The sequence below is a fragment of the Mya arenaria genome, chromosome 10 (genome assembly GCF_026914265.1).
Source record: "Mya arenaria isolate MELC-2E11 chromosome 10, ASM2691426v1".
NCBI classification, from domain to species: Eukaryota; Metazoa; Mollusca; class Bivalvia; order Myida; family Myidae; genus Mya; species Mya arenaria.
In genome coordinates this window covers 21,396,112-21,528,733 of record NC_069131.1, presented here as the reverse complement: position 1 = coordinate 21,528,733, position 132,622 = coordinate 21,396,112, and the positions used below count along the sequence as shown (strand labels likewise).

Here is a 132,622-nt window from a genome sequence, read left to right as displayed (position 1 = left end):
TGGTCCGTAAATTTCTAAATCTGGTCCGTAATGTCCCTAAATCTGGTCCGTAGTGTCTGGTCCGTAATGTCCATGGTCCGTAGTGTCCGTGACCCGTGTCCGTGACCCTTTAAAAGCCATTTATAACACATTAATTTTCGAACGGAAATATGAAAATCTGCAATCTGATCTTTTGTCTGCCATCTTTTATCATTTGTTTGCAGATATTTACGCAAAAACAATGCTTTTTCCGAGACAAAAAAACAGTGTTTAAAAACGGTATATCTGTGAGAATGCAGCTTTAAAGAGACCGGCATTAAACGTGTATGTTTCGGTTCGATCCAAATTATACGAACTGCCTATTTACAAAACTATCTGGCTTGTAAATCCCCAGCTATGAAACCCAGCCACTGTTTGTGGTCCTGGTTTCACAGCTGATTGCCAAAACTCCAGTTATTTGTTATATTGCAATTAAAGCTGCACTCTCACAGATTGAACGTTTGACAACTTATTTATTTTTTGTCTTGGAACGAGCCAATTTTTGCGAAAATCCATTGAATCCAGTTAAATAATACTGCTGACAAAAAAATTAGATTGCAGATCTTATATTTAAGTTCAAAAATTGATGTTTTATGCATTTTTCTTAAACCGTTTTCGTACGGAAATATGAAAATCAACGATCTGATTTTTTGTCAGCAATCTTATGTCATTTGTTTGTAGATCTTTACGTAAAAATCACGCTCATTCCAAGACAAAAAATAAAAAAGTTGTAAAAATGTAAATCTGATGGAGTGCATCTTTAAAAGCTCTGCTATAAAAGGACTGTACCGACTGACATTGAAATATATTATTTCGGAACGCAAAGATACGGATAATATCATGTTGATAACAGAGTTGCCTCCCTTAGTTTAATAATAACCATTTTCATAGCCAAATTTTTTAAGTCGGAACGCTTGGCGGATTTTGCTACATCAGTACACATCACGCGGTATAAATCGATTTAATAATTACTTTTGAAGTAAATGGCATTTCCCACGATTATCAAAGTAAACCTCGTAGGTAAAAGGTGCCTGGTTTTTGGCTAGAACCCACGACCGGCGTAATACCACTAGCATGCACAGTTACTTGGTATTTGGACATCATTTTTGGCATACATGTTATAATTTCTTGGGTCGATTCCGGGACACTCGTCGTAATGTCAACGCACAATGGGGGGTCATTTTTTTTAAATGGGTAACGTCTGTGGTGCATTCTATGGCATATCTGGGGCTATTTTAGTCGTTTTTAAGTCGGGTAAATGTACCTATTTTGACTGCCAAGACGTATTTTTTACTTGACATGTTGGTTTTTTTTCTGCATTTTCTTGAAAAAATAAAACCACCAGATATTTTCCCAGGCTCTAAATGAAGTGCTAACCAGGAGGATATGCAGTCTACTTTCGGTTTCATTAAAACAGGAAATAAACAACTATACGGGCACCTGTTTTCCCACGCTTTTGAGAACATTGGTTACAAAATATTAATTTTTTATCACATTTAAAACCTTTGCAAATTATGACACTCAATTTTTCCAGACAATCAAGAAGATTTTCTAGTCAATGAGCTTTTTTCCGTTTGGAGATTCATATAATTTTGATAGAGACGTGTCTGTCACGTCAGGAGAAAGACCTGCGGTTTCTGCAGGGCGTGATATTTGTAGGTTTGAACAAGAACATCAACTGAAGAATTTCAATTTTATTGCGTTTTATAATCATACCAGCATGAATTAATAAAAATGAATAAATAATACAATAGATTTTCTATGTGTAGTATGTATTTCATTTGAAGAACATACACTAACAGGACCAACTACACACTTTACAAGCCTCCGCACACATGTCTCAATTTTATTTCGTTTTATAATCATATCAACGCAAGTCATAGAATTTGGACATTGTCCACACTACACTTAACACCACTTTTGAATACACACACAAAGCCAATGATAATCCAAGATATGAATAATATACACAACGATAGTTCGAAAAAAAGTTCAAAACACTAAAATTCCTTATGGACGCGTAAGTTTTTTAAAGTTGTTTAAAGTATAACGACGTATCAACTTTGAAATTTGAATGGAATATTGGATGTTTTCCGTGTTTTAATTTTGTTTTTTTACTCATTTTGTTACTTTCTTTGAACTTACCTTCATGCTCGTTTGTCGGTAAAATGTTCGAAAAATATCAATTCATCAATTAAAAGCTATCATTCATAAGACCAAGCAAATCCATATAAAAACAATGAATTTGTATACAATAACCCTCCCCAACTCGTTTAGCACAACAATAGGCCAATAGATCAATTATCAGGTGATTGACGATGACCTCGACGACACACGTACCAATTAACGGATTAGTGTCAACATGTCCTGTGTTTTACGACCAGTGTCCTAGACAGGCAAAATAGCTGACTTACATTGGTAAAATTAAGATAATCGATTCCGAGGATTTTTTTTCGTTTTTTTTTTTTATGACTTTCCGGGACAAACATGCACCCTCCGTGACAGAGATATGATTTCCGGGATAATCCTGGACGTCCGGGACGTTATCACATGTATGATTTTTGGCCAGTTGAGCTACCTGATTCGTGGGATTTGGTCCACTCACAGATCTTCGCCAGTACTTTTCAGTATGCGCAAGAGCTGAACCCGGCATGTGCTCTTTGGCTGTACGCTCGGACAGGTACCAGTCACAAGCTAAACATATCCCCGTTTTCTGTTCGCGCGTAAAGTTGAAAAGCACCTGCCGGGTCCGGCCGGTGTGCATGGTCAAAATTACTGGTGAAGATCTGTGAGTCGGTAAATAAACAGTATTCTTGGCAGAATTATTTTAAAAAATGCGAAAACGCTACTAGTTTGTGCTTGTTGAGCGATTGCACCTTGAAGAGGACTTCCTTTTGAACATGCATGCGACGTATACAGTTGTTTTATTGAAAAATTCCTGTAGATCAGAGCTCGTTTCCATACATATGTCTCAATCCAAAATCTGCTAACCTTCATAACTTGTGAATGATAAAGATTGTATGAAATTTAAAAATATTTAATATGTAAAAATATTCGACTAAAAGTGGGTTGTTGTTTATTATGTGTATCATAGAGTATTAAAACACATTTTTTATGATTCTCAGCCCAAGAGATCACCCTAGGGACCAATCACTCGAATCAGGTAGCTTGACTGGCCAGAAATGCAGTCCAAATACCAAGTAACTGTGCTAGCATGTTCGCTATTGACTAGCATGTTAGCATGTTAATGTTATAATTGCTGAAACAAATTGTCAAACCGGGCGGATTGTTCTTACCCCCACACACCCACTCCTCTCCAATTAACATTTTTTTTCTGTGATTATGTGTTTTAAAATGTTAACACTCGCACTACTAAATAATATACCTCATCTGTAAGTTTTACATTAAATCGTACCATTGCTATTTTTCCTTTTCAGTGCTTAGAATGTCTTTTTGTGAAGACAAAAAAACGGTTCAGCCTATCTCCAGGGATATGGACAGTTCAGTGACTCTGAACCGGTCAGTTATGAGGCTTCTTTATGAGCAGATGACATCTCAGTCAGAGTTTTGCGACGTCACCATCACATTTGGTGACAAGGTAAAAAAAACTGTTGGAGTTATTTTTTTTAAGATATTGTAAGAAATTTGGTTTAATTTTCATTAACAAAAATAGTTCAGGTAATGTCAAAGCCTAGGTGTCAAGGTTGTCAGTATTCTATAAAAAATGGGTCAATATCTTCAGATGAAACTTGGTACACATGTTGCCAGAGACAATATGAAAATGAACAGCAAGGTCCATATTGTAGAAGATGAAAGTTCACTCCTGTGTATTGGTTTTCGGTGCATATATGCGTTTTGAGCCATTACACATTTCAGGAGATCTTATAGAACATGAAAGTTCACTTTTTTGTATTGGTTTTCTGTGCATACATGTACTTTGAGCCATGATACATTTCAGGAGAAGTTTGAGAAGATCAAAGCTGATTCCTGAGTATTGGTTTTCTGTGAATACATGTACTTTGAGCCATGATACATTTCAGGGGAATTTGAGAAGATGAAAGCTCATTCCTGAGTATTGGTTTTCTGTGAATACATGTTGTTTAAGCCATTATACATTTCAGTAGAACTTGGAGGAGATGAAAGCTCATTCCTGAGTTTTGGTTTTCTTTGAATACATACATACTTTAAGCCATTATACATTTCAGGAGAACTTTGAGGAGATGAAAGCTCATTCCTGTGTATTTGTTTTCTGTGAATACATGTACTTTAAGCCATTATACATTTCAGGAGAACTTGGAGGAGATGAAAGCTCATTCCTGAGTATTGGTTTTCTGTGAATACATGTACTTTAAGCCATTATACATTTCAGGAGAACTTGGAGGAGATGAAAGCTCATTCCCGAGTATTGGTTTTCTGTGAATACATGTACTTTAAGCCATCATACATTGCAGGAGAACTTATAGAAGATGAAAGTTCATTCCTGTGTACTGGTTTTCTGTGCATACATGTACTTTGAGCCATTATACATTTCAGGAGAACTTTGAGGAGATGAAAGCTCATTCCTGTGTATTGGTTTTCTGTGAATACATGTACTTTAAGCCATTATACATTTCAGGAGAACTTTGAGGAGATGAAAGCTCATTCCTGTGTTTTGGTCTACAGCGCATACTTTGAGTCATTATACAGCAGTGGCTTACAGGAAAAGGAACAAGGTTAGTTCAAACATATTTATTTAAGCTAGGTTTACTATTGTATTGCAAGCTGATTACTGACAGAATTTCACACTCAGTAGTTTGGAAATCTCAAAAACTTTAGCATATCCATTGACAAATAAAGTTTAGGTTAGCCGGTTAGGGCAGTGGTTAGTGCACTCGCTTCTCACCTTGGTGACCAAGGATCGTGTCCTGGCCTGGGCGCATGTGAGTTTGGTTTGTGGTCACCAAGTTGGACAAGTGGGTTTCCTCCAGTTTCCCCCACAACACAAGACCACACTCTCGCGCAACATCGTGCCAATGAGAGTGATTTATATAAGTTGCAATAGCTTGTTTTACAATCGTTGTAAAATTAAATAAGTTTAAACTAAATACAGTTTAATACAAATTCTGCTTGTTAGTTTCATAACATACTGTGTCATGCAGCAATGCATTTTAATATATGGATTTTTCGAAACAAATATTTATCAGTCACAAGTGTTATACATTCTTAGCTCAACTATTTAAGGAATAAGGAGTCTTTACTTCTCACTCCGGGCGTTCTGTGTCTGCATCTGTGTCCGGTTAAAGTAGTAGTGCACGTTGGCATTTTCACTTATAACTGCAATACCCTTAATTTAATTCACTAAATACTTCACACAGTTGATCAAGACAAAATCACATATTAAATGAGGTTTAGTTACAAAACCCAATATTATTTCAAATACAAATTATGGCTACTGATTGACTAAGTGTGTCATTTTGTCAGGTTAAAGTTTTCTGCGAAATTTGAATTTTTACTTATAACTTCTATGTCCTTCATTCAATTGACTTAATACTTCACGCAATTATTGAGGACCATCTTACAATTAGGTTACATAACACCATATCATCATAAATACAAATTTATGGCCCATGATTTATTTAGGAACTTAGGTTAAAGTTTTAGGTACCGGTACAGTAATTTTAACTTTGTAGAAAGATGCAATGCTGAAAATTTGACCAAGGATTGCATCATTGAAATACAAGCAAATCTAAAATAGTTCACATCTGTAGAAGCAGAAGATAGCAAAGTATTTTATATTAAGCTAAGAAATATTTTCTTATCTTTACTGTCAAAAAAAGTTATTTAGTATTAATGTTACTTACTTGTTATTTTCATTGGTTCAGGTTGTGACCCGTAGTGACCCATTTGAGAACCCCTTTAAGTCACGTGATTCCTCACCCTGTTTATCAAGCCATGAATTATTTTTGTCATTAGTTCAATTAATGTGTATTTTACATTAGAGTTTGTTTGAACATTAACACAAAGAGGACTATTTTGTGACATTCATCTGTTGCCCTCCTTTGCATAAGAGGAATAGAAAATGATGTCATTTCCAATAAATTGTTTCCAATTTGGTAGCAGAGTAACTGGCTTAGAATCTCCTTTAATGTGATATAAAGCATTTGGTTTATAAGTACTGTGTTTTGTTATGGGAGGTTGTATTCGACTGAAAATGGATTTTTTTCAGAATCACGAAACCTGCAAAAACCCATGTGTGTTAATTATGACATTCCTGATTAAAAAATGTTTGATTATATATACGTTACTGGTTTAAATAATTTAAAAGACGCATAATTGCATGATAAATGTCATTTCATTGAGTCACAAGTATGCTTTATTAACATTGCTTGATGATACTTTTTATGATGTGTTGTCAGTAGAGAGTTATATGGCCATGTGGATTAACGATAGATATACAATTATAATAAAAGAAAAAATGAGCTTAAAAATCTACACATATATGATTCAGTTGCATACCTTCTTGCAATGCCTTTTCAGTCAAGTAGATTTTAGTTAGCCAATGTAAAAAAGGTTTTTTATATGTTTACCAGTGTTTTATTGAGATCAGTTTAAAACAGAAAAAATATCAATTTTATAGAATTCACTGTTTTGAAAATTTAGACGGGTCTCAATTTCAAGACAAACATCAATGTATATATGGGGCTTGGACACAATTACCACTACGTCATTTTCAAAATGGCTTAATGTTCACTCAAAATTGGGGGAATTTCCTGAAAACCACAATAAAATGTCATTTGAAATTCTTTATCTACAGGCATTTATTAAAAATAGAAATTGTTTGTTGCAGTGTAAGATCACAATATTTTCACTTTGTTAACACCAAAAGTATAAATTTCACTCTTGACTTGGCCACTCGTGAATTATAGCTTTTGGCACTCACTCAGTGAAATATATAAAGAGCTTACACTGGAACAAACGATTATCCTCTATATATTTAAAGATGCACGCTTATTCCCAAATAAGCAGTATCACAATTGCTGCAATTGTTTTAATTTACTGAAAGGGAGCATTAAATAGCTAAAACATTGGGTCTTATGGAGGATACCATGTTTAATTTAAAGAAAGATGATAAAACACATATTTTCTTACTTATGAAACAATTGTTGATCTCAGTAAATCCTTTGGGACCCACGAGTCATTTAATATCAGTGTGTTTTCAGCTTTTAAATTCACAGAACTTTACAATCCTGTTATAAGTAACTAATATTTTCTTTAAATGCATTATTTAGTAAGTAGTTGAAGGTTTATCACTCAAACTTTATGTTTGTTATATGGTTATATACATACACACTTGCTTATGATTATAAATACAAGTATCACTTTAATGATTCAATTATTTACATTTCAGGGAAGGTTCATATTGGCATAGGTAAACCAGAGTGCATTAAAATGGCTCTGACATACCTATATACTGGAAAAATCCATTTGGAGTTCTCAAAACTCAAGGATATTTTGGAAGTTGCCGACTACCTCCAAATAGATGATCTCAAAGCTGACTGTAACAGATACCTGCGCAATACGGAGCTGACAATTAAGAACTGTGTTCCCCTGTGCCTGCTTTCCGGCTCCTACAATATTGAATTTTATTCACAAGCCTTAGAATTCATGAGGGCACATTTACCTGATGTTATGGACACTCCAGAGGCCTTTGAATTGTCGCCCGACTCTCTTTTGGATATTGTGTCCGATCCAGCATTGAGCTATGTACCTAGGATTTCTCTCTTCAATTTTATTGTAAAATGGGTTGATCTGGATCCTAAAGAACGCACCAAGTATTTCGCCGAACTGTTTTCCTCCTTGGACTTGACGAAAATACCCCTTAAATTCTTAACCAATGAAGTGAAATCCTGTCCACATGTGATGTCCTCACCAGAATGCCTTAACAAGTATGGAAATATAGTACAAATGCTGAAGAAAGGGATTATAAAAGAGAATTCTACTATTGATGTTCTGTTTTTGGTCGGTGGGATGGACGAAAGGGATAGGTTTAACAAGATTGTGTTTGTATACTTGATACAAGAAGATAGATGGATAGAATTATCGAGAATCCCGTACACTCTTGATTGCACAGAAGTTACGTGCTCTTTGAACTGTAAGGATGATGCTCTGTTCATTGTTGAACGATGGCGTTACGAGGACACAGGAGGGCAGATAAAAGTATACAAGTACGATCTCAATGCAAGGAACTGGTCCTCTCACTTGACCCCATTTGAGGACACAGATAGTGTTCCCTCAGGGAGTGATGTTCACAGCATGTTTGCGTTAAAAGAAACCAATGAATTCTGCATCATTTCTGAAGGCTTTCTGCCGCCTAGCAACGTTAACTCAGTTGTGGTATGTGCTACATATTATGATAGTGAGTTGAAAAATATCATCTCCAGGACGCAGATTTTTAAGACAAAGGAAGATGCAGCAGTGTCTTCATGCATAGCTGACAATAGGTACATTTGTTCATTAATATTCAACCCGCTTGATGAGCTGAATGGCCGAAATACTGGGCAGAGGTTTCTAGTCCGAGACACCAAAGGAAGACAAGTGAAAGGATTTCAAAACTTCTCAAGGGGGTCATGTCGAGCTGATGAAATACTTCCTATTGGGCATGAGATTTATATGTGTGATTTTGAAGCCGATCCTGGAAGTCAGGGTGAGACCCTCGTAAGATTTGACCTTCAGAAGCGCAAATGGTTGCGCTCTAATGGGTCAATGTTGCTGAAAAGAATGAGAAGGATGTATGCCCGGTGTTCCTTTGGGAAGAAAATCTATGTAGTTGGGGGAGACACAGACGATGGACCTGTTAACTATGCTGATGTCTTTGATCCCAGTGAAGCCAAATGGGAGCAGATAGCCCCCATTCCAAAGCCTTTAGCATGTGTAGTAATGTGTCCAGGGAAGATATCCAGTGAGTTTCACACTTGTCATGCAAACTGCCCTCATTGCAAAGTGAAGAAGAGCTTGTTTGATCCAGCTTCACAGAGCGTCACCTCAGAAGACCTATGGAGTGATGATTCTGACAGTGAGCAAGGAGACTGTTCAATCATGTGATCTCTAGATGCACTGATGATTAAGACTTAATGTGTAGGTATCATGTGTACATTCCTGAAGATGTAATGTGTACATTGCTGTAGATCATGATGTCATGTGTACATTGTTGTAATATCATGTGTACATTACTGTGATGTCATGTGTACATTGTTGTAGATGTCATATGTACATTGCTGTATATGTCATGTGTACATTTCCATTAGATGTCATGTGTACATTCTGGTAGAGGTCAAGTGTATATTGCTGCAAATGAAGTGTGTACATTCCTGTTGATGTCATTGCTGGAGATGTCTTGTGTACATTTCTGTAGATGCCATATGTACATTGCTGTATATGCCATGTGTACATTTCTGTAAATGTCATGTGTACATTTCTGTAGATGTCATGTGTACACTACTGTAAATGCCATGTGTTCATTGCTGTTGATATCATGTGTGCATTGCTGTGATGTCATGTGTACATTGCTGTTGATATCATGCGTACATTTCTGTAGATATCATGTGTACATTTCGGTAGATGTCATGTGTACATTTCTGTAGATGTCATGTGTACATTGCTGTAAATGCCATGTGTACATTGCTGTCGATATCATATGTACATTTCTGTAGATGTCATGTGTACATTGCTGTAAATGCCATGTGTACATTGCTGTAGATGTCATGTGTACATTTTTGTAGATGTCATGTGTACATTGCTGTAAATGCCATGTGTACATTGCTGTAGATATCATGTGTACATTTCTGTATATGTCATGTGTACATTGCTGTAAATGTCATGTGTGCAGTACTGTGATGTCATGTGTACATTGCTGTAAATGTCATGTGTGCAGTACTATGATGTCATGTGTACATTGCTGTAAATGTCATGTGTACATTGCTGTAAATGTCATGTGTACGTTGCTGTATATGCCATTTGTATCTAACTGTAGATGTCAAATGAATATTAAAAGCTGAATGTGTTTTAATGTCGAGTGAACTGACTTGGCATGTTATGTGAAAATGGAACAATGCTATGGATGTGAAGTGTAAGTGATGTCAATGAGTATATTGCTAATCATTGATGATGACAAGTGACTGAAAAGTGATAGGAATTTATTGTGTACATGTTTTCATTGATGTGAAAAAAATAAATGTTATTTATATAAACTGAATACATTAGTAATGGAACAAATGTTGCCAAGTGATTGAAGTGCTGTTGATGTCAAATTTGAGCATTGCTGTTGATGTCAATTTGTCAAATGGGTATTATTGATGTTAAATACTAGTGCTTGAATTGTTGCTGTTATCAAGAAAAGGTGATTTGTACTTGTTCTAATTTGAACATTGCTATACTTGTTAATTTGATGTGCTAATTATGTCATTTGGACAGTACTTTTGATATCAATTTGACAAATGATTGTTATTGATGTCCAATTAGATGTTGCTTTTGATGTCAAAACAATTACTTGTTAGTGTTTGTACATAGATATTGATGTTAAATCAGCATTTTTTCTGTAGGTGTACATCTGAACTTTACTTTTGATATCAAACATATATATTGCTGTTAAAGTCAGATAAGAACATCACTTTTGATGGAAAAATTTCCCAATGGAGAAACATTTTTCTCCCCTTTCATTCGTGTAAGGCGGAGTTCTCTTCCTGTCCTTACAGTGTTCTTTGCCTGCGTAGACATGCTACTTGATGACAATGTTTTAGTGTAACATATAAGCATGTGTTTTGTTTTATATCAAGGTATGCACATTGAAACTGCAATCTGTTTCCGTTTGACCATTATACTGTTAAACTTGTCTCATCATGTTACAATAATGAAAGTTTGAATCTAACAGTGGTATGTTTTGTTGAAACAGAGTCAGCATAATAATTTTGTTTTTTGTTCTGATTAAAATTCTGCCAAACTGATATGGAAGGGTCTCTGTTAGTCTGTTTTAACCTTGGTCCATCCGTCCATCTATGTCTGTGAAGTGGGTGCTGCAATGACTCGAGAAATATGCAAGGTAGGGTAATGAAACTTGGTATTTGGATAGAGGGTCATAAGGATATGAGACGTGGCATTTCTTCTGTCTGACATCAATTATGGAAATACTTCAAATAGTGAAAATACCACTCTGACTTGATCCGGCAATAACTGGAGAAAGTAAAATAAGCTAGCATAAGGAAACATTGCATGTGGGTCGAGGGTCATTAGGAGATGATGCATTGCATTTTATATATTTTACTCTTAATTGTGGTTGCTATGGAAACTATAATACTTCATAAAGTGAAAATACTGCTTTGACTGGATCCTGCAATAACTGGAGAAAGTATACGAGATAGAGGAATGAACTGGGGTATATGGATAGAAAGCTATAAGGAGAATAAGAACAGCATTTATTTCTGTTGATCAATAATTGAGGTTGGGATGACAACGGAAATAGTGAAAACACCGGTTTGACAGTATTCTGTAATAACTCAAAACGCATACAATCCAAGTTGATGAAACTTAGTTTTTGGATATACATGTACTGGTTAAAGAGCAGTACTTAGCCTAAAAGGAAAGACATTTCACTATACTGTAGGTTTTAAGAAGGTTATTTAAGTCATTTTATTTTGTTGGACAAAGATTGGCTGCTATGGCAGAGTTTGGTGAAAATACCACTTTTTGAATAGATCCTACAATAGCTCAAGAAGTATGCAAAGCAGGTAAATCAAACCTGGTATGTTGATAGAGGGCCATTAGGAGATTATGCAAATCATTTTATTTGTTTCTGTCTGTAAAAACTCAAAATATTTAATATATCAGTATACATTCATGGAACTTGGTATGTAGAAAGAAGCCAATGAGAAATTATGCTGTTTTTTTTTGTCGATTAAATATTGAGGTGGTTGCTATGGCAACGATAATAATGAAAACACATTTTAACTTGGTTTTGGCATAACTCAAAAAGAGAATAAAAACTATATAAATATAAGTTCATATGTTGATAAAGGGCCATTAGAGGCAAGGGATCAATTTGTTTTGTCAGAAGTTTATTTTGGTTGTTATGGCAAATATATAACCACGGACCTATAAACCGCATATAGGTCCGTAATATAACTACACAGGCATGTACACATCAGGGGCGTAGCTAGCCCTCTATTCATGTGGATTAATGAATGTGCTAGGGTGTTCGGGGGTATGCCCCATGGAAATTTTTGAAAACAATGGCGTATTCTAGGCGTTCTGAGGTGCTTTATCGGGTGCTGGAAAATGGGCAGGATCATGTAGTCAAGTACCCATACTGCCACTTTGGCTTATGTTGTTGTTGTTGTTTTTGTTGTTGTTTTTTGTCAAAGTCATGTGGATTCAGCAGCGTACTCCCGAGTCCCGTAACTTCGTCAGAATACTTGTCTGCATGTTATCTTGTACAGTTTTGAATATTGGTCACTTTAGGTAAAAATATGGTCACTAGGTCAAATGTTAGGGGGAAATATCCTCGTCATAAATTCAAATTTAAATCAAATTTTCATAAAATGTGTACACAGCTTTTTCTGGATGATATCTTAGACACATTCAATTTTTTTTAAATATGAACTAAAAAATAAAATCCATGACCAATTTTAGATTGAATGGCTCCTTTGACAGACGTATGGCCTTCCTACAGAGGGTATGTAGCTGAAACATTCTTTAAGAAATAAAATGCTAACACCAACTGTTTAATAGGTTACTTTTACTAGCCTCTTGTTTTCTCTCTATATATCTCATATAACTTCAGTCGGTGTTTCACGCCACGTGGAAGGTTATAATGTAATGAAGCAAATTGGATTTAAACAACAATTTATTAAATAAAATATTGCACAAAACATTTCACATGATAATAATAATAATAATGATATTTTATATGAACAACAAACAAGTTAATTGACACAAGCGAAGACATACATGTGGAATTAATATAATTGCAGACTAAGGAATGTATACATTACAAAGATTAAGTATTTCTGGAACAACCCTCGTATTTCCATTACCTATTACATATAATTTGAAAAGTAGTTTGTATTTATAATTAAAGGAACTTGAATGGAATTATAAGACAGGTGGTGCTTATTGGCAGTATCAAAAACAGAACCATGTTTCACAAAAAACACTTCAATAAGTATTTATTGCATAACATACTCAACTAATTTTACCAATTTTGTACCTTGGAAAATAGGAGGCTTGCTGGGATGAAAATTTAGCAATTTATTTAAATAGTCCCATAATGGCTTTAAAGCTGCCCTCTCACAGATTTGTCGTTTTTACATATATTTTTTTTTATTTATTTTTTTTGTCCTAGAAAGAGAAATGTTTTGCGTAAACATCTTCAAACTAATGATTTAAGATTGCTGACAAAAAAATCAGATCGCAGTTTTTCATATTTCCGTTCGAAAATTAATGTTTTATGGCGTAAACCGTCAGAACGGTTTAAGACGTCATAACGGTTTAAGAAAAAATGCATAAAACTTCAATTTTCGAACGTACATATAAAAATCTGCGATCTATTTTTTGTCAGCAGTCTTATATAACTGGTTTCTGTGGATTTTCGCATACATTGGCTAGTTCCAAAACAAAAAAAAATAAAAAAAAAAGTTGTTAAAACGTTCAATATGTGAGAGAGCAGCTTAAAATTGTTCAATCCCTTTTATTTGCATTTTAGCCGAATTATTTTAAAACAAAATATAGAGCAACTATGTCAAACTATATAATACAGGTAACCATTTGTAAACGTTTTATAGATGACGGCATAAAAAAGTTGGCATGGACGACACTACAATTCTACTTGTTCACGGAAATGAGTCATACATTTAGTACCTTAATATGAAGTTGTTGACATTGTCAACGTTCTCAATCCCTTCGTTCTATCATAAGTGTGTTTTAGTGTTCCCGCTTATGTCTCCTCCATGAGATCGCCGGACTGATTCTGATTTTATAACTTGGAACGCATCTGGCTAAAACAACGGCTAAATTAACATTTAGTCATTAAGTGGTTTTATATAGAGACTTAATTAGCCGTTTGCTCATGCGCTTATAAAGAGATGTTCGCCCAACACGATGTGTATTACTTTATTATACAATTAATTAGAGGGATAAAACTATTACTAAGTGAATTTCAGATGAACTAAGGAATCATTATCCAAACCATGAAACTTAACTTTCACTCTAAAGCTTTTTTTTCAAAATGAACATATTTGTTTTTCCATTTCTATAAAGTAACTTAACAAATATCTTCAATGATTTGCATTTCACACACATGCTCTTACAGCAGTTCATGACTGATGCTATAGACGCTACTGAACCTAGGGAATTAAACAGATGCATGACTCATTTTTATAGACTACTTGACAATGTCTATATTTTCTTTAAGCATTGTTAATGTTTTCATTATTTTTGTACTTGTTTTTCAGCGACAAGATTGTCCTATAGCTCGTCTGCAGCCTGACACTCTGATTCTCTAGTCGCATCTTCAAATCTCGCAATGTTTTCAGTACATTGTTTTCTTTTTCTTGTTTCGGTCTGACAATAAGTTTATTTTCAAATCTATCATCATCTCCCTTCCGATGGTCTTCATTCATTGATTCCTGAATTTTCTTTTGAACAAATACTTTCTCTTCTTTCAATAAGGTTACCTTTTCTTCAAGGCTTAAATCCAGATCAGCGAGAGATTTTGACCTCCTTCGAACTTGCTTAGAAGCCCGTGTGCGTGTCGTTGCTGTTCTTAAAATAACATCAGCTCTATTGGAATGTTGGAATTCTGGCCCGCAAAGACATTTTGACATTGTATCAAACAGTTCTGTTTGAACATCAAATGGTTTAGAGAAATTGATCGGCATAAGAGCCGCCGGAATCGCTGTAACTGGGGAATCCAGAATCAGAATCTGAGTAGTTGGTTCATTGTCCCATTCCAGATCAATGTCACTTGTGTGGTCGTTCGTGGTGTCAAGTTCGTCACGCGTAGACATACACTCAGAGTCACTTTCTTTACATTCACTTGCGTACCCTGTGTCGATTGACGTTTGCATGTTGTTTGTTACTGTGTCATCAAACGTGACATCAAGTTTATAATCTGGTGACCAAGTTATGTTTTCTTCACTAGCAAATTGTTTGATGTTTATGGATTCAGTTTTATTATATCTCTGATATTTGTTAAGATTATGTTTGCTCGTATCCTTAAAGTCATCTTTTGACGATTTAGTAGTTAAACCAACTTCATCACTAAGTGACTCAAATGTGTCATCTCTTGGAATTGTAGCGGTTTCAAGTAAATCATCTACCGCGTTTTCATATGAAAAATCGAAGCTAAAACTGCACATATCTGGTTTGTATGGTATCTTTCTGGTGGGTGATGGCGAATTGGAAACGTCCGTTTCATAATTAAACAACTTTGGCGATTTAAACATTTTGTCAATGACTTGCTTGTCGTCTAGCAATCGTAAATCTAGGTGATGTGACCGTTTCATTTTTGATCTGAATCCAGCATTTAGGCTTGGCTGTGAACAAGTCAGGGTAAGAGGGCTGGCCTCGTCCATGTGGTTGACATCAGAAAAAGAGGGTAAAGCATATGCAATGTTAGTAGAGCTTTTTGGACGCTTACTCGTAGACATAGGAAGGGAGTAAAGACTCGGGGCGTCTTCTCTGCAGTCCAGAAAGGATGATGATATATCTGAAACAAAAATTGTAATACTATGTTATGATTTTGTTAACAACACAATTATTCAGTTGTAACCCCCAAACCATTAGCTAAAGCTAATATTTGTTTAGTTCTTAAAACTGTTTGATGAATTATGTCAAAGGGCATGAACTATTTCTCAATTCTGATTCGGATAATAGCTAATGACTATTCACTATTTTGAAAATAGTATTAAAAGTGTCGGTAGATAAACACACATTTGTATGTCTCTTATTATCTGCTGTGTCATGCCTTTTTATTCATAAATTTGGTGTGGCAAAATTCCCAAGTATAGTCTCAGCAATGTCATCGATTTAACAATAGAATACAATTATTTGCGGCCATCAAATATTTGCTTCGAGGAAAGATATCATAATTTCACAAAATTGCCTACTAATGACCATTTCAGTGAAAGAACTACTATGTTCATACATACTAAACAAGCAATTCATAATTGAAAATATTTGTCCTAATGAGCGAACAAAAGGATCGACATTGACCGGATGTCTAATGTCAAGCAAACATTGGAGTATTGTGTGTGTGTGTATACCACGCGATAAATTGCGTCATAAATGCTTCGTCGGAAGGCAATATTTTGCTTTGAATGAAGACTATTAACAAAGATAACTTTGCTACATTTATATTTCCTCACCCTTTTAAATAAAATATAGTACAGTCTACGCCGCTTACAGAGTCCCGCCTTCGTACTTTTACCAGATGTTGATCTTAAGAGAGTAGTTTCTTAAATGCGGACTTCGACACACCTTCTCACAAAAAAAAACACTACCTGGTGGAGCACTGTCAAATTATTTTTGGGAAACATGTTTGTAGAAGGAAGGAGTTTGTCTCTGTAATTTTTCACATAAGTATAGAGAAAACTAGCTACCTTATCAAATAGGTCCGTGACCTTACCAACTCCGGTACTAAAACTGGTTTTGTTTTAAAGCTGCACTCTCAAAGATTGAACGTTTTAACAACTTTTTTGTTGTCTTGGAACGAGCCAATTTTGCGAAAATGCATGGAAACCAGTTATATAAGACTGCTGACAAAAATAAGATCGCATATTTTTATATTTAATATAAAAAAATAATGTTTTATGCATTTTTCTTAAACCGTTTGTGTCGGTTATAGCCATAAAACATTTATTTTTGAACGGAAATATGAAAATATGTAATCTGATCTTTTGTCATCAATCTTTATCATTGGTATGCAGATATTTACGCAAAAAAATGCTCTTTCCAAGACAAAAAATAAAAAAGGCTTAAGGTTTAAGGGTTTGCCAGGTAGCAATCAACATGTTCCTCGTAAAAAGCACTGTACACATAATGTTATAGGTATATGATTATAAAAAGGGACTATCCCGTCGTGAAAGTAACCATTATTATTTGCAAAAAGAAAAACGTTTGTGCGGAGTTATGTTCTATGAAAATGAATGTTTAAAAAATCAATATGGCAGAACATTTATGGTCCAAACTAGCAACCTGATTTTAGGATAGAAAGATGTTTCTTTGAAAAACAACAGATTTAGTACTCTATATAACATTTGTGTGTGAATAAATAAGTGGGACCATACTCCGACAGTCCATGTTATCGTCTTAAACGATGGAAGGCTCAAACATTTAACCGATAGCTGCACTCTTACAGATTGACCGTCTTGACAACTGGTTTTATTTTTTTGTCTTGGAGTGAGCCAACTTGAAATAAATGTCCGAAAAAAACAGTATTATTTGAAGCTAAAATTAAAATTAGATCGCAGTGTTTCCTATTTATGGTTAAAATTGATGTATTTTGGCTAAACGTGTTACGAACGCTTTAAGAAAATTTCCATTTTTCGAACGTTTTTATAAAGATTACTTAAGAGATTACCAATTAAGATCTATTTTATTACGGGTTATCTTATACTGAATTCAAGGCATTGATGCAAAAAGAAGCTGATTCTGAGACATCTTTTTTTAAAACAAAAGTCAAAAACTGTCAATCTGTGAGACTGTACCTGTAGGTGTGGGGATTGGTGTGGTCTTTGGCGAAGGAAGCCAGGGATTTGTTTTTATTCTAGTCCTTATCTTTGGCAGTGTATTTGGAGTCCCGAAATCCTCACCCAGCTCCTTCCAAACGGGACTTTTGTTGTGCGCATGCGCAGAATAGATCTCGGAATACGGTCCATATTCTCCTTTGCTTTGTGTGTAATTATACTCGCATTGCGAACAACGACATAAAGTATCTACGTTGATTCGTATTTCTGGTAAGGGGGTTTCGTAAGTGGAATTAAGCAATTCGTTGCGCCCTAATCGCTCGTAACATGTGGCGAAGCTGTTCATTCTGTGATACACAAAGTCATTATTTGTTGTGTCCGCCGATTTGGTGTCCACGCCGTAATTGTCATAGGAACTGTTTGCCGAGTAATTACAGTTTTTGTCCAGCCCAATATCTCTTGGAAAGTCATAATTACACAATTTTCCTTGTCGTTTCTTCTTCTTTGACCTGAGCTTAGGAAACAGGCGGAACTCAAAATGTCGAAACTTCATCACTGCAGATCTTTATGTCAACATCCTTCGGCTCCTTCTGAAAGCAGGATTAAAACATATGCTAATGTTTATTTAACCTCAAATCTACTTTAATTCTAGCTGTATTTGTAATCTGACATTCTTATTCATCAGAGGTTTTATAATGATAAATCTGTGGTACGCATAGCATCATCACTCTGGTGAATGAGAATGATTTCTGAGGGAGTTGTCCACCTTCTGTACCGTGTACTACTACATTTTTACCCAACATTGCGTAACAAATTACACTGTTTTAAAAGTCTGCGTATCGAATAAACCCATAATTTGATCGTCTGCATATCGCCTTCTTGCTCATTAAAAATGCCAGTGAATACCGCGTATCAAAAATGGGGGGGGGGGGGGGGTAGATATTGTGACATCATTTAATTAATCATTTCTTAGAATTAATACCTGTATACATGTTTTCCGTGTGTGACGTTTTAGATTCTTAATATTATTTTTAATGGTTGCTTTGAGACGATCTGACATTGGTAAATAATTTGCATGAAAATGTTTATGTTAAACATATAATTGTTAATAATAATATTATATTGTTTCGTGTACATGCTAAAGACATATGTTGTGCTTGCATGCAACATTTTAATAGATCGATGGGAAAATTTACTTTCTATACATGTAGTTATTCTCAAATTAACTTGGACTTTTTGTTTAATCATTGAATATGTATATGGTCCATGCATGCATGATGTTAATACTTTAAATTAGGAACAGACGTGTTGGTCATAGATAAACTTGACTAAATAACTCAACAGAGATCGAGAGACTTAGTAATACAAATTATGGTTAATTCTCAATTCCCTGATTGACTTACTGTCTATACATTTCACCACTCCTTATTCTGATGTACATATATGTTATGCATTTCTGTAGCTCAAATGCGTATTTAATTTGTTCAATATATCCTGCAATAAATACTGGTTAATCCAAATAAACTTGGAATTTTTATTTAATCATTGACTATGTATCTGGCCAAGAAGCTCAGACAGGATATATCACAGAATGACTCAAAGCCGATAGTTGACACTGAGTCAATATCAGGAGGCAATGCTTCATAGAATTGATTGTCAAACATTGACATTCGTCCCAGATAAATCATGTCTCCTGGCTAGGCAATTACAGAGTTTCACTTACAGTGATTGTTCCTTGGTTTGGTTTCCATAGCAATTTGAACTGAACCAAAATGACATTTAGCACCCATAAAAACGTCTATGTACCTCATATAGACTTGGAATGCTAAGTTCATTGCCAAACAGTACTATTGATTTTTAAAGCCCAGCCTTTTTTTAAATCGGGAGACTGTTATTCAAGAGAAATTCAAGTTGTAAATTTTGCAGTCAGTCATGATATCTTTATGATATAGCTGAAATGTTAAAGATAATCATTTATCAAAGTATGATAATGGATTGGCTTAATCTACATGAAATCGACACGTCTTATATATGCTCAACAGCTTCATGAATATGGAACATTTAATACCTATCTATTAAAATGGATCTTCCAGAGTTTTCAAACCCAACTCCTTATGAATTATAATCTTGGTTTTCGTATAGGTCTTGCTCAATATAAGAAGGCCATATGATCTCAATACCACAACACCAAGCGTTTCGTGGTTGAGGCATCTGTATTAAATGAATAACTCTGTGAGTGAACAATAAATATTTATATGACATATAAGCGACACTATATATTTTGTTCAACTGTTCCGTTTTCATAACAAACATATATATATATATATGTATATGTATTTGTATTTGGACATACCTACATGTATTTATTTTTTCTCTAAAATTATTGCATGATTTAAATATTAAAAATGGAAACCGGAAAAAGAGTCTGTGTTTTCTGACCCCGTATCAGACAGTACCTAGTACTCTTTATTATTATTATGCGAAATACTGTTATATATGTTACTCGTAAATAGACGTTTGTCGTCGAAGTAATATGCTTTTGTAAAGAAAATACTAAGATATAAAATGGTAGAAATTCAATGTTGGTGCTTGTTCCGTGAAGTTATCAGGGGCGGGTCCACCATTTGGCGCTAGTTGAGGCGTGACTTAGGGGTGGAAGTTTTTACTTGCGCCCCTCCCTCAGAACCGAAATTAATTGGTCTTAATTGTTGGCCGGGGGTTTGGAGGTATATTCCCCAAGAAATTTTATCAGTGTCTTGTCCGAAATGGTGTATGTTGGGCGTATTTTTCTCCTTTATTGAAATAAAACGTGGCCTAGGTCCACTAGTGCCTGCCTCAAGATATACCGAAGTTGACCTTCGGTCTGGTTTGGTATTGACATAAATCAACCCTACGGATCAACCGACTAACATAATATTCCATAAAAGCATGTTATCTTTTTTATACACAATATATCGATAATAATTTTATACCAATGAAAACATATTCAATCAAATATCAATTTGGCTTGTCATAGACCTGCTTAATTTAAATCACCATTTTCACTGCTGGTTCATAATAATTGACCCCACCATTTTATAATCACTCCCATGAGGACACAAACATATCGATATTAATGCTGCGTGCATCAACCACTTGCAGCAAAGTATGACCTGGTCAAGCCGATAGTATCAATGAATAACCAACAATTAAGCTGCCGGTTGATTTTTCTGTGGGGACAAGTGAAGTGCAAATTCAATATTTTACCGGGCAATTTGCATAAATGAGGGAATACCATGGGACACTGACATTCGATTGTCGTCAATTAGTGTCGTGCTGGGTGGGGAAAGTTCAAACTAAGTTGATCATTACAATCAACTTTAACCAGAACATTTGTAATATGTGTCAATGAACGTGTGACTATAGTAATAGGTCCATGATATGAAAATGCTGCAACTTTAAATGAAAAAAAAAAACAATATGAAAAGTAAAATACAATTGTAGTGGTTGTACACTTGCCCCTTCAATGACATGCGACTCTTTATTTTTATTTTGTAATTGCAAAAATTTATTTCGTATTTATGAAACGAAAATCGTAAATTCCTTGTCCTTGTCTTGTGCATCCGAACAGGGTTTAGTTTTCGATGTGTTAATAGTTTTCATTGTATTATTTGAAAATAAAACCGTTTCTTTACTCAAAGGGAAATCGTTCACTGGAAGAGCTTACTGGAAAATGGGTTTTGCGCGGCCGTTGAAGAATAACAGAGATTTATTGCAATGGTAACATTTCCAGTGCAAGACATACCGTTCCATATAAACTATTCCAGTAAACCTCCGTTTAACACGAAGCTTTGCAGTTCGTCCTATATCCAACTTACATCTATAAATGATAAATATATAAAAAATATTATTAATATGATAATTATTTTACTTAAGGAAAAGAGTTCACTAGAATACTAAAGTGATTGAACATGGGTCCGGATAGATATTTCAAGCACAGTCAAACCCCGTTGGCTCGAACTTGCTTGGCTCGAACACTTCTTTGGCTCGAACTGGATGTAATGACCGATTTCTTTACACCGAATGTAAACACCGTTTGACTCGAATTTTCCAAGGCTCGATTTATTTTCGCCGGTCCCTTGGAGTTCGAGCCAACGATGTTTAACTGTACTGCGATTTCGTTAGGAAAAAACCTGTATTGAACAATTGCATTTGTAACAAAAACGGATGCATAATTATACGGAGTACCAGAAATAAGACAGGAAAAAAGGCATGTATAAATAGTTCATGTTTTAATTAAGTCGGGATAATGGAAACAGCTTTCATTCCATCCATGAAGACAGTACTTGTTCTTAATCAATACCGTACATGTAAGAGTTAATTAGAAGGCAGGAACAACATGGTAGGTTTGATAACGGCTTTAGGTCCGTAGTTGAACTATTCGGCTGGGCGAAGCATTGCATTTGTTTGATTGGTTTTTCTCCGTTCAACGGATTTTTTCCCTGATTTATACGATTAGATAAAAACGTTTGTTTGTTTAATTTAAACGGGACTCGTTCTTTTTTTGTAAAATGCACTTTCTGTATGACGAAATAAAGTGTGATAAATCATTAGGAGTGTTGAAACTAAGATACTGACAGCTGGAACCCTTCAACAAGTGTTGATATATTCTCATGTGTTGTTCTTGAAGTCAACAATTTTGAATTTTTGAATATCGTATGTTATGTAATTATTGCTTACGTGGGTACACATTAACAGCCCACACCAGATACCCACGAGACCATGTACTTTTTGCATTCAATCATTTTTTTCAATTACGATTTTCTTTTTGTCACGGCCTCACAAATATGTATTTTTCACGACGATTTAAATTTCCACATTACAAAAGGGTTGCTCATGTTTTCGCCAATTTCTTTTCCCTGTAATGCATCTGAAAACACTTTTAGTATAACTTTATTATACTTTTATACGGAAATTTCAGGAAAAAAAGCATAGAAAAATCTGATTTGAGTGGGGAGCGAATCCACGCCGATACAGTCAAAGAAAAAATAAAACACTGGCAACAAAACCACACACCCACAAGGACTCATACACAAACAATAAGATAAATTAACTTAACAAAATTTTGAAGAGAGCAAAACTATATCAATATTTTCGATTTATTTTAGTGAGTCTCTAGAACACAACAGCAACAACCAATTTTCTTGCCATGCAAATAGAACACTCATTCATTATCAGTGAAGTTTATAGTCATTTAAATAAGGCAACGACAAAAATAGCATCAATTAATCAAATGTTTTATTATAGCTTAACTTATCAAAATCCATTCTACAGGAACTGCATGTAAGCGCTCAGCTCTTCTATAATTGGATCCCAGGCAGATTGATATCTCCAGAGCGACTTGGCATTCATCTCTAATATTGGATTTCGGATTCAGTATATGGAAGCTGTTAACTTAAGAATGAGTCATCCGTATATTTTCTGATAAACGTACTAGTATTTCAAGTGGGCCCGCTGTAGGCCTTCTCCATGTTTCGCCGATCTCATATCCTATATCTTTCTACCAATTGTAGCCGTGCGATCATCCAATTTAATAATTTCTTCTCGTTGTAGACTTGCACCTTAATTTGTCGATGACACTTTTTATTTATCAGACGAGATATGTGAATGGAATTTTTATTTTTGTTTTAGAAAACCGTTTTATCAGTAAAATATATTTTCCATCAATGCATTATTTAGTAAGTAGTTAAAGGTTTATCACTCAAAATTTATTTTTGTTATACATGTGTATGTATTGATTTTGAATAAGCGTGTCATTTTAATCTTAAAAGACGCGCAAGTAGCGCTAGTGGGTTTCAATGCGTGGAAACGTAATCCACCAGTCAATTGACACCACGCCCCCCCCCCCCCCCCCCGGTCCGGGATATAGCGGGGATTTTGACTTTCGGTCCAGCCAGTCCCGGGTAGGTTCCCCGCCCTGCGGGGACATTCTTATAGTAAAATCCTCGCCAAAGCCCTCGCACCTCAGAGAGCCTAGGTAAGGCCCATCCTCGCTATATTTTGCGCAAAGCAAAACCACCGCATTCACCCGGCACTCCAGGGCCACCTGAAAGGCAAAAGCAGGGCCCATATCCCCAGCTATCCCCGGTATACCCCCGGACCTGGGGAGGGAGGGGGGGGGGGGTTTACAATTGACTGGTGCATTACAGTGGAAATTGCTTGTTGCTGAAGCTTAATTATTATGTATATAACAATACTATAGGGAACAAAACGAGGTAGGTAAAATAATGTCTAAGTGCGTGTTTGATTAATGACTTTAATTGTCCATGTTGAAATATGCACGAGGAAATGTTTTGGTATTGTCATGGTATGACTACAAGCTTGTTCAAGCATACATGAACGTTCAATTAAGTACGTGACACACCTAGACTATTTGGTGACTCATAATAAAACTCATCACAAAATGGTTTTTATTTTCGATCGCTGACTAATTTTGTGTTAAGTAAAAGCTTCTTGGCCAACTATCGTAGATTGCATCCCCAAGGACCATACATAGATGTTGGAATAAATAAGATTATCGGATAATTATCGGCACCAGATAATTGCCAATTTAAGCTCATTCATCAAATAATAGCACCTCTGGGAGGGGTTTGGCAATATTAGACCTATATGCCCTTTGGCTGAATGTCAGTGGCTGGCGGACTAATTGTGTTAGTCGTGATTGTTTCTCACGTGAATGATTATGGAAAGGATGTCCTGCGGAAGCAGAAACTACACCCGAAGTTTGAAAATAATAGTTGATTGATACGGTTCGTTAACAGCGATAAAATTATAACACAGAGACCGTCTGAGAACCCATACCCTTTACTTAAGGCGGGTATTTTTTAACAGATAACTTTAAGCTATTTCTGGAATAAGCATTTGTGCTAAACAGCTTAAAATAAACAGATACTTAAGAAAAAGTTTTTGCCGATTATATTTCTTAAATGGACTATTAATTTAAAGACCATGACATATAAAGTCGAAACTCACTATGTCGAACTCTGTTATCTCGATAGTCTGGTTATGTCGAATATTTTTTAATCTGTTGTGTAAGATTACACACCTTTTGTTTTTCGGTTATATCGAAGTATCGTTATCTCGACAGATCCAACTACTTCGACAGCGAGTTTTGGCTATATTATTTATAGTTGGTAGTATGCTACATTATACAGTTCAACTGAAAACACTAAGGGAGACTCTAACCGCTCTGTATATGGAATGTCGAGACTGAAAAGGGTATTAATGCTTTACGCAAAAAAAAATCAAAATGTCGCAAAGTTCGGAACGTAGACTCTTTTAAGTTATAGTTATTAAAGTATTAAAGGCCTAGTTTAAGCCTTCTATAAGTGCCCCCCCCCCCAAAAAAAAAAAAAAAAAAAAAAAAAATAATAATAATAAAAAAATGTACAGTACTTAACCTCTGTGTATTGATCTTAATCTACTTGCCTTAATCCCTCTTATCTGATCTCCGATCAGAGTATCCTGCTGTGCAGTTTTGGAGGTTTCATTATGGAAATGGACCCTAAATGGCCCTGGGCCAATGAACGAATACACAAGAAATTGGTCCCTATTGTGACACCAGTGCAATTAGCAGGAGGTTAACAACAGGGGATTATCAAGCCAAACATTCCTTAAATTAGGCCTTTAAGAAGTATTCGGTACGCAAAGGTGAGGTTGTTACATCCAGTAAAAGACCGTATCACAATACATATAGTCACGGCTCCATATATGTGTTAAAGTGTGCACTAATATTCGAAAGTTGTTATTTGGTTAGCGACGATTCAATATACTAATGTCGTTGATGAAACAAGAGCCCCATGTCATTCAATATGTATGAAAGGTAAACGTGCAATTGTTCACCATGAAAAAAGCTTGATTGGTTATTTCAATAAATAATGAACCTATCTGAAGTTCAAACATACCATGTTCGGTCACGTTTAGATTGGTTGGATTTTTTTTGTCTTGGAAACAGCAACTTTTTGCGTAAATATCTGCAAACCAATGATATAAGATTGTTGACAAAAAAAATCCGATCGTAGATTTTCAAATTTCCGTTCGAAAATTAATATTTGATCTTAAACCTAAAAATCTGCGATCTGTTGTTTTGGTCTGCAGTCTTCTATCACTGGTTTCCATGGATTTTCGCAAACATTGGCTCGTTCCAATACAAACAATAACAAAAGTTGTCAAAACGTTCAATCTGTGAGAGTGCAGCTTAAAATGTACTCTCACAGATTTACCGTTTTGACAAGTTTCTACCGTTTGTCTTGGGTCGAGCCATGTTTTGCGTAAATATCTGAACACAAGTGATACGAGACTGCTGACAAAAGATCAAATCGCAGTTTTTTATAGTTACGTTCGAAAGTAAATGATTTATGGCTAAAAGCGTTACTAACGCTTTCATAAAAATGCATACAGCATCATTTTTTAACATAAATATGAAAACCTGCGATCTGATTTTTTGTCAGCAGTCTTATATCACTGGTTTCCATGTATGTTCGCAAAAATTGCGGGTTGCACGTTCGAAGACAAAAAAGTAAAATAAAAAGTTGTCAAAACCTTCAATTTGTGAGAGTCAACTTTAAAGACACGACAAAAGATAGAAGGTTGACAATACACGTCGTTGCCTTGAACTGATAGATAAAATGTTATATTTGTTATAGGAGTCAGCACCAATGAAAACTAAACAGTTATATTGACTTAGAAATTTTGTAGAAATAATTTGTATGATAATCAGAATAAACCATTTTTCATTTATCAAAATTCATTTTGGCTAATTGAACTAAGCGACTTAAGCCTGTTAAGCTTAAGAAGTTTCGAGAAATTGGGCCGGATGTTTTATAAAACGTCCTAAATCATTCTTAGCTGGAAGTCAATTTTTCTAGTTTTTCAAAGTCAAATTAAAGGAAAATTATAAGTGTTAACATGAAGGTATGTATTTTGAATCAGACCAATAATATTAAATTAGTTCAGATATTATAAAGTTATTTTAATAAACTTTGCTGACGAAAATGACTTCGGAAATGAGTTAAGATGGCTCATGAATACCGCCCAGATATACTTCTAATTCTAATTAGTATGTGTGTTCAATACACCAATTATATTACAAAAGAAGACGTATCTGTTTATCCGTCAGGTTTTGAACGAGAAATTTGAGAAGTTATTGCATCCAAGAAAGACAACATTAAATTAGCTTTTCGGTATGTTGAAACTTGCATTGCCAGTCTTTGATTTTTAAAGATAATAATTTTCATGCTGGAGACATTCATTTTTGTTATAGAAAAAAAAACAACGTATTACCGAGTAAATGATTGTATTCTTCACATGTCAAAAGGAGCAATTCTCGTTAATGGTTGTAATATTATGATGATAGTTCATAACCGCTGCTTGAATTATACATGCAAGAATAACAATATATAATTTCCCATAATATCCACAACGCCGCCTCTGGGCAGATATTGCATTACATAATGTTGTTATTTTGTTGTTATACGCTAACGCAAAACAATTTGTTTTCTCAGCAGGCGGTCAACAACTGCAAAGTGTGTATATGAATTCATCTTTTGTCGTACCAAGTAGCACAAACGTTTCTATGTAACAACAGGGTCCAATTTCTCGAAACTTCTTAAAGATGGGCTCTTACTCCCCAATAAGGTAAACCACAATTAATACAATTGTTTTAATATTCCAAAGAGGATGGATAGATATCGAAAACAATGGTTCTTATAAAGGATACTGCGTTTAATTTGAAAGAAAGGTGCAGAAAACGTGGTATTTCTACCTTATGAGACGAAAGTAGATCACAGTAAATCTTTTAGCACTCACCAACCGTTTAATACTTTTGCGTTTCTTTTAATTAGTAATGAATACATTATTAAGTAAGTAATTAATTATCACTCATAATTTATGCTTGTTATACATGTGTATGCATTGATTTTTAATAAGAATGTCACGTTAAGTCACTTATAACAAGATTAAGCCATTTTTACTATTTTGTCTTTCAAATTTGCGTAATATTTACTTCTTAAAGATTTTTTTATACTTAAGATGTGAATTATCTTAATGATAATCACAATACACCATTTTACAATTATCAGAATCCAATTTAAGCATGTATTTTAACTTATTGGATTAAAGCACTTAAGCCTGTTCAACTTAAGAAGATTCGAGCAATAGAGACCAGAACAGAACATAGAACACAAAATCCTTTATTTCAGAACATAGCATTGTAGGAAACATTCGTCATTCTAAAATGCCGTCCATGCCTTTTTTTAATGATGGTTTATTATATAATAGTCCAGGCTAACCATCATTAAAGAAAAGCCTGGACGGCATTTTAGAATGACTAAGCATAACAGCTACCATTGTCGGCAACCATGGTACTTTCTTCCGTTACACTCCATACATGCATAGCGTAGAATGTATCGGGGATGTGAACATCTACATCAATGAAATATGTTGTCCGTGATAATCCATGATCATTTAATAATTCAACATTTGAAAGGCGGTTGTCATTGAATTTCCTTTTACAGCATATATGAATAAGTATACATGTATATAGACAGTATGGTTCAGTAATGATATCGAGAGCTACCGGTATGTTTTTTTTCTGATGATTCTAGGGCGGCCATTTGCCGTTTTCACCTTAACAAGATATTATCTTGTTACTCAATTAGTACTAACAAATTACCACTTCATAAATAACAAAGTGATAAAATCCTTTTTGGCGACAACGAAAAATTGGCATGTCACATATGACTATACGTTAAAAGCTATGCCATGGCTGTATAGTGTTTAGCTGTTGTTGCATTCCAAAGCATAGCAACAACTTTTAAATGCAGCTGTATCTTTACCATTATCGTACACCCGAGTGCTGGGGCCGTATTCACTATGCTTACAACAGATTAGATTTATCGTTATTAAACCTTTGTTGAATGAGAATGTATCTTTAATTGTTGCTCTAAAATATACAGCTAAAACCATTTATTTATAAAGAATGATGTATTAAATAGCTATAGATAAAGCAACAGCTGTATTTTATTACCCTTGTCGTATTTTTTATAGCTCCATTGTAAAATGAAACAATTGTTTCCCAATGTGAATATACAGCTGTACTTTCAAATTATCACAACAGCTATAAAATACCATGACAGCCATATATCTGCAGCTGCTTTTCGTGTCTTACTGTTGTAAGCCTGAAGAACACTTTTAAGCAAATGATATACCGTTCGTTTGTTTACAGATTGTTACCGCCACCACCCTACTTGTGTTTCGCTTACTACACAAATCTCTGAATGACTCCATGGGCTAATTTAAAAAAATTATATGCATTGAAATGTTTTTTTTTTCCCGATTGAACTCGTAAGATCTGATGAGACAAAAACAATAACAATCCAATCAAATGGCTGAAATGATATTGGATGTTTAGTTCGTGGACCGGTTGGGTCGTTAAAATTACTGACCAATCAGGTTATGGGATTATTATTATTATTTTTTTTTTTGGGGGGGGGAGGGGGGGGGGTGAGGGGGAGGGGGGGGCAATTTTTTCTCGTCTTGTTCCACGTCAGGGGTTGACATCTGAACTCATCTTTTCACTTAGATCAATATAATTATACAGTAGATTTATCAAAAATTAAAATTTAAAACAACATTGGGCTTAAATTACTCAGTACCTTGTCGATAACCGATTGGTCAATTAAAACCCATTATCTGTAGCCCAGTTTGGCATCTTCATAATAAAGGAAATATTTTAGTATTAAGTTACATTTGTTTTTCTAATATATTCATATGAGTAGTGACAAGATATATCTTGTTTTTATAATTCTGGTATAAAAGCCAAAACATGATAGTAACGTCTCTTACCTTTATTTTAATCTAGCGCATTTCGAAGTTCTTCCAATAACATTTTCATGCACTCGATTCCAGATGTGAACGTCAATTTATAGATAATACACTTTAATTTTCTTTGATTCTCATTTTTCTCAACATTAGATGGTAAAATGCAACAAGTGTTCGCCTGGTTCAATAATTTCCATTAAACACTCGGGCTGGTCCGACAAAGATAACAAACTCCCCAAACATTGCGATACCACCGTCAAATACCAACGATATTTCCTATAATAATTCTTAGAACAGACCGGAAGAGGCCGAGCGTAATTCGGAAATGTCCGTAAACCACGAGCGCAATATCGGTTATTTCCGCCGTCCGATTTCCAATAATAATAATAATGCAGTCCTGTCACGACAATCCAAACCAAGCCTTTTATACCAGTTTTCCATATTTGACATCGATGCCAGAGACTTGGAATGAATTAAGTGATGACTCATTCCCAACCAGGTTTAGTAATACGTCAAATTGTCTGGAAATGCCAATATTTTCAGAAAACGTCGTAAGACGGGGAGGATTTCCCCTGCATAGGTCATCGGTAAAATTGGCCTTATTTTGTTTTCACAAATATTTTTACTCCCACCAGTTATTGGGAAACAGTAAAGCTGCTATACCAAAATCGTATTTCATACTCCATGAATTATAAGTTGAAGGATTTTTAAACAAAACAAGAGGAATGTATGTCATGATATTCATTCAAGGGTTAGTTCAAACCTTATCTAAATGCTCCTCCCCAACCCCCAATCCGTGGTATTTGTACAAGTTTGTTTATAGGTTCTAATCTGAATTGTGTTATAAACAATGAGTAATCAAGTTGATTGAGATCTGTTATTGTTTTCTACTGATCATTTTGATCCTGATAAACTAACCATGGCGTAGCACCTTGTAAGCTTACTACTTTTTTGAAAAATGACAAAATTTAAGAACCCCCAACATGCAATAAAAACTAATAGCTACTCAAACACCTTGAACAAAAGTTTGTGTTTTCTTTTCTAAAGCACGTTTCTTTACTTAAACTACGTGCAGAGTGTATTGCTTGATTTTATTGTTATCATTGCAAATGTAATTTAGTTTGTGTAATGCACATAAAAAAGTCCAAAAACTCACAGGGAACCATCGGGCCTACACGTTTTTGTTTAGATCTAGCTGCGCCCCTGACTACCGTTTTTAATTAAAAATCAATGGGAAATAGTTGTATACATTACGACATCTTTGATTTACTTTTAAGCATAAAGCCCATATGTGGCAGCACTTGCACGTTACAAATGTTATTGGGCAAGACGTCAGTTATATAGATCTGCTATCAGTGACCTTTTCAACTGTGCCCATTATGGGTGACGGTATCAGTACAAACCGATTATTGATTTCATATGAAAATGTATTTGACTGTACCATAGCGTATTTTCATAATCATAAATAATAAAACAAAATTGATAAAAGCATTGGAACAACACTTAAAGTAAAAAGCCTGGATGCACAAACACTTTTTGGGAAAAGCTGATAATAAAATTATTCAAGGGAGGATCAAGGATTTGGAAATAGCATTAGTTTTAATCTAATACAGTTTTCCAAGAAATCTAAATTATGTATCTATATTGATATTGATCAATTTGTTAAAACACATAACCAACGAGTTTCTGTATAACGGAAAGTCTCTTTTGGTACGTCATAAGGCCTAACAAAAAGTTGTTTGTTTCCAGTTTCCAGACCTTTCCTACTTTTTAACCAATCCTTATTTTGTTATTGTCATTAACAAAACTTATCTGATCGCTTTGTCTTTGTGTTTGCCTTACTGTTACTGGCCAAAATCCATAAGAGCTTAGAATACCATGGCGTCATGTCCGTCGTATGTGCGTCCTTCTGTATAAAAATGCTTATGAACGCGTTAAAGCCCCCAGCTTTGATTGTATGTCAATCAAACGTATACAGAAGTATCCACGAGAGAGCTCGGTTCCTCTATTAAACCAGCTAGATCCGCTCATGCGTGACTAGATTATGGTACTTGAAATGCTGGGGCGTTGAATAGTATACTCTAAGAATGAAAACTTTGAACTGAGATGTGTTTATTATTGTAGTATTTCTTTCCCTTGGTAAACTTATGGTTCATTGATTGTTTCCCCTTGAATATGGTTCCAGTATAGAATCAAATTACCAAAAACAATCATGCCAGTAGAGCATAGGCACTCATGGGCCTCTTGTTTTGTCTTTTTGGGTTCATAATTTCGGCATATTTTTTATTATTTAGTATTGCTTATATAAAGCGCCTTGGTAAACTTTAATATAGACCCGAGCAGACTGTTTTAACGTGTGGTGATACTTATAATATTCAGACAAAAAGAAAAAAACATACATACCTACCCATTTATTTTTTAGCAGTGAAATCGGAAACAAACACTTTTTTTACTTTATAATGTTTTGTTGCAATCATATGATCAGATCGAAACAGAGATTACACCTTAATGAAAAATGGCCAAGTTATATTCCATCGCTTGTATCGCTTCTAAAGGTAATTTTCTGTACAGTCCACCCGATTGACACAAAGTTTGTTCAAGCGCTGCAAATCAAGGTAAAATAGTATGGATAATTTCAAAAATACTTTATTGCCAGTATTTCCACTGGTATCAAGTCGTTTAGCACATCCGTACATGCCGTTAATTACATCTAAATATCAGCGATAAAATAATAACTATTTATTATATCATTCACACGTAATCACTTACATACAACAATAAACTTGATAAACGCCGTTATTATATAATAATGGGTTATAGATAGACAGACTGTCAATGGTCCAGACAGACATCGAGGAAGTGAAATATATATATTATATTTACTGGGGTTTCTCATAATCCTGTTTTAAATACAGAATGTCATTCTATTAATAAATTCAATGTGTTTTGTTAGGTTTGGTTCTTTGTATTCTCCTCATATTATAATGTTATTGATTTGCGAATGAGTATATATTGCTTTTTAACGATACTGTTATAATATATATATATATATATATATATATATATATATATATATATATATATATATATTGTAATTATATAAGATGATCAGTGCGCCAGCTAGGACTATATAGCAGGGTTGGGCACCGCTGGCCTTTTTTAGCACTCTGCTGCCATTTTATTACACCCTGCTGTGCCCTTTTGTGAACATAAATTTCAGAAATAAGTATAAAAATAACAAATATACTGATTTTTTACACTAAAGTAAAGCTAACAGCTAAGGTATTCACAACAAATTTAATATGATCATATAGCTAGCATGGATGCAACATATTTGAAGCAAATCGGATATTTTAACACCAGGCTGTAATAGTTGGCATTTAAAAATTTTTTGTTCATATCCTAGTAATAAAACTATTTATATTTTGTTGAATAGTGAGCCATTGAATGTGATTTGATATTCATTGACAGAAAGTCTTCTCAGGCTATACTTCCTTTATTCAGTGGTGAATAATTGTAAAATATCAATCTGAAATCTGAAATCTGACGTCCGTTGTAGAAGTTCTCAAACAAAGCCTTTCGTGGAACCGGAAAGATCAAATTCTTCAAATTTGTCCAGTCCAATGTTCTCACATACAACTATCCGCATTATATGTTCGGAAACAAGATGTGCGAGCAAAATAATGTCACAAATACGATAACATGGAAATGCCGACTGTCTGTGCATAGTCAAAATTAGCTTTTGAGAAGAGGTTTGTCAAAGTGTTTGAAGGAACTAGAACAATTACAAACTGGCGATAGGCATATTTGAGTGAGGATAACCTAAAGCAACTTTTACTGTGCGTCGGAGCATTTGTGACGTAATATTCAACATGGTATTCAGACAATGATACATTTTAACTGAATCGAGATAATAACGCGTCACTTGATAACTATGAACAAACAAATGCACGTTGTCTTGGATTCGATATATTCTTTTTTAAACAAAGCATAACCTTTTATTAATTATTAGTCCCAGGTGTAGGGTTATTTTATTGGTGGCGGTCATAAGTGACATATAATCCGATAAAGCGTCATATCATTTAATGAGGATACCGATCTTTAAAAATAACAAAAAAGGAATAACGTTTAAACACCTTTTTCTTTGATTTAAAGCTTCTTATTTTTATTCCAGCTGTTGTTTTATATGCCTTTTTAACATATTGAAAACCCGCATTGCTTTCGGTACCAGTAAGCTTTTGTCGAATACAAGATGTTTTCGGTATCTAGTCATACCCAATTTAATGAAAAGGGAAGTTACCGATGCGATGATTTTGAACCGGTTTGATCGATAATTTTCCTGTGGCGTGCCCCGATTAATATCCAGACTGGTTTATTTTACGATGTTTGTCTGTTTCAATTCTACCGATAATATCGATTTACAAAGGAACCAGGCAAGCAAATTAAAGCTGGGTCGCGTGCTTTGTTCAATTCGCCATTGCCGATTTACCGAAATCCTGGATCAAAACAACATTTCTAAGCAACATCATGGCATCGCCAGTCATGCACTAAGTGTGTAAGTGTTATTGCATGTTATTGTAGTTATATTGCGCTCCTCAAACGTCTGCTTTCCTCGTTATGCCAGGTCGTGTGCAATGTTAATCAATTAACCTACTTCTTAGCGCTATACTCATTTTTTGAATATTATTTGTACCATTGTTCATAGATCTATGCATTACCTTACCCATTGTCAAATATTTGGCCAGTGTATTTATCTATATAATGTGTGTGGTTTATGACAGGGTATTTATATTTAGACAGCCTAGGCCAGATGTCTGTTGATGTCTTAAAGCCAAGTTAAAGGTTAAGGCTACAGTTAGGCCAAAATTTAAGTTCTTTGTTTCTTCAAAATAGGGACCATTGACAGACATAACAAATCATATTGGGGTACATAACAGTCGATATTTGGGGATATTACAGACCATCTAGAGAAACATAAGGAACTATGATTAAATTTTTTAACATCAGTGTACGTGAAAACAGTCAGACATTGCCATCGTATCTTCAAAGAATGTAGGACAGAATTGTCCAGCATTTATGTCAGGGTAAAACTGATATACAAAGTTGAAATATTAATTGCATATGAAACCAGACATTGCCATCGTATCTTCAAAGAATGTAGGACAGAATTGTCCAGCATTTATGTCAGGGTAAAACTGATATACAAAGTTGAAATATTAATTGCATATGAAACCTTTGACAACCGGATGTTTATATTCCAAATCTGTGTAGACGCATGCCCAACAGATGGAACTAAAATGCGGCTTCCCGGTATTTCCTGAAAAGACGTAAATTCGAAGTTATTTGCCAAGTAAACTAGTTTTGCCAAATGGGAGCAGGACTTTACAACCCCAAATTTTTTCAACCCCTTCACAAAACAAAGACTTTTCAACCCCTATTTCAAAGACTTTCTAACTTATACCTGTTTGGACTTTCAACCCCTATATCAAAGACTTTTCAACCCCTATTATTTTTGTCAGCGAGGTGTTGTCTTTTTCATTGTTTTGTTGTTTGTTTTTTGGCAAAACACTTAACAAATTAACAAATTGTAATTGAAATAAAATTACAGATTTGTTTGCCTTATTTGTAACACTTTTCTTCAAAGTATTGGATGAAATTTTGATAAAGGTGTTAAATTGATTTACTTAGTAATTTTCTTATGTTAAGTTTCTTGCTGGTCATATGGTTTAATAACTTAATAATATTTAAAATACTTGATTCTCATTAATTTTTATGTAATATACGATTATTTTGTTAAAAAACCCACTTGTACTTTTATTTTAAATTGATTACGAAAAACATAAGAATTCATCTTAAGATAAGAAATGACTTCCAATGTTTTATTTATACTGGCCTAGGATTTTGTACCAAACTGATCTTTATCAGGGCTTATCAATATTGTAGAAAATTTGATATTGAAAGGTCAAACTTTAACATGTTCACTTTTTTTAGGAAAAAAATCCACACTATGGCAAAAATGAGTAGGTTTTGGAGGAAAAAATAGGGTCAAAAGGATTAGTGCAGCATGTATGCAAATCATATAACAATTTCACCATTTAACAAATTCACCATTAAAAGGTGAAACTTTTAAAACTGTAATGTTACTTATGCTCTTTAAGGCCAAAAAAATTAAATTGTTTAGGGTAACCTTCCCAAAATTTCTAGGTAGGGTAGGTAGGGATTTTTTTTTAGGCCTAAATAGCTATATTTTTTTTGCCATATTGCATCACTGCTATTTATTAAAAAAAAGAAAAGAAAAGAAATTGCAGAAATTTATTATTTCTACAGCTAAATGATTATGAAAGAATTTGGGCTTGTTGATTGGAGACGATTGACAAAGCTGTTCTATTGAAGCTTAAGATGTAAAAAAAAATATTTTTTTCTTTCAGGACATAAAAAAAATATAACTTCACAAGCCTCACAACAGTACATACAGTAATTGTTGATCATCCGTGACGCAGCAGCAATGGCCACGCCAGATATGGACGTTATCAAGGAAATACCGGGCTACAAGGTTATACTGAAGGCCGTCCTCAAGAGTCAAATTCAACAACTGGTAAGGTTTTGAACAACAAAATCAACTGAAATCATGTGTTTTAATTTCACACATTTGCAAAACTCCTCTACCCCACCAGCCCTATTCAGTGTCAATTTAGTTTGTATTTAGAATGATTATGAAACAAGTTATTACAACATTATATTAATCACTCTTGTTGGCACGATGTTGCACGAGTGTATGGTCTTGTGTTGTGGGGGAAACCAGAGTACCTGGAGGAAACCCACTTGGTGACCACAAACCAAACTCACATGGGCCCAGGCGGGGAATCGAATCGGGTCTCTCAAGGTGACCAATTTAGTCTGAGTTGGTTTGGTAAAAGAGAGAATAAGTAGTAGCTAGTCGGTTACTATACTATTTGAGACTATATATTATTCAAACTGAAACTTATTGAGAACCCTGAGTTGGTGATCTTTATTTTGCATACGATGCACATTATAACTTTTATTATTTGACTTCGAAATTCTGGTTTTAGTTTAACATGTAACCACATTTAAGTCAATGTCACATCCAATACTTCATGTATTGCAATGAAACTTTAGACAAGTTTTTCCAACCATTCAACCAACTTCATTTTGATATAATATTTCTATCTTCCATGTAATGCAAATTATGGCCCTCAGTGAAAAATGCAAGTGGCTGTCTCGGTGACAGCTCTTGTTTAACACTATTGTTACAACAGAATAGGCTTTAATATTTGATGATTTAGGCCCATTTTACCTCAAATGGAAAACAATGTTGAAACTCAATCAGTAAATGTCACGTCAATGAATCACAGGTGGAACAGTTGGCCACCACAACCGACGAGGAATCCGTCATCCTGACCGCCAGTGTGGGAGATGGCACGCTGAGTCATCTCGGGTCAGACTCTGGGAAAACGTTTCTTGAGGACCACGAGGATATCAAGTCACAGTTCCTAGGCTTTTGTTTGAAACGTAAGTTAAAATTGTACATGATGTTAATCACTCTCGCTGGCAAAATGGTATACAAGAGATGTGCTCCAGCTAGCCCTTTTTTCAATGGCGCAGCACCCGTGCCTCTTTTCTTACCGCCCTGCCCCCTTTTTGAGTAGTGGCCTTTGCACAAATGCTCTATTAGCGCCAATTATTCCATTAGTGGCCTTATTACTATTGTAATCATTATGAAAGAGCAGCAGCCCTTAATCCGCTACATATTAATCCGCTGTCATAATTTAGACAAATTACGTAATACTTGTATATGTAATAGTGTTCCCGCTAGGTGTCACCATGCCCCCATTGACTGCTTAAATATGCCGTACTGCCCTTTTCATCTTCCCATGTGCCTTGTCCAAGTCATATGACAGCTAATTTTGGATTTGTGTAGTGAGCAGACGACATGTGTATTCATAATCGGTCATCCTCTAATCCAATAATTAGGAAGAGCCAAATAGGGAAACATCGGCAGGAGGCGGGGCTATTGAATGTCAGCCAATCAGAATATACATTGAGAACTCGTTCATTCAATCATGAAAGTTCGTAAAACGCGATAGAAAATGTGAAGGGGTGGTGAAAAAAGTTGTCAAGCACAATTAAATCTTTAAAAATAATTGTTAATTGTATTGTACAGACGATACTCACCATTTTAATTAAACATTGTTGATTTGAAGCAGACAGTCACTGCCGATTTGTAAACATAAGAAAGGTGGCACTAACACAATCAAATACATCACCTTTTCAGTAAATGTTTTGAAAGTTTATTTGTAAAATATTCATGATGAAAATTTCTTTGTAACCCACAAAAATATTTTGATGCTTTATATAGCATTTATCTATCATGTCCACGATCTTGTCAAAATCCGCCGAAACCGCCATTTTGGCAGAACGATTTTCGGAGTTATTTTATCAATGTTCTATGTTTTATGTGATTTTTTAAACCAGGGAAGTGATTTTTATTGTCATTTTATTCTAAAACATCAGCATATTAAACATTATTTTACCAAAGACAATTAAATAACAGCCAGACTGAATGTAACATTCGTACCCAATCCCGATCGTACCAAACTAAGATTTGTCCCCTACATATTTGTTTTTTTGTGTATCTATTTATTTGATTGCTTCAAATGTTTAACTGTTTTTGTTTTTTCTTCATTTTACATAATTTTTAGGAGAAATATGTGACATTGCACTTAAGAAGATGCCAAACAAGTACAATCATACTACCACAGACAAAAATACAAATTTTAATTTTGATAATACAACAAAAAAATATTTCATTAACTCCATTAATCCTATGAAGGCAGGAGGGTACAATATGTTTGTAACTTTTTTGGTCTCCATGAGGGCAGAAGGGTGTTACAAAAAGGACAGGGTGCAGCACCCTTCCATAACTCGTTAAAACCCTAGATGTTGAAGATGTTGAATCAGTTCTACTCCTATGCAGTGACCTTTTAACAAAAATAGCTTTTAAAATGCAAAGGGATATAATTAATTAAATTCAAAATTTTAATTAATAATGCCCCCCTTCAAAGAAGAGGGGTATATTGCTTTGCACTTGTCAGTCGGTAGGTTGGTCGGTCCGTTGAATGCTGTTGAACATTTTGAAACTTATTAAAAGTGCCAGTTATTTGAAATTTTACTTGTATATATTTTTTTTTAATCTTTAATCATTATTAAAAATAAAATGAATAGACTTTTTGAGTTCAGGTTCAAAAGCTGTTGGTTTTTTGCAGGCCATCACAAGCAGAAGCAGGAAAAAATGGAGAAAGAGAGGCAGGAGGCTTTGGCTCGGGTAGCCCCGGTAACGCCCCCTCGATATGGCGGAATGGGTGGTCCAAGGGCTTCCTATATGCCCCAGAGATCACCACGCTTCACCTCACCCAGAAACCAGGGCCCTCATCCTGTGGCCCTCAGTAGGGCCTCAACAGGAGCACTACGGAACAGTGGGCAGGGTGGGGCCAGACATGAGCCTTACCCAACACAGAGGGCACCCAGGAGGGGGTCCCTGAGCTTTGATCAGGGCCCTGGGCCAAGACCTAATGTAGGGAGTGGGGGACAGGTGATTAAGGTTGAACCTACTGATGATGAACAGTCAAACCAGAGTGCTCCAGGAATGACTGGATCAGACACAGCCCAAGGATCTAGTGAACCCTCATCCCCTTCTGTAAATCAGACTGGTTTACAGCAGTCTACAGAGAGAGAGGACGATGCTAAATCAGAATCTAGTTCATCTACCATTCCTAACGAGTCCTCCGATCTCAAACAAACTGACAATGTACCACCGGGCGGACTCAGTCTGGGTTCCGACCTATCTAGTCTCATACCAGGAGTCGCAACAACCACCTCAGAAAGTGTTCATGATACGAGTGGGATGGACCCTAATGTGAGTGTTAAACTGGAGGCTGGTGATGATGGTGATATGGACCTTGAGATTACTGGTGTTGAGCTGGGGAGTCGGCCTGGGGACCCTGTTATGGCCAGTTCCCAGGACTGGGCCCAGCAGGCTATGGGCGGGATGCCTACTGGTGCTTCTGGGGGTCCAGGAGATATGACAGCTCAACAAGGATACAGTAAGTGTCTATTTTCCATGCTTTACTGTTAAGACCATCTCTCAACTGAGCTCGTGGAGAATTTGATTGAAAAACGATAGGAAATGAGAAAAAATATTTCATTTTATAGGCGTGATCTATTTACATTTTAGTGTAATCACTGAAATGGAACAAGAGGGACAAAATCATAATATACCAATAACTAGTATAGTTGCTTCAAAAGTTAAAGCCATCATGCAAATGTTAAATGCATGCTGAAAAATGCATAGGAGTTTTAAGAAGCGGTGCCATTTTAAGCATTTTGAAAGTGCCATTTTGCTAACCAGACCTTTAAAACTATTGAATGATTTAGGCGATTTTTTCCAAAAGTTAAGGTCAAATCCTTGTTTTTAATTTGCTGTGAAATAGACCTTTTGTATACATGTCTAAAGCAATTTCAACTCCAGGACATGTATTGGGAAATGTTTCCAAGTTGTTTTCCTTGAGCTATGAACTAACAAGGGGACGTTTGATGACATGTTATTGCTAGCATTAAATTGAACGTAAAAAAATCTCAATGAAAAAATCCTTAGTCTTTATACATTATTTCCTCTCAATTTTGAATCATTTTCCCCACCCACTCCTTGAATGATGGTCAACATTGCACAAATATGCTCTGGTTCTGTGATATGGCTGGATCTGATGAGGCAACATAATGCATGCATGTGTATGAGTTTGTTATTTCACACACACTAGTTCTGTTTTAATCTAAACAATAACTTGATTGACATTGTGATCGGTGATAGTCCACCCATGCCATCATAGTGAGATGGTTTGGGATGTGCTAGGATGGTGAATATTTCAACCAGTTTGATGATTCAGGCTTCGATTGTAATATATATGCTAGTTATCATTACTAAACATAAATTATTAAAATCACTACTTTAACCTTCATTCACAATGAAACATTGCGTGTTCTGACTGTCCTGTATTTGAAATAGCTTCCACTAGGTTAGAGAATTGTACAAACAAACATGCAATGCATCACTAAATCTGATGGAAAAATGAACAAACTTTCCAAATTCAGAAACTGTACGTAATAAGAAGCAATAGAAACCATTTAGAAATAGGATTAAGCGCAAGGGAGCCATTTAAAAAACAAACACCATTTGCTTTTACAAGTGGTGCACATGTTCACATTTTGCCTACCTTTAACACTGTGGACACTGTGTCGATCCTATTGACTAATGAAATGCTGATGTTGAGCGCCCACAAATACCGGGGGGAGGGGTGAAAAGACGGAGCGGAAATCTTATAAAGGTAAGGAAAACCAATTGATAAATTGTTAAATAATTTAAGATTTAATGAAATAATAATTGTGTGACCTGTCAGAATAGAATCCCATTGTTTTGCCTCATCAGATCAAGCCATGGAGTTTTGAGACAAAGATTCATCCTAAATTTGAAATTGCTTTTTAGGATTTCATAATTCTACAAAACTGAAGTGTGATGACTTCTGAATTCATAACTGCGAATCAATACTATTGTAGAAGCATCTTATGGTTAAAATGCCCTACACCCTGAAAGGTCATGCTATTGTCTTATCCTTTTAAATGGTCTTATAATTTCCTGATATGGTCATTTAGAATAAGAGAGTCCTTTATTGTATGTTAAACTCACACTTACGAGAGCTTGATTTGTGCAATGTTTTCTGTGTATTGTGATAAGACATTTAAAATTACTATCGATCTATTTAGGCTTATAATAAAATATAAAATCACAACAGTTTGTATTATTTTTAATGTTTTGGATTGATATATTAGCAATACACAGAAGCAAATGTTATTATTTGTAATATACATCTAAATGCAAAATTATGAATTATGATAGTTCCTGATTATTCCCAAAAATGGCTGCATCTTGATACAAATAATTTATCGAGATAAAAACAGTTAAAAAAATAATCATCATATTATCTATTCCCTGATTTTGCCATTTAAATTATAATTCAACAATGTGAAAAGATCAGAATTTTCAGCAATTAAGTGTTCAGCCATTTTGTGAATAATCACGAATATATATATAATTGTGAACATTAATTATTTCTTTATTATCTCATGTTATGCATATATGAAAAAAAATCTTGCCCTATAATATGAATTCTAAGAAGTTTTGAGAACGAAAATCCTTAACCCATTTAATATAAAGCTCATCAAGTATATATGTATTAGAAATGAAGTGTTGATGTACTATTACAGAAATAATATGAATAAGCTTAGGACCTAATGGTACATGTGTTGATTTATACTTTGTGTTTATTGATAAGTTTCGGGCATTTAGTATTAAGTCCGATGGATTTTCTGTATACATGGTTTGAAGTTTTTTTACGATGTCTGCAATGTTTTGTAAGTGCCAAATACGATTGAGTAACTCAACAAATGATTGTGTAGAGTTCAGAGTATGAAAAACAATGAGACAAAAGCGTTGCCAATAAACTAATCTAATTTCCCTGAATGAAGAACAGTTTGTCAGCAACAGTGCTCAAACATGTTTTAACACTGATACTGTTGTATTCTCATAGTTTATGAAACTGTCATGATTATATATTTATGAATGTTATTTTGTGTGGATAAAATAGTTGATGCTCCCTTATGATTTAACAATTTCATCATTATAAAAACAAATATAACACAAACTATTCTTGGTTGATGAATAGAAATAACACCAAGAATTATCCGGAATTTTACTTGACAAAATTTGTGTGCTGTATGTTTGAAGAACTGTATAATATTTTGGTTGATGTTTTTTGTTGAAATGATGATCAAGTTTCAGATGTTTTCTCCCTACAGTATGAGAGCTGAAATTTGGCAGATTAATGAATTTTGTAGACTTTCAGATATTCCACAGAAATGTAGAAGATAAAAGCGGCATGTGACAGGAAGAAAATGAAAACGTCTTCTAGAGCGGCCTCAGAAGAAGAATTTGTACCTGGAGTCGGAGACATCTGAAGCAGAAAACATGCAGTAGCACTTACTGTTGACAAAAAAATGTCACAATCATTGTTGATTTGTAATTTATGATATGAACTTGTTATTCCTGTTTCATCATGGTGTATTATATGCAAAATGTGAATGTTACGTTTTTTTTATCTGATAGCTGGTGTGTTTTTTTCAGAAATAAAAGGATATGGCAAAACCATAACATTGAAATGATGGTGTTGGTAATTGTGTATGATATGATTTTATGATAATAGATACATTCTATAGACCGGGATTTTGCCAGGATTTTCTGAAGGCTTGTGGAGAAAAATGGGATGGGTTTTGGACGTGTGTCCTCTCCCTACATCGATTTGTTTTATAACAGTAGTGCAAGTGGTGCTTGGATTAAGGCATGTTGTGCAATTAACGCATGTCGGTAATTAGCCTTGCCGCAGGAAGGCACATCGGGCCCAACAAGCAATAAAGGCCTGGCAGAAACGCTGTTATTGAGGCACACTTTTTCAAAAGTATTTTAGATAAACAAGCTCCCAATTTGTCACTTCTATAACCTCAGAAACATGGATTTTTCCGAAAAAAAATCAAGCTGAAGCAATTGAAACAGTAGTTTTTCAAACGTTATGTTTTGTTTGTATTCTGACTGGAAGCATGCACATTTTCGGCAGTCAAAAGGTAGCACTGCGCGACATCGTAGTCAAAAGATCGAGAAAAAACCTGAATGTCAAGTTATATTGTGCCTAGATTTTAAATATATTGCCTGAAGAAAGGAACAGTAAGATACAGGGATTGTGAAACTTATAACAACTCTGTTATATTCTTCAGTGTTGTCAATAAGAACTGACTGCCAGCCAAAATGGACAGTTCAAATTATGGCAATTAGGGAGGTTAAAAAATAAGTTATTTTGAAGTACAATAAGTACCGGTAGTAGCATGTTGGCCTTTTTACTTTTTACAATGGTTCAACTGAAAGTTATTGAGAACTTTGATTCTTACACCATTGTACTGATGTGGGTGGTTGCTATGGCATCCTTACGTACCTCAAAACCTTTGGCATTAAACATCACAATACCGTTTTAAGAAATTTGCATAAAAATTTGTATCAATGTTCAAATTACAATACAGAAGAATTGTAGGATGCAAGGCCATACACTGTGGCTAAAATATTATCTGATATTTGGATATTTGTTGAGTGTCATGTCACACCCCTTGTCTATCTGAGATCTGATGTTTGATTGCGGTGGATATTCTTGTTCATTGAAAGCACTTCCCGTAACCAGTACAGTATGACTACAGGAAGGAAATAACATTAATGTATGTTCAAGGATAGATATTTTTAACCATTTAAGTTGCTATTGGGAACACTGATACATCAAGTGCATTCAGACTTATCGAACTCATTGACTTACTGAGTATCTGCACATAAATGCCAATTTTACCCCACAGGCAATTTTTATTGAAAACAATATTTTTTGTTTGGGTAAACCTGAGGTTATTTCCCTTTTTTCCTGATTGGTTCACTTTTAAATCTTTCAAAAAATATACTGAAACTTTGTTTATCTTACAGATTATGTCCTTGGCGATGAGAACTGGCCAAATGACGGAAACTGTTTGGGACTAAGCGTAGTTAAAACTTCTGAAAGCTTTTCGGGGCACAGATGCACGATTTGTGGTCTCTTTATTCGATTTAAGTCCGCGGTTAAAGTACACATGATGGTTCATACTGGGGAAAAGCCTTTCAGATGTGAGATGTGCGGAAAAAGCTTTCGAAGGAGGTACCACCTCAAAACTCACTTGGTGACGCATGCATCGGCAAACTTGTTGTGAGCTTTGTGCAGTTTGTGACACATGGGTTTTTCTTCGGGAATGTATGTGGTCGAAGGACAATGATCCCTTCTTTGCAGTGTTAGTGCTAGTATGAAGTGTTTTATGAACCATTTGGCAACCATTCTATTATTATGAAAGTTATTGTCATCTTGTTGTGTAATAATAAATTTTAAACTGAGTGATCACAACTGCTTAGAATTTTTCATCATATTACGACATAGTTAAATGTTTTATGATACTTGTTCTTACAGAAGTGCAAGCCCCTTAAGACATGCAGGGTTTTTTTTCTTGGCAAATTTCTTTTTATACATGAACTTAACATGTTTTTGCGACTGAAAGCTTAGGATAAGCTTAACTAACTTTTCTGCACATAGAAGCATAGCAGTTGCTCCTGCCTGCTGATACCGTTTGTGTAAACCCTGTACCTAATAGTGTATCAACTGAAAGTCGGATTTTCCATTTGGAAAATAGTGGGTTATGGATTGGTGAAAACTCGGTGGACAGCCGTTCTGGAAACGTTTACAATTGACCCTGTCATAAATACAATGGTTTTAACCCAATCTTCATGAAACTTGGTAAGAATCTGTCATTTTGATATATTAAACCGGTTTAAATGTGGGTCATATCAGATCAGTTGCAAGGTCACTAGATAAAATGTTTTTTGTTCTTTTTTGTTGAGCCTGCTTGTGTTGAGCGAGAAATGATCCTTGTTCGGGCTGTATCTTGACCATGTATAATAGGATTAACAAAAAACTTGCCATAAAGGTTCACAATGATGAGGCAGCGTGTCATGCACAAATCTCAGATCTGAACCTCAAAGGTCAAGATTGGAGGTCATGGTTCTTGTGATCCTTTTTTGGGCTGTATCCTGACCTTACATAACAGGATTAAAAAAAAAATGCCATGTAGGTTCATGGTGATAAGGTGGCAAATCACTGGGATTCCAATTTAAGCCCATGTTGAAAACAAAGGAAACACCAAGAGGTCAAAGCAAAAACAACTGACACACTGGTGCCTGGGTGTGTATGTGAGGTCAATTATACATTAATTTACTTCTAATGTGTGTTTGAATATGAAAAATAGAGAAGAGGAGCAGTTTATGTTTTTGAAATATTCAATGAAAAATCGTCGTTGGCTTATTTTCCTGTGTAAAATATGCCCCATTACTGTAAAAAAACACTGGTTTGTCAGATATGATTATATGAACAACAGAGTTTATTGATGTTTTAGTTACTGTTGTTTTGTTTGCTGGAAAAGATTCCCTCATTTGTTAGGAAAATTCATCACATGTTAATGTTCCTCATATGGTCTAGGTATTTCTATAGTCCTACATTTGTCTGTATACTCTTAAGCGTTTCGTAAAATTATTTTAGCTCGAAACCCTGTTTTTTCATCCATTCAAATATGCTTCCATTATGTGGAATATATCTTGAAGGATTAAAGGTAAAACTTTCCGAGTTCTTACCCCATTTCTAAAGTGACATATATATATTTACACTTAAACCCCTCTAATTTCTTACACTTTAACCTTGCTGTAGATTTATTACACTATAACCCATCTATAGATTTCTTATACTTAAACCCTCCCTTTTGTAGATTTCTTATACTTAAACCCTTCTAAAGATTTCTTACACTTAGACCATTCTATAGATTTCTTAAAGATAAGTTACACCAGTAGATTTTTAACACTTAAATGTCTATAGATTTTTTTACACTTAAAACAGTCTATAGATTTCTCACACTTAAACCAGTCTATAGGTTTCTTACACTTTTACCAGTCTATAGATTTCTTACACTTAAACCAGTCTATAGATTTCTTACACTTAAACACAGCCATATGCAAAACTCCTCGTTATTCTTGCTGTTCAAAATAAGTTATTCTTATCGAAAGTTCCATGTTATTAGTGATATTTCTTCATTTTACAGCACCAAATCCACATCAAAATATGGATCCGCTCCATCAATTGCTAGGAGTCCACTCCATGCAGAAGAATGTACCTAACCAGTCTATGTACCAGACCCAAGTTTCATTGATGCATCCCGGGACGACATCTCCTGAATCATCATCTTCGATGTCAAGTGGGATGGAGACTCTCAACTGTCCCGATTGTGGTGCAAAATATCGGTTCCGATCTCAGATGGAGATTCACCGAAGAATCCATACGGGGGACAAACCTTTTGTGTGCAATATTTGTTCAAAAAGATTCGCTCAGAAGAATAACTTAAAATCACATATGGTTGTTCATTTTAATATGCCATGATATTTAGCCAGTCTTGTTTTAGTTTAGGTGTTGTCACAGCCAGTGTCGGGGGCATTGTGCATAACTTTCACCTTGGCAATAACTACATCAACTATCTAAAATATTTAAATGAAACTTGGTACACATGTTGCCAGGCTCAAGAAGAGTGAGTGGTTGAGTTATGACCCATATTTGTCTGGAAAAAAAGGTGAGCGCCAATATTTGCTTGGCAGCATTTGCTCTACAGCGTGCTTGTTATAATTGGAAAAAAAAAGTGAAAATTTTAAGCTGTGAGTTTATGCACAAGTGTTATTTGTGTATGAAATGGGGCAAACTTAATATTGTTAGCATGTGATGAACAATTGTGCATTAAAAAGCCCATAAAAAGTTCATCATTTCAAATCGTTCTCATTGAAATATGGTTTTGAATTACATTTTGTAATTGCTTTTAGATTTCAGTCTTGTTTTTTTCTGAAGAATTAGGAGTTTGGCTTTAACAGTTTTCCCTGAAGTGAACATAACAGGGAAAAATTGGTGTATTCTAAAAAAAAACATGTTTTCTTAATTTTAGTCTTAATAGCTCATTTTTCCTAATCAGGAAGGCCCATTCCTATTCCCAGAAAGGTGGAAAAAAAAGGCTGGAATTACCAATTGATAAATGAATATTCTTTAAGACAAATTAAGAGCAAGTACGGCTTGATATCTTATACACACAAATTTGAAATGTGTTTCATCATTTATGGGTTTATAAGGCCTAAAAAAAAAAATTGTTTGGTTAGGGTTACATCCTTTTCAAAAATAGGTAGGGTGGGTAGGCTTTTTATTTTTTTTATTTATTTTTTTTAATAGGCTTTATATAAGAATATCATTTTCATCATTGGAGAATGGTGTTAAAGCTATCTTCTGTATAAGCATTTAAGGTTTAAACTACATATTGAAAAGCAATTTAAAATAAAAAAAAAGAAAAAAATTTTTTTTTTTTAGTTTTTCATTTTTTTTTTCAAACTGACTATAAAAACGGTAGGGTCGGTGCCTTTTCCGTAGGTAGGGTCGGGTAACCCGAACCAAATGTATTTTTTTTTTAAGCCTAACTTAATTCATAAGAGAAATGGGTAGAGAAAGTCGTAGTTGTTGTACTTGTCTATTCTGTAAACTTGTTGTTGTCTGAAAAAAATCAGAATAAATGTTTATACTTAACTGTTTCGTTTTTTTACCGGCCTGTTCAAAATCATATTTGAAAAAAGTATTTTTCTATTATATAGATTATTATGAAGAACATAAAAACAGTCAAAACTAAAGATATTGGTCAAATAATCATGTGTGTTTCAATGTTCATTTCATAAATTTTATTGTGTTTTGACCCAACCAGTAATATAAAAATAAGTATATGGTAGTAATAGATAGATCTTCAGACGAAGGCTTTTAAATTTCAATGTTTTACGATTCCATTTTCATTGCAGCCGACATGGTAACGGTGGCCTTGAACAAAGCGAGGTATGGAGCCGGGCGACCCTCACGACCCGATCATATCAATGAATTTCCTGAGCTTCTGTTCTGTAAAATGTGCTGCGTATTTGCCGATTACAATGAAATGGTGGAAAACAAGGATAAACTGTATCGTTATTGCTGTCCGACATGTGGGGATCCCCTTCGATTAAAATTCCAAGGAAAACAATGCGGGTTTTTCTGTCGATTTTGTGGGCGGCGCGTTCGGGACATCTGTGATCTTAAGAAACACGAGCGTACACACACAGGAGAAAAGCCATATCATTGCACGACGTGTGATAGGAGGTTTTCCCAGATAAGTAATTGGAAGGGACATCGTTGTGAGATTCTTGTCAGTGGTGCTAACATGGATTATATGCCCTTGGCTTTAGCCAAAATAGAAAATAATCAGAACACTAGTGGAAAAAACATGTGTTATGTCCCCTTATCTATTGTGAAAAGTGATGCTCAGAATTCAGGCGGAGTAAATATTAGCACTGAACATGGCTCTGTAGTAACAAAAGTTGGACAGGTTTCGACAACTATTGATGAAGATGAAATGCCTGCCGCAGATAGTAATGCACAACAGGGTGATATTGATAAGGATGTCCAGATAATTATTGCAAATATTAAGGCTCAACATTCCAAGAATGACACTTGGTCTGCTGCAGTTTCAAACAGCGAAACAGAGCAAATGGTTGGAAATGAAGATGACAGTGTCCAGCTTGTTATCACGAGTATTGAATCGCAAGGTTCAAATGTAGAAACTTTGGACATGCAGGTGGTTCAGACTGATAGTGAGTGATGTGGGGGGGGGGGGGGGGCAGTAATAAATGAAGGAGATTTCTGGATATTCAGTGTAATATAAGGTTATTTGCTTTAAAGCAATCACAAAGAGCCGTATTTTCTCGAGTAAACTTAATAAATATCTGTGATCCTGAGTGTATTAAAATCTGATTTTAACCCAAAATTCAACAAATTTTCTGTTTCTTTTACGCTTATATTAAATTACAATGTCAAATTCATTAGCATTTATTGGAAAACTGGAAATGTTTTATCCCTGTATATTAAAGGCTATATTACTTTCATAACAAATGTGAGAAGGGATAAGGCCTAAAAAAAAAATACATTTGGTTCGGGTTACCCGACCCTACCTACGGAATAGGCGCTGACCCTAACGTTTTTATAGTCAGTTTGAAAAATAAATAAATGAAAAACTGAAAAAAAAAAAAAAAAAAAAAAAATTCTTTTTTTTTTGCTTTTCAATATGTAGTTTAAAACCTTAAATGCTTATACAGAAGATAACTTTAACACCATTCTCCAATGATGAAAATGACATTCTTATATAAAGCCTAATAAAAAAAATAAAATAAAAAAAAATAAAAAGCCTACCTACCCTACCTATTTTTGAAAAGGATGTAACCCTAACCAAACAAATTTTTTTTTAGGCCTAAGATAAACAGCTGTGAAATTAACATGATTATAATGTCACTGAATATCTCTGTATATATTAAAAACTATATTACTTTCACAACAAATGTGAGAAGGGATAAGATAAACAGCTGTGAAATTAATTTCACTGAAAAACAAAAAATAAAGAAATGTCATTATGTAGTTAAGCTGAAAGGTAAACTTCCGTATGTTTGTTGTTTTAAATATTTTATGGTTGTGAAGCATTCTAAATTACTTTGCTTACATTTGAAATTGATTTTTTTTTTTGCCAAATTTTCGTTTTCCCTTTTGATTTTAAAAGTGGATATTCAGATTATGTTCCTAATTGCAAAAAGGATGTTTTATCCCCAGTTTCATTTTTATAGTTTGAAAAACTGTTGAAGTTAAAAAGATAGAATTTTGATATTTTAAACATTCTTAATCATTTTTCAAAAAATGCCAATTTTATGAAATTTTAGGTATACAAAATAACGTAATAATGTAAATACTTTTATCTCATAGGCCTGTTTTGCATTTTGCAGACCCTTGATATGTCCTTACGTTTTATGTCAAATGTTCGTTTGTAACTATATATCGTGTAGTAATGGTGATTTTGAATAAATGTATTCAAAAGTGTAAAAAACTTTTTTTGCGTCCTATCTATGCTAGCATCCTAGTCACAGTACTTATAATACGGTACTTAGTTGAACTATTTTTGAATCCCAATAATCCTTAAAGTGATATATGTATGAACGAGTTGTTCTGGAATTATTATATTTTCCAGAATCATGGAAAGAACAAAATTTGTTAAGTGCTTGTAAATTGATTCTCATTATTGGCAGTAATTTTCTTAAGGGTTATTCAATCAAACGCCTTATCTAGATTTCAGATATCCATGACAACACACCCCTATCACCCGGGGAGGGCGCACTTGGCACGCACCCCTTAAAATTGTCTTGGTGAACATTTTATACCAGAAATATATGTGAAATCATTTTCTTTAATACTTGAGGCTTATTTTGCTCATGAGAACCGTTCACTTAACTTTTAAGACAGAATCTGTCTTCTTTGAAGGTGGCCACAGAAGTTATGTTGTCTGCTTATTAAGGAAGTATGCATCCCAGTAGATTGTAAAAATGAAATATTTGTTGATAATTTCAGCGGACTGGCACTCTGCAGACATTTATGGCACGAAACTCAATCGGACACCTGCTACAGACAGACGCAGATACGCTTGCCTCTATTGTGGAAAAAGATTCCCCACCCCTTTCCAATACAGACGACATGAGCGTATTCATACAGGCGATAAGCCGTTTAAGTGTTCAATTTGTGGAAAAGGGTTTACTGAGCAAGGGAACCTCAACAAGCATATTGTGATTCATATCGGAAAGGAAGTTGCTTTGTTGGGAAAATAGTCCTTGAGAAAGGAAAAATAGTCCTTGAAAATGGAAAAATAGTTCACAGAAGTGAAAAATAGTCCTTGAGAATGTAAAAATAGTCCTCAGAAAAGAAAAGTAGTCCTTGAGAATGTTAAAATAGTCTCTGAGAAGGGAATATAGTCCTGAAGAATGTAAAAATAGGCCCTGAGAGGGGGAAAAATAGTCCTTGAGAAGGTAACATAGTCAGAAGGGGAAAATAGTCATTCATTAGAGAATTTAGTCCTCAGAAGGGAAAAAAAGTCCTTGAGAATGGAAAAATAGTCCCTGAGAAGGGAGAATAGTCATCAGAAGGGGAAAATTGTCCTTGAGAAATTTAAATTTCACAAATGAAGTTACTTTGTTGGGAAAATAGTCCTCATATGGGAAAATAGTCCTTGAGAAATTCCCTATTGGAAAGGAAGTTTCTTTGTTTGGAAAATAAGTCTTGTAGATATTCACGTTGGAATGGAAGTTACTTGCAGGGAATAAGTGCTGTGGTCCAATTGACAATAGTCTATAAACTGTGATAAATGATAACAAATCACTCTTTTAACATCATGTCATATTGCAAGAGCTATTGTTTATATTTGTTAAATTATTAAAGGATAGTATTGTTGATTATTTAATAAACCATGAAAAATTACTGCTGCATTTGTGCCTTTTAACATTGTTCATCTAATCATGTATCTCTCAGTAACCTGGGAATAGGTATATACATTATATTAGGGAGTTCTTTTTATAAAAAATGTTTCGATTATTCTGTTATCGCTTTTTTTCAGATGATGGAGCACCAAGTGGTTTCAGATGTCGATTTTGTGGGAAAATCGAGCCTTATTGGTCAAAATTGATTGTCCATGAACGGATACACACGGGAGAAAAACCGTTCAAGTGTGAAATGTGTGATAGAACGTTCGCGCACAAGAGCAATCTTCGTGTTCACATTGCTGTGCATACAGCCAAACTCTTCAGTTCCAAATAATCGGCTGAGTAAATGATCATTCAGTTGAACTTGAATAAATTACTAACTATCTTGGCAGATATTGTGATGATTATGTTTTTTTGGAAGTTTTTGAAAGTTTATATGTATTATTTCAATGTAATTGTTTGATTTCTTGTCACTGTGTTTGAAATGAAAAAAAGATGCAAATTAACCAGTTTATCAGTGAGGATGTGATTAGATGGTAATATCACAGGATCATCATCAGAGGACTGAAAGTCATATTATTGTTTTAATAAATGATGTAATAAACATGAAAAGGAAAGACAGATATTTGTGATTATCATCATCGCAGTTTTCTTCTATGGGAGAAGATTGACAAGTAATGGTCACAAAGATATTCCAATAGAAACTTCATCCTTTTGTATAGTTAAGGTGCAGAAAGTTCAGAATGATATATAAATTTTTAGGAAGTGTCCATAATGTTTGATCCGTGCCTTACTGTCAGAATTCTTCTACAGTTTCCTGGGGCCAGTTTCATTAAAGGATCTTGGTTGTACAGTTGAAACCTGTTGGCTTGATATCGCTTGGATTAATTTTCTTATTGGCTCAAACAGCATGTAAAGGACTGATTTTGTTTAACTCGTTGAAAGTATCCCCAGTTGGATCGAAACTTCCCAAGGCTTAAAGTATTTTCGCTAGTCCCTGGGATATTGAGCCAACAGGTTTCAATTAATTGAAATGGGTCCCAGCATATTTATTACTATTAAACATACATTAACTAAAAGCTGGAAATTAGCTGGAATAAAAGATATCAAGAAATCAATTAAAACACAGTTTTTGTTAAACAAGAAGTTTTATGATTGGCGTTGTTTTTCAGATGACCCTGGTTCAGTGGGTGGATTTTGTTGCCGATTTTGTGGGAAACGAGAGCCTACTAGATCTAAAATGGTCATACATGAACGCAAGCATACGGGAGAGAAGCCATTCAAGTGTGAAATGTGTGGCCGATCGTTCGCTAATAAGAGCAACCTGCGTGTTCATAAAGCAGTTCATTTCGTGAAGTACTGTTGAAATGTTATTTTTTCGAAATAGATCAAGCTAAAAATAAAAACTTTGTTAGTTCTCTGCAGAATTTTAAATACCTTTCTTAAATGAATAGTTAATCAACACTGGTTACTTTATGTTATGATATTGTACATTACCTAATGTTAGTTTTTTTTGTGAGTTCTTGTTTCAAAAGAGTATGACCTTGTTGAACAAAAAAAATACTTGATTTTGAAATGCCCTCAGGTCTGTACCAAATTGGAGTATTTGATATCAAAGCCTGAAATTTATGAATGTTTTTATGGAAATCTCTTGTCGTAACATTATACCTCTGATTTCTCCGACTCTGAAACTCTGAGTATCTGACTCAATTTCCAAGCTAGGGCTCTCATTCGGAACTTATTATGTATCCCTGGTATGCCATATGCACTTTCAATTGTTGTTGACTGTAACCCATTCAATTGGGACCCCAAACCCCAACCCATCCCCTATTTTGTTAACCATGACGACCCACAGCTTAATAATACTATGAAGATATTTTTCGGGCCTTGAAAATTGTGTACAAAATAACATGTTGACAAGCCTTATGAAAAAAAAATCTTCTGAAAGTAACATTCTATTTTATACTTTTTTGAAACAGCAAAGCCTTTTCAAATTTAATTATCTCTATAATTTTGTATTTCTTTCAGGCTTTGACGACAACTTGCCGCCAAAGAGAAAATTTTGGTGCCATTACTGTGGAAAACTGGAGCCGAGTAATGCTAAGCTCGTAATCCATGAGAGAATTCACACTGGAGAAAAACCATACAAGTGTCACGTTTGTGGAAAAGGGTTCTGCCAGAAAAACAACCTTAAAACACACATGGTTGTGCATGTGTCGAGCTCGTTATTTCCAAATTTGTCTTAGAATTTTAAATTTGAAGTGTATCTGAATTTGTGAAATGACAGATTCATCGGAAGATGTTACTTTAGGCTTTAACCTTTGATGAGGACGTTAAAAAACTGAACACTGCAGGTACTAAGTCTATTTAAAATGAAAACTGAGTGCCAGACCTTCAAATACACAGCATCAAATCAATAACAAGAAATCAATAATATATGATCTGGATATTGTTTAAATAAATAATGTTTCCACATCTTGTATAAGAGTTACTTTCTGCCAGTTAGTGGTTATAGAAATCGTTCAGTCTGCTCGATGTTGCTGTTTGTCTCCTATCTTGCCAGCATAAATACTGCATGTGAAAATTGGCTGTTTGGGGAACAGTTGCAAAACTGAATGCGTTAATTATTTAGACAGAGAGAGATTAGTTTCTTTGAATGGTCCCAACCTGTAGTCGATGGTTAATAAGACCCCCTCCTCAGCTCCCTCAACCAACCCTAATTGGTTACTTCCAGGCCCCAGTTTCAACCTAAGGCCTAAAAAAAAAATTTGTTTGGTTAGGGTTACATCCTTTTCAAAAATAGGTAGGGTAGGTAGGCTTTTTATTTTTTATTTTTTTTTTATTAGGCTTTATATAAGAATGTCATTTTCATCATTGGAGAATGGTGTTAAAGTTATCTTCTATATAAGCAATTAAGGTTTTAAATACATAATTGAAAAGCAAAAAAAAAAATTTTTTTTTTTTTTTTTTTTTTAGTTTTTCATTTTTTTTTTCAAACTGACTATAAAAACGTCGGGTAACCCGAACCAAATGTATTTTTCTTTTTAGGCCTAAGCACTCCATTTTTGTTTGGTAAATAAATGGGTGCAATATCATGTAGATATTGCCTCCTTTGAATGGCACCCTGCATATTGTTTACCTCGAGGATACACTGTCATCACAGACTTAAGCCATTTTCATTTTATTATACTGAACAAACTTTGCTAATTTACTTAATTCCTTTCTTTGATAACCTCAACATTGTCCGCTGATAACAAAAATTAAACAAAGCGCATAAATGGCTTGTTGAAACTGTTAACTGCATATCCGATTGTATCAGGATGTCTGGTAACTGTGTACTAGCCGGTTATAGTGAGAAGTAACAGTCAAAATTGTTGCCCGCTGATGTTGACTATATATTGTATAAAAGAAATTATGGAAGAAAAGGAGAGGGGAAAAATAAATGCATTAAATTCATTAACTTCAGGCTATCGAGACCTAAAGAACCGATTCCAATGTCGTTTCTGTGACAAGAGGGAGCCTAGCAACGCAAAGCTGATCATACATGAGCGAATTCACACGGGAGAGAGACCATTTGAGTGCCATTTGTGCAAGAAACGCTTTACACAGAAAAGTCATCTGAAGTCACATTATATAGTGCACAACAAAGAATGGCTGTTGTAAAGAAAAAGGAAATTAGCTAATTCTACAATATTGGACCAATTGTTCAGGATGTTGTTAAAAAAGTTAACAATTTTGTTAACATATCATTTTTAACTTTCAAATATTAACTTCTTTAAATGTTTCTTGGTAACTCTTGTTATATGCATTTGTTACAAAATTTGCGGCAACTGTTTTAATTTGTTTTATTTAAAACATCTTAAAATAGTTCACTGTGAACAACATTGTCAACTTTAACAAATGTTCTGAAATATCTGCTCATTATCGTGCTTTAAAAGAAATGTGCTCTTAAAATAATACAGGGCTTTTTCTGCCCATTTTGGGAAAAAGACCCTAGACATTTTTGGAAATTTTGCGTCGAGAAAATGCCGAAATTGGGAAATTTTACAGTTAAAAGAAAAAGCTGTCTAGTTTCCTGCGAATTAGGAAACGATTTAATATTAGTTTATTTTCCCTTAAAAGACCCACAATGGCTGAAATATCAATCCTTGGGGTGTAAATATCTATTGCAATAAATCATGACAGATAATTTTTCATGTGTCAGATCTCTGAATTTGATAAAAATCAATGATTTCTGAGTTCAATTACCAAAAAAACTTCACATCACATTATCGATTAGGATGTTGAAAATGGACAAGTACAGGTTAAAAAAAAAATCTCAAAAAAATTGGGATTTTTTTCTAAAGATTGGGAAAAATATCTTATATTTTGCTTTGGGAATGGGTCCGATAGTCTGACCCGTGGGTACTATAGAAAAAGCCCTGTAATAGTGCATTATAACGAGACTTCTTACATCATAATTAATATATTGTATGCATCCCATCTTTAACTCAGTAATCAAAATTAGACTTTTGAATGAACAGGCCCGAATTCTTTTACATTAACATAAGCTTGGCCTCAATTTTTTAGCAAGCCCTGCTATATAAAATTCAGAATTTGAGCAAACATGGAATACATTTTACCAGTGCAGGGTTTGCAGGCTTGTGTATATTTCGATAACTGTAAATATACATGTGATTTTGTTTTTATGAATGTTAGATGTATACCGGCCAACATATTTTGTGTTTAGTGTTCTAATTGTTTCTGAATACAAATCCAAAAATATCAGTTTCAACTGTGTTGCTGTATAAGTTATTACTTAAAACTAACTTGTGTTAAACAAGATATAAAATGATATGATCTGATTTAAAAAGAAATGATCAACAAACTTTAATTGTTATGTTCATTTGGTTATTTGATCTTGAGTAGATCTTTTGAGGAATGATAATCAGTCAAAATATTTTTGCCTGTAAAAACTGCAAATCAGAAGGGAGTTTAGAATTTGCCTTAAAGGGGAAATAATTTTTACCTTTCACAAATTGCAGATCAAAGGCAGACAAGCAGAGACGGAAAAACTGAACTGATGAAGTACAGATGTGATTTCTGTGGGAAAACAGAGCCGACCAAGTGGAAACTCGACCAACACACCAGGATTCATACAGGCGAAAAACCGTTCAAGTGTAACGTCTGCCAGAAAAGTTTCGCTCAGAAGAGCAACCTTAAATCACACTATGTGACTCATGTTATTATGTAAATGTTAAATTCACTTTGTCTTCATGGTGGTTTAGTAAAGAAAACAAGATAGAAACAAGCACTCAAATATAATCAGATGGCATATAAGGCAAGTTTTGGACCTGTCCGGTGATATGATGCAACTGGTAATAACACGTATGGCATAATGCCGCTTATGCAAGCCTACCTTGGAATGTTTTATCCTTTATTTTAAAATTCAGATCATTTGATTCAGAGACCCGAGTTCAGTGTAACTCTCAAACATGTTTGCAGACCAGATTGTTTTGTATAAATCAGTTGGACAGTTTTTCAGACATCACTAGTGTTGTTGAATGTTTTAAAGGACAGTTCTGAGTTCTAGGTTTGTAACTATGTCAGTACTTTTCCACTTACAAAATGATACATTTAGCGATCATACGGAAACTCAGCTTTAAAAAGTGACCTTTGAAGTAGTTTGTAGTATTCTTGAGTTTTTAACTGTTGGAAATGTGATACAGAAAATGTTTACTTCGGATTTAAATGAAGTATATAAACTGTGAAGTAAGAATATGTTTGGAAATCAACATCAATATTTTTTAACAAATTTTGGATTTCATACAAATAAAAGAAATGTAATTTCATATAACATTAGTTTGTTTTGGTTTATTTTATATTAACCCTTTACCTCATGTCAAACCAAGCCATAATAGGCCTGCCAGTGTATGGCTTATCAGTTCTGCTACTTCATAGCACATTATTGGAAGTAATAGGAAAATTTACCCTTTTGCAGAAATTAATCTTCCTAGTTTGTCTTTTAAAAATAGGGGTGAATTGATATGCTCATTTCATGCAAACCAGCTTTTGTTATTATAAAAGTACAATTTCTACCAAATTGTAAACATTGCAGGGCAAAGTCCAACTGCGCAGCTGTCTCCTGGGAAGACGTCAAATGAGTTCACTTACCAGACATGCGTTGTGACTGGGGTAAGAGTGTTCCGGTGCCCGTTTTGCAGGAAAATTGAGCCCACAAAGTACAAAGTCTGTGCCCACATGCGGATCCACACAGGCGAAAAGCCCTTCGCATGTGCAGTGTGTGGGCGTGCTTTCTCGCAGAAGAATAATCTGAAGAAACACATGGTGGCTACAGGACATATTGACAGTGTGTGATTGGTCACTCATTTGTGCAGGCAGTGTCTGATTGGTCACTCATTTGTGTTGGCAGTGTCTGATTGGTCACTCATTTGTGCTGGCAGTGTTTGATTGGTCACTCATTTGTGCTGGCAGTTGAAGAACTGAGCTGTAATGGTTTAAAAAAACATGTAATATTGCAGAAACCGATTTTTTTTCTTTGTCTTATTGTCGTGATGTTATGAATAAAAATGTTTTTTGTTAAATTTAAACTGTTGTGTTAACTATAAATGTTAATGAATCTGTGACTATATCGGAACTGGAACTTTTGTTATTCCATTTTAAATTGAAGAGATTCGGCATTCCCACCTGTTGTTATATGTTAATTTGAATTTCCTTGCATTTGCTTCATTTGATTGACATTTTTGTGACCATGCAGTTTGTGTTACAGTGTAGTTTTCCTGAAAATAAATTTTAAAAGAAATTGAATTTTCCTTCATTATTATGGTTCGTGCTGACTGGCTATGAAGGCAATGAAATGATACGTTCCATTATAAAGACTTTTAACTACTTTCAAATGCTGTTTCTTTATGAACAGAAAATTGATCTTCATCTACAGTGCAATGTATTTTATAATTAATAGAAAAAAAAACAAACTTAAAATATTATTTTTGACCTTATTTCAGTACCGACAAACTACCAGTGCACACATTGCGGGAAGCTTACGCAGTCTGGGTCGGCCCTGCGAAACCATGTTCGCATACACACAGGAGAAAAACCATTCAAGTGTGACATGTGTGACAAGGCTTTTGCCCAGAAAAACAACCTGAAAAAACACTATTTGGTTCATATGAATTAGGAGATTTGGTAATTTTTTACTCCTTTTAGTTTCATAGTTAAGTTTTCAAAAAAATGATAAAGCCGGAGAAAAACGATCTTAAGATTCTCATCTGGATGTTAATAAAAGGGAGCAGGTGGATGAATTCTGTGCTATATTTTAATTTTGCCACAATTTCTCTGACTTTAACTCGTCTGGGTTTTTTTTATAATAAAGGTTATTGTCATAGCCTTGGTGTAGCCATATAACTCCAAAATTGTTCAAGATTTTTAATTGAAAGTGTGAACACATGAGAGTTCCCAGAAACATTTTGCACATGTACCAGGCCCGTAACTTGAGCTTAAATAAAAGTAAAATCATGTCCCTTTTATTGAGTGAAAAATTACAACTTTTGGCATTTGCTTGGCATGCTTCTGTTCATCACTTGTTGCCATTTCTTCATTTAAGGTATGCCATCCATCATTCATACACTTGTTAAGTTTTCACAGAGAGCTTTTTTGATATAGTCATTTTATTATTTAAGAAACAAATAAATTGAATTGCCATATAATCATAGTAAATGTCCCTTTAATGTATCATTACATAATAGCCCTGTCATTATGGTGTTATTAAAAAAATGTTATCCATTCAAAAATAATATGATGGTTAATCAATTATAATTAAACATAGAAATATTTTCGATGTTATTATCTAGAATGCTCGGACACATCTTTGCATCCTAATGATTGATTTGTTACCAAATGAGGATTTGCAGGCAATCTCAATGATTTTTCCGATGGAATGGTAGATTTGCCTACTTGATAAAATTGTTGGGGCAGGAGGTAATGAACACAAGGGGCAGATTTTGATGAGAAACAAAAAAGAGGACTTTTCTCTACCCCGGCTTAGAAATATTTATCTTGCCTGTTTTAACGAGAATGTCTATAATAGTCGATTGTAAACAATATATTTCCCTTTCTTAAAATCTTGCATCCTTTCCAGGCCAACAGCAGCAGCACTCATCCTCAGCAACTTTCCAGAGTCTCCCAAACCTCTTACGGCTTGAGAAAAACCGTTGTAGCGAGTGTGGCAAACTGTGCTCGGGCCCGTCCGCCCTGAAGCTCCATCTACGAATCCACACGGGGGAGAAACCATTCCAGTGTATCATCTGTAGCAAGGGGTTTGCCCACAAGAGCAACTTAAAGAGTCACATGATCACCCATACGGATTGGAATAAGTAGTGAACAACCTGGGATGTGTATGATTCAGTGATGGATTTAGCTTGTCAGGGGTTACTTTGAAAAGGAAAAGGGGAGGTCATAGCCTTGGGAATGCTATCATTATCATTTTATGTATCAAGCAAACACTTGAACATCACCCATAGATAAAAATCTGTTATATTTACTGTTAAGGTATTATAATGAAACATTTACTAGTACAATCATGTTACCATTGACAATACAGATATCATTCACAAGGACTATAACTCTGGTTTTAATTAAGGAATGAATTGCGGGGTTGATGTTATTATAGGGGTATGAACGCAATTGGGTTGGTCAATGTGTGTGGAGTCCGAACTCCACGCGTACTTTGACCAACACAATTGCGTTCATATTCCCGATAATGACATCAACCCCGCAATTCATTCCTTATATTTACTCCAATAGTTCATTATTTCATTCAAGAATTGTTAAAAAAAATACTTCATTTCATTGAAGAAAACCTTTCAGTAATCCGTTCTTACCCATTCTGTTAATATAACGACCCGCCTATAACCGGAAACATTTTGTTCAAATGACGTCACAATAACGCGGGAAAAGATCAACCACTTGAAATCACTTTAATACGTGAAATTGAAACACTTCTGGTATCAATATATTTAAAATATAATAAACTAACACTTTTAAAAATGTTGATCTATATTTTACGGGACCTGCAGACACAATACAACCAATAACAAGATCAATAGCTTTCATGTATATTGTTATGCAATGAATTATGATCTGAACATATCCAAAGATGTTGCGTTCATCGATTGATGAACGCAATTGCCGAAAGGTAGTTCATTTAAGAAATGGAAGTTGAGGTGTAAATATTGGTTGTTGAGAAATATCTTTTAACAGCCTGGAATCCTGATTCCACACGAACAAGAAACCATTCTTTAGTCTCTGTAACAACAGTTTTGCCCACAAGAGCACATGATCACTCGTACGAAATGAAGTAAGAAGTGAAAGTGTTGTGTCCGATGGATGGTATAAATACTGAAATAAGTAGCTACATTTCAGAGTATTGTTTATAGGATAAGTTGACACATGTCATGTTTTTGATTACATTTTTACATGCTTGTTTTTATGTAAACTTTGCAGTTTTCTCGTTGCATGTGTACATAATCCCATTGTTTTACAAGTATAAGTTGCTTGACTTCTTTGGTTATTGTAGTTTCTTTTAGCTTAGGCCTAAAAAAGTTTGTTTCTGGTTACATGCCCAAACAGGTGTGGATCGGTAAGTTGTTTTGTTTTTTTAATATCGTAAAATAGGCAAATGCCATGTTTTCTGATGAAAAATTTCGGATTCCACATGGTTTTTTTGGCAAGTTAATTTTTTATCAACTTCAATTTTTTTTTTTTTGGAGTCAGTGGCAAATAAATAGGGTCGGTCAAGTCACCAGAAACGAACCGGAATCTTTTTAGGCCAAAGTAAATGTAAAAAGCGCTTGTTTCATTTTCTGAATAAAAAAAGTCAAAACAGGCAGGTTTTTGTCTTATTTGTTATTAAGGATGAATCTTTGAATAAGGTTCATTATACTGGATAAATAATAACAAAACTGCTGTGTAATATTGAAATGTTTGGGCAAGGCTCCAACCAAGCGTTATAGCATTATCTGCAGGGCCTGCACCCTTTTGCTAATTTTGCATACTGCTAATAGATAGTATGTGTTACCACAAGCATATTATGCAAGTCCCTCTACCTGGGTTCTAATTTATCAACACAATATAAAAGCCATATATATCTTGTATTTATAGGTCCAACCGATATCCTAGCTACAGCTTTTTACGGAGCAATGGGAACAGAATCAAGTCCACAAAAATACGCTCAGTCTGCTAAGGCGACCCACAAGTGCCAGTACTGCGGAAAACTGGAGCCCTGCAAAGCTAAGCTCGAGATTCACGAGCGCACTCACACCGGGGAAAAACCATATAAGTGTGATGTCTGTGATAAGAGGTTCGCCCACAAAAGCAACAAGAAGAAACATCAAGTGGTGCACTTAAAGTTGCCAGAATGGCCAGTTCCTTATTCATAAAGAAACAAGTTTAAGCCAGATTTTTAAAAGGGGAAAAGGGGCAGGGTGCTTCAGAAAAGGAATTAGACAGATTATGAAAAAGGTCAGGGTGATTAGGAAAAGGGATGAGGTTCAAAGGATGAAAGGGGCCAATAGTTTGAATTGGGCTCTTAGAAAAGAGCAGGGTGCAACACGCTCTAGATAACTGTTCAGCTAAAACTCATATTTTTTTTTTTTAAATATTTACATATTCAGTGTTTTGGATAGGTTTATTCAGGTCAGAACACAGTGAAAGGTGATAGTTAGGAATATTTTGATACTAAGACAATCTAAAGCAGTTATTTACCTCTTTTGAACTTTGTCTTGTCTTGAGTTTCACTTGATCAAAGCTAGAAATGGAACTGTGGAGTTTGCTTAATCAAACGTCGAAAGTGCATGTTCGGGTCGGGGAGTGTAATAGACATCAAAAGCTGCTACTGTGATGAAGAAGATCATTTAAGAAATAACATTAGTAAAATCAATATTTCTGAAGTAGTTCTATCAGGAAGTTAGGCAATTCCGTCATAATGGATCAGTCATGGATTATTGGATATTTTCAGCATATGGATTGATATGTTTTTCTGTGATGTTTTCTGAAAGATATAAGAAGTGGAATACTATTTTAAGGCACTATACAGACAAATATCCATTGTTATGTTTTCTTATTTGTTAATTATTGTGAATTGTACATAAAGAAATTCATTACATTGTAAGTCTATCTGTGATTCTTGACTTAAAATCCAAGTAGAAATAAAAAGGTCTGAAATATTTTTTTATAGGCTATGCTTGTAAGCATTACAATATTTATAGCTATGAAGCCACAAATTCTTCAGTTAAAAAAGCAACAAAATATTGCTAATATTTTTATATGTACACAAATTGTATGCTTTTGAATAATACACATAATAATGCATTAAATTTAAAATCACAATTTTTTTCCATCTATTAAATGAAACCCATATAGTGCCAATTTAAATAGCTATTGTATCATTAAGATTCTGAAAACAGTTCATTCAATCATTCATTTATTTTCCATTTCTTCATTTTCAGATAACCAAGGCTTCCTGAATTCATCTCCTTATGACCACCATGTTTTCACATCAAGCACATTCAAAGATCAGGGCAAAACGACATTAGATGGTCATGGTCAACTAGCAAACACAGGTCAGGAACAACTATTTGGTGCAGGGGAATTTGATGGAAAACTGAAGAGATCTGAGTGTCCTGTGTGTGGTAAAGTCCTGTCATGTAAAAGCGCTTTAACTATTCATATGAGAATTCACACAGGAGAAAAACCATTTGTATGCGGGAAGTGTAACAAGCGATTCACACATAAGGGGAACTTAAAGTCGCATTATGTCGTGCATATTGCAGAAGATTCTCTTTTACCAGGAGACGCTTAAACAAAAGCATATGACAAAATATAAGTGAAATTAAGCTCTGTTGCTATATGATGTGTATTAATATGTTGAATTATTCTCGTTATAACAAGTATTGAGAATTTAAAAAACTCAAATATTTAACTCGAACTGATTCTGTGAAAGTGAGTCTGTATTTCATATGTATTTGGTTGGTTTGTAAGGATTTTATGATATGGGTAAAAATAACATTTTTCTCTGGTATTAAAGGATTGTCTTTAAATGATGTATTATTGAACTGTTCTGAAGGTTTTTGTCTCTTATTTGATTATTTGTACATTTAAGAGTTTATAATTCATACAATTTTTTTTATTTTGTAAAAACAAGGTCATTTTATGTCATTTTACAACTGCTGTACTCAGTTTTGCATGTGAACATTATATAGACATATAAATGTAAAATTAATGTACATTATCTGGGATGCAAGTGTGGAAAGTTGCTTTTTTCATGTGTAATTCAAAAATGCTACTTGTTTCAGTAGATTGTTAAACTTGTGCACGTTTTAGAGTGTCAGATATCAAAACAAAACAATTGATATGTAATGTGAATAAAATGATCTTTAAAAATTGTACCACCGTTAAAACATCTTCAGTTCCAATAAGATCTCTATTGTTAATAGATATTGAATAATGGAACGTATAATGTTCTATTTTGCTAAGTATTTGTAACAGCTATTGAAAATTGAATGATTTTAGGCTAAAAATAACAAATTTCTGTTTACATGAGAATTATATTATATAAGTTGTATATCTGCACAGTTGCTGTTTGTTGAATAAAGTTGGTCAAATATAAATCATTTAAACTGAGATTGAAAAAAATTCTTGCCAATATCAATTTTGTGGACAAGTCCCTTTAAAACTACCGGCAGTCAATGTCAATAAAGATGTGATAGGTTTTTAAACCATTTATTTTCTGTGTTTGTAGCAGATCAGATGAATAAAAAATATATGAACATGCTTGTTGTTACTGAATATTGCATGAAGTTGTTTTTTATTATCATACCCAGTTGTAAATTTTAAGTTGAGTCATTTTATGACAAAAATTTGAATTGATTTTCAACGAAAACACATTTGAAACAATTTTGTAAAAAAACAACACATTCGAGCAAATTGTAGACAAAAATATATGGCACATTCAATCTGTTTATGGACAAACAAAATCATTGAATACGGATAAACAACTTAGCTTAAAATTAAGTGGTCATTACCTTGAGGTATTTTAGAACGCTGAAATACATTTTAGAAATATGATCAAATGTAAATTTGCTTTGTCATGCATGTAATCCTAAACTGCATGCTGGAGAGAGGACAGTTTTTTTAACGTAAAACCAATCCGATTCTCCATTTCAGATACTATAGCGAGGAAGACGAACATCTACGCCCAGGAGCAGCTTCTGAGAAACCTGGACACCATGAGAAAGTATACGTGTAGTATTTGTGGTCGTGTGAACACGTGTCAACCTAATCTGGACAAACACATGCGAACACATACAGGGGAGAAACCACATCGATGTCCAGTTTGTGGTCGAGGGTTCGCAGACAAGAGCAACTTGATAAAGCATTGTAGAAATTTACATCCGGAAATATGTGTTTAGATAAGGTCCCCTGTGCTTGCCCCCCATCTGCAATCCGGGGCATGATATAGAAGCAATTATTGGCATTTTACTTATCTGTGCCCTATTTGTGGTCGAAGGGACCTCTGACAAGAGCAGCATAATGAACATATGAAGAAATTTGCGTCCAGAAAGTTATTATTAGATTAGTTCCCTCATGCATACACCAGTCCGCAGCTTCAGGGTTTGACATACCAGCAATTATTTACATTTGAATCATAGGTACCCTATTTGTAGTAAGGGTTTGCTGAAAAGAGCAAGTTTTTGAAACATTGTAGAGATTTGTAACCTGAAAGATGTCAGTAATTTAGGACATTGCAGCAGTTAATATTGACATTTGACCCATCTTTGTCTCATATCTATATATGGTAGATGATTTGCTGCCAAGAGCGATTGCAAACAAGGTTGTAGAAATATGCACCCAGAAAGTTATGAATGGATTAAAGCAATTTATAAGCAGTCATGAAGCCCATTTGAAGATATCTGAGTCCTGTATGTGGACAAAGATTAGGACATGGAGAAAGACATTGAAAGCGAAAAAAGCTTACATTCTTATGCTGTTATTACTAGCCTTAAAGCTGCACTCTCACAGATTGAACTTTATGACCATCTTTTTATTTTTTGTCTTGGAACAAGCAATTTTTTGCTTAAATATCAGCAAACCAGGGATAAAAGATTGCTGACAAAAATCAGATCGCAGCTTTACATATTTCCGTCCCAAATTCGATGTTTTATGCATTTTTCTTAAACTGTTAGTAACGGTTTAAGGCGTAAAACATTAAATTTGGAATGGAAATATGAAGATCTTCGATCTGATCTTTTGTCAGCAGTCTTTCATCACTGGTTAGCAGATATTTACGCAAAAAATTGCTCGCTCCAAGACAAAAAATAAAAAAGTTGGAAAAACGGTAAATCTGTGAGAGTGCAGCTTTTAGAAATTGTAACAAGTTATCCCTGCATTGTGACTGGGATTTTTTTTAGCAAACTCTGCATACGTTTTTGTTAGGCAAGGTTCGCAATACTAATGTCAGGATTTATATATCTGTCTGAATTTCAACATGTGTACAAAGACCATTTAATCGTTGTAAATGTGTTGTGGTAAATGTTCCATTGCGTAAGGAAATTATTTGACCTCAAGTATGCTGGTGTCAATACGGCTGACATTTCGCCTATAAATCATAATCGTGCACCCAAGGGATGATACTATGTCACAATGTGTACAACATCGACAATGATATCAGGAAAATAATCTATTTATATTTATACACTCGATTTTACAATTGTTTTAATCAGATTTTTCATTTATCATTGCAAACCTCAGAGAAAGTTGTAAATTAACATACTTATGAACCATAATTTACATCAGTACATGTGTCTGTTTTATATATGTAGATTCTAGTCAACTGTACAAAATAATGAAATGATAAAATATTAAACTGTCATTTTTACTTGCTTGTTTAATATCAATTCTTTAGCCATGCCGTTTGTTATGCCCTTAACATGATTTAAAGTTATCATATTTTCAATGTTATTAATTCTTGTTTTCCTTTTTTACTTAAAAAAAAATCAAAGCTGCAGTCCTGTTTTTATTGTGCCAGTCTTTTAACACTTTCAGACGTTGAAATGATTTTTTTTGGATGTACAAGCCTCTATTTTAACTTAACTACTGGACAGAAATAAATGTATTAATCCCTGGTCATATATATAAAATTCAGATTTTGAATAAGCCTGGCAAGCTTTTTTAACAGTACAGGGCTTGCGGGATTAGTGTGCTTATTCTAACCACTCTACTTATAAACTCTACAGAGCTTTGGTAATGTTATATATATTGCCAATAATACTTGATCTACATATTGCAAGAGAAAGTTAAATTAGATTCAACATTTATTTTACAGATCGAGCCAGAAGTACCTCAGTTGCCCAGAACAGGAAGGAAACCTTTGTAGATGGCTCGTCGTTGAGTATGTTAGGTCTTGGACGGTACAGACAGTGCCCTCAGTGTACGAAAGTTGTGCCATCAAAGTGTGACCTTGTGAAACATATGAGAATCCATACAGGAGAAAGACCATTCAAGTGTGAATACTGCAACGAGACATTTTCCGTTTCAAGCAACATGTATCGGCACATCAGAAAGAAGCATGACTCGAGCTTTTTGATTAATTAAGTAGTCTTGTTTCATGAACTACTGATTAGATATGTTTTAACTATATTTAATATGTCTTTGTATATATATATATAAAAATATATATATATATATATATATATATATATATATATATATATATATATATATATATATATATATATTTTATACATATAGACACATGCCATGTTCTCAATAACAATGTGCTGTTTACCCAAAATGGAAGATTCAAATGGCAATTGGGCGGGTTCAGATTTTGAAAAAATAGTTGTATATTAAGTGGAATAAGTAGGAGCAGTCTGTAACTTAACTATTTGAGATGGTTCAACCAAAACTTATTGATAATTCTGCATATGTATGTGGAAAGATTTACATCTACAAGGTATATCTCGTGATTGAATACAAATACAAGCCTTCTAACAGATTGGATGAAAAATCGTAGAAAGAAAATGTTTGTAAACATATATTGCTGTGTTGTGGTTCATTTATTTTAGGAACATTAATTTTATAAACTCATTTTCAAGTTAAAATGGTTTTGAAAAGATTTAAGTTTGCAATATTTAGATATGCCCTTATGGAAGTGTTTTTATTCTTCATATTGAAAAATAAAAGTTAAAAATATCTATGTGAATGCTTATTTAATTTGTAGTTATTTCATTTTACTGCAGAAGAAAATTTATATTGTCATATTTTAATTTTTTGACCCTTACATACTATAAATAACCTCACTGCTCTCAAAAGGGAGTATCTATTAATACACTCAAAATAAAAATAAAGTCCTTTTTTTATCCATTCAAGGTCAAGACTACCCGACACAGATCTTGTCATATGACGAAGATTTGGAGTTAAAGGTACCTGGAACGCCCTTCAGAAAATGCCCGATATGTACGAAACTGTGTGAGTCGAAATGTATTCTGGAACGACACATGCGGGTGCATACCAGGGAGAAGCCGTATAGGTGCCTGTATTGTCAGAGATTGTTTAGTGTGACGAGTAGTCTGTACAGGCATATACGTACTGTTCACAACATCGTACCCTCCACGAGGTAGGGTTGCTTTTGAGATCGCACGGAATGACTTTAAAATAAAAAAGTGATTTTAAATGTTAAATAAAAGTACTTCAGGGATTCGATCGTGTTACTCTGATTCCCTTTATTTAAGCATTGGCATAAGTGTTTACATGTATGTATAAAGGTTAAGCCAGTTTCTTTTCAAGAAATGGAGCAAATCATTTGATAGGAAATTATTTTAAATAAGATCTTAAGAATTAACCTCTGCTCAGTCCATGGGAACTAAGATTTGACTACAGTAATGCTAATACCAAAGGAATGTTGTAGCATTTGTGTTAAATTTGACAAAGTTTATGATGTAACAATTTGGTGTTTGTCAATACCAAATACATTTTAAAATAGTTTATAAAATACCTTAATTACAGCCACTCCCAATTATTCATGAAAAATAATATATTTTTTGCATCAGAAATTCACGCAAGAGAAAATCTGCAAAGTTTGTCAAATGACCTGAATTTTGTATTCTTATGCATAATTGTATTCTTATGCATAATTACAATATATAATGTATGCTGTCTTATTCCAGGTGAGAGGATGTTTCCTGGCAAAAATCTGACTTGTGAAAGTTGCGGAAAGTTCTTTACAGCTCCGTGTCGACTAAAGACGCACATGCGAACACACACAGGGGAAAAACCATTCGTTTGCGATTTTCCAAACTGTACATTGGCGTTTGCCCAAAACAGTAACAAGTTGAAACACATGAGAATTGTCCATAAATATCAATGACTCTTATGTGTTTAAGTGAGAAATTATACTGTGTTAAGAGTGTAGGTGAAACTTGGTTTTGCTGTATCCCATGAATAAAGCTAAATCACGTGAACATTATGCAAATGAAGTATTTGCTTAATGGGCTCATTTCATTAAGAACTCTTATTTGTTACCTAAATAATTTTAAATCTGTATTATCATCACAAATTGCAGCAAGTTGATGTATTTATGTTGAAATTGATGTTCTTTAGCTTTATGTATATTTTAATTCTGATTTTATTTCAATCCACATGAGAATAGTGTGTATTTACACTGGACAACATGTTATAATTATTCGCTGATCCGGCTAGCTAGCCTCGGACATAGCTAGCCAGGAGACTCTATGTCATGATACTACGTGACTGTTGTTCAGTCAGGTGTTAATGTCAAACCCTGGTTATAATTATTGGCTAATTGGGCTAGATAGCCTCGGACATAGCTAGCTGGACCAGCTATCAACTAGTGAATAATGTTCGGTCGGGTCTTAATGTCGAACCAAGATTATAATTATTGGCTAATTGGGCTAGCTTAAAGACCGGACCGGACCATCTATCATCTAGAGAATAATGTTTGGTCGGGCTTCGAACCCTCGTTATAGTTATTGGCTAATGAATAATTTAGTTTGCCGGAACATGTGTGGATTAATTATATTAACCATGAGGTGTATGATCTGGATCATGATTTTTTGGTTCATTATTATCAAAATAGACTCAAATAAAAAGGAGTTCTGTTGAAGAAATGTATTTGTCTTTGTACTGTCACTGTTGGAAAATAAATAATAAAAGATTAACTGATTTTACTCATTGAAAAGGTTTTAACTACCATAGCAATAGTCAAGTGTAGTAAAACTACATATGTTCAAAGAATTAATCTAAAAAAGAACATGAATTTGATTATGGATAACTTTAGCAACCATGTTGTAAAATTTATTGCCTCCATTTCAGGTGACATTTCAAGCATGTTAGACGGGATAGAAGCAACGTTTTGCCCTGGGTGTGGGAAATCCTTCCCTAGCAAATGGAATAGAGACCGTCATTTTCAAATCGTGCATGCCAAAGTCAAGCCATGGCAGTGTCAATTCTGCAGTAAAACGTTTTCAACAAAATCCAACATGCTTACACATCAGATCATCCATTTGAATATGAAGATATAAAAGTATGTTAAGTATTAAAGATGCACTCTTACTCCCAAATAGGAGTTACCACATTTAATAACATGTTTTAATATTCCAAAAAGGATAAATAAATGTCAAAAAATGGTTCTTTTGAAGGACACATTTTAAGTCTTATTTGAAAGAAATGAGCATAAAACATGGTATTTCTACCTTATGAGACTATAGTAGACCACAGTAAATCTTTCAGCATTCACCAATCATTTAATATTTTTGCGCTTTTTTATTATCAGAAACACTGTTACAATCTTGCCATCAGTAATTAATATTTTCCATAAATGCATTATTTAGTAAGTAGTTAAAGATTTAACAGTCAAAACTTATGTTTGTTATACACATGTTTGTATTGATTTTGAATTTAAGGGTGTCACTTTAACAAAAACCAATATGCAGTGACCATATATATATATATAAGATGACACAAAAAGCCACCTTATGTAGTTAAACTTTATCAATAAAGCCCGATATGTTCATACATCAAGATTCTCGGTTCAAGAGAAAAAAAATTGTGTAAAAATATTTGGTATGTTTAATATTGAAAATTGAATACTTTTTATGATGATGTTTTTTTTTTAATGAAATGGTATCCATGTTTTTCTTTTGGGTTACAGTTTCTTATTCTTTCGATTAATTCAGAATTGTTGATCCTATTTTCATGATACTAAGTCAGAATATAGTTATCTCACAGATTACTGAGTTGTTCTTTTGACGCAATGAAAATTACTGATACTTAGGAAGTATTAAATTTCTTTTGTGTTATATAGATACATACATGTACAACTATTGAAACAAAGCTGACCTTAACTGAATGAAAACAATAAGTTCAAATTTAAACATACTTTATATACAAATGTCTTCTGGTGTATTTGACCTTTTTGGGAATAAAACTTAAAAATAGAAATGTTGAATTTTTGTTCCCTGAATTTATACACACAGTTATACAACTGTTAATCAAGCATTGCCAGCTTTGTATGACTGCCTTAGTTTATGAATACAACTGTTAATCAAGCATTGCCAGCTTTGCATGACTGCCTTAGTTTATGAATACAACTGTTAATCAAGCATTGCCAGCTTTGCATGACTGCCTTAGTTTATGAATACAACTGTTAATCAAGCATTGCCAGCTTTGCATGACTGCCTTAGTTTATGAATACAACTGTTAATCAAGCATTGCCAGCTTTGCATGACTGCCTTAGTTTATGAATACAACTGTTAATCAAGCATTGCCAGCTTTGCATGACTGCCTTAGTTTATGAATGGACTCCTATGGAGCTCATCCGGTTCTAGAACATTTCCAACATATTCATCCAATGGCAAAATGTTGTTTGATACTGTTGCCATGGTAATGTGACGTCCCGGTTCGGCCATCTCTGGTACTGCAAACTCACTACCACCGTACCATAACCCTAATCCAATGTTAAGACATACAACAGCATGTATTTCTGGCATAAGGGGGCTTAAATTTGATACATGAATTCAAAGTGTTTAACTAGATGGTTGCGGTTTGCATGCTTGACCAATGTTACTTGTTGTTTGTCTTCATGTTTCTTGTTCTTCTTCAGGTCTGGTGAGCGAATACTGGGGCGATATCACCGTGCCGTTTGATTCGACGTCCACCAAACTACAGAAACGAGCAAGACGTCACGAGTGTGACTTTTGTAAGAAAAAGTTCACAGACAACCATAACCTACAACAGCATCGGCGAATACACACAGGAGAGAGGCCATTTGAATGTGAAATCTGCCAAGCACGGTTTGCAAGTAAAAGTAACCTAACGGGACATAAGCTTGTGCACATGCGAGCGGCAATATTTTCTCCGACGGAATATAACACTTAAGAAGCTATCATGTACAGAGACAATACATTTAGTATATTTAAAAGCTGCTATCATTTCTCCGACAGAGTATAAGACTTAAAAGGCTACATGTACAGGTACAATACATTCAGTTTAATTATCTAAAAGCTGCAATTGTTTCTTCTTGCCGGTAGACAGCTTAAGAACTTAAGCAGAAGCACCCAGTAATTTTTCATCAGATCGGTACTGTGAAAAGAATGGATTAAAATTTACATGTGTCAAACAAAAGTGATTACGTAGAGGGCAATGTTCATTCTTGATTGGTTGTTGTTATTTTAAGTGTGTGTGAAATGATGCCAGTTTAAGCATCGCCTTGCCTTTCATTTTGTCTGGCACTACTAGTCAAGAGGTGTTCAAAGTATCTATTGGACTACGCAGCAATGTGCTGAAATATAACCCCTTAATTGGTCAATTGACTGGTTGAGGGACATCCAGTGTTTTGTCATGCATTTGATGTTGTTGCTAAAAATGATAGTGTAAAAAGTGGTTATGGCCATAGTAATATTGTTATATCAAAGTGCTTATTTTGTTAATGAAAGAACGCCTGCATTGAATATGATTTTATGCATTCACTGTTTGTGATGAAGGTTGTTTTTTTGTGGCCACTAGCCGTTTATTTGTTCAACAATCTGCTGATTGTCAAGAACTTTAATAAAGTTAACAACTTTTTAAATGTCCTCATTTGTTAACTTAAAATATTGACTACGCCTTTGGATTTTATTTACACATAAATTTTATGATCTGCAGTATTCTAAAAGGTTGTAGACAACTCTTTCAGCTGTACGTGTTTTTTCCAAATTTCTGACCAGATCATGAAATATTTCACTTTCTGAAGTTAACAACGATGCTGGTAACAAAGTTGTTAACTTTGAAATATTTCTGAACAATCAGCCCAATGGCTTATTATTGTATCTGACTTGAGGCATACACTGTCCTGTAAGAGGAAATTGCATTCATCAAAAAATCCAGTAAAGGGCAGTTGTTGAACACATTAAAATACCACCTTTGTCATCAATGTAAACTTGCGAATTCTAATTTATTATGAAATATTTATAGATAAAGTGTGATAAACGAATACAAGACTTAGTGTATATTTATCACTGTATATATTTTTGTTGTTTCGTAATAAAAACTAAGAAATATATTGATTGAGTTTTGTTATAGAATTAATGTGCTTCTGAAATGGAGGTTGATATCATAATGATGATATTTGATTTTGTCATTTACTATACAATATAATGACATCTCGCAAAACAGTTTGAAAGTCACTTATTTATAAACAATTGCACAGTATTAAAAAATTATGGATCTGCTTTGCTTGAAATTAATTTTTAATTAATTTCAGATTAGAATATGACAAATAATGAATTAAATATTTATTTTCAGCAATATTAAAGGTAAAATCACAAAACTTTGCTTTATCGGAATATTCATTATAAACCAATATGGCAACTAGTTTTATTATTTTGCAGATAACCCGCAACATTTCCTACAAAGTCTGGGCCTGCCGAAGGTGAAGTTCCAGTGTGAGTTTTGCCTGAAGGTCCTCAGTGACAACCACGCCCTCGTCCAGCACCGGCGAATACACACAGGCGAACGGCCTTTCAAATGCAGCATTTGCTCGAAATCCTTCTCCACTAAAGGAGGCTTAAAAGCTCACTCTGTTGTGCATATTAAAGATTTGTAGACGTGTTAAATCAGTGAACAACTGATAGATTTGAACAACATTGATCATGGTCCATGATTACGAACAGTCTCAAGTTTAACATGGATTAGGGCCCATGATTACGAACAGTTATAAGTTTAACATGGATTAGGGCCCATGATTACGAACAGTTATAAGTTTAACATGGATCAGGGCCCATGATTACGAACAGTCTCAAGTTTAACATGGATTAGGGCCCATGATTACGAACAGTTATAAGTTTAACATGGATCAGGGCCCATGATTACGAACAGTTATAAGTTTAACATGGATCAGGGCCCATGATTACGAACAGTCTCAAGTTTAACATGGATCATGGTCCATGATTACGAAACAGTCTCCAGTTTAACATGGATTAGAGCCCATGATTACGAACAGTCTCAAGTTTAACATGGATCAGGGCCCATGATTACGAACAGTTATAAGTTTAACATGGATCAGGGCCCATGATTACGAACAGTTATAAGTTTAACATGGATCAGGGCCCATGATTACGAACAGTTATAAGTTTAACATGGATCATGGTCCATGATTACGAAACAGTCTCCAGTTTAACATGGATTAGAGCCCATGATTACGAACAGTCTCAAGTTTAACATGGATCAGGGCTCATGTCCAAGACTTGGAAAAGCTCTTTTATTCAGATTCAAAAGATCGTCTTCATTTTGACTTGGATGTGCAAGCTTTGTTGTTAACAAAAAGTCATTAATGAAAAATAATTTTTGCCATAAGGGTATCAAATAATTGTAATACTTGTTGTGTAACATATATATCATTTTTCATGATCAATTCTTTACTTATACTTATTACTTGTTTAACAACAAAATCAAGATTAAGAGTATTCACTATTGAACTCGTTTTCATAAAAAGAAAAAGAAATTTTGGCTCTTGGCTTGCTTCTGGTTAAAAACTGTATTTTATTTCTTTAGCTCGATTGCTCCAATTTTTTTCGGCAAAAATCCGAGGAATGAAACATTAATTTGTTTTGGCCTAAGGGAAATATTGTTACGAGATTTTTTTTTCTTGATTTAACATCCAAAAGGACTGTTCTGTTGTACATATAAAAAAATGAAGTGTTACACCTTTGTGAATATTGAAATTAAAGTGTTCTTGACATACATGTACATTCATGTACATAGATTAGTTTCCAGACATGCCTTTTCAGGTATTAAATTTCAGGTTAGTGGTCCCAATATCTCGAAACAATTTAAGTTCCTTATAATGGAATTAAGCAAAGCTCACTTATTTTTGGTTTGGTATAATTTGTGACATATTTACATTCTTAATAGTTTTTGGACTGGACTCTTTAAATAATCAAGATAAACTTAACTTCATTTAGTAAAAATAGGAGTTAGTAAGAAAATTGTCATAATTAAATAAGCTACTTAAGCCTGTTAAGTTTAAGAACTTTCAAGAAATCACGGCCTGCTACTAGGGGTTGATTGTGGACTTTCCTTTGTATTATTAATTGCTTGATATTTTAACTACAAAATATTTATGCATTATATAATTTTTTGCGGTTGTAGATTTCTTGACATTTTTAATACATATGATTTATCGTGTCTTTTTAAACAAAGGAGAATCCTGCCTATTGTTGGGAAAATAATGCTTAGATATTCTGTTCTGATATTGAAAATTGTCAGTTTTATTTGAAACCTATTATTGAAAATGCTCCATATTTAAAATGAATCGGTAATGTTTTTCAATGATCTGTTTGGAATTAATGTTAAATGAATTATAAAATATGTTCTTCATGAGTTTTTCCATCTTTCATACTAAATGGCTAGTCCTTTCACCTCTGTTGTAAGTTGCTTAAAAATGTATGAATAAAATAATTTTTTGTATGATACCATCCATGCATTGTTGTTTGTGCAAAGCTGTATTTCAAATGGATGATTAGCTATGGTTGTTTTCTGCTTCTGTCAACAGAATAATAATTGTCTAATTATATAGTCAAATAGTTTTATTCAAGAATATTCTACTAAGATTTATGTTATAATATATTGTAATGTAGCCATGAACTTCCAGATTGTTTAACAATTATTACATTGACATTATTCGAATGGCAACCAGTATGTATGCTAAGTCCTATCCAAGTTGCCAATGTTCCATTTTTAAAACAAATATTTATTTTCTATCAGCAGGTGCAGTAACCAAGACAACTACAGCGCGGTACCAGTGCGAGTTCTGTCACAAGGTCATGTTTAACAACCACGCCCTGGTCCAACACAGGAGGGTGCACACCGGGGAGAAGCCGTTTTCATGCCCCATGTGCGGGAAGAGCTTCAACACAAAGGGGGGGCTGAAAACACATGCTGTCGTGCACCTGAGATTATGATCGAACTGAAGGAGGTGGGGCTTATTTACCAGGGGTGCTTAAATTCAGGAATAATCCTGAAATCAGAATTGAAAGCTTTTATCTTCAAACTCGGTGTAAAGTTGTTTTTTGCACAGACATTTGCGTTATAAACAGTAGGAAATAGCTTGGAATATATAGAAGACTTTGGAAACAATTTCAAGACGGGTATAAGCTGCTTTACTCTGCTTTTGGCATGAATGCTCAAACAGCCCCTGCCTGATTTTCAGGAATGACAATTATCAGATGTTTAGAACGTCTGATTGCAAGTGTGTGTGTCTCTTATTAAAGGTCATGACTGGATCCTATTCAACATAACAGAATGATGCCAAATGTGTGTGGGACTCCCATGCATCAGGGGCTCTGGGATTGCCAAGGAAATCACTGTGTATTTTTACCCATTTGATTAAGATTATTGGATACCTCCATTGTCCATCGTATGTGTGTGGTGCCTTTTTAAAGACCATGGCCTGCCCTGACTGGAAATTTTCACTGTTTCTAGGGCCCATTTATCAAGGGCTCGTTGCTTGTCAATTACTGTGTGTAGCAGTATCCTTAATATTGTTGTGGGTCTGAAGTTCAGTAATAATGAGTGGGTACAGTTCATGTGGGATCAGCTGTTTAAATGTCCTGTAAGTGAAAAGAGCCTCAACAATGATAGGAGTGATGAAGAAGCTTACACACCTAGATATACCCTAGAATATGCCCTAGAATATGCCAGGAATTTCAGAGGTGTACTTTTTTTGTGAATGAGTTGGTGATATGGTTTGGGAATGGATTATGTTTTAAATTACTTGAAAGTGATGGAATGGGTCGTACACTAAATGTGGAAAGATCTATAACGAAATATTGGGATTATGGTTTTTGAATGAATGAATTTCTTGTGTTACAAACATTAATGTGAATGAAAGTTTTATAATGGATGTTATACCAAATGTGAACGTGATTAAAGAATGATGTTAGAATGGTTTAAAAAATTGATATCAATATACATTATACTATATTTCGCTTGGTCAACAATGACTCCTAGATATGTACTTGTTATTTGTATTTGTTTTCCTGTTTGTTAATTAATATTTGTTTATTGGTATGTTTGCTGGTCATTTTGTAATTTTTTATGTAAGGAATATAATAAATGTGACTGTAGGAAACTGAGATGTTCGTAAGTCAATGTTTTTATTAGGTAAAACTTATTTTATCATTAACCGTTTGTTTTTTGCATTCTAAATGATGTAATAATGTAGTCACCTTAGATTTTTAAATTAATAAATAAACATGTGTAAATTAATACATAGTTATTACTTATTAAAGAAATATCCAAGAGTGATCGCAAATCTGTTTGTTCAGTGGTTGAAATAAGCATAAGCCCGCAAGCCCTGCACAGGTAAAATGCTTTCCGGGCTTGCTCAAATTCTGTGTTTCTGGGTTCAGGGCTTGTTAAAAAATGTAATGCCAAGCAGACTAGTATATGATTTTGGGCTTGTTCATCCAAAAGACTGATTTTGATGACTGTTTATTACAGAAATATTGAATGATATTGAGTCTGGTGTTCACATTTTTGTTCACATCTTATATTTCTTATCTTTCAGTCACGTACATTGAGGGAAAGAAGAGGTACATGTGTGAGGTGTGCCACTATATTTGCCCGGATAATTGGAAACTTCAGTTACACCGACGCAAGCACACAGGGGAAAGGCCGTACATATGTGACATTTGTGAAAAGACTTATAAAACAGCCCAGAACCTCAAGAATCATGTTAAAAGTGCCCATTTCAACAGCTAAAATGAATTATAAATCACAATCAGGGGTGTGATTTGATTTGATTGCAGATTCTTAAATTTCTGTGGAACCTTATAATTCCAGGGATCAAAAAAAAAGAAGAAAAGAAAATAGTTTTTGTTTTGTTTCCAAATTGATTAATAGAAGTTGACCAGTTTCTTTGGTTGTTACTCAATTTGATTTTAGTTTGGTTTGACCTCCAGTTTGTTTCAAATTGAAGTCTAGATAACCCTCAAAAGGGCTTCTAAGAAGATAGTTTTGCTTATGCTGCAGGGTGATTAAATCCTCATCGGGAGAGTTTATAGTGGACATAGTTAATACTGTACACACATCGTACAGTTCACAACATGATGCATTTGATACTATGAAAATATGATATGAATTTATTTTACGCAAGTTTCTAAGGCAGAAACCTTTCGGGTTGTCGATCTAGATTTCCTCCCCGGTTGTACCATGTCCTTCTCTAGATCACTCAGAATTTGAGATTTGACAAGGAGGATATCTAGCCAAGCGATATCGAGCCAACAAGTTTTGACAGTATAATTATAAATCATTAATAGAACAAGTCCGTTTATTTGTTATTGCCAAGAAATCAACACTTATTTCTTGTTCCAGATTTTGCCTCCAATCCTGTGTCAGACCCTTCATCATCCTCATTTGATGTCACCATGACCTCTTCAACTTTGCATTTGAAATACACATGTGGCATCTGCGGCCTTTACTGCCGAGATAACTTCAACCTTGGTGCCCACATCCGAACCCACACGGGCGAGAAGCCGTTCAAATGCTCGATCTGCGGGAAAGGGTTTGCAAAGAAGAGCAACATGAAGTCCCATACAATGACTCATAACATTTATTTTTGCTAAAAGACCTTGAGCATCATTGGTACTTACAATGACTCATACCAACTATTATTGCTAAGAACCTAAAGACCTAGCACTGTTTGGTTTCCAACAGGCATATAACTAATAATGAGCTCGGGTTCAAGATCTGTAATGTTGGTTCTCGGCTAGGAACATCACCAGGCATGCTTTTGAATGATTATTTATCTATACACATTTCCGTCAGTTTCATACCCATAAAAATTAACAAGTACAACAATTAATGCATGTTTACATTTCAAAAATCAGTTTGCCATTATTAAGGTTGACGACTTAACTTACTTGAGGATCTGGCAAAATGTTAAATAATAATTAAAATATATAATTCTTACAGAATGAGCACTTGATTTATCGATGTGTGAATTATATTGATCATGCAGTGATATTGAATACTTACATACTATGTATGAACTTGTAAGTTACAGTTTCTTTGTAACAAAATATCAGTCATCTGAACATGGTGTTTTATCATTGTGTTAATTTTTATGGATGTTAATTTTATTTTTTATGGATGTTAATTTTATTGTTGATCTTCTACAAAATATATGGTGTCGGTTAAATGCCTACTTAAAATGTTTTTTCTAGGTTGCATCATAGTCATATCATGGTTAAATATCTGGTATATTTGTTTTATTTATTTTTAATTTTTTAAATAGATGGATGGATGAATGGGGATTTAATTTCAATGTGTTACACTAAATTTTCAACACACATTGTCATGACAATCTTAGTCAAAACATAACGTAGCAATTACATATTGATTTGACACATTTAAAGTGCATTTTTTAAAATAAAATTAGAATCATAGATCTCTTTTTCTATGCGTTAATTGTGTTGAGTTTTACTTCCTGCAGTGGTATTTACGTATTTCTTGAATTGTTTAGGTCTTCTTAGCTATTTAACTGCGCCGTTAAAATAATGGTCACCTACAGTGGTTGAATTCGCCTTGGGGACTAATTGAATGATATAGTCTTTGTTATGTTAAAGATACCTACAGAGCTGTTTTGTAAACCTTACCATACTCAACAAATATAACACTAAAACCATAACATCAATGACGTATTCTTTATTTTTTCAGACCAAAACCTGTTAAAGTTTACCTGCTCATATTGCGGCCGCTACTGCCATAACAAAGGATCTCTGAATGACCACATCAGAACACACACGGGAGAAAAGCCATTCCAGTGTACGCAATGTGGAAAACGGTTCGCGAAGAAGTCCAACTTGAAAGCGCATATGGTCGTGCATCTGTAAAAGCTGAAACAGGATTGTTTTTGACCTGTTGTCATAAAAGTGTATTTGACCATATGGTCAAGCAACTTCAAGACTTGTTTTAATTGTGTGTGTTTTTTGTCCTGTGTAAGATCTAGGGCCATTTTTAATAAGGGATTTAACTTAAAATTAAGTTTTGAAACTAAGTGTTTTGATTGGCCTGTATATTTAGCTGACCAATAAGCTGAATGGAACCTCTGAGTCATGTCTAAGGATTAGGATATGATCACTATTGAATACTGGCCCTGTTTACTAAAGGACATTAAACAAACTTGACGTTATGTAGTTAAGTGTTAACAATACAACATACTGGGCTTGACTATTGTTGAATATGTTGACCATATTTGTCGGTTATCTGATTTTGAACAATTTGACGTATCTGGTGCTGCTTATAATGTCTTTATGAAAATGTTGAATGATGACTTCCATATAGGTATCAGCAATCATCCACTTCCTTTATGTGCAAATACCAGTGCTTAGTTTAAACTAATAACACTTTTGAAAATGTTAAGTGTTAAAATAGAAATATCATACATATTCAGTAAGTTCTCAATGCTTCATTTAAACAAAATGCCATGAAAAATGTAGATGTTTAAAAAAAAGAGTTCTTGAAAGTCTTGAAAGGCAGATGTTAAACTATATTTTCCTTCCGACAATACTTTGAGAGTGGTAAATGAATTACCAATACAGTCAAAAAGTTGACAAATCAGGTAGGCCTGTTTTACAATCAATGATTTGACAACAACATATTTTAAGTCATCCAAAAAGAAAAATAGTGAATGTCAAAATACATGTTTCAAGTTATAAGAACTCTTTATTATAGCAACAATAAATGTGTCGTGTTATTTGAAATTATTCTTGCATTTTTGTCTTTAAATACCACTAAGGTTAAAAGGAGTAAATGGCCGTATTGTACCCATTGGAAAATGAATATAAATAAATAAAACATTTGATGGAAGTTTTGAACACCTTTTGCCTGTATCTTATTTATGGAGATTGTGCATGTTAACCATGTGTAGAAATAAATAGTAGAACTATATTGATTTCTGATTGAACACTTCGAATGAAAGCATGACAGTTGGCTTATCAGTCAACCATTTCGAACCACATACCGCATGATTGTGTAAAGCAACCCTTTGTCAAACAATGATCACGTAATTCTGAAGATTGTATTTAAGTAACTGTTAAGTTGAAGCATTGTTGTTTATAAACTTATTAGAACCTTTATTTAACGATTTTTTTTTCTTTTCTTCAGACTCGTTTGTCAGAGGAAAGCCTGCAAAATGGGTATGCCTGTTTTGCGGCCGTATATGTCAGAGTAGGAATCACCTCCGTGACCACACGAGGACGCACACAGATGAAAAGCCCCATGTTTGCCACGTGTGCGGGAAGGGGTTCGCCAGGAAATGTAACCTCAAGGGCCACTTTGCTGTCCACCTTAAATAGTTGGTCTGATGGGTAGAACAATTGTGTTAGAAAACATAACCTATTAAAAGCTTTACTTTACGCCTGATGAAGTTGGTCTGACATGTAGAAAAACTGTTAGATAACATTACCTAAGCATTACTCAGCCATCCACAGGAGGAATGTTTTTGTTAGCAAACATTACCTATTGAAAGCATTACTTTACATCTTAAGTTTTGGTGTGTAGAACAGGTGTGTTATAAAAATGTTACCTTTTAAACGGGTTACATTACCGTCCACCTTAACAAGAAGTTGTACTAGTGTGAGGATTGGATAAATAAGAAAATGCTACCTTTTATTAGGGCTACTTACAGTCCGCCTGAACAAGAAGTTGGACCAGTGTGTAGAATGGATATGTTAGAAAATGTTGCCTTTTATAAGGGCTACTTTACGATGCGCCTTAAAAAGAAGTTGGACCAGTGTGTAGAATGGATATGTTAAAAAATGTTGCCTTTTATAAGGGCTACTTTACGATGCGCCTTAAAAAGAAGTTGGTCTGGTGTGGAGAATGGATGCGTTAGAAAATGTTCACTTTTAAAATGGTTACTTTACCGTTCACCTTAAAAAGTGGTTTGACTGGTGTGGTGAAATGGAACTGTTCGAAAATGTAACTACATGGATCATTGCTGTCTTAGATGGAATACATTTTTATTTGATTTACACATTTTTGGTTTGTAAGATACATGAAGTCCTTGCTAATTAGTTGTGTTGTGAAATATATCCAACACATATTTGGCTTTCTGATACAAAGACGCCTGGCATGAGGAGCCTCAAAGACTACAAAGTTATTATTACCATTATATATTATGTTTTCAAACAGTACAGCTGGAAAAAGGATGTTTAATGCTTATGAGGATGTGTTATCCTAACGAATTAATGGTGTGTGCAGTGGAAAATATGTCAAAAGAAAATTATATTAATAATTAACGAAAACTGACTTGCTCAATTCAATGGTAAAACATAATTCTTCACCGGAAAATCTAATGTACATGTATGTGTGACCTAATATGGAGCTGCAAGGAGAAGATACCCTGTTGGGTGATGTCTGGAATATCTGTGCAGTAGTTCTTATGCTCGAATATGACACTGTCCTGACAATTGATATGATTCGTAAATTGGATTACAAACACCTTCAATCATTACCTACTTTGTAAGCAAAAATTGACTCTAAGTCTCCTTGCATTTGTTTGTTCAGGGATATACATGTATAACGAAATATCACATGACTAGTAAATGTGTTGAAGCAGTAATGAATGTTTATATATCAGTGTGTTTTGGCGTCTAGGGAATTTCTATGGTGGCCTCAATCTGCCATTAGCTTTAAGGCACATAACCAAAGTTGACAATCATATGGGACTAAAGAGGTTAAATATTTTTGATATGGAAACCAAAGGGACAGGTCAAGCAGCCTCAATCGTAACCAAGGTGCTATTTAAAGACACGGAGATTAAGTTTAATATTAGCTTTTTATTGGCTTTTCATTGATGAATGAAGATGTATAATTATGTTTTTGCTTTGTAAGGAACTGATGTTTTTCTTGTGTCACCTGTTACAAGACCAGTTAAAGAACTTGCATGTGTTTTTTATGGCTTTAAGATGTTTGGACTGAATTTAGATGTAGTTAAATAAAGAAACAAACATTCTTTGTGAATTCATTCTTTTCATTTACGATTGCCCGTCGTATAAATGAGGGTAACATACATGTAGTCGGATCAATGAAATTTTTCTGATGTCTTTTCTACTGATTTTATAATTAAACACTGTACCTGGTAGTTTTGGTTTTGCATATTTTGGTTGTGAAATTCACAACTTTGTTATGCGAAATTTTCTGAAAATTCACCGCTTTTCTAGATTTAATGTTGTTTTCTAATTTCACATTATACAATGTTTATACTTTAAAACAAAACGTTTGACCAGTCAGCTAAGATAAAAGTAATTTTATTTTGTCAGTACTTTAACACTCATTGAATTGTGATACTTATGGGTATTTGTCTCAATGGATTAACATTGTCGTTAGTATTTTCCGTATGCTAGTAAAATTGATAGAAGAGCAATTTCATAGCTCCAGTTCTGTTACAGCATACAGTAAAATGAAACTGTGATGCGGTAAGTAATAAGTTATAACGTTTTAATAATATCTTGTTGTAATCATTCTTAAGTTCATATTTTTCGATATAACATGAAAGAATCTGCTGAAACTACTTTCTTAGTGTTAAGGTACAGCAAACTAAACCCTATCAGTGCTGATGCATACATATCGTTATAAACCATCACTTCTTGTATTTTAAGGTAGCACTCAACAGTTCTACGCTCCAATGTCCAAGTCCCCAAGAGGGCAGAATTCTGGCGGGAATGCTGGCAGTAGATCGTACACGTGTAGCGTCTGCTTCAAGGAGCTGACTAGTTCATGGGGCTTACAGGTACACATATTTCTGTAAAAAGAAGATAGAATCCAGTATGTCATTGCACATTGTCAGTTCCTGAAATGCTACAGTATTATTTAGAACTAATTTTAGTTATGGTATCAAAACAGTAAATCAGAATAACAATGTTTGCCTGTAACTAGCCAATTTAAAGTTATTAAGGAAATATGACATAAATTATGCCTAGTTGAGTACTACTTTAATAGTCATTACTGTAGAATCATGAAGATTTAACTTTGGATGTGAAGTGTGGGTAACAATGAAGTCTAATCAAGATTAAGTCACCACCTATTTGTTGTTACAGTTTAAGCATTTTATTTTAAGAAATATTTCAAAGCCATTTAATGCGTGTTTTGAAGAATTGAATGAATTACTTTTCATGTGTCATTGTAGGTCCATATGAGACTACATCGGGGGGACAAGCCGTACGAGTGTACCAAGTGTGGTAGACGATTCACGCAGAAATCACAGATGAACTCCCACATGGTTGTGCACCTGAATCTTGCTGTGTGAACCATCAAAACTCCTGACAGTGATCAAAACAACTGAAGATCGAATCTGATATGAAAACACTTGCCAGTATACAATCGTTTGATTTAAACATGTGACTATGTAAGACTGACTCTAAAAAACCCACTTGACAATGAACAATTATCTCTGATAAAACCTTCATGATAAATAATGATATTCAGTTGAGACTGGGATCCCAGGGACCGGAGAAAAATACCTTGAGCCTCGGATTTTTTAGCCAAGCATGCTTCAGTATAAGCGTTCTTACCTTCATTATAAGGAAATCGGTTCTTTACCTCCAGCCAACAATGAATTCAAGCCAAGCGAGTTTGAGCCAACGGAGTGCTCTTATACTCTGATAAAGTGGTCCAAGGGACAATGTCTGACAGACTTGGATAAAAAAACACTTGTAAATGGGCAGTATACTCTGATAACTCATGATATAGTTGTCAAGCAAAATGTATAATGCTCTTAGTTTTAGGTGGTTATTGAAAACAAAGTTAATATTATATTTCAAATGAGCTTTTGACTATAATTTAATCGCAGATGATTTATAAAGACATTAATTACTCATGGACATGCGAGTTTTACCATTTTAAAATAGAAGTGTACTTTTGATTTGATTATTTTATACATATGTGTATTTGTACATCATCTCTAAATGGATATTGTCAATAAAAAATACTGCACATGATTATCATGTTGTTATTTTTTCTGCTAAAGTAACATGTTAAAATGGGCAAAGGTTTTGTTTCTGGACATTTAAATGCGCACATTTGTAGGTAAATGAGTTTTTTTATGCAGTGCTACATCTTGTTATCATATAAATAGCATACTATTAAAGCTGAAGCAATTTGGTTGTATTAATTTTCTCCGTTTTGATGTGTAAAATAAAATGCTGAATCTTTTTTGTTGTATTTCAGCCTGTTTAATTAGAATCAAATAAAATATCAGTATAACTTATATAATATATGCAGCCCAGTCTAGTATCATTAATTTTTTGTTGATAGCACCTTCAAACATTTACTTCATGAATGCAGTATTCTAAGAGCTGTTGCAAAAAAGAATAAAATTTAAAGGAAGTATCAGCACGTCTCGGAGTTGAATGTTTGGTCCATTACAAACATTGTTAAGCTTCGTCCTATGGTACCATGGACGAAAAAATATTCTTGTTCATACAGTTAACGTTATTTGGTGTGTGTTGGTTGCCTACAGTGTGTCTTGGTGATTGCCTGTAATAAACTTTGATCTTAATGCCTGCGAACAAGATCCCCTATGCATGTAAAAGTTGCAATTAGACCCTAAGACCCTGCCCTTGACCTTGCGAGGGCTTGGCCGCCACATACCCCAACTCCCGGCTTAATTGTTCAGGATTGACAATTATTACCTGCTAGAACCCCTGATTTTATTATACAGCTTCCCTGATTATGATTTTGCCATTACATTAACAATGCTACAATTCCTGTTTTCAGATTTTGCCGACTTCACAGCAACCTGTCAACATTGTGGAAAGTGTTTTGGGCGCAACAAGTGGAAATTGGAACAGCATTTGAGAACACACACTGGCGAGAAACCATTCGTTTGCTCCGTCTGCTGGAAAGCTTTCCGACAAAAGCGGCACCTTCTTTCACACATGGTGGTGCATTTGTCAGAGACAATTTAAACTGATAATGCATGTTAAACTGACAATCACTCACAGTTGGACTGGTCCTACTTAAAAATGAACAAGTTTTATGTGTAATTGTATGCAATTGTGAAAAAACAATATTTTATGTCTTGAATTGTTAATAATTACATAACTAAGCCTTGTGATGTTGTTATTATTATTTGGACTCCTGAAGAGGCAATGATGTTCTACAGTTTGAGAGCTAAGTGCAAGACTGTTGCAACACCTTTAGTCTCTGTATTGAGTTACTGCCATCTTGCACTAAGTCGGCAAGTTGTTGCCATAGCCATTAAGTGTTGGGGTTGTTGTCATGCATAATTTTTTTATATATTAGTGTGGAACTTTGTAAACATGTTTACTATTTCAATAATAACTGGTGTAGCATTAGTCACGTGACGCTATATTATTTATTGCCTTATGCAACTTCATGGACAAAGAACATCAGACTAATATTAACATATATTGGGTCGATTGTTCAGAACTTTGTTAAACTTAACAATATGATGAAATTAACAATAATTATGATGAACAACATTTTTGTTAACCTTTAAATGTAATATATTTGATGATGTGCGCATATAATTAATTTATAAAACAAGTGACAGCTGAACAAGTTGTCTCAGATCTTGTTAGGAACACTGCAGATCAGGAGAGTATCCAATGAGCTTCCATAGCAGTTATGATTTGAAAGTTGAAAGCGATGACGTTAACAAGTTCTGAACAATTCAGGCTCATTGTCAACAAAAGATTAAAAACGTAGTGTTGCTATGACAAAATCGAAAACAAGCTTTAACTATATGATGCAAATTATTACAATGATATTGCCACAAACTTGAGGTTGAGGGATCATAGACCAGTTCAACCCTCAAGTGATTTCTGACTTATCTCAATATTCATTTTAAAGAATGATATGTTGATATTTGAGAAAATTATTTATCGCCTTATGACGTTGCATATCTCTCTCTAAGTGTTTGGCCTTGACCCATAGTGCATCTGAACATTATCTTGATTTCATTTTAGGTTTCTTTGCTTGTTCCCGGTTATACCCGGTATATGAAAATGTAGCATTTAACAAAGATGTCAGTTTAACTGTAAAATGTAATAGGCGACCATAGATTAATTGCTAGATTTATATCCCCACCTCCTCCCTTATCTTTTTACGAAGCCCTTTCAAATTTATTGATTCCAATATTAATGTAAATCTGGGGTCTGTATTTGCATAACAGTCCAGTGCTCTCTAGGTTATGTTGTTCATACCAGCCGATGTTGAAATTTAAAACTGATAGGATGGTGTTTGTGGTTCATCTAGAAACACATATATATATATATATTATGGTCCCTAATGCAGTAAGTGAGCATGAACACATATTTAACGGTGAAACAGTCATCTTAGAAAAAAAAAGAAATATGTTACCCTGACCGTTCGCAGGCTGTCGCAGACTCGAAGATGTACAGCCGAACCCCGTTGGCTCGTTCTCCTAGTGACCAGCCCAAATACCATGAGCCTAAGGAAATGCTAGCCAAGCCAGAATGCTTACATTCCGTGGAAAAAAAATGGTCCTTTAAATCTAGTGTGAGACAACAAGGAAATTGAGCCAAGTGAGTGCGAGCCAACGGGTTTGATAATGTATGTGTGGACATTCTGTGTTGTTTGCACTTTGTGTGAGACTGTTAGCGCTTAGCCTTGTGGCTTCAAAAAGGGGTTTTATTTAATTGTTGGCTGCTGCACTTAAAACTTGCTGAAAACTGGCTTTGTTAATGATATAAATATTTTTTGATACTGTAGAACTTCAATGTTCCTTGTTATTTGATCAATACAAACATCACTTGCGTCAACATTATGCTTGATGAAACACATTCAAAGTAAACTTGCTTAAAAAAGAAACTGTGAGATAAAAAAACTAAATATGATCCAGAGACTCTTTTATTGTAAGTGGTTCATCTTACATATTTAACACTGGTGTATTTATTCAACTAAATAACTCAATGAAATAGAAAACATCTTCATTACATAAGAAAAGTTCAGGAATTAATTTGTATTTTAAAGTTGTTACTTTGTTTGCTAGATTTGCTAGAACGCAGTGTGTTTACACTTTTTGATTGCAGTCAAGTAACCATATAAATAGTGTTGATATTCTTACATTATATTTATAAAAATATATATTTTTCGTTGGCATGACTATCAATTTCTGTGACAATTTATTCCAGTTTAACCTATTTATTTACATATATTTCAGATCTGATGTTTGAAGAGGACTGGAAACAGAAGCAGCGGGTGTGCCCCTACTGCTCGAAGGCGTTTCCCTCCAAGTGGAAGCTAGATCAGCATGTTATCATACATACAGGAGAACGACCGTTCAAATGTAGCTACTGTGAGAAAAGCTTCCAGCGGAAGGAGTCGCTGAAATACCATATAGCCAAGTCCCACGTTCTGGGGCAGTGATGGTGATTTTGTTATACTCAGACCTCCTACAACTGCAGTTTCTGTAAGAAGAGCTTTGGACTGAGGAGTCACTGAGTACCATTTAGCAAAGTCCAACATTTTGGGGCAGTGATGGTGAAATTGTTATACTCAGACAGCCTACAACTGCAGTTTCTGTAAGAAGAGCTTTCGACTGAAAGATTACTGAAGTATCTTATAGATTCGATGTTATGGGGAAGTGATGGTGAAGCTCACAGTTATAGTTAATTATCTGGACCTCAAACAACTGCAATTTCTGGGAGAAAAGAGACACTGAAACATCATATAGTCAAATAGTTAATTTTGGGCAGTCACTGTAAACTTGTAAAACTTTGACACCTTCTGTGAGAGAAGTTTTCAACTGAAAGATGCTGAAGAAACATGGCATAAAAGTCCACTTTATAGGGCACGAGCTAGCCACGCAATGACAATAAAATAAGTGTAATACTTGAAGGACACATTTGGTTGTATGGTTTACATTAAACTGTAAGACTGTCTTTGTGTTAGTGCTTATTGTCTAATGAATCAAACGACAGTCTTTTTATTGACCTGTAAGATATTTTCTCATTACTTAAGCTTGTCAAAAGTTCAAAATTATGGTTGAGGCGTTTTGTTAGGCTTGGTTATGTTATCCGCGTGGCTGTCTGTATATAAAAATGTTAAATTGACCACACATGTATTATTAAAGAAAACCATTTAAAATATACACATGTTAACAGGGCTTTATGTTTCATTAAAAATTGAGTTTTTAGGATGGTTATTCTCATTGCTTTTTGACATGATCGGATACATGATTGGTCCATGTAACTGTTTTATACTTTATTTTATGTTTATATGAAGTGTTTATATGTGGTTTTAAAGAATAAATGGATCAGGTTATTCCAAAAAGAAAAACCAATGTTCACAGCAACTATATGAAAATTTGTGATAAGGGCCATAACTCTGGCTCCAACCATTGTTGAGTTACAATCACCTTTTTTGATGAAAAAACACACAACCATCACCTTTTTCGATGAAAAAACACACAACCATACCAAGCAGGTCTGACATGTTCATACTTGAATGAATTCTAAAACAACACAATATTAGGGAAATGCTTTCATGCAAGCAGAGTTGATCCATACTGCTTCATTTTCTTATGGTTACAATCCACACTTTTAACGAATAAGTGGAAATATGGATGTTTAGACTATTTTAGTGCTGATCAAAATGCTGGGCATAACACTAGTTATGCGATTTTAGTTAATTCTGAATTTATCATCCTTCACTGTAAATGACCTTTATAAAATAAATAATAAAATTAAAAATATATGGCATTTAAAGGTCAGATCGCAGTTTTTCATATTTACATTTGAAAATTGAAATAGTATGGTTAGAAGCATCACTAACACTATAAGAAAACTGAAATTGCGATCTGTGCTATTGTGAGTTATCTTTTATGATTGAATTGATACTAAAATCAGCTGAACCTGAGACGAAAAAATATCTCAAAACTGTCAATCTGTGAGAGTGCAGATTTAAAGCGAATTACCAGTAAGCACAGTTTGGTGATATGGGTTGAATACCTTAATTCTGGTATGGATTATAACTGAAGTTTGTTTTGTATAATGTTCATCTTGCTACCGACAATCCTCAAAGTCGATATGACTTTGACCTCATTCCCTAAAACGTTCTACTTCAGGTTGCCATCAAAGTCAATATGACCATGATACTGTTCCTAAGCGTGCTTTTGCCTCTGCATCAGATTACCATCAAAGTTGATATGACCTTGTCTTTGTTCCCTTAATGGTTTATTGCCTCTGCTTTCAGGTTACCATCCAATCTTCACGGCTGTTTGCGCATACTGTGGAAAGTGTTTTGGTCGCGACAAGTGGAAGTTGGAACAACATTTGAGAATACACACGGGCGAGAAACCATTTGCTTGCACCTTCTGCCAGAAATCTTTCCGCCAAAAGAGACATCTTCAATCACACATGGTGGTGCATTTGTCAGAGACCCAGTAGGACGAAGCCAAATATGACTGGTTAATGGCTGTTGTCGTGCATAATTATGTCAAATGCTATGTAGGAATACGCCAAACATCGCTGTTCTGGTACATATATCAGGGACAATGTAGGATGACGCAAAACGTGGCTTTAGTCAAGCATTTTTCGGTTACATTGTAGAAGGCTCCTAACACTCTGAAGTTATGAATATGTCAGAAAAAATGTATTGTGATGTCAAACATCACTGTGACTGTGAATATTTCAGGAAAAATGTAGCTGTGATTGTGAATTTATAAGCAAAAATGTAGGATGATGCCAAACCTGTTATGTATATGAATATGTCAGAGACAATGTAGGATGATGCCAAACCTGCCATGTTCATGAATATGTCAGAGACAATATAGGATGAAGCCAAACTTGCCATGTTCATGAATATGTCAGAGACAATGTAGGATGATGCCAAACCTGCCATGTTCATGAATATGTCAGAGACAATGTAGGATGAAGCCAAACCTGCCATTTTCATGAATATTTCAGAGACAATGTAGGATGATGCCAAACCTGCCATGTTCATGAATATGTCAGGTACAATGTAGGATGACGCCAAACTGCCATGTTCATGAAATTGTAAGGGACAATGTTGTATGACGCCTAACCTGCCATGTTCATGAAATTGTCAGAGACATAGTGTACAACTATAAAACTGTAAAAAATGTGTCTGTCAATCTGTTTAAGGAGAAAGGATGCATTTATGTGAAATGTCAAAATGCTAAAATTGAAAGTTTTACAATTTAATTAATGAATTAAGTTGCTGTTGCATATTGATAAGTGTTTTTATTGCCTTGCTAAGTGTAACATGAATAAAGACTGATTTTGTTAAATGTGTTGTTATCATGGTTATCATGAAAAAACCCGTAGATTTTGCTCATTTGCTTTTTGAAGAAAAACAATCGAGATTTAGCCTGTGTTGGCATCGTTGTCTGCACTTGCCTTGTTTGGGGTCATTGGTGATGTGATGGTCATATCTAAGAAACTGTTCACACTATTGTAATGGCATTTCGTGGGTATGTTCACAATGTCACCACCCTGGCAAAGACATGATCGCAATGTGAACAAGCTTTCATACACATGTTCATGATGTCAGCACACTCTTGTCGGTGTTGCAAGACAAAAATAACAAAAAATAAATACCAAGTTATGTCCATTGATCGATTGAGAAAGGCGGACAATCGATGTCATCCCCTTGTGTACTCCTTATAAATCAAATTACCATTGTTGTAACTGTTACATGTGACCATTTTAGTATCACAGCGTTTAGTTACGCAAATGACACAGTATGTCAGTTATGATAAGGACATTAATTCAATGTGGATAAAACAACTAATGCATTGTATCTTATGTTTCCAGTTATCAAGTCACCGTCCAAGCTGAAGAGCTGTCCCTACTGTCCATGGACATTTCCGGACAGCTGGAAACTGGACAGGCACATAAGACAACATACAGGGGAGAAGCCGTTCAAATGTGATGTTTGCCTCAAGTCGTTTACTCAGAAGGATGGTTTGAGGACCCACATGTATGCCCAGCATAGCATTATCATGTGACCAATAATATAAGGCTGACAATAGCATCATAATAATATTATGAAGAGTGAGACTCAAGTTGAGACAAATGTGACAATTTTGAAGCTTCATGATTTATAAATGTTAATGTTGTAATTGTTTGAATTTAATTACTGGTATACTTTTTTCATTGATTGATCTGCTAGAAAAAGTAAGGCCTAAAATTATTATTTTTTGTTTAGGGTAACATCCCAGAAATTATGGATTTTTTTTCCTAATAAACTTTGTCAAGATTATTTTAAAGATTTCTTGCAAATGTCACTAATATATCGCTATTGCGATCTGCGATCTGCTTTTGTCAGCAGTCTTATATCAGTAGTTTGCAGATATTTACGCAAAAATTTGCTCATTCCAAGACAAAAAAATAAAAAGTTGTCAAAACAGTAAATCTGTGAGAGTGCAGCTTTAAAACTCCGAAGATATTATGTGGAAGACTGTCTATAATCATTTGGTCCTATGTTCAACATTGGTGACAGACAGTCAATGTTGCTTTCAATTAGCCTGATGCAAGAGGACTCAAACCATGTTTTTAAATACAGTCATTTCAGTTATCTTCAGTACTATTTAAGCATGTTTTAAGTCATTATTCAATATTACTTTGAACATGATTCAATAATACAAATTACTGTCGAACCCCGTTGATTTGAACTTGCTTGGCTCGATGGCTCGAACTGGATGTTAAGGACCAATTTTTTCTACTGAAGGAGAGCATTCCCGCTTAGCTCAAATTTTCCGAGGCTCAAGTTATTTTCGCGGGTCCCTGGGAGTTCAAGCCTACGGGGTTCGACTGGACACAAATATCTTATAGAAGGTTATGTATTGAAACACAGTTTTCAATATCTCTTACTGGGTGTGCAGTTTAATTATAACCAGGGCTTATTGTCAATGAATCTGTTATACTTTGCTTTGAAGTTGCTTTATTTCAAAAGTCAGTATTTGCGGTTTATAATGATCATATGAAGAGTTTACAGCATCATTAGCGTTTTTATACCATTCCAATTTTACTTTATGTTTAATCTAACAATGAATAAACTTTTGGAGCTTTCAAAGAGTGTTTCTCCTTACTTGTCGTGTAAAATATATCATGCCTGCATTTAATGCATTAAACATATCCTTCATTCAAAAGTTCAATAAAGAGGTTACAAAACGCCATAACTATGTACCTGATCGTGGACACGTTGAAGTTGCAGTCTGTCTCAAAAGTGGATACTAGTACCTCTTTTTTCATGTGTACCTGTAAGCTGGCTATTCAACTATAGTATACAACACTTTTTTAGTTGTTATTATCATAAATCATCAGCATCAGCATCGCCATCGTCATCATTACCATCATCACCATCACCATGGGCATCGTCATCATGGTCATCATTGTCATCAATCAACCACCACCAACACCATCACCATATTCATAGTTGTTATAGCTGTAATTAGAAGATTAGAACTGAGTTGTACAAGGAATGAATTCTGAACATACCTAGTAATCTTTTTTAATGGAAAAACACAAAAAAAGGCGAAAAATAAATTAATTGTAAATTATGTGGTTCTTCAATTAGTAAGTTTCAATGCATTGTACTCATCGGTACCAAGTTTGTCAGTTTTTGACAATTTTCTCTTTTTTTTTTAGCTATTTCATCATACAGAGTACAGCCCTTTTAAGAAAGAAATATGTTTGCCCTTGATATAAAACAACAATATTGATTTGTAAAACGATATGTTAACTGTAGAATATCCATGTGGTGTATATATTTTCCAAGCACCGACGTTCACCAATGATATAGCAAGGCTTCCTCTTGAACATGAAAAGATTGTTCATAGCTTTGTTTAAGTCAACAACATTGTAAACTTCATTGTTGTTAGCTTTGAAATCTTTACAGCTATGGCCCCAATTTCTCGAAACTTCTTAAGCTTAACAGGCTTAAGTAGCTTATTTCAATTTGCCTGAATACATACTTAAATTGAATTTTGATAAATGAAAAATGGTTTATTATGATTATCATGAAGATAATTCTTATCTTAAGTCTAGAAACTCTTTAAGAGGTAAATAATACGCAAAAAGTGTAAAAACAAAAATAGTGAGCTAAACTTAATCCTGTTATAAGGGATTTAAGAAGTTTTGAGAAATTTGGGCCTGAGGTTTAATAGATACAATTATGATCTGCAGTATATTGTGAACAAGATTTGAGAAAACTGTTTCAGATGTACTTGTTTTATTAAAATAGATGAGCACATCATCAATTATTTCATGTTTAAAAGTTAACAACGATCTTGTTAGTCATGTTGTTAACTTTTGCTCGCTCAGCCCTTCTTACACATTTACATTTTACATGATATGTATCTGACATAGATTTCAAAGTGTTTTCAGCATGCAGCTAACCAAGTTCTGACATCATGTCTGTTAAGTTGTAAAACTGCAATACTTAACAATTTTGCATTCAATTGATTGGAGGTCAATAGATGATCTCGTTGGTAGTAAGTGTAGGTCATAATCTAATTGTAGTTATAAGGTGTTTGGGGTTTCTCCAAACGTGTATTTACCAACGGGACTTTTTAGGCAAAACAGACAATTTGTTTTGAATGAACTTTGTTAATGCTGAAATTAATATATTTTCAGACTTTCAAATGCTGCAGGAATCTGGCATGCTACCAAAACTGAAGGTGTGTCTGTACTGCAACATGATCTTTCCTGACAACTGGAAACTTCTACGCCACGTCCGAAAGCACACAGGCGAAAAACCATATGGCTGTGACCTTTGTGAAAAGAAGTTTGCTCAGAAAGAGAGTCTCAAATCACACAGACAGAAGAAGCATGGACAAAGTGATTGAGGTTTATGAACAAAAAGAGTGTAAAATGACATTTGGAACACCTTGGGCTTTATATAACAGATATGACAAAGCTTCCCGGAAATGACCAAGTTGGTACCATTGGAATAACGAGTGTACATAATTGCTTTATACGAGTCTTTTAATGAAATTCTGTACTGTCGAGAGTTAAACATTAATGCACAAACAGTTAGTATTGAATATTGTAATTATATATTTCTTTTCCTTTTAAACCAAAAACAATGTTGTAATTTTAAGAGGAAATATGTCTTTAAATGATAAAAGTGTTATTACTCTTACATCATTATTTTCTGAATAAATTGTACAAAGAACTGATTGTCTCATCACTGTAGCTTCCATGTATATGTATTTTTGCTCCTAAAGCTTATAATGTAAGTTTTTCCAAAGCATTACCATTTCCCTGAATTTGTGCTATCTTACCAAGAATACTTATATATAAGCCAATATGCAAGATTTTGGGTCTTCAGTAAGAAGACTTTAGTGTTGCCTTTTATATTAACAAAATTAAAACATGCTTCACTTTCATAGAGAAATACTATAAGTGTCTATCCTAATATCCTCATCCATTTGTGTTATAAATCAAGTACATCTTTTATGACCCTAAAGGTGGGCATCTAGTTATCGCACTGTCTGTTTATTTGTCTGCCTGTTTATCCATCAATTATGGTACAGATTTGTCTCGGCACAAAATGTATGTCATGATATATTTTGATAAATGAAGTTTTCTCATTTGAGACCCCAATATTACACAAATAGTTAAATCTCAATCACAACTCACTTTACCAAACCTACTGTTATTAAAAGCACATTCTCTCATGACTAAAATATTTTATCAGTGTTAAAAAAAGTATGGTTTTGTTTAAATTATATTTATATTATTTATATATTACTATTATACAAATAGGGTAAAACAATTCTTTTCTCAAAATCCAGTGATTGGGCACATATCGTATTAGTAATATATATTATGTGTTTCCTGTCCAGATAAAAAAGTTCCATGGGCATATGGTGCGTGTGCCGAGGACGGCGGTCAGATTTTTTAATGATTAATAATTTTTCTGGTATATCATCAATGTTAAATTTTTGTTAAAATAGCATAAAAAACAATGTAAATGTATTTTACCAAATGTGTGTGCGATGTTTACTGACATCATGATGCATAGTAATTTTATTTTTGATGTAATCATCTCAAATATTTCCTCGACTAAAAAAGACCTTTTTTAACATGACTTATTTCATTTTATAATTTAAGTTTTGTTAAATATAATATATATATTTAGATTTTGCTCTGTTGAAATGCCATAATTTATCCCAAACTATAGTAAAATAGTGGCCGGTTGTTTCGCATATGGCAGGGCCGTACCTAACAAAAAAAATCACTACAGTCATTTTCACCTTAAATGCCTATCCATTGTGTATGAATATTTTGAAGACATTTTTTTATTTTTAAAATGGGAGTATTTTCTTTTTTTATAAACATACATGATATTGCTGATTTGGAATGAATCATCGTGTGCCAGTTTTGTTTACTTTGATATTTAACATCATTTTCTTCAATTAATATCATTTGTATATTTACAGAAGGTATTCAAGACCTTTTTACCCCTTGCCATACACAGCCAAATTCTATGTTATAAAACATAAATAATTGGCACTTTTTTGAAGGTCTTGGATGCTCAAACACTTGCTAAAACTGTGTGTAAAACTATTCAACTGTTTTTCAAGAAATTCAACTTTTTATCCCAGGTAGTTTTTTTTTATGACTTGAAAATTTCAGGTTTATTAGACAAGGTGTAAAATATTTTTGGAGGTCTTTCTATTGTAACAGAATAAATCAAATTTCTACCATATCTGATACTGCAAACTAAATTTACAATTATTTGATAAGGAATGATTACAGTACTGTTTTACATTACCAGTAAGTTATATGCTCATAATAATCAGTCCTTGTTCAACTCTGATACATACAAACATATTGTTTTGAATTCCAATGACATCTCCTTGTAACAACTAAGGTGCATGCCTATACATTGTTTCAGGTCTGGACTTCATGAGTGATCGCATGGAGCTGCCAACAAACATCAAGACCTGCCATATTTGCCAGAAGTATTTCTCCGACAATTCCAAATTGGCGCGCCATATGCTGGTACATACTCGGGAGATACGGTTCAGCTGTCAAGTGTGTGGACGGGGGTTTGGACGAAAGGACCATTTGAAATGCCACATGTTCGCTGTACACCATAGTCATCCATAGCCAACTGATATGTATGTTAAGGGGCTAAATAGGAGGTGATTACAGACTAGTGCGAAGGCTAACAAGAAGGCATTTTAAGGCTAAGTAGAAGGCGATTACAGGCTAACTAGAAGATAACAACAAGGCAGTTACCAGCTAACTAGAAGGCAGTTACAAGCTTACTAGAAGGCAGTTACAGGCTAACTAGAAGGCAATTACAAACTAACAAGAAGCAGTTACTGGCTAACTAGAAGGCAGTTACAAGCTTACTAGAAGGCAGTTACAGGCTAACTAGAAGGCAGTTACAGGCTTACTAGAAGGCAGTTACAGGCTTACTAGAAGGCAATTACAGGCTTACTAGAAGGCAATTACAGGCTAACTAGAAGGCAGTTACAGGCTTACTACAATTACAGTTTAAATAAGGGAAAAGTGGATTTGATTTAAAATGACAGTAGGTATTATTTAATAAAGCCAATGACAGTAAAATTATTTAGGAATTATTCAATTATTAAATCATGTGACCAGTGTAATACTTAAATTATGAAAATGACTTAAGAAAGGAACTGACTTATGATGTTTTATGCAAACCAGCTATTTGGTCATATACTCACACTATAGCACAATGCAATAAAATGACAGGGAACAGTCCAATAGTTTTAGTCTGTTAAAAACAACATTTTTTTAAAATTGCATTGAGGTTATAAGTTCATAGTTCTCGGACATAAAATCAAGATCTTGGTCATTGTATATGTTTTTTCTTATGTTTGAATGTCTATGTTCTTTTTTGATTATTAGTTTTGGATTTGTGAAAAGAAGATTCAATTAACATTATTAATTTAAGGTTATTTGATTATGTTGATTCAAAGAAATGTAAATGTTCTTGATACCGTTATTATTGTACATGTTTGTGTATTGATTATCATGTTGTTACACTTCTTAAACTTTTTTTATCATAATTGTTATTGATTTTACCCATTTGCTGTAATTATGCTTCGTTTAATTAACAATACTGTTCGGTTATCATGTTTCACATTAAAAAAAAGCTAATTTGATGCCAATATTGATATGTTTTCTCCCATTCTAAATCATCCATAATAATTGTCAAAATGTTATATGTGTCAGTTCTTGGGTAGGTTTATGTGGAAAATTGAGTTAAAGCTATCATGTTCCGCTCAAATAGTTCAAGCTACATGTATCATATTCCGCTCAAATATTATTTAGTCGTATGTAGCTCCTTAAATATTGAACCAAACCATTTGAACCATCATGACCTGAGCATGGGCTGTTTTGCACTTAAGAGGTCACATTTATGATTTTATTCTCATGAAACTTGGTCAGAATGTTTATATTTATAATCTCCAGGTTAAGTTCGAATCTGGGTCATATGCAGTCAAAAACTAGGTCACCAGGTCAAATCATAGGAAAAGCTTGTTAACACTCTAGAGGTCACATTTATGACTGTATCTTCATGGAACTTGGTCAGACTGTTTATATTGATAATCTCTAGGTCAAGTTGGAATCTGGGTCATGTGTAGTAGAACTAGGTCATCAGGTTAAATTAAAGGAACAATGTGTTTACACTGTATAGGTCACATTTATGATTGTATCTTCATGAAACTTCGTCAGAATGTTTATATTGATGATCTTTAGGTCGATTTCGAATATGGGTCATGTGCAATAAGAAACTAGGTGAGTAGGTCAAATCATTACCATAAGTCGATAACTGTGTAATATTTTTAAGTGATCTGCTTTTTGGACACAGAAGGAAAAGCTTGTTAACACCAAAGAGACTACATTTATGACTTATCTTTTTGACACTTGGTCAAAATGTTTATTCTGGGCAAAATTTAACTTTTCTTTGCAATAGTTAGTTAATGCAGACCTAGATCATTTAAATATACCAGTACCAGATACTGAAGTATGTTAGCAAGAGGCAGCTTGCTATTTTGTCTAATCTAACACCTTAAAAATAGATTGCAAAACCACCAATTTTGAGATGAGATTGAGTCAAATTGTCATAATTGTATATTGACGAAATACTGAAATTCCAGTGACCCCCTGAAGTTGAGAATGGAGTCACAAACCATACCCTAAAATTGTGAAATCATACTGATATGACAGACACAGGGACTTGTGTTTTAAAACATTTAGCATTAGAATAATTGAAATATACTATATGTATTGTACAAGTTCCTGTTTTTCTTTAAATTATAGGTTCGCCAAAGTTCTCAGCAGATGTCATTGTGGCAAACAAAAGAAGCTCAACAAGTGAAAGCCCAGATGTGTAAGTTGATGCAAAGTTAGTAAATAATTCTCTTCTAATAAGCGATTATAAGCCAAACTTTATTTACATGAATGATCCTTGGATGGTGCCCTTACTCGAAGCAGGCGCTCTTCCCACTTAGCTGGTTAGTTAAATCATCAGCCTACCTGCGTGGATTGATTCAATTCTGATAACATAAGGAGGACCCATGTGTTTTATGATTTTTGGAGTTCTAAAAGGACTGGTTGGCAAAAACCCTAATGTATATTACCCAGGTTTAACATTCATGTCCCTTGAGAATGGACTAAAGGCCTTGGTCATTTTCTCTCTTAACCCTTTACCCCATGGATACGTGTTTTAACGCAAATACGACTACTGCAGATCCAGATCAGCCTGTACATCCGTGCAGTCGGATCAGGATCTCCACTGTTGGCTTTTCAGTCAGAAATTCTTCTATGAATATAAAAGCAAACAGTGGAGATCCTGATCAGACGGCACAGTTGTCAGTTGTGCAGGCTGATCTGGATCTGCACTGGTAGCATACGCGTTAAAACATGTGCCATAAGTGTGATATTCCCTCCAGCCATTATACAAGACATATTTATTTCATTAATGTTGCCATATTTGGATCCGCAATTATCTTAAAGTATAGCTGGAGGGCTGTAGGATGCCTTAATTAGACACATATGGCAGGATTTAGGTTTTGTGACTTTTCCCTATTCAAAGTAATTGTTTCCTTTCCTTCTCAGGATCAAGGAAGAAATACGGGCACTGAGGAGGAAGATAAGGAGGCTTGAAGATAGGGTTGTGGCACTCGAGTCCGGTGGTTCCAGTCAGCAGGATAATCTTTTAAATTTGGTTTCCCACCTGGATGCTAGTGATGTCCAGCAAGTTTTATCAACACTATGTAAAGCTTTATTCTCAAATGAGGAGTTGATGAACTGCAGCAGAACAGGGAAGAGAACCAATAAATGTTCTGAGAGCGGGCCACGCCCACCTTTGGACATTGTTAAGCTTGAAAAGCTGGAGCGTTTAGTGTGTGAAAAAACAAACATAAGTAAAGATTGCTTCTGTAAGAAACTTGAAAATATGCAAAAAACACTCCGCCAGAAAAAGAAGCAATAATTAAATTTGTCATTGCTGATCTGAATTAAAAGAGCAATAGAGTCACATTCACATATTTTATTGTTTATTCATTTAGCGTTCCTTCATAATGATTAAGTTTTTCAGAGTACAATAATAATATATTGAACTTTTGTGATAGCTTTTTGTCCATTGACAAAAGATAACAGGTTTTACAATTAGACTTGAAAGCGGTCCCAGGTGTCTCAAAGTCTGACCGTCATATGGAGGCCTTGTCTGATTCTCAGAAAGTCTATTTTTGGCCATAATTTACAAGTTAGACCTTGCAAACATGTGCAAAATCAGCTGCCTCTTGTGAGCGCTCATTTGGGGCGCCTTTTTGCAGAATATTTATCACTGCCCAGTCTGCTTTGAGGTCGCTGCAAAATCTAAAGTAAATATGAATATTAGACATTTAATGGGTCAAACTTTACTTCTTGAAATATTCTTAAAATGCAAATAATTTTGTGAATGAAATTTCAAGCCTTTATCTTCATGCACTATTAACGAATAAAATATTCATGAACAGAAAATGAGAGTTAAAATAATGAAAAACAAAATTCATGAACACTTCATGAAGTTCATTTTCAAGAATTTTGGTAATATGTTCTTGAACTCTTCATGAACAAGAGTTGTTAATCATTTCATGAATAAATCCATGATAGAACTTCTTCATGAATACTTCATGAATTTGGCCTGTTTTAAACTCTATGAACTTTTCATGAACGTGGGCTGTGCATGAAACCATGAATAATTCTGTCGTTTCATGAGTTTTTATGAAAAAGTCGCATTTTCACTTGAAGTCTTCATGAAGTAACTTCATGAATCGTTCTTGAATACTTCATAAAGAATGACTAAACATTTCACAGGGGCAGCCATTTGCTGTCACATTTCACTAGCACTAACATGATCTGTATATTAAAAGTGGTCGGTTAGGGTTTGTGTTGCATGTGACTCCCATACTTTAGCCTATATATCTTGTAAGATGTTAGCCACAATATTTTTAATGCACGTATAGGGAACTTTTTTAACATTTGGTTATGCATTTTGTTCCCTAAACGTTGAGTCGCCAAAACAGAACTCGTCATAGACTCTGAAGCGGCTGTTTGTATGTACTAGTCAGATGTAGGACCACTAATTATGGCACCTACACTCATGAAACTTCTTGGTCAGCATGTTCTTTTGGCACTTATTTCACTGGGTTATGGCCCTTGAATTAGTAAATAATGTTATGTCAACTGTGTGTCGCTTGACGCACAACAACTACTGTACCTATCTCTTGCCCATAATACAGCCATTTAGAAAGTTTATATATTGCCCAAGGCATTGCCAACTTTGGAGCTTATCAGGGTAACGACGGTCTCTATCGATTTCTCCTATCAGTGCAATAGTAGCGTTAAGATACGCTAGTTTAGCACTTATTTGTCTACTGGACGCAGTGTAAGATTAATAGGACAGATAAGAAATACAGATTTTTTGAGGGTCATAAAGTTGACCCGTCGTTTTATTATAAATTGCGATCGAAAATTTCAGTTTTGGGCCAATGTGACATGTCCACAGGCATAGTCATACTATTATGGATTGAAATAAAACACGTGTTGTATGAAAAAGGGGCATTTAATTTTTAAATTCCGCAAATGATGCTATGAAATAGCATCATCAGGATAGTAAAATCAAATCAATATAAATGTTTTGAAAGGTTTTCCGTAAAAAAACCCACATCGTATCTTGGAGGACCAAACTGCCAACTGCGTTTTTATTATAAATAATTATTAACAATCCGTAATTTTATCAACAACAAACAGCTGACTGCGAATCGGAAAGTTGTGACCTACTTCATTATACGCGGCCCGAAGTTTTTATAGTTGAACGAACAGGTAACCATTACAGAATAAGTGCTAGTTCTTAAAACTAGTTTGGTTTTTCCAAAGGGCAATCTCAGACGGAGACTGCAAGGTAGTTCAGACTATTGATATTCAGATACCAACCTCTAGGTCAAGTCAAAGTCAAGTCAAACAACGCTTATTCACTTATTCCATAATATATGGCAAATGAGGTATATACAATGAACATCTAGGTGATTATTGGTCGATGTACCGTAGCTTTGCTTACAAATAAGAACACAGTTGACCAATAATAATCCTACTCTCCAAGATTTGAAATTATTTGTTTCGGATTTGTAAAACATATGTTTTTAAAAGAAGTTTAATAGTTTTTTCTTAAATATAACATCTCATATGTTTTCACAGAAAGTTATTGCTTAGAATTCAGTATCTTGAAAATTGAATTCAAAATTTCATCTTAATAGCGCCTCTCGTAGGCTCGCCGACTTACCTATTAACCAATCAAAACGGTTAATTTCCTTTAAATTAGGTTACGCCCGAAAATTACGTCAAATCCGGGATCCGCCGCTGGTACATCCGTATTTTATACAATAGAATTAGGTATAGATGCAGATTAATATGTGTGGTTACGATATATAAAACATACTACGACGGGATTGTGTCAGCTAGAAGTTTTCTCTGGTTTCAAAAGCAGTACAAACGAAGTTTGAATTATGTACGTTTTTGGGAATGTTTTTTCTGTAGAATTCCGCAAGTCTAATAAAGAGAGGGACTTTGTATATATATATGTTGTTGTTCACAAACTTCCAATGTTTATGACATGCCCCTTATATTCAAAGAGCTCGCCTTTTTTCACAGTAAGAAATGTCGCTATATCGACATCAACTTGTTGGCATTTGCATATGCATAGCAAGGTCAATCAATAATACTGTTTTTCAGCTATTCTTGTCGATATTCTAAGAATGACAGGCGATGATTGATAGCCGTTTGTGGTGCTCTTTCTATGCTTTTGTGACGCATTGGCAGCTTGTATTTCAGATTATTGGAAGGAGTGGAAATCATTCTGAAATGATGTCCCATGTTTGACTGAAAAAATAAAGACAACAGTGTCGTTCCCTCCCTGTAAATCTTGTTTAAATGAATGGTTATTTATCTCCACATGCAACTACCAATGAGGACTTACAATGAGGCTAACCGTATTTGTTTTATATTTTCAGATGTATCGGTGGTTCGTCATCTTCTCGATTTACCATCAAATATGAAGCCCTGTCCAATCTGCGGTAAATACTTTCCAGACAGTTCGAAACTTGCCCGCCATGTGCGAGTACACACGGGAGAGAAACCATTTACCTGCGACCTCTGTGGCAAGAGTTTTGGACGCAAGGATACCTTGAGATCACACGTGATTGCGAAACACTAAGTGAACATCTAATCAAAACGATTGCTATGAATAAATAAACTTATTAATATTTGAGATCATCTGCTTCTTTGATATATAAATGTATATGGTGGGCGCAATGCTTCTTTACTACTCTATAGTGTGTTTCTGATTGTATAATGCCTTTAAACTTGTGCTTCACGCATAAGTAGGAATTTGGTGAATGTCTGAACATGATTTACAGTGCATGTTTTTTTTTCAACCAAGATTGTTATGCAAAAATGCGTTAAGTTTATTTCTATGTGGTTATGGATATATATTTATAAATATATACCTTTAAATAAATTAAATGAAAACTCAGATTTTGTATAAACTCACAACGTCAAAACTGTGTTATATTTCCTCAAAATAGTAAACACATATTTGTATGTTAAATCCACAATTACATACTGATTTTTTTCTGGATTGCCATTACTACTATCAGCTAATCCTATGTATGCTGAATCCGCAGTTACATCATACAGTGTTATTGTTTGTTAGATTATCAGGCGTTTTTGCAGCAAGTCCAATGTATGCAGTATCCGAAATTTCAATGTTTTGAAATGTTTTTAATTTAAGCCTGTTTACAGGTCCAAATGAAACTTCAGCACGCACAGGGATAGAACACAATTTCAACGACGTCATTTCCATAAGGAATTTATGTTCGCATACAATTTGGCTCGCTTTTCTGAAAAATAACTACAACTAATTGTCATTATTTATCTTATCAGGCACAATATTAATCAAAATATTTCACCTCGTGAATGAAAAACTGAACTTTTTCACTCGTGGCTACGCCACTCGTGAAAATTAACTTTTTGTGAAATAAAGCGCGGTCTTACATTGAAACAAAGCTGAAACATTATCTTTAATGTACCAACATTATATGAAGGTTGTGCATTGGTTGTTCAAAAAACGTTGATATAAAGTTAGACGATCACCAATTCCTAACGTTGGGACCACGCTATTTGTATCTTTAAGGAAACGTTGGCGGTTTCGTTGTCCCAAGGTTGAAACAATCACGCATTGAATAGAGAACAATTGTAAACTATAGTTCACGTGTGACATGGTACAAACATTTTTAAATGGATTTAAGTGGCAGAGAATTTATTGTAGTTTTTTTCTTCAGAAAAGGACATCAAATTGTATGAGAACGTAACGCCATTTCAGAAATGACGTAGTTGAATGTGTGGATATATCTGGGGAAAAATGGTGTCAGAAGAGATTATGAGTTTAGAACAGTTTTAACAGAATAGCGGCATTTCAGTCAAAATTCCATTCAAAGGTGGCTTGTCAGTGAAAGCACCAGCTAGTTCACTTTTATTTGAAGATATATCATGGCTATAATTTATCTCGTTTGTTTCAGTGCAACAATCAACGAAAGGAATAATTCCTCCAAAGTTTGCCAAGTGTGTCCACAGCTGTCAGTACTGCCGCAAACTATTCCCTTCCAAGTGGAAACTAACTCAGCACATCCGAGTCCACACGGGCGAGAAACCATTTGAGTGCAAGATTTGTGGAGCCAAGTTTAGCCAAAAAGGAGCTATGTCCGGACATATGGCAAACATGCACACTCAGTTTAATTAGAATACCACGGACTAGTTGTTAAAAGTTGAAAATGCGTTCTAGCATGGCAACATCAATTTTTAAACTGGTGGACAGTATTTGTCATAACGAAATCTGGAACAGATTAGAAGTTGATTGAATTTAACAACTGAGTTTAATACTGAAAGTTTAAAACTTTGTGTTTGAGATTTAATTTATTCATAATCGTATCATTAGATATAATAGTTGTTTATAAACTTTTTTGACACTTAATGAATATATTTGTATAAAAATACTAAGGTCCCTGCGTCAAAATGCGAGAAAAGCAAGATTATTCGAAATTCATCGATTTAAAAAGATGATCATGACATATACTCGGAATGCAACAGATCAATGTTTTCAAATGGTTTACTTTGTAACAAAATAAACGTTTTATAATCTTACGATCACGCAAATCAATTGGTTTGTGTGATAATGACAGCCTTTATAAAGATTGTTGCAATTTTGATGAGACTGTTGTTTGTTTGTAGTGTTCGAATTTGGTATTTGGTGTGAACTTGGTATTGGTGTTTGTGTTTGTTTATGTTTTGTAAATATGTTTGTCTCTCTACTTATTTGTCGTTTTTTTCATTGCCTTGTACCCCTAAACAGGGATGATTTTTTAATATCAGACTACAGGGTTTTTCCTTATAAATTTCAGTGTATTATTATAAGCTTATTTGGTTGCCCAGCTTGAGTTGATAAATGCAACATATGGTAAGAAAAATAAATTATATAAATAGCGAAGAAAAATAAACTGGATTGTTTTAGAAATACACCAGGCTTAATTTCAACTCAAGTTTACTGTAAAACATTGCAAATTGATATTTATTTAAATATTAGTCTCTAGAAGATAGATAAACTGTTCTTTTTTCTTTTTACTTACACCGCTTGACCTATTTTTGTTCTATTTTCATTTGTTGTTAAACTCGTATCACATGTTATATATGTGCATAGTGTACAATAAACTTTGAATTTAAATTGAACGTTTTTCATCCAAATTGAAGACACCTTGTTTTCGAACATACACATAATTGTAATGTGACTGTTGAGAGCTCTGTTGGCGTTTTGCAGACCGCAATCTCATCAGCAAAATCATATTCAATGTACACCATAACACTAATGTTATACTTGTAGTAGTTTTGTCTCCAACATGGCTTATTAGAACATGAACTGCATCATATCTATGGTCAGGCTTTTCATATATGCCTAGTTTGCTCCTATAAGAATGGTTTGTTGCGCTAACGATATATTTTTATGTCCTTAATTTAAGGCTTACTATGTCCAGTTGTATTATGAACTTTTATAAAACAATCTTTCTGAAAATTGCTATAATAAACGGAGGTTACTGTATAGTTTGTGTGGACTGACCTTTAACACAACAATTTCAAATACGAACAAGTCAAAACTAACTGAAGGTATCCGTTGTACCAATAAGCTTGTCGTTTAATCCAGTCAGTAATGTTTAACTTTGATTCCTTGTGACTACATGCAATTTTGGTAGTATTAGAAAGGATGATTTTTCATTTCTACTGGCAATTTTATTACCGCAAATACACTGCAGATAAAACAAATCCAATTAGACTATATAGGTATTTAATGGGAGATAATGTTTTGTGTTTAAGCTATCATCGATTTTCGTTAATCAAAAACGATAATCGCCAAAGTCGGAGGTATACGTCCGATTTTGAACCTACTCGAATAATCTCAAGTCGTGCAATTTACTTTATAGTCGGAATATGTTCTTCTCCATAACAATCACAAGAACCTCACATCAAAGTTGAGAACTTATTTTTTTAATATCATTTCAGTGTATCTGTCATCTGCTGATACAACCAGCTCGATCGAAAAGAAGGGTTCTCACATCTGCCAATTCTGCCGGAAACTGTTCCCGTCAAAGTGGAAACTGACTCAGCATATACGGGTCCATACGGGGGAGAAACCATTTGAGTGCAAGATATGTGGAGCGAAGTTTAGCCAGAAAGGAACATTAAGAGGACATCTATTTACCGTGCACGAGACGACGCACTCCTTGCAGTTCATGTAATCGAACACCTTAATTTAGGTTTACTTACTTTGTCTGAACACGAATTAAATCGAGATGTGTTTATGAAAAAGAAATAGGTGCCTTATTCATAATGAATAAGATTGTCGCAATATTAAACTCATTTTGAACCAACGGCAAGTGTTTCCATTACGGCCTTCCAGACGACGTACAGTAAGAAAACTACTGCCATCGTGCTCAGCTGAATAATAATTATATTGATTTAAATCAATTTGAAAGATAAACGAATACATACTTGAAGATTGTTTTAACTGTTGGCTCAAACTTTCGGTCATGTTGCCAAGTTTAGGCTGAATTAAATCAAACATGCAACATTTGCATTCGAATGATGCAAAGCATCTTGTACCTTTTCGCTTCTCATGTAGATGATGTGAAACACGATATTTCCTGTAAGTATATTAAGGATACATTCGAAAATATTTATAAATTGTATGTCATGATACACATTAGAGACCAGATTTAAGTGTTTGTTCAAGTTGGAGATTTATTTTTGATAACAATAATTAAAATATACGTACTGATGATCTCAACTTCTAGTTATCAAATGAGTCATATTTGTATTGACATGAGTTCCGGTTAACTTGATTTGAATTCAGATCGTATCAATTGTGTTCACTTCCGCTTGATAAAGCTTAATTATCATGATTTTTACCCGATATGTGATAGTAATTGATTAATAATTATACATACATGTACATGACAATGTGTTTTATATTGTCATTAATCAAAGTGTATAGTACACGTTGTGTGTACTCATTATTGTATTACTTTATATTGTTCCTTATACAATGCAGGGACGGCCCCAGTAATCTACTTAAGAGTGGGAAAACCTAAGTGAGTGAGCCCCTTCTCAACTGACTCCGTAGCATATGGGCTTTTCATGTCAAGTTAAGAGTCCTTTTGGACACGTTATATATGACCAATACTAAATAAAAGTGGTGTTGTTCCATATTTGTATGTTGTTATCTGATTGGAAAAGCGCCACGTCATTTAGCCAAAGGTGCAAGACTTTATAATTATCGGATTTTCTTTTATAACATCGTAGATAACGTTCAAAAGTCTTTAACGAGGCAAATCAGCTGCAGAAGTTTAAACAGTTTTATCGTGATAAAATAACTATAAAATGTGCCCAAGAATCGCTATCTCCCTGCATAGATTTGCAAGATCATCATTTATATACTAATGGCCAAAAGTCTTGTCCGGTCTACAAAAACTACAATATCCAAAAGTCTTGTCCGGTCTGCAAAAACTACAATATCTGTTTTGTTTTATATCGCACACTCATAAATTTGGTATCGATGGAAAGAGGACACTAATATGCATTCATTTTAAAAAGAATTTTGGAATTTGAGCCAGTACTGCCGGTACAGTAATGTGTTGAAAATTGGCATTGAGGATTTGCAAGGCACAAATAAAACAAATACCGGACACAACTTTTGGCCATGAGTATACATATAACTCTCTTTGGGCAACACCTTTGTAAAAAGCTTGTTAAGAATCAACTTGTTTATTGTAAATTACCGGTATACATTTCGTGCGTTAATACATACTAATTTATACTGATTTATATATGATCTGTCCATCGTGCATATAGAACAATACGATAATATCAAACTATCGTTAGGATTTGACTTGCAAATAACACGTTTTATACCCATATCAATGCGTTTAGTGCACTTACACTGTCTGAATGTGATGACACTGATGATTAGTTAAAAAATATGAATCTTGGTTAAAGGGCACAAATCTCAATAAATTAGGTTTGTCGTGTGATAATATTTGTACTCATTCTCATTATATCAACTATAATTCATTTCTGGTGACTTGCAAAGCTGTATTCATCGAACGATGGTAAGAATTTGCACTTAAAAAATCCCCTTACATACTTTCTGTATTGTGGGTTGAACACACAAAATATGATAGGGTTTAAAACGCTGTTCCAGAAAGGGGACCGCAACAAAAACTGTGTGACGGGGGATAACTCCTCTTCCGTTGTAATTGTAAGCTGTCTGATTAAGATGACCACAAAATAGGGTGTAAAGCATATGGTATACCCGACAGAGACAGCAAACATCATTATTGTGACATTTCGTTCGGATTTCTTCGCTGAATTCACTTTGCTGATTTTCGAAGCAACACTTGTTTGACTTGCGACTGTAATAGCAGATGCAGACTTCTTTATTTGAGTAGAATCGATGCTATCCCCTTCAAACGAAATCGTGTTTCGTGAGGGCACGTCCAAAAACTGCGTGGATGCACTTTTCCTTTCTGCTGCATTTGCAATATTTAACCCAGAATTGAATGAATTGCTGGCATTCATTTTATGCTCGTTCTTTTCATCATCCGTAGAGTTAAGGTTGAAACTGACCGCGTCAGTGTCTTGTTTTTCACTTAAGTTTTCAACTGGCATGGCATATATTTGAGTACGCTGTTGGTTTAAGGCATTACCCTTTGGCTTCAAGGCATGGAGTACTTCCGTCTTCTTCTTATGTTTCCGAAGCGTAAGCCATATTCGCCCATAAGTGTAAACAAATGTTAGAAACACTCCAACGATCATCACAAGGTCAACCACGTGGAAAAAAGCTGTTACAACAGCAAGATCTTTATCATCGCTATTCGTGCAGTAATATCCGACCACCTGCGGATAGTTTTCATCCTCAGAGGTAATATTCACCTCAGTAACTTTATATGTGATGAAATCGCGTCCAGAATTGATCAGAGAAAACCCAAACAGTATTGCAGTCGCTATGTTTGCGCTTCGTTTGGTAAGTTGCTTTCCAAACGGAACACATATCTTCCTGTATCTGTCTATTGATATAACCCACAAGATGAAAACGGAACCAACCACTATCCAGTGATCAAAGAAATACATGAATTTACACCCTATGTTGCTTCTGAAATTGATAATAGTACACAGGTCAGCAGTTGTACCAGCTATTAAAAAGGAACAAACAATCAAATCCAGAATTGCCAGATAACGAATAAAAACCACTGTTGATGAAGGCTTTGTCTTTAAGCTGTAGAAAATAACTGTAAGTATGTTTCCTCCTGTGCCTATTATTCCAAGAACTATCATCCATATTATAACTGGGAGCAATGATAGAAACGTTTCAGTTCGAACGTTTGCGAGTACTTCGTCCTTAGTCATTGATGCGTTTCGGAAATCCATATCCACACAACTGTCAGTATTTGCATAGCTTATTTTACGTTATTTTATATCATACCGCAAGGTTCGTGTTTCAACGCAGAACGTTGTCAATAATAAACACGGCCTGTATTCTACAAAAGCGCTGTCGGTGTCAGTTCAACGAAATGAAGTCAATTTAAATGATATGTATTTATATGAACGTAGAGCATACTTTTATAAGCAATTGAAACTGCTTGACATAGTTTCATAAACAGGATGAAAAGTCGATGTTTAATTTATTGATAAATAGGTCGCCTCTTAAACGGACTGTAAAGTAATCATCAGCGATATCCCTGTAACATTCGTTTACGGTGTTTGATTTCTGGTTAAATACTAGTGAAATAAACAGCACTTACCAGTACGGATTTGTTCTTAATGATAGTTGATGAAAACGATATAAAAGTATATTGGTCTGTTATGAATTTAGAAACTGATGTGCTTTTTCATTTAGACAAAATTACCCGTAAAGCCATAAAACGGTGGTTTAGATACATAGTTTAAAATGAATATGGTTATTATTATTTTTACTAAAAACGTCAATACAACGCTATTAATGCTTGCTAACGTATTATTTTTAAATGTAAACACCAAAATCATTATTCTTTTAGAAAAAATATGTATTCTCGTATATAAATGTTAAGCTTGTTAATATAGTTTAGGCTAATAGTGTGTATTTATTTCAGTTGATATAGTTTATGGCCTTGGCTATTTTAATGTTCTAGACGTAGTTTTGTTATTAAAAACCAGAAATGCATTTGAAACTATTATGGACATTCCATGTATAAACAATTGATTCCAATCATAAATCACCACTTGCCATTTCAGTGCATATTTTAATGTCCCACATTAGATAAAAATGATATAAATTTAATGTTAATACATTAAGACAGTTAACGCATTAAGTTATAGTTTATGTGCAATAAATGTATTTATCGCCGAATTCTTTGTCAATATATGTTTAAAGGACAATTGTGAATTTGGAAAAACTAAGTTTACCGCTAACTTTTTCTTTATATGCATTTTAAATTGCATCCAATGCTCTCTGATGATAGTGATCAAGACTTGGTAAGAAGGGGACAAACAATCAAGTCAACGATCAGATAACAATAGAACACAATAGTGGACGAGAGCTTTCTTTTAAAAAAGTAGAAAATAACTGTAATTATTGTTTGCCCTGAGGCTATGATACCATATAATTATGGGAATGTCATTTTGCAGGATCAGTTGCCTGATCTCGTTTAGTAGATTTCCGTACGCATTTCTGTTGTATTTGTTAAAGGGACTCGCTCACGTCTTTCGACCAAAAACGAGTTTTCCCGGTAATGCAGCTAAAACAGATATCGTATCATTATTTTAATCGATATCGAAATTGCAGAAGGTACAACTATTGTATAAAAAATATTTGGGTTTTAGTGGGATGCGAACCAACGCCGGTAAAGTCGAGAACAAAACTAGAACACTTACGCTTCCAACACTATGTCAACAGGACATAAACAAAATGGAAATATATATTTAAACATTTTAATAATATTTATAGCATCTCGTGATTACGTCAATGATCCATTTGCGCAAAAACGCAACAACAAAGCCGTTATTAACAGGTTATTAGCGCTTATAACGCAAATAAAACTTGTGGTCTTCGAAGGCGATATGTGAGCAAATACCAACATTTACTGAGGGGTTCCAGTATGGTTTTGTAGTTTTAACAATCATATTTTTTGCTACGCTTTTATTTTATTTTTCAATTCAATTCAAAGTTTATTGGCAATCGACATAATTTGCCTTTGGCCATTTACAAAACAAGCATTTTATGGCAAAGACAAACACATATGTACATATAATCAAATATGTTAAATGAATATAATACTAGATTAAGATAATGATACTGTAAACTGTGACAGTTACAAGTGTAAATTATATATTATGTGCTACTATGCTTAGTAAATTAGTCTATACGTACTGTATATGAAATATCAAGGAAAACACAGTATATATTAAAACAAATATGTTGACTGTACAGATGATTCTTTCTAAGAAGCAGCTAAAGTTTTTAATCTATCTTCCCTAAGTTTCATAGCATGGTGCACAAATTTCGCGATGTTGTTAACAGTTTTCTTATTTTTACTACCCATAAGGTACTTGAATTTTGCCAGTGTTGGCCAGGTTGATTTGATACAATATTTATTTCTAAGAAGTTCATAAAACTGACAGCATAACATAAAATGGTATTCTGATTCTACAGTGTTCTGAGTGCATAACTTACAAGTTCTATTTTCCCTAACGCTATTTGTATATCTACCAGTTTTAATCTCTAAACAGTGGGCAGAGAGTCTGAATTTAGACAATTATTTTCTATATTTATCACTCTTAACGAAAATGAGATAATCTTCGCATACAAAATCCGTTTTGAACATACAATAATAATTCATTTTTGTTTGATTTGATAAAGCCTCATGTCATGTCTGAACATACTGATCTCTTATTCTTTGAGTTAATATATGAAGATAGTAAGCAGTGTTTTCAGGATTGAAACGTTAAGAATATTACCAAAACCAAGACTATATATATATATTTAACTAGTGAGGCTTGCCATACAGTATTAGTACGTGGGTTATGTACCGATGTCTCTTTGTTTAAGAAGGACTATATGCATAAGCGAATCTGGAGTTTTCATTATTTTAAGCCAGTACTTTAAAGCTCGTTCCTTACAATATAATGATAAGGGAAACCGTCCAAGTTCCCCTTAAAATGCAACATTAGATGTGTGTGATTTAACACAAAGTATTTTCTTACAGAATTTCTTACATAGTAAGTCTATCTCATTAAAATCGTATATACTCCATACTTCGGAACCATACAATACTATTGTTACAACAAGAGAATTAAACAAAGAAAGTTTTGTTTTAACATCAAGTGATACCCTACTAAATATAGAGAGTAAATGATTATATGCCTTTAGAGCCTATTCACGTAACATTGTGACGGCATTGCGCATGTTACCAGTAAAATTAATTCCTAGGTAACAAAAATTATCAACAACCTCAATAGCTTTATTGTTAATACACCATTTAAAATTGTTAACAGTTTTCCTACTTTCAAATATACATATTTTAGTTTTGTTAGTGTTAACTTTCAGTCCCCATTTACACGAATACTCATAAACAGAGTCTAATTGGTGTTGTAAGCTAACAGGGTTCGTTGTGAAGAGAGCAATATCATCGGCGAATAACAGCATAAAGATTGACAGCAAATTTAAGTCTTGCTCAGTCATATCTGTAAGATTAAGTGAGTCCTTTACGTCATTTATAAACAAAATAAATAAAATCCCCCTGTTTTACACCAAGTGTAATATCGAAATATTCAGAAAATGACATACTGCTAAAGTTTTTTACACAAAACTTAACATTTCTGTAGATTGACTTAATCATATTTATCATTTTGGAACTAATACCTGACTGAAGTAACTTGATCACATAACGCATTGTATATTACAGTATCAAAAGCCTTTTCATAGTCTATAAATGCACAGTACAGTTTGTTTATACTATTTATAAGATACTGAATCAACAGATGGAGAATGTATACACAGTCGGCTGTACTCTTATTACTTCTAAAACCGAATTGAGAGTCATTAAAAACTTCGTTGTCTTCACACCATTTATCTATTCTATTGCGTAATTTGAGCGAAAACACCTTTGCAATAACATTAACTAAGGTAATACCTCTATAGTTCGAGGGATTTTGACGGTCGCCTTTTTTGTGTATTGGCACGATTGAACCTTTACACCAAACATCCGGGTATATGTTATTATCATAAATAAAATTGAAAATCTTGGTAAGATATGGCGCAATAAAAACCCTCGAGTCAATAAAGAAGTTTGCGAAAATTCCAGAAATGTCGCATATTTTATGTCGTTTAAGGCTTAAAATGGTTTTACATATTTTTTCAGGTGTGAACTGACTATCAAGTTCATCAATAGTAACATCATCAACAGTGTCACTATTAAAATAGTCCGCATTAAAAGTACTTGGATGCGGGGTGTCAGACATGTTTTTAAAATAATTGACAAAATCATCAATTCCAATGTCATTAGATATCCCTTTATTTGTAGATCCTTTAAATTTGTTGATGTATTTCCAGAACTTTCGGAATTTTGTTCTACTTAAAGAAGAAAGAGTAGACTTCTCTTTAATATAGTAAAGTCGTTTGGCTCTTGTCTTAGCGGAGCAAAAATCTTTTCTAGCATTCAAAAACAGTACGCGATTAACATCACTAGGGTTATTTTTAAGTAAGCGTTTCGGTTGACAAAACACGTCTTTGCAAAGTTTACATTGTTCATCAAACCATGGTGACTTTTTAACTTTATACAAAAAAGTGAATTTTACGAAAACGTTATCGAGTCCCTTTAAAGTCATGTTTGTTGATAATTGTAACATTTTTTTTTGTTCGAAATACGTAACCAAGATTCAAAAACAGCTATGTTCTATTTTGAATCGCACAATATAAATATGTTAATTACAAATCCTTAAAGCTGCACTCTCACAGATTTACCATTGTTACAACCTTTTTATCTTTTTCTTGGAAAGAGCAAATTTTTGCGTAAATATCTGCAAACCAATGGTATAATATTGCTGATATAAGATAAGATCGCAGATTTCCAAATTTCCGTTCGAAAATTAATGTTTCATGGTTTATACCGTTACTAACAGTTTATAAACTACATAAAACATCAAATTTTGAACTTAAATATAAAAATATGCAATCTAAGTTTTGTAAGCAGTCTTATATAACTGGTTTCCATTGATTTTAGCAAAAATTGGCTCGTTCCAAGACAAAACAAATTGTCAAAACGGCCAATCTGTGAGAGTGCAGCTTTAAGAGCAGTCACAACATATGGCGTCAAGTATTTGTTACTGTCTCTGTGTTATACATATTATGATTTTAAAACCTTGTATCAATCTCAATTCACCTCATGTATGCGAATAAACAACATCATCAACAAAAAACAAAAACAATGACCTTCATTTGGTATAATTTTCGATTTTATATCGCAACAACCAAGAGAGTATCAGATTAAATTGCTTATATTGTTCTTAAGGAATAGTATGATTTCGACTACAAACAAAATGGCATCTGATGATATACCAGGCCAATGCAATAGTCAAAGGTGGGGAATTATACGTTGTTAATGACACGTCAAAAGATGTAATACATTGTCTGATTTTGCAATCGGAGCACCACGGCCGTTATCCTTTGAAACAAACTCGGATGTTTATGGACGGTTCACGATGTTAACATTCTTAATATTTAACTACGCTGCAAGTAGTCCGCTTAGTCATTTCAATTAAGCAGTTAAGCCTAAGGACTTCGATCTTAGTAATCTTAATGGTTTATGCGATAACACATTTCAATGGGAATCAATTTGAACTTAGTAAATTAAATTCAAATTACATGGTATTCACTGCAATTAATAAATATTAATAATTAATAAATATTACGAACTACTTTTACTAATGCAACGACATACGCTCGGGGCTCGTCGTTTGGCGTAGATAGCCGAGGTTTTCCAAATACCGATTTTTATGAAGCTTTGTCGTATAGGACAATTGTTCATTATGCGCAAGCAAAAGGCACGCATTAATATAATGTGAAAATCTAATATAGTCACAAACTGATTATTAGCGACATTTTTTATTTCTCTTGTCATTAAATGGTTATGATTGAATGATAGAGCAGATAATTGGTCGCACTTACACCCAATAGATGATTTTATCACGTACAGTTTAAGCGGTATTATTAACTTGTATGTTGTACTTGAACATGATAGAGCAGAGTAATTGGTCACACTTACACCCAATAGATGATCTTATCACGTAGCGATTAAGCGGTATTATTTACTTGTATGTTGTATTTAATCATGATAGAGCAGATAATTGGTCACACTTACACCCAATAGATGATTTTATCACGTAGAGTTTACGCGGTATTATTTACTTGTATGTTGTACTTAATCATGATAGAGCAGATAATTGGTCACACTTACACCCAATAGATGATTTTATCACGTAGAATTTAAGCGGTATTATTTACTTGTATGTTGTATTTAATCATGATAGAGCAGATAATTGGTCACACTTACACCCAATAGATGATTTTATCACGTAGAATTTAAGCGGTATTATTTACTTATATGTTGTACTTAATCATGATAGAGCAGATAATTGGTCGCACTTACACCCAATAGATGATTTTATCACCGACTGTTTAAGCGGTATTATTAACTTGTATGTGGTACTTTATCATGATAGAGCAGATAATTGGTCGCACTTACACCCAATAGATGATTTTATCACCGACAATTTAAGCGGTATAATTAACTTGTATGTTGTACTTAATCATGATAGAGCAGATAATTGGTCGCACTTACACCCAATAGATGATTTTATCACCGACAGTTTAAGCGGTATTATTAACTTGTATTATTTTTGCACTATATCACTATCTTGGGCAAGTTTAAATGAACTTCGAAACTTGGTCAATTTATTTTTATGCATACTCGCCAGTGTTACTAAATAACAATGGTTCATGCAACTTAATGGATTGAAACTTTTAACATTTTTTGATATAATTATATAATTCAAGAAGTGTATTCTTTTCTGTGCTACGGAGATTTTAACATAATCGCTTCATTTAATTTATGTTCTCATTTGAGAATTAACTTTATATGTATTTTCGGGATATTGAGACCTGATCGCCCAGTTTATATTCCCCATTTTAATTGGTAATAATTTTAACGACGAGATAATCATAATAGTCATTTGCAGATGCACATTTTTACACGAACTCATTCTTTCCATCCTTATTTTTAGTGTGGTCTGCTTTTGTTTGGGCAACATGTCTTTGTTATCTATACAATGTAAATATGTAGTGTATTAGACGACTATTTATACGTCTTATCGTGAAATGATGACCTGTGTTCATTAACAATGTTACAGATTTTATTTGCAGCAGGTAAAGTTTTAACATAAAATAAATTCAATATTTAAATACTTCTGCTCCGCTGTTTCTTTACTTCTAATATATTTCTATCCGATGAAATTTATTAATTGATTTATTAGTTCGTTCGTTCGTTCGCTCTTTTGTTTGTTTATTCGTTTATTTCTTCATCCGCTCGTTCGCTCGCTCGCTCGCTCGCTCACTCACTCACTCACTCACTCACTCACTCACTCACTCACTCACTCACTCACTCACTCACTCACTCATTATTTATGACATCAAAACATTTCTCATATACCTACGATTGAATAATAACAATTACTATTTCGTTTAATGCATTGTTTTATTCTCTGTTTGTTTTTGTACGTGTTTGTTAAAATATCATTGTGATGCATCGAATTTCACTCCGTGGTAAGTTCCAATTTGGGTCCGAGGTTAAATACGTTTTAATAGTGTATTGCATTGTATTATTTTTACCAAAGCGCTATTTACCGTTGCTGTTGGCCAGTGTCCCAGCGGCTGGGACCATCATGATGAGAGCTGTTACTTTCTTCACTGGCATGACAAATATGACTGGATAGAATCAACGGTAAGGTTATTTCATCACTGGCATGATAAATATGACTGGATAGAATCAACGGTAAGGTTATTTCACCACTGGTATGGTAGATATGACTGGATATAATCAACGTTAAGGTTATTTCATCACAAGCATGACAAATATGACTGGATAGAATCAACGGTAAGGTTATTTCATCACTAGCATGACAAATATGACTGGATAGAATCAACGGTAAGGTTATTTCATCACTAGCATGTCAAATATGACTGGATAGAATCAACGGTAAGGTTATTTCTCCACAAGCATGACAAATATGACTGGATAGAATCAACGGTAAGGTTATTTCATCACTAGTATGTCAAATATGACTGGATAGAATCAACGGTAAGATTATTTCATCACTAGCATGACAAATATGACTAGATAGAATCAACGGTAAGGTTATTTCATCACTAGCATGACAAATATGACTGGATAGAATCAACGGTAAGATTATTTCATCACTGGCATGACAAATATGACTGGAAAAAATCAACGGTAAGGTTATTTCTTCACTGGCATGGTATATAAGACTGGACATCGAGAAACATGATAATTATGTCTGGATATAATGTAAGGTAACGTAATGTCTTCTATGGCATGGCAGATGACAGGATAGAATCAACGGTAATTTCGTTTTTAACGTTATTACTTCACTGGCATGGAAGATATGACTGGATTGAATCATGGCAAATATGACTTAATAGAATCATGGCAAATATATGACTGAATAAAATCATGTCAAATATGACTGGATAGAATCATGGCAAATATGACTATATGACTGGGTAGAATCAATGCAAATATGACTGGATAAAATAATGGCAAATACGACTGGATAGTATCAACTGTACTGGCATGGCAGATATGACTGGCTAGAATCATGATAAATATGACTGGATAAAGTCAACCCATATTCACTGCCATCATATATATTACTGGAATTGATAAAAGCGCCAAAATATCGCATTGGATGCTGGGATGTTATCAACGTCTGATATATCCGTAATTTTCAACAAAATGCACCATGTTTCGAGGCATGCAATGCGATATTTTGGCGTGTTTATTAACTGGGAAATGTATGGCCACACAGCTTTTAATTTGAAACCCCATCTATAATGTTTTATCTTTACACAAACAATATGTTTTGTTTTGTTTTGATCATTGCAAAAATGAGTTAAACAAAACAGTACATTAAAATTTATAAGGTTCTTCTGTGCATCAATCATATAATTCGCTTTTAAAACAAACGTCTTTGTCATGTACAGGCGCTCTGTTCTACGCATCCGCACGCTTACCTTGCTGATGTTACTGATAACTCAGAGAACGCGTTTATCAAGGGGCTCATTGTCAACAGGTTTGCCAATGGTATGTGTTGCCTAATATAGACATTCATGAACCATATGTAAGCTACCGATCCTCCGGGCAAACCTTCAAAGCGGCTGGGAGTAGGATTGTGTTATTGGTCCCAGATCTGTGTAATAACTTATCGATTCATAATACGTTTAATGATGTTTCCGTCAATGTTTATATTAAAGTCCGCCATGTATCTGGCTAAGAATATTACGTACTTTTTCAGTTATTGAAATTGCAGATGGTGGTTATCATCAATCATTAAGCATAGTCATATAGAATTTCGACTTCTGCCTTCTACCACTCATCCGATACATACTCCCTGTGCTAAATTTGCGTTGACAATGTGTCAACACATATGTCTGCCAATGAGGTTGTATTCTTAGTTCGCTATGCTCAATCTACCAAATCATTAATATTTTATACCATGTCATCTGACAATAACATGTACAATTTTACTACAGCAAGAGATGCTCATGTTTGGCTTGGAGCTACAGATGAAATAACCGAAGGGGAGTTCGTCTGGAATGTCAGTAATCAGAAGGTCAACTACACAGACTGGGGTCCTGGTGAGTCTACAGTGTAATACGTATTTTATAATTGTTTTACTCTTTGATATTGAATTTACACTGTGAGTTTAAACAACTATTCTGGTTTTATCGTGGAGCGATCCCATGCCTGTATAGTGAAAAAAGAGTAGAAAACCTAGTATGCCTTAACCACTCGGCCACAAGGACTGATACAACAACAATTGGATATTTTATCTTTTTTTCAAAGACATTGGTAACATCACGTGAAAATATTATCAATCTATCACGAAACAACGATTTGGCAAATCGCGACGCTAACGCTTTTCGAAATTGTGGTTTTATTGACAATATTTGAGTAATATTAGCATTTGTTTAAGAGTTCAAGCTGTCAGTATATCTAATTACTGATAATGGTGTGTCACACAGTTTATTTATTATTATTATTACAGCCGAATTTGTACATCTGTTACAATGCATTGTAAATATTTCAAGTCATTTATATGAGCCAAAGACTGCTTGGCTTCTAAACAGGTTGTCGTGTGGATATGTTTGTTAAGATGGAATATACTCCAATATTTGTATAATCCTTTAGTAAAAGTATACGAAGAAACATATCGATGTTTTGTTATAGCCTTGGTGTCGCCCGCCGTCGTCATGGGGACAAACGTTTACATAGCCATACATAAATATTTCAAGAAATCAAATTGGTACGCACATGTTTGGCAATTAGCATAACTCTGGCTTTTTACAACTATTACGTACATTTTTATATTAATGGCTGACATTTTAAAGCCCTATATTTCTTAATATTATCTGCTTAATCAAGAGAGTGTTACAAGGTACCACTGGTTATATACTGAACAACTACATTTATTCAGATATTCTGCCATATTTTAAGAGAATCACACATATTTTCACTCGAAAGTCTTGTTATTTGCTGACATATTTAAGCCCTAAGTTTATTAATATAATTTACCCTATTTAGGAGAGCCCAACAGCAATGCACTCAACATCCGTGAGGACTGCCTGGTTTACTGGGCTCACTACAGCTGGAAATGGGCTGACTTGGACTGCCACCAGAAATGTTATTTTGTGTGTGAAATGCCGTAAGTTTATTTAGTACATTTTCTATTTTTATTTCGTTTCACTCAGACAATGAACATGACTGACAAACGCGTTTACTTTCTTTCTTACTGCAAAAGTTGGTTCCATTTAGTATTCATTTTTATGATGATAATGATGATGATGATGACGATGATGATGATGCTGATGATGATGATGATGATGATGATATCCTTTATTATTGTTATTTTACTGCGTGTTTTCAATCATTTCTTCGTTTCGAGACCATGGATTGTTTTTTAGTATGCCATTATTTATACTTTCAGCATGAACTCTGTCTCAATAATTGGAAAGTGATAACAGTGACAATAGGAAGTTATTTGATACATTGTAATTCATATCTGAAACAAACATTTCTTTGCGTTTTGATTTCATTTTAAACGTGACTTGCAGGGGTTTTTGCTTTTATTTTTAATAGAAACGCGTTAAATTCTCATATTAAATCAACAGACCCTTATAAATGTGTGGCGGTTTTTATGACCATTATCATCTGCCTCGTTCGATGCAAAAACACGCATACATTTCACACCAAACTCGACATGATACAGGACGTCAGAAAATATCTTATCATGATACTTGTCCATTGAAATTAATGTGACGACAAAATTATCAAAGGTCAAAGACAGGAAAATCATTGATGCAAAACATGGACTGGCGTTGTGATATAGTTGGTAATCCAGTATGTATCGAATGAAATATTAAGTAAGGAATAAGTGGAACGATCGTGTTGCAGAAAATATTTTAATAACATGTTTAGGTATTTGTTTTATAAAATGTGGACATTCCAGGAGTACAATGGCATCTGTTACATAATTTTGAAAATTACGATATTCGGTGGACACATTTTCATACGGCACGATATTGTATGCTTCTGTTGATTTTATTGATAATCAAGTACAATCGATAAACCTTCGCTGACAATGGCATGTCAGCAACACTCGTAAGTGGTCGTCCAAATGTTGTTAATGTTACTTCAGGTAATTTCGGTCTTTTTTGAATGCTGTAACAGTCTAGTTATGTTTTCTTTCCGGAAAATTATCGTTGAGTTCATTTAAATTAGGGAGTACACTGTCTTGACGGCCATTTGGAACACCTCGGCCATTTTTCATTGCAAACAACCTCGATTGTAATGGACGGTATACAATCTTGACATTTTAAATACAATGCTAAGATAACTTACTCGATGCGGTGTGCATCATTTTTCAAGTGAAGTCCAATTTTAATGTATGTGTTTTGTTATGGTCGTTTGTTAAGCTATAACAATAACAGTTTTTGGAAACAAACTAACTGTTCCATGAAACCAGAGTCTAGCATCACACTTATTTATTCCATGTCAAACATTTTAATTAACAATGATGATGATATGTATAAAAAATCGTTCTCAAATGCTATGATGAACTTTCAATTATGGTCCCATAGTTTGTCGAAATGCTTTTATTGTACAATGCGGGATATATTTCGACTCGCACAGTAACAAGTAGGTTAAATGTGAAATACGAGTCCGTTTTGAGAACATTTATATGTTAAACAAAGAATGATAATGATAATTAATCATATTAATCAGAGTTTTCCCCATAACGCGAACTACCCGTCAAAAAAAAGTCAATATAGAAGGCAAAATATCCATAATTTTTAACCCAATATATATATATTAAATTTTCTCAAGATGCAGCTGATGGAGCATGTTTCACAAGTTGAACATTTAATGCAGTAAAACAATGACTTCTGCAAAAGACATGTATATAAAGGATTAATAGGAATAAAATCACATTTTGACCGATTACTATTAAATCGCTTTATCTATTGTCAAAAGCCTTTGGGATGCCTATATCTACTTGGAATCATTAGTCAAATTTCATTTGTTTATATGGCTGAATTGAAAGTTGATGAGGGGTTGGGTTGAAATAGTGAAAAGCAGAAGAACAAACAAACTCAAAATTTGCATTAATACACTTAGCAACTACGTGTTTGATTAAAATAAATTTTAGTGTTCTCACCAGATTTTCAACGAAAATGGTTATTAGAATGAGGATGTCGTTCGGCGGTCGGTGGAGGGGTGTTAAACATCGGTTTCCGCCCAAATACTTTAGTTATGATTGATGGATAGTGATGAAACTTGGTTTGAAGCTGATGTGAAGATGTAGCTTGGGATTCCTTTTGAAAGGTCATTCTTCTTGGCACGATGCTGCACGAGTGTACCCGGAGTACACCAAAAACACCAATTTGTCCGTATTTATGATCACGAACCGAACTAACATACGCCCAAGCCTGAAATCAAGCCTGGAACGCCTTTGGAGAAGCGAGTGCGCTAACCACAACCGTTGTTTGGTACATTGTAATAAGCATTCGTTGAACGTGAGCATGTATTTGCAAAAGAGTTATTGTTTCATAGGCCTTTTTTAACTTGTGCTCTCTCTAGTTTTCGTCTTCTATTGTTGAACTAATATGAATACGTTGAAATGAATATCATACACCCAAAACAATTTTATAATTCGTGAACCTACAATGTGAATGTTTTGTCTTTTTTTTAATTTCACGATTGCAAATCTTTGTACAAGCGGTATATATTTCAAACAGTCAAGTTGAATGATTGATAATGTGTTTTTTTCATCGAGAGTTGTTTGGGTGGTATGTTCGGAATTTGGAATCTGATGCTAATTACATAATCTATTCAGTGTGGTCAAAGCAGGTTTGGTTGCTCATATTATTTCATCCTAACTCCTTATTGATTCGTATCTATTTTTATAATTTTGGTGAGGTTACGCTTTTCAAACCTTTTTTTTTGTAGATCAAACATTCTGTATATGAAATCAACAAACAGTTATATAAGCTTTGTTCGAAACTTCACATGCAATTTAATAGAAGTATAGCAAATATTTGTAGAAAATACTATTTTACCTTTTCAGAACTGACGCGCCCGATGTCATTCGATAAATCACATGTCATTGTCCTTGTTTTGGTCATAAATAATAGAAGTGGCATTTTGTTTATATGTATGTTCATTCTTTAATACAATTGACTAGAGGTATGAGTAAGTCCATACTTAATACGAACTTTAGAATTTCAATTGTTCGATCTTTCGTTCATGTTTTAATGCGGAAGTGAGGAAGTCAAAGGATGATTTTTCTTCCTTAAATTGATTGTTATAATAATTATAAAAATATACAGTAGCTATAACCTTCAACTGCCAACACATGCTTTTAATTTGCGTATTGATAGATTCTGGAGTGATAAATGTATTAAGAAAAGTGGTAGTGTTAGCAAGATGTTTCAAAGCAATTTGTCTGCATACGACAAGGATATTTTGGAGAGCGCCGCAAAAGATCATTTTGAACAATACATCCCTCTGATTGCATGGATAATAATTCAAAGCGTAACTGGCATTGTTGGAAATATCTTGACTATAACGTATTACGCATCAAGACCGAAAAAGCGATCAACAACAGTTTTCATAACTGCAAAAGGGGTATTTGATTTGTTTGCGTGTTTGTTAATTAACACCACAGTCGGGGCGTTGTATGTGGACATTGAACACTCAAAGCAGTATCTCTGTAAAGGGGCCTACTATATTAACCACATGATTGTGCTTTCATCTGCAATGATACTGTGGTCCATATCTTTAGACAGGTAACAGTTTTAAATTATAACACAGCATCATTATCCTGTTTGAATAAGATAATGATAACAACCATTGTATTTACGTTAATTATGATAGGTACAACATATTTTGACATACAATTTGTGCATATAAAGTCATATGTGTCCGTCTCTCCATTACACAGTCGTTGATTTGTAACATTGTTCATGCTAAGGTGACATACTCGAAATTGATTCAATTCATTTTCCAATTGTCCTCACAATTGAGCTCAGATAAATTAGTATAAACCCATTAAATCTACGTTTCCCATCCTGGGCTATCACGGAATAGTTTGTAATCAGTGACACCATTGCTAAACTTTGATATCACTATTAAAGAAATAAATGTATTAATGGAAAGTGTTCGAATATTTGCAGGTATAGAAAGATATGTCAACCACAGGGATGGCAGTTCAGTACCAAGTCGGCAAAGCTTTTCGTAACCTGTGCTTTCATCGTTTCGAGTTTTATGTCCGCACGGGTGTTTATAATTAATGACATTGTAAGCGTGAATATATCGTGGAATTACGGCAATATGTCGTACATCGTAGGGGACTATTGTACTAGTTCAGTTGAGGATAACCAACAACATGTCGTTTTGATATCACACTTGATCGATGGAGTTACGTTTATTGTAATACTGGCGACCTTCTTATTTATGTATGGAAAGATACTAAAAGTGTTGCGGCACCATAGAAGTCAAACCAAAGTTATTTGATCAGCGAGACGTAATCCAGGCCCAAGTGTGTATTTCAAAGCCGACAACCACGAACCCAATGTGACTGTTCTCGATCTTGATACAATATCATTCGAGGGTAATATAACACAAAAGATCAGGTCAAAGGTTCTGAAAACATCCCAAAGCATTACTATACGTTGGGATAGAAGCATTGAAATATCGTCAAACTCAAGTTCGCCCCGCCTCCGACGATTGAGGCCAAACAAATCTGAGGACAATCTGTTAGCCAAACATTCTAACAAAGATCTAGGAGATTTTGAACAGGGGAGCCTCTAATGAAAGGCAATATCTGAGCAACGCTTTGATAGGAAAATTGTAATGATGCTTTTAGCCGTTACGGTTGGTTTTGTCGTATGTTTTACTCCATATTTTGCCGCCATCTTTACATTGCGTAGTGAATCACGTGACTATGACCTTGAACTCTCTCCTGCAATACAAATTGCCCTGCGCATGCCCTTTATGAATAGCGTTATTAATCCTATCATATTTTATGCATGTGATACAAAGTTTAGGTATTTTACTAAGTATTGTTGTAAACAATGAAATTATACTCTCTGAGTTAAACCGAGTTAATTATACTCTCTTAAGTAAGTTCTGGTAATGAGAGATCTTTTGGAAACACAGAGTGCATGTATGAATAAAACTTAACTATAAAACTAAATTCGGCATAGATGTATGCAGTATGAAAGAATAGAAATAAACAACACAGCATTAGTTGACTTATTGAAAAAACAGTTCCAGAATCATTCGTCATCCAACAACCAACCACAACAATCACTCGCCCGGTTAATATCATCACTAAGCATGAAAATGCCGCTGCCAAAAGAAATAGGCAATTTATTTGCATGTACATTTACTTCACCCGCAAATGACGGTTTGTTACATTTCAGTGTTGAATTACAATATTTCACTTACATCAGAAATTGAAGTCTATCTTTGCCGGCGCAGTTCTGAATTACATTGTAAATCAATTGGACATGTGGCGATTGTCTACACACTCGTGATCTTCAACCGTGATCTGTGACTTGCGGAAGTATGGTCCAATGAATAGATAATTGTGTAGTTACAGTTCTATGTTTATAAACCTTTCAAAGGCTTTCTGTTTTGAATTGACATTGAAATCGGCCCACCCGATAAATTCGTCCGCCTTGTCAGATAAACTTTCTCCATCCACGTCACTAACTTATCATTCTCTATATAATGTGGGTTTTCTGCGTAGTCTGATGTTATTAAAACATTTTGATATAAATAAGGAAAACCAAAAAACAAAACAAAAACGCAGTAATCTACAATATGGATGTCAAATAAAGGAAATCACTCGGCGATCTCTGGCAAGCTTTGGAAGATAGGCCAAGGCGTTCCGATTGACTGTTAATATATTCGCTCTGTTTCGGAATTCAGTTTAAGTCATAGGTGTACGCAACTGAGAAACAAAAACCTTTCGACGACAAATTTCCCAAAACTAGTTATGTTCAGTTTTAAGTACATAATACGACGTATAAAAATGATATATCTTATATGTTTCTACTTGCATTTAATCTGTGTTCGTGGGCTTTGTTCAACAATCGTGTTTCGGCTATTCGATACAGAATCTATATTAAAGTTCCTGTGAAACTTAGGATTAAATTATTAGAGAAAACAATGAGAGCCAGTCCAAAACTATCATAGAGTCTCATATACTGTCTGGCAGATTCCCGAGATCCACACGATGATTGTTCAAAAGAAATGTTTTGGAAATACCAACGGAATGTCCAGACTGGACCACTAACGCCCAACTAACCAACTATGTGCTAATGAGGTACTTACGTTGGAAGATTATAGCACTTTGCAAAAATTACCTGAGCAGTTGCCAGATAAGACTGGACAAATAACTAGAGAAATCCTGAGCACTTTCAAGTGAAATTAATTTTAACTTATAGAAAATAAGCTCCTGTTTCCAAAATAAATAATCTTAATGTTTTTTCGAATGAAAATTTAATGATTTTGTTTAGTGAAAATTCACAGAAAGCTGCTCGCTCTTGTTTATGTAAAATGCACTCTTTGTGTATGACAGAAGCAAGTATAGCAAATATTAATGAGTGTTAAAAAATAAAATATTGAAACTGGAACTCTTCATCAAACGTTGATATTTGCTTAAATATCGATTTTGAAAACCACATTGCTTAAATATCGATTTTCAGATTAGCGTCAACAGCTTTGATGTTGCGTAATTGATTGATTAATATTATCACGAGCTGTGATCAATGTATGGCCAATAAGTCAAAATATCACCTCGATAGATGAAAGTCCTCGTGCTGAAGAGGTTCAAGTCTTGGTGTACTATATTTTTTTCTTGACTTTACCGGCGGGGGTTCGTAACCCACTAAAACCTAAACGTTTCATACTAGAACTGTATTTTTTCTGCAATACCGAATGAATTGTCAATTATATTACCCTAGTGGATTTTTAGATTTTATAGAAAGTTGAAATATCGTCGACAAATCATGTTTAATAGTTGAATTGTGTTCCATGACGTGTTAAGCAGCCCATAAATTGTTGTATTTTCTTTATTTTCAGGGTCAAGACTGATTTTACCCAACTGAGGCCACAGGCAACTATTAAAAGTAAGCCAGGGGCAGCTGTTGGGATCTGCATCATACATTCAAGTCTCTGTGTTTGCATATGCATTTTCGAAAAAAAAAACTGTTATAATAAAAAACTTTTCAGTTAAAAATGCAAATCATTAGTATATAAAGCAACATAAAAGTTTTAATTTAAAAATAGAGTATAACCTTATTAATTACGTATTTTCATATTGGCTCAGTCACTTGTCCGAGGTTCGCTGTATTTGCCTGAGCCCGAAAGGGCAATCAATAAGTATTTTATTAATTAACCATTACCATTTTGGTTAAAAACATCCTTATAGTTTACCTTTAGTTCACATTGAATCCGTATTCATTCCTTATTCATTCATGGTGTCTGTTTTTCTAGACTTGACTTTGCTGATTTTGACATGCATCCTTATAGTGACATTGCACACAATTAAAAGCCCTGTACATTTTAAGAAAGCATGTCTTTTCGTTTTAATTTTTGCCAAAACGTCAAATGTTTTTAATTCGTCGTCCATTTTGTCGGTGTACAAAATCATAAAAATCGTAAGATCCATATTGACTTGTAATACCTTATGTTTTTTTGAAATGTCACAAGCATAATCATTTGTAAAATATTATTGTCATGAGGGTAAAATATATCTGAATAGGTTGTATCGACAAAACATTTTTTTTTATTTGGTAGTCAAGCCAATATTATGCACAAAATTAAATACATATTATTATATCATAAATACATTTATTATATTTTTAATGCATATCAGTTCAAACATCCTCGAAGTTGCATTCGCAGCCTTTTTATTTATTTACGAATGTATTATTAACCTTTGAAAATAATTTACCACTAATGACGATGTCAGGGGAACCGAGAATACTGTTAAACGTTTTAATTGGTGTTGACAGTGTTGCACTTATCATTACTGTCAATGAACAGTTTCATTCGGACTAAGACTGCTGTAGGCAGGGGCTATGGTTGTTCACAGTGGTGCACTGATCATTTCTATCAATGAACAGTTGCATTTGTACTTAGACTGCTGTAAGCCGGGGAAGTAGGTGTTCGCAGTGGTACACTTACCATTACTGTCAATGAACAGTTTCATTCGTACTAAGACTGTCGTAAGCCGGGACTTTGCGTGTTCACAGTGATGCACTTACTGTCATTGAACAGTTCAATCATTCCGAACCTGCTGTAAGCCGGGGGGGGGGGGGCGCATGGGATTGACAGTGGTGCACTTATCATTACTGTCAATGAACAGGTTCTATTATACCGAACCAGCTGTAAGCCGGGGGGAAGGGGCATGGTAATGCTGTAGGCCGGTACCGTCGACGTTGAGAGTAGTGCACCTATTGTAACGGTAACTGAATCGTACTGCGACTGCTGTAAGCCGGAGCCATGAGTAGTTACAGTAGCTTCACTTATCAATGAACAGTTTTAATCATACCGAGAATGTTCACCGAGACGGGGCCATGGGCGTTGACAACGTTCTACTTATCATTATTGCCAATGAACAGTGTTAATCATACCGAGACTGCATACCGAGCCGGGGACATGGGTGTTGACAACTGTTCACTTATCATTATTGCCAATGAACAGTGTTAATCATACCCAGACGGCTTACCGAGCTGAGGCCATGTTATTTGAAAATTGGGTACTTATCATGTCACATGTCAAAATACAATTTCTATCAAACCAAGACTGCTTTAAGCCGGTCCTATGCGTGTTGGCAGTGGTACATTTATCATAACAGGTAATGATCAGCTTTCATTCATACAGTGACTATTGTTAGCCGGGGCCATTGGTTTTAACAGTGGTGCACTTATCATTACTGTCAACAAACAGTTTCATTCGTACTAAGACTGCTGTAAGCCGGGGCTATGGGTGTTTACAATGGTGCACTTATCATTACTGTCAATGAACAGTTTCATTCATACTAAGACTGCTGTAAGTCGGGGGGGGGGGGGCGTGGGCATGGGAGTTGACAGTGGTGCACTTATCATTACTGTCAATGAACATGTTCCATTATATCGAACCTGCTGTAAGCCGCGGGCATGGAATTGACAGTGGTGTACTTATCATTACTGTCAATGAACCGGTTCCATTATACTGAACCTGCTGTAGGCCGTGGGGCATGGAATTGACAGTGGTGTACTCATCATTACTGTCAATGAACCGGTTCCATTATACTGAACCTGCTGTAAGCCGGGGGGCATGGAATTGACAGTGGTGTACTCATCATTACTGTCAATGAACAGTTCCATTCATACTAAGACTGCTGTAAGCCGAGGGGGTGGGCGTGGGCATGAGAGTTGACAGTGGTGCACTTATCATTACTGTCAATTAACAGGTTCCATTATACTGAACCTGCTGTAAGCCGTGGGGCATTGGATTGACAGTGGTGCACTCATCAATACTGTCAATGAACAGTTTCAATCATATTGAGATTACTCGTAAACTCCTTTATAGCATTCGCAATTATTGGCCCAATATCACAAAAAATCCGTTTTCAGACTGGTTCTGGTACTCATTAGAGAGAAGAAGGTGGTGTACCACATAGAAGATCTTTCAGTGGACACGACAATCTTCTGCCCCATAATGGCCACTTCTCTGAGAAAACGCGTCAACTCGTTTAAAACACTCGTAAAATTGGTCGAAAACGTAGAAAACCCATTTAACCGGCTGGGTCGTTATCACTGAATGAAGTCAGCGGTGAACCAACTAATAGATGTTGTAGTGCTTTACTGTTGCGATTTTGTGTAAGATTTATTTTGGTTGTTTCATTAAAAAGTGTTTCTCGAAGATCCCCGAACAAATTTAACAGATTCAACTGATGAAAAAGACGTCATTGGCTTCAAAAGTCACCCCCCCCCCCTCCCAAAAAAAATAAAAAATAAAAAAATAATAATAATAAAAAATAACGTTATATGTTTCCGTCTTTTTCCATCGAAGTAAAACGTCTAAGAAATGTTAAAGCCTTGTTAATCGGATTCATCATCGTGTAAAATCTTTATACTTGACCAGTCTCAGAATGAAACCAATAGCAATTTGTACCTATGCCGCTTGTGACATTACACTCTTTTATAGCAATTTATATATTTCTAGCTTTAATAATAAGTCTTGTAAATGCTCTCGTATGTCTTTTTCGACTGAAACAAATGAGCGTTGGCGTTTGAAACACAGGATAGTTGATACGAATATCCGGATACCAATTTGCTATCCGGTTTTCATCCCTAATAAAAAGAATATGAACATAGTTCGTAAAAAAGCTCGACTGCATTCTGCAAAACATAATCAATGACTTTTCATCATTTGATTTCGGTTTAAGGACGATATTTTCTTTGTTTAGCTGCTCGGATTAAGTTTAACAAATCGAATGCTACCGAATGGTGGCACACTTTTCTTGCGTCAGACAGCGTGTCTGTCCGATATAACATTTTCTCATCATTAACTGTTTCATTATTGATAGCATTAAGAATTCATCATTCCCAATGGACGCTTTATGGATATATGTACTTACTCAAAAAGGTGAATGTCACACTCAGAAGTTATTGATATGCACGAAGGATTTCATATCAATAATTCTGTATCAGCCCTTAAGCATTAATTATACTTGAATTTCAATCAAGCTGGACAAAAATTTAAAAACAGCATGGTAAATACATGTGTTTTGGTCATTAAAGTTTTACAATATTGATTTCATCGCAATACTTCTTTTCTCAGTCACAACTTTGTCAGTACACATTGATGGGCCACGCATTCGTACTCTTTTTTGTAAGGTCAAAATCAAACTTCAATGTTTGACACTTTGGACTTCATATAGGGAATTCAATCAAATTAAACAGACTTGAAGAGCAACAAGGAAGTGTAATTGCGCCTCGACGTGTGCTATTGTCGTAGTAGCCACCGTGACAATTTCAGGTCGTATTGCACAATATAAATTTCATTGTAATACTTTCTGTCTCAGTCAAAACCTTTAAAATTGCAATGAGATCCATACAGTCGTTGGTGTGTTTCGTTCATGAAAGTTGTCATCTGATCTTCTCAGACATAACGTGATTGTGAATTAAATAAATTAACACAGAGTTGTAGCGCACCGTTTGAAGGGTTTTTATTGAGATAAATAAAGTTAAAATGAATGCGTTAAGCATGCATTTATGCTATATATTATAAGGCCATGTTACACTTATTCCCTGTTAAGCGTCA

General features: G+C 34.4%; 3 protein-coding genes across 42 annotated transcripts; 2 read left to right on the top strand and 1 right to left on the bottom strand.

Annotated features, from left to right (window-relative positions):
- The first annotated feature begins 881 nt into the window (after nucleotides 1-881).
- On the top strand, nucleotides 882-10,988 carry LOC128205105 (kelch-like protein 9). Of its 2 annotated transcripts, none has more exons than XM_052906532.1 (4): nucleotides 882-967; nucleotides 3,456-3,616; nucleotides 4,634-4,730; nucleotides 7,406-10,988. In XM_052906532.1, exons 2-4 carry the CDS (start codon nucleotides 3,464-3,466, stop codon nucleotides 9,097-9,099), a joined length of 1,944 nt encoding a protein of 647 aa, XP_052762492.1. In that variant the 5' UTR covers nucleotides 882-967; nucleotides 3,456-3,463; the 3' UTR covers nucleotides 9,100-10,988. The 2 variants fall into 2 exon arrangements, with proteins under 2 accessions (XP_052762492.1, XP_052762493.1); XM_052906533.1 differs by lacking the exon at nucleotides 882-967 and adding an exon at nucleotides 1,004-1,038.
- Nucleotides 10,989-14,271: 3,283 nt separating this feature from the next.
- On the bottom strand, nucleotides 14,272-17,860 carry LOC128204238 (uncharacterized). Its single transcript, XM_052905626.1, has 2 exons — nucleotides 17,754-17,860; nucleotides 14,272-15,754 (listed from the first exon to the last, which is right to left on the bottom strand). Exon 2 carries the CDS (start codon nucleotides 15,693-15,695, stop codon nucleotides 14,454-14,456), a length of 1,242 nt encoding a protein of 413 aa, XP_052761586.1. The 5' UTR covers nucleotides 15,696-15,754; nucleotides 17,754-17,860; the 3' UTR covers nucleotides 14,272-14,453.
- A 16,145-nt stretch (nucleotides 17,861-34,005) lies between these two features.
- LOC128206481 (sal-like protein 2) lies at nucleotides 34,006-128,430 on the top strand. Of its 39 annotated transcripts, XM_052908933.1 has the most exons (7): nucleotides 34,023-34,146; nucleotides 36,020-36,186; nucleotides 36,965-37,121; nucleotides 38,876-39,712; nucleotides 120,271-120,375; nucleotides 121,322-121,442; nucleotides 124,365-124,438. In XM_052908933.1, the coding sequence occupies exons 2-7, from the start codon at nucleotides 36,097-36,099 to the stop codon at nucleotides 124,390-124,392; spliced, it is 1,338 nt and encodes a 445-aa protein (XP_052764893.1). In that variant the 5' UTR covers nucleotides 34,023-34,146; nucleotides 36,020-36,096; the 3' UTR covers nucleotides 124,393-124,438. The 39 variants fall into 39 exon arrangements, with proteins under 39 accessions (XP_052764886.1, XP_052764893.1, XP_052764887.1 ...); XM_052908927.1 differs by lacking the exons at nucleotides 120,271-120,375; nucleotides 121,322-121,442; nucleotides 124,365-124,438 and adding exons at nucleotides 99,588-99,657; nucleotides 100,386-100,787; XM_052908936.1 differs by lacking the exons at nucleotides 120,271-120,375; nucleotides 121,322-121,442; nucleotides 124,365-124,438 and adding exons at nucleotides 83,925-84,055; nucleotides 84,452-85,262.
- The last annotated feature ends 4,192 nt before the right edge of the window (nucleotides 128,431-132,622 follow it).

What these genes read in the sequence shown, in the direction of transcription:
- LOC128205105 (XM_052906532.1), top strand. Translation starts at nt 3,464, where the DNA reads ATGTCTTTTTGTGAAGACAAAAAAACGGTTCAGCCTATCTCCAGGGAT. An exon ending in CCATCACATTTGGTGACAAG is followed by an intron (nt 3,617 to 4,633) that starts GTAAAAAAAACT and finishes TATACATTTCAG; the next exon opens with GAGAACTTTGAGGAGATGAA. An exon ending in CTTACAGGAAAAGGAACAAG is followed by an intron (nt 4,731 to 7,405) that starts GTTAGTTCAAAC and finishes TTTACATTTCAG; the next exon opens with GGAAGGTTCATATTGGCATA.
- LOC128204238 (XM_052905626.1), bottom strand. Translation starts at nt 15,695, where the DNA reads ATGTCTACGAGTAAGCGTCCAAAAAGCTCTACTAACATTGCATATGCT.
- LOC128206481 (XM_052908926.1), top strand. Translation starts at nt 36,097, where the DNA reads ATGGCCACGCCAGATATGGACGTTATCAAGGAAATACCGGGCTACAAG. An exon ending in AGAGTCAAATTCAACAACTG is followed by an intron (nt 36,187 to 36,964) that starts GTAAGGTTTTGA and finishes AATGAATCACAG; the next exon opens with GTGGAACAGTTGGCCACCAC. An exon ending in GACAGCTCAACAAGGATACA is followed by an intron (nt 39,713 to 48,189) that starts GTAAGTGTCTAT and finishes TTTTCATTGCAG; the next exon opens with CCGACATGGTAACGGTGGCC.